This window comes from Coregonus lavaretus, assembly GCF_964263955.1.
Source record: "Coregonus lavaretus genome assembly, chromosome: 9".
Lineage (NCBI taxonomy): Eukaryota > Metazoa > Chordata > Actinopteri > Salmoniformes > Salmonidae > Coregonus > Coregonus lavaretus.
In genome coordinates, this window is record NC_139996.1 from 29,714,074 (window position 1) to 29,821,448 (window position 107,375).

At 43.5% G+C, this 107,375-nt stretch overlaps 1 protein-coding gene across 2 annotated transcripts; it reads left to right on the forward strand.

Moving 5' to 3' along the window:
* Positions 1 to 2,367: 2,367 nt before the first annotated feature.
* LOC311134485 (S phase cyclin A-associated protein in the endoplasmic reticulum-like) lies at positions 2,368 to 102,713 on the forward strand. Of its 2 annotated transcripts, none has more exons than XM_084168172.1 (31): positions 2,368 to 2,661; positions 12,199 to 12,316; positions 13,489 to 13,565; positions 13,789 to 13,986; positions 20,074 to 20,174; positions 22,121 to 22,237; positions 23,007 to 23,134; positions 23,326 to 23,582; positions 24,366 to 24,695; positions 26,119 to 26,286; positions 26,449 to 26,512; positions 30,867 to 31,002; positions 31,134 to 31,245; positions 31,681 to 31,821; positions 32,085 to 32,240; positions 32,344 to 32,486; positions 33,039 to 33,120; positions 33,281 to 33,433; positions 35,879 to 35,986; positions 45,549 to 45,685; positions 52,096 to 52,161; positions 52,272 to 52,398; positions 61,225 to 61,340; positions 78,692 to 78,815; positions 80,932 to 81,161; positions 82,955 to 83,110; positions 85,398 to 85,638; positions 87,383 to 87,532; positions 99,008 to 99,199; positions 100,000 to 100,048; positions 101,859 to 102,713. In XM_084168172.1, the coding sequence occupies exons 1-31, from the start codon at positions 2,485 to 2,487 to the stop codon at positions 101,960 to 101,962; spliced, it is 4,458 nt and encodes a 1,485-aa protein (XP_084024298.1). In that variant the 5' UTR covers positions 2,368 to 2,484; the 3' UTR covers positions 101,963 to 102,713. The 2 variants fall into 2 exon arrangements, with proteins under 2 accessions (XP_084024298.1, XP_084024299.1); XM_084168173.1 differs by having other exon boundaries at positions 30,885 to 31,002.
* The last annotated feature ends 4,662 nt before the right edge of the window (positions 102,714 to 107,375 follow it).

Here is a 107,375-nt window from a genome sequence, read left to right on the forward strand (position 1 = left end):
GACACCATCCCCCGTAGTGTGGAGTACTTGGTACGAGAGGCCTACAAGGCCATATATGAGACCATCAACTGTGGGGAGAAACCTTTACAGATAACCAAGGTGTGTGCCACACGTTGGCTCTCCATTGAACCCGCGGTTTCACTCATTTTGGACCAGTGGGAGGAGCTTAGGCTGCATTTCACAGTCACCAAGTCCAGTGAACACTGCTACATGGCTGAGGTTTTATACTCCATGTACAGTGATCCTCAAAACATATTGTATCTGACTTTTTTGAAGTCAGTGCTGGGTGAGGTACAGTTGGCCATCAAGGCTTTTGAGGGAGAGCAAGTAGATCCTCTTAAGCTACTTGACAGCTTGGTTAGCCTGATCAAGTCTGTGAGCAGCAGGGTGCTGAATCCACTGGCAAATGTTGATGTACTCAAAGGGCCAATAGATGGATACATCAGTCCCAAACCGTACCTTGGTTACCTTTTTGAGTCAAAGGCAGCTGAGCTCCACCTTGCGCCTGAGGATGAAAACAATGTCCGAAAGCGGTGTGTAGCCTTCACCATCTCCCTCACTAATGAGTTGAGGGTGAGACTGCCGGACAACATCGAAGCATTGCAGTACATGTCAGTTTTCAATGTGGAGGAAACTCTAAAGCACAATAAGAGCCCTGGAGAAATAGAAAAAATAGCCAAGCTCCTTGGCTACTCCCCTGCAGAGATAGACAAGATTGTCCAGCAATTGCGTGCCATCCAACTTAGTAAATGGAATGAGACAAAAAACACACTGGGCTTCTGGAGTGAGATTTGGAAGTTCAGGGATGCAGCTGATATCAACCCGTTTCAAGAACTTGCCATGGCTGCTGTGTCTGTGTTGTCCTCGCCACACTTGAATGCTGAAGTCGAGAGAGTATTCAGCCAGATGAGTGTGGTAAAAAGCAAACTTAGAAATCGGATGTCCTTGCAGACTCTTAACTCCATCCTGTACATTCGATATGGACTGAAGCTTTCTGGTGAGGCTTTCTATGAGCACCAGCTGCCTGATAATGTTTTGCAGCTTTTTGGCACATCAGCAACTGCGGGAGCTGACATAAATGAGCTCCCTCAGTTGCTGAACCTGCCATAGAGAGCCTTGACCAAAATGACGATGACCCACTCTTTCTGTGAGCCAGCACAGCCTGTGTGTGTGTGGAGGGGGGTCTGGAAAAAAAAAACAATTAACCTGAATTAGGGCCAAACTAGTTACCATCATTTTCTCACATTGCCATTGACAGTTTTTTCTATTGTCTCTTTTTGGTCCATTTAGATTGTTAATGTAGATTGTACACACAAAAAAGTAAAAAATGTTATGGTTAAAAATGTTCATGTTTTACTGTGACTTGTTGTAGGCTCCTAAGTGGAACATAAGGTTACAAACCAAACCAAATTTAATAAAAAATAAATAAAAAATAAAGTAACTCCGCCAGTGTGTCTCTTTTGGGTCACTTTTGCCGGTCCCAAGCACGGATAAAGGAGGAGGGTTGGAATTGTGACATAAAAAAACAACAAGAAACGACAGAAGAAAGGTCATTTGTAGTTCTAAACATATTTAGGGTGTTTTTTACTCACTTTTTGCCTCTCCCAGGACATTATTCCTCTCTTGTCCATCACAATTACATGCACATGGTAAATTATGCAAATTAAGTGATGACGTCATTTAGCGTATTTTAGGACAGCCAATACCTACTTTCCTTACTGAGGAGTTGGCAACACTGGAGTAAGGTTAGTGCAGTTAGTATGAGTATTCGAACACAGCTATGATTTCCACGTGTTTGATGCCATTCCATTTGCTCCAGCCATTATTATGAGCCATCCTCTCCTCAGCAGCCTCCACTGATACAAAAGTTTGGCTGACAGTCATTGAGCCAAAAAACTATGCCATGCTTACGCTTACTACTAGGCTCTTGCTTGGCTAGGATGATAATGCTACGAATTTCCCTGAAATACATGATATGTGACAATTCTGAAGTGAGACGCGCTACAGGAGAATACCTGGCTATCTTTAGGAATAATTATCGTAAACAAACCTTTGCCTGTTCCAATACCTCGCTCCAGTTCGCACAGTTTGGGTAAATATTTCAGCAATAATGATGAGGATGACACACGGGTATGACGAGCAAGCGTACAAGACGAGAAGATCCACTTGACAATGTTTTACTAATTGTTTTTATCCCGCCCATTTACTTGGTTGCCATGGTTGAAAGTTTAACTCCCGCCTGGGTAGTCCGAATTATGAGCTTTGTGATTGGTTCGTATTTCTTCCGTTACAACCAAACAATTCATTATTGGATAGTCTATGTGTCTGTCATACATGTGATCATACACTTCCTGCAAAAAGCTAGGTTGCGTTTAGTTGTCAGTTGTGTCTTATGTCGTTTCCATCAACACCGAAAACGCGACAAATTAGTTTATTTTCAAATAAGTTTATCTTTGACCCCGAGAATTGAATTACATTACGTCAATGTCAAAAGACAGTCGCAACGATGGACGACGGCGTGGCGCTGGTCAACACCGACTCGGCCCTAGAATTGGACAAGGGCAAGGCGGAGACGGGAGGGAGAGGTCTGGCAGCAACAGCTCTGGATCCTCGCATGGAGGAGGCAAAAGCAGGAATACTCCCATAACCGTTGCCTCGAAGGTAGCTAGCTCTATTTTAAAGTTGTACTGTATAATATACCAGCAAAGTAATACCGCGTTTAGCCAGCCAACAAAAATAAACCAATTAGCTAAGGGTTTTAGACTGGGTTTCTGTATAAGCACTTTGTGACATCTGCTGATGTAAAAAAGGCCTTTATAAATACATTTGATTGATTAATTGATCGAGAGTTAGCTAACTTGGCTACTACTGTCGCTACTCTGGAGCGTTCTTTATATTGTCGCTAACTCGGCTCACCTGAAAAGCCACGGCTATTTTTTACCTAGTTAGGCAACTAAAGTAGCTAATGGTGTGTTGAATTGCAGGCCATTTTTGATAGGGGTTTTATTCCTTCTGTCCAAAGTAAATGTTTTCTTGTGTCGTGATGTTAATTATAGTTGCCGCAGAGCATAGTTACAGATGGAACAATAATACCGATATTTCACTGGATGTGTGGCCGGCAGTGGGAGAAGATGGAACGAGATGGATTTTTATGGAGCCATATAGCTGCCAAAAGGTTGAACGTACATATTGTTAGGATCTTAAGAAAATCCATATGTAAATCGTTAGGATCATAAGAAAAGCCATGCGTGAAACATAACTGTTAAATTAGATCTGCAAATCTACAAACCCTATGTTACAACTATGAATGAACATTTACACGTTCAATTCTTTCTTTATGTCTCCCTTTACTCGGTTACATATCTTTTTTTTATATGTACAAACTTTTGTCAGGAATGTGGCATCTGCAAAGGACATGAACTGAACGTAGCTAGTCGAAGTTAGCTAGTCAATCAAGCAACTCTAGCCCAGATGTTAGTTGCTTTGCAGCTTCTGGTTTCATTTCCAAAATATTGGATATGTCCACGTCACCCAGAGATATGCCCATGCTGTAGAGATACACCTAGTGGACTGAAACTTCACTGTTGTAGGCATAATACAGTTAGTGCTATCTAGACTAGTAATAGAGAATGGAGACTTAACTTGAAAACGTGCAGGATACCTCTTTCCGGTTTCCCTGACTTCCATTTTTTTAGTACTAGGTTATGCTGGCGTAGCACTCCTCACAGGCCATTTGGTGTACAATTTTTTTGTTGGTGAGATGAAACTGCCAAAACTCTGAAAGGTATTATTGTACGTCAGAATTGCAGTACAAGATTTGTTCAAGCCTAAAATGTTATTCCGTAATCGTAACATGGTGTTTGTATGTTCACAGACGAAATTTCACGTTTACGTTTCATGCATGGATTTTCTTACGATGCTAACGATACGTACATTCAACCTTTTGGCAGCTATCTGGCTCCATAGATTTTGGCCGCCATTCTGCTAATTTTCTCATTGATTAAACATTTGATCTCAATACAATTTTATTTTCCCAGAACTAGAATCTGTTACGAACAGAGTGGACTAAGTTTTGTAGACTTTACCCTTTGCCAAAGCTTTTTAAAAAATTGCGTTGTTTAGGAGTGCAAAGCCGAATTGAGTTATAGCACAAGTGCACAAAATAGGAGGAAACTCTAAAGCACAATAAGAGCCCTGGAGAAATATAACATAAATATGCAAATGTATGCTAAAATGCGCCAATAGGATCTCGCTAGCTCGTGCTTGGCTCTGCCCACCACCTTGCTTGTTCTGCCCACTATGACTAATTTGTTCCCATTTGAAATGACGGGCTGTGGTCTGTCTTGGTTTAGTTATACTAATCTTTGGTATAATATTCGGTTCATATAGCTATGATTTGATATTGACTTACTAGCTACGTTAGATCTTTTGTTTTGCTAACTAGCGTTAGCTAAACTTCGCTACAAATTAGAGGGCAGCCTACTCTGATGACTGATCCCTTTAATATTTTGAATGTATATATTTACGATGCCCTCACAAAGGATTTATTGGCATGAAAACCTTTAGAATTTGTAAGTATTGGTTATAGTCACAAATGGCCTGCCAAAACACAGTGATGAAATGCTTTGTCAACATGTGGCAATACGTTGTCAGCTGTCAAAATTAGTTGATAAAATTAAAACAGTCCAAATCTTCACTTTGTGGTGTTATGTCAGTCATTAGGAAAAACAATAATTCACTGGAGCTGTGGATGTGGATGTTCTTTCTAAAGATGGGTGTGCTCAGGTTATTGCTCAGACAAAAAGTAAACATTCTTAATAGTTCCAGTTCAGCCTTTCTTTCATTGCTAAAGACACCAAAGGGTTGATTCTTTTTTTTGTCGTTGTGTTGTTTTCCAGAAGAATCTCTGCTCACACTAAATATCTTGCTGCATACCTCATATGCTAGTAGCAAAGCTTATTTTGAAACTGTTACTCATTTGGCACAGTTGCAGGTGGAACATGTGGGTTTGTGTTTGTCCTCCAGCTTTGTATGATGAATTGCAGGCAGACCATGTGGGTTTGTGTTTGTCCTCCAGCTTTGTATGATTAATTGCAGGCAGACCATGTGGGTTTGTGTTTGTTCTCCAGCCTTGTATGATTTATCCACTGCCAAGTCCAATCGGATGCTGCTGAGCCTCAGCCTCTCTGGCTAATGCAGGCTTACATTAGCACACTCCTTGGGCCTGCAGCTACACTCATTACTGGCAGTGGAGGACGGGGGCTGAGGGGCAGGCCTGCTGTGTGCGTGCACATGACTGCACAGTGCTGAGGGGGAGAGAGGGGGCTGCGATGCAGTGCTGTGAGAGGAGCTGTAAACACAGGAAGCAGTGCAGAGGAAAGGAGAGGAGAGGAGAGCCGGGTGGGTGGCAGGAAGGCAGACGCGCAGCAGCAGTGGTCGGCAGCACGGGCCCGGGGGCTGGCTGCTAGCTCAGCACAGTGCTCAGAGCTCAGCCCTGATTACAAACAGAGCAGAAAGGATTGACAGCCAGCTAAGCACCTGGCTCTCTCAATCGCCATTGGTGGTGAAGTTGACACAGCTGGGCAAGTTGCTATAGCAGTGCAAGCGACACACTGTCTATTTTGATCCTACTGTCAGATGACGATATCACCTAGCACAAGTGGCAATGCCGGCAAGGGGAAACAGGTTGGCTGAAGTGGGCTGCAAAAGTATGTCAGGTGTGGATAAGGATGAAGAACCTGCTTACAGACTCTACTTCTATTCTGTATGTATCTTCTAATCCATCTCGTTCTCTCTCTCCTCACTCTCTCACTCTTTCAGCATGCATCTGTTTGTAAACCTGCTGTTTTAAAGGGAAACTCTTTTTAAAACTACACCTGGCTTTTTCCTGTGTGCATGTAGAGGCTCAGTCTGTAAACGAGTTGGCATAACAAGACTGTGTATTCTCCGCCTTAAATGTAGAAGTGCTCCAAAAAAAACCTGCACTGTCTTCCATAGGCAAGGCCAGGTGGCAGGTTGCAGCAGCTGATTAAGTGGATCAGGAGAGCCTTTCCGTAAGCCTTGCCTACCTCAGGCTGTACAGCTAGCAGTCAGTCAAGATGGGCTTCCCTTCATGTCAAGAGTCATCTGTCATAAGATGGCTGCCAAGCCTATGAAACAGTGTTAATATTTACTGTCAGCCGGGCGAAGGGTTTGCTATGATGGTAACCTAGCTTGCTATTTGTTCATTTCAGTGGGGTTTGGCTACTCTGTTTGATGTGCAGCCTAGGGATGTTGGTGCTTGATCCTATTGTCCTTATGCTTTTCTGGTAAGAGAATGAAGCTGGGCATTTCCATCTAAAAGGACCCATGAGCACCAACATGAACAGTTCATAGAAGCATGTCAAATTGGGATTCAAATGAAAGCTAAGAGTGTAGGCTTGGGTGGTATACCGTATACCGGGGTATTTTGAAATGACCATGAGATGGTTTCTCAATGCTGTCGGAAATATTTATTTTAAGTTTTTCAATACATTTGTATATTTGTAGCTACTTTTTAAGTAAATACCTGCAGTCAACTTGTGCAATACGTTTAGGAGATAAAGCAGATCACGTTCTATATTTACATTTTAGTCATTTAGCAGACGCTCTTATCCAGAGCGACTTACAGTTAGTGAGTGCATACATTTTTCACCTGTCACATTGTTTTTACATTATGAAGCTTCCGTAGTTTCCCAGAACAGTTGAGCCATTCATGTGTTTGTTTGTAAATAGCACAACGGGAGAAAGTGGGAGCAAATCAAATTTTATTTGTCACATGCGCCGAATACAACAGGTGTAGACCTTATCGTGATATGCTTACTTACAAGCCCTTAACCAACAATGCAATTTTAAGAAAATCTGAGTTAAAGTATTTACTAAATAAACTAAAGTTAAAAAAGTAACACAATAAAATAACAATAACGAGGCTATATACATGGGGTACTGGTACAGAGTCAATGTGCGGGGCTACAGGTTAGTTTAGGTAATTGAGGTAATATGTACATGTAGGTAGGGGTAAAGTGACTAGGGGGTCAATGAAAATAGTCCAGGTAGCCATTTGATTAATTGTTCAGCAGTCTTATGGTTTGTAGGGTAGAAGCTGTTAAGACATTTTTTGGACCTAGACTTGGTGCTCCGGTACCGCTTGCAATGCGGTAGCAGAGAGAGCAGTCTATGACTTGGGTGGCTGGAGTCTTTGACAATTTTTTGGGCCTTACTCTTACACCGCCTAGTATAGAGGTCCTGTATGGCAGGAAGCTTGGCCCAAGTGATGTACTGGGCCATACACTCTACCCTCTGTAGCACCTTGCAGTCAGATGCCGAGCAGTTGCCATACCAGGCGGTGATGCAACCGGTCAGGATGCTCTCGATGGTGCAGCTGTATAACTTTTTGAGGATCTGAGGACCCATGCCAAATCTTTTCAGTCTCCTGAGGGGGAGTAGGCATTGTCGTGCCCTCTTCACAACTTTCTTGGTGTGTTTGGACCATGATAGTTTGTTGATGATGTGGACACCAAGGAACTTGAAGCTCTCAACCCACTCGACTACAGCCCGTCGATGTGAATGAGGGCGTCATCCCTCCTTTTCCTGTAGTCCACGATCAGCTCCTTTGTCTTGCTCACGTTGAGGGAGAGGTTGTTTTCCAGGTCTCTGACCTCCTCCATATAGCTTAGTGATGAGCTTTGTGGGCACTATGGTGTTTAACGCTGAGCTGTAGTCAATGAACAGCATTCTCACATAGGTGTTCCTTTTGTCCAGGTGGGAAAGGGCGGTGTGGAGTGCAATTGAGATTGCGTCATATGTGGATCTGTTGGGGCGGTATGCGAATTGGAGTGGTTCTAGGGTTTCCGGGATGATGGTGTTGTGAGCCATGACCAGCCTTTCAAAGTACTTTATGGCTGAGTGCTACGGGGCAGTACCTTGGCGTTCTTGAAACATGTAGGTATTACAGACTCGATCAGGGAGAGGTTGAACATGTCAGTGAAGACACTTGCCAGTTGGTCCACGTATGCTCGGAGTACACGTCCTGTTAATTTGTCTGGCTCCGCAGCCTTTTGAATGCTGACCTGTTGAAAGGTCTTACTCACATCGTCTACAGGGAGCGAGATCACACAGTCGTCCGGAACAGCTGGTGCTCTCATGTATACTTCAGTGTTGCTTGCCTCGAAGCGAGCATTAAAGGCATTTAGCCCGTCTGGTAGGCTCGCTTCACTGGGCAGCTCATTGCTTGGTTTCCCTTTGTAGTCCGTAATAGTTTGCAAGCCCTGCCGACGAGCATCAGAGCTGGTGTAGTAGGATTCAGTCTTAGTCCTGTATTGACACTTTGCCAGTTTGATGGTTCAACTGAGGGCATAGCGGGATTTCTTATAAGCATCCGGATTAGTGTCCCGCTCCTTGAAAGCAGCAGCTCTAGCCTTTAGCTCGGTGTGGATATTGCCTGTAATCCATGGCTTCTGGTTGGGATATGTACGTATGGTCACTATGGGGATGACATCATCAATGCACTTATTGATGAAGCCGGGGACTGAGGTGGTATACTCCTCAATGCTATCGGATGAATCACGGAACATATTCCAGTCTGTGCAAGAAAAACAGTCCTGTAGCTTAGCATCCGCGTCATCTGACCGCTTCCGTATTGAGCGAGTCACTGGTACTACTTGCTTTCGTTTTTGCTTTTAAGCATGAATCAGGAGAATAGAATTATGGTCAGATTTGCCAAATGGAGGGAGAGCATTGTACGCGTCTCTGTGTGTGGAGTAAAGGTGGCCTAGAGTTGTTTTTTTTCTCCTCTGGTTGCACGTGACATGCTTGTAGAAATTAGGTAAAACAGATTTAAGTTTTCCTGCAGTAGAGTCCCTGGCCACTAGGAGCGCCGCTTCTGGATGAGTATTTTCTTGTTTGCTTATGGCCTTAGTGCGGTCTTAGTGCCAGCATCGGTTTGTGGGGGTAAATAGACAGCTACAAAAATATAGATAAACTCTCTTGGTAAATAGTGTGGTCTACAGCTTATCATGAGGTACTCTACCTCAGGCGAGCAAAACCTCAAGACTTTCATATTAGAGATCGCGCACCAGCTGTTATTGACAAATGGACACAGACCACCACCCCTCGTCTTACCGGGGTAGTTGTTCTGTCTTGCCAAACTGAATATTATCCATGTCATCATTCAGCCACTACTCAGTGAAACATAAGATATTACAGTTTTTAATATCCCGTTGGTAGAATAGTCTTGACCGGAGCTCATCCAGTTTATTCTCCAGTGATTGCACGTTGGCTAATAGGACGGATGGTAGAGGCGGGTTACCCATTCGCCGACGAATTCTCACAAGGCACTCGGATCTGCGGCCCCTGAATCGCCGTCTCCTCTTCATGCGAATGACGGGTATTTGGGCCTGGTCCGGGAGCAGCATTATATCCTTTGCTTCATATTCATGAAAGAAAAATCTTTGTCCAGTTCGAGGTGAGTAATTGCTGTTCTGATATCCAGAAACTCTTTTCCGTCATAAGAGACGGTAGCAGAAACATTATGTACAAAATAAGTTACAAACAATGCGAAAAACACACAAAATAGCACAATTGGTTAGGAGCCCGTAAAACGGCAGCCATCCCCTCCGGCGCTATTACCAAGTGAGTCCAGCTGTGTTTTGACAGGGGTCGCATTTTATATTTAAGGTCGTGTTTTTATTGCTTAAATAGAGTGATCAGGGTCATTCAACAAAAATAACTTAGTGCAACACATTTGGCAGAAAATGCCTTCATTTTCATCAGATGACAACAGAAGTGAAATGCTATTTGGCTGGCAGCCACACAAGTAAATGAGTTTGAATGAAAAAGAAAGGTATTTTTTGCAAAAAACAATGCATGGCCATCATATTTCTAATGTTTATCATAGAAAGAATGTAGCCAGCTAAATGTCCTAATGTTTTGCTTGCATTTTACCAGTGAAAAGTAGGAAAGACGTTGTTGTCAGTGATGTCTGGTGAGGACCTGCCTTACAACAGGCCTACAAGCCCTCAGTCCAGCCTCGCTCAGCCTATTGCGGACAGTCTGAGCACTGATGGAGGGATTGTGTGTTCCTGGTGTAACTCGGGCAGTTGTTGTTGCCGTCCTGTACCTGTCCCGCAGGTGTGATGTTCCGATGTACTGATCCTGTGCTGGTGGTGTTACACGTGGTCTGCCACTGCGAGAACGATCAGCTGTCTGTCCTGTCTCCCTGTAGCGCTGTCTTAGGCGTATCACAGTACAGACATTGCAATTTATTGCCCTGGCCACATCTGCAGTCCTCATGCCTCCTTGCAGCATGCCTAAGGCACGTTCACGCAGATGAGCAGGGACCCTGGGCATCTTTCTTTTGGTGTTTTTCAGATCAGTAGAAAGGCCTCTTTAGTGTTTTCATAACTGTGACCTTAATTGCCTACCGTCTGTAAGCTGTTAGTGTCTTAACGATCGTTCCACAGGTGCATGTTCATTAATTGTTTATGGTTCATTGAACAAGCATGGGAAACAGTGTTTAAACCCTTTACAATGAAGATCTGTGAAGTTATTTGGATTTCTACTAATTATCTTTGAAAGACAGGGTCCTGAAAAAGGGACGTTTCTTTTTTTGCTGAGTTTATATACAGTACCAGTCAAAAGTTTGGACACACCTACTCATTCAAGGGTTTTTCTTAATTTTTACTATTTTTTACATTGTAGAATAATAGTGAAGACATCAAAACTATGAAATAACACAAATGTAATCATGTAGTAAACAAAAGTGTTAAACAAATGAAAATATATTTTATATTTGAGATTCTTCAAATAGCCACCCTTTGCCTTGATGACAGCTTTGCACACGCTTGGCATTCTCTCAACCAGCTTCACCTGGAATGCTTTTCCAACAGTCTTGAAGGAGTTCCCACATAAGCTGAGCACTTGTTGGCTGCTTTTCCTTCACTCTGCGGTCCGACTCATCCCAAACCATCTCAATTGGGTTGAGGTCGGGGGATTGTGGAGGCCAGGTCATCTGATGCAGCACTCCATCACTCTCCTTCTTGGTAAAATAGCCCTTATACAGCCTGGAGGTGTGCTGGGTCATTGTCCTCTTGAAAAGCAAATGATAGTCCCACTAAGCCCAAACCAGATGGGATGGCGTATCGCTGCAGAATGCTGTGGTAGCCATGCTGGTTAAGTGTGCCTTGAATTCTAAATAAATCACAGACAGTGTCACCAGCACCATAACACCTTCTCCTCCATGCTTTACGGTGGGAACTACACATGCGGAGATCATCCGTTCACCTACTCTGTGTCTCACAAAGACACGGGGGTTGGAACCAAAAATCTCAAATTTGGACTCCAGACCAGTGGAAAGATTTCAACCGGTCTAATGTCCATTGCTCGTGTTTCTTGGCCCAAGCAAGTCTCTTCTTCTTATTGGTGTCCTTTAGTAGTGGTTTCTTTGCAGCAATTTGACCATGAAGTCCTGATTCACACAGTCTCCTCTGAACAGTTGATGTTGAGATGTGTCTGTTACTTGAACTCTGTGAAGCATTTATTTGGCCTGCAATTTCTGAGGCTGGTAACTCTCTAATGAACGTATCCTCTGCAGCAGAGGTAACTCTGGGTCTTCCTTTCCTGTGACGGTCCTCATGAGAGCCAGTTTCATCATAGCGCTTGAGGGTTTTTGCGACTGCACTTGAAGAAACTTTCAAAGTTCTTGAAATGTTCCGTATTGACTGACCTTCATGTCTTAAAGTAATGATTGACTGTCGTTTCTCTTTGCTTATTTGAGCTGTTCTTGCCATAATATGGACTTGGTCTTTTACCAAATAGGGCTATCTTCTTTATACCCCCCCTACCTTGTCACAACACAACTGATTGGCTCAAACACATTAAGAAGGAAAGAAATTCCACAAATTCACTTTTAACAAGGCACCTGTTAAATGAAATGCATTCCAGGTGACTACCTCATGAAGCTGGTTGAGAGAATACCAAGAGTGTGCAAAGCTGTCGTCAAGGCAAAGGGTGGCTACTTTGAAGAATCTCTAGCCTATATGTGGGGCAACCATGCTGCATAAACATTTCCATCTACTGTACAGAGCACCAGCTTTTATCCACAGCTTGTTGTCAGTGTTATAAACTCGCTCATGTGTAGTTAGGATTTGGTATCATTTGACGTGATCCCCATTTTGTCTGCAGGCATCCTTTCAGCGCTCAAACAGCCATGACAAGGTGAGGAAGATTGTTGCAGAGGAGGGCCGTGCTGCTAGAAATCTCATTGCCTGGAGTGTTCCTCTGGAGAACAAAGAGGAGGAAGGTCAGTGATGTAAAAATACATACACACACACACACACACACACAGAGGCACACTCACATGCTAAAATGGGGCTTACAATACTGTGTCAAATTAATGACTGTCTTTATGTACACAGGTGCTTGTGTTTCTTCAAAGTAGATTCCATTGTGTTTTTCGCCAGATACATTTTTTGTTATCTTGGTGGGTATAGAAATGGTTGGATGGGCAAACTCCAATGTTTCACCTCCAGTGGCAGGAGCTGATGTTGACTTATAGTGCATGAATCAGAGGGCATTGGGGTGACGAAAGGTCACGAGTCCAGACACTGCTCTTAGCTGTAATACAATATCTACCTTAACAAAATGACATCCTTTGATTCACCTCTCTGTTATTCTGTCCATTGGCCCTACATCTATACTACCCCTCACTGAGACGACTAGATAGACTAGAGATTGCCTTCCCTCTTGTATACCCTCTCAAATATATAGAAATATAACTTTGCATTAGGGATTCCAACTATTAAGTTAAAAGGGTGTCAAGATGAACACTGATAATATGTCAGTTCATTAGTCCCTCATCAGATTAAACATATCATTATGACTCAGATTTAATTAACTTCACACCCACTTACTAGGCAGAAGAGTGGGGAAGTTATTAATTGGTTGACGGAAAACAATCAGTTTGCTAGCTTTTAAACAACATGATTGATTATGATTAGGAACACGCATCAATTAACCCAGTTAGTCCTTTGAATGAACAAAGGCAGAATATTTCATAACTGGCTAGATAGGTTCTGCAATGGGTAGCTCTAAAATAAACAAGAAATATGTTTAATCTGTGATACCAATAACCTGCTCTTGCTCACAGCTTTGCGGTCATTGTAACAGGGTTGTTTTTCCACAGTATTTGGGCATGCTGCCAAAGTAAGCTCCTTTGGCCTACTCTGAGAATGTTGGGCAGAGAACAGCGTGAGAGAGAGCGGGAGAGAGAGCGCTCTTTCTCTTTTTTCTTGCAGGGCTTTGTGACAGGCCTGTATTATATAAGGTGTGTGTGTATTAGGTTCTGCACTTTGATGTTTAGTTCCTCCCTCAGGCCATATTTCATCTTTGGCAAAACAAAGGGTGACCAGATCAATGTAAAAGCCATGTGTGTATTTCAGAACTAAATGTTTTTTTTGTGTGTTTCTTTTAAAGGTAAGTCCAAGACTCATACCAACACCCATTTGAGGAATCAGCGGATCAACTCTGGTCTGCACAGGAATAAGAAACAGGTGTGCATAACATATTGTCAACTCTTAAACCAATGGGGATAGAGGCCAGTATTAGCCCACATATTGTAATTTTGCCACTATTTATGAAATACCGTAGTAAAAACTAAAGATGTGTGAAATGGTTTGCTCACTGCTATTTATTCACCTGTACCGCTAGAGGGCGTTGTAGACCTAGTTACATCCTATTCTTTGTCTCAAGTCTCCCCTCCTGCTGTCTCCACAGAATACAGGCCTGGACAGCAAGAGTACAGCCGGGGCCTTGCTGGACAAGGGAGCAGAGAAGAGCCCCTCCAAAGCAAGGCAGCCACGCAAGGTGGACCTGCGAGCACGATACTGGGCCTTCCTCTTCGACAACCTGCGGCGGGCCGTGGACGAGATCTATGTCACCTGTGAATCTGACCAGAGTGTGGTGGAGTGCAAGGTAGGGAACCAACAGACTGTCACCCAACACCTCCTGTCAAATGTTAAAGTCTAGCTACTTCAACAGGGTCCTTCTCAACAAGCTCACTGACTAGATAAATACACTGCTCAAAAAAATAAAGGGAACACTAAAATAACACATCCTAGATCTGAATGAATGAAATAATCTTATTAAATACTTTTTTCTTTACATAGTTGAATGTGCTGACAACAAAATCACACACAAATTATCAATGGAAATCAAATGTATCAACCCATGGAGGTCTGGATTTGGAGTCACACTCAAAATTAAAGTGAAAACCACACTACAGGCTGATCCAACTTTGATGTAATGTCCTTAAAACAAGTCAAAATGAGTCTCAGTAGTGTGTGTGGCCTCCACGTGCCTGTATGACCTACAATGCCTGGGCGTGCTCCTGATGAGGTGGCGGATGGTCTCCTGAGGGATCTCCTCCCAGACCTGGACTAAAGCATCCGCCAACTCCTGGACAGTCTGTGGTGCAACGTGGCGTTGGTGGATGGAGCGAGACATGATGTCCCAGATGTGCTCAATTGGATTCAGGTCTGGGGAACGGGCGGGCGAGTCCATAGCATCAATGCCTTCCTCTTGCAGGAACTGCTGACACACTCCAGCCACATGAGGTCTAGCATTGTCTTGCATTAGGAGGAACCCAGGGCCAACCGCACCAGCATATGGTCTCTGGCACCCCAATGGTGGAACAAGCTCCCTCACGACGCCAGGACAGCGGAGTCACTCACCACCTTCCGGAGACACTTGAAACTCCACCTCTTTAAAGAATACCTGGGATAGGATAAAGTAATCCTTCTACCCCCCCTTACCCCACCCTCCCCCAAAAAATAAATAATGTTTTGTAAAGTGGTTATCCCACTGGCTATAAGGTGAATGCACCAATTTGTAAGTCGCTCTGGATAAGAGCGTCTGCTAAATGACGTAAATGTCTCACAAGGGGTCTGAGGATCTCATCTCGGTACCTAATGGCAGTCAGGCTTCCTCTGGCGAGCACATGGAGGGCTGTGCGGCCCCCCAAAGAAATGCCACCCCACACCATGACTGACCCACCGCCAAACCGGTCATGCTGGAGGATGTTGCAGGCAGCAGAACGTTCTCCACGGCGTCTCCAGACTGTCACGTCTGTCACATGTGCTCAGTGTGAACCTGCTTTCATCTGTGAAGAGCACAGGGCGCCAGTGGCGAATTTGCCAATCTTGGTGTTCTCTGGCAAATGCCAAACGTCCTGCACGGTGTTGGGCTGTAAGCACAACCCCCACCTGTGGACGTCAGGCCCTCATACCACCCTCATGGAGTCTGTTTCTGACCGTTTGAGCAGACACATGCACATTTGTGGCCTGCTGGAGGTCATTTTGCAGGGCTCTGGCAGTGCTCCTCCTGCTCCTCCTTGCACAAAGGCGGAGGTAGCGGTCCTGGTGGGTTGTTGCCCTCCTACGGCCTCCTCCACGTCTCCTGATGTACTGGCCTGTCTCCTGGTAGCGCCTCCATGCTCTGGACACTACGCTGACAGACACAGCAAACCTTCTTGCCACAGCTCGCATTGATGTGCCATCCTGGATGAGCTGCACTACCTGAGCCACTTGTGTGGGTTGTAGACTCCGTCTCATGCTACCACTAGAGTGAAAGCACCGCCAGCATTCAAAAGTGACCAAAACATCAGCCAGGAAGCATAGGAACTGAGAAGTGGTCTGTGGTCACCACCTGCAGAACCACTCCTTTATTGGTGGTGTCTTGCTAATTGCCTATAATTTCCACCTGTTGTCTATTCCATTTGCACAACAGCATGTGAAATGTATTGTCAATCAGTGTTGCTTCCTAAGTGGACAGTTTGAGTTCACAGAAGTGTGGTTGACTTGGAGTTACATTGTGTTGTTTAAGTGTTCCCTTTATTTTTTTGAGCAGTGTATTAGTAGTTTGAGGCACTGCAGAGCACCACACTTCATCAACACTAGAGGGAGATATTGAGTTGTTAAAGGAGGCTCTCCCTCTCTCACATTCCTGTTGTTCTCTGGTTATCGTCAGAGGGGCCTTTGAAGGCTTGCTGGTGAGAGAATTATCACAGGGCACTCTCCTGGGTCTGGCTGGAGGGAGTGGATATTGATGACATGGTGTAAACAGTGTGGATGTGTGCCGTGTGGTTTTCGAGGGTTGTGCTAGTGGGCTTGGCATGGAGGCCAGGCTGGCCGACTGGAAGGGAAACAGTGCCGGAGTCTCTGTTTGGGGCAGCAATGAATGTGAAGTTCTGTGAACTCAACAACTGAAAGGATAGGCTACTGCTAGCACACAATAAGGATATTGGGATTTGTTATGAAATTATTGCTGCTTACAACTGAGGAGTTTCATTCCAAAACACTATATATACATTTTCAGAAATGATGGTAAATTAGCTTTTATTATTTAAAGAAATTATGAAAGAGATTGGTGTGTTTTTTTCACTATCTAATCACGACATGGGGTTGTTCAATGTGTTTGTTTAAAATCTATCACTTGGTGGTTTCATTTCAGAGAGACAATTACGTTTGTTTTTAGCAAAATGCTATATATCTGCCTCACTCTGAGAAAGTAGTAGTATTGCTAGGTTTTACAGTCAAATGTAACAAAACTACATTTTATAATCAAGAAATATACAAATGATACATTTGTGACATCTATATCTATATCTATATATATATATATATATATATATATATATATATATATAATTCAATACAATAAAATCAGATCTATATGTAAAACATTTCCATTTGACATTTTAGGCATTTAGCAGATTCTCTTATCTAGAGTGACTTATTAATTTTAAGATGGCTAGGTGAGACAACCACATATCACAGTCAAATATACAGGATACAAACATTCCATTCCAGCTAAACAATGGATATATAGCATTTAACAAAATAACACATTTTCATACACATCTAAAATCTATGAATAAAACATCTTAGAACAGTAATATTTTACAAACACATGAAGGTAGCCCCATAAGCAATCTTTTCTGATGAAAAAACCCAAATGTGAAATATTGGTGGCTATAACGTTTTGGAAATAACCTCTGCAACTGTTATCTGTTATCAGTGGTGTACTTGTACACCAGGCATGGTAGGTTGTTGTGTGTCACTGCAGCAGCACACTAATACCCTTGTTTACTAGGCAGGGCCAGTAGTGTAATACTGCTTCAGGGCTGTCCTGCCATGTTGATCTGGGTCTACTCTGCTCTGCTGTATTGATGAGTCTGCCATGCTGCATTATGCTGAGCATGGTTGTGGTGACCGCGTGTGGTCAGTGCTGGAACACGCTGCCCCTGCCTGTGGTCTTCATGCTGACAGTGGGGCTGTGTGAGATGTAGTCTGGCTGCTGTGTTGTGTTCTCACCCCAGTGTAGTCTAATGCTCTGGGCTGGACTATCCCTGTCAGTGCCAGCCAGCCTCAGCCTGGCCCTAATGGACTGACTGACTCTCTGATAAATGATTGAATTAGCTGGAGGGGAAGCAGAGTGCTCTGATACCACCCGGCCACAATCCCCTGGAGCGGTGTAAATCTGCACTTTGTGCTCTCACACAAACAGGCCCACTGCGCTGGTCTGGTGACGCGACATCACTTTGTACTCAGGCCTATAGACTAGTTTTAGATATTTAGAACTGTGAGGAGATTTTGATTGTGTGCTTCTGTTTTTTTGAATGAGACTAACAGACAAACAGATACAGTTCAGCCCTTACTTCATCAACACTGTTTCTTCCTGTGTGGTTCCCCCCAAGCCCCAGCCAGGAGAGCCATCCCATGCAGCAATCTGATTTATGCTTGTATATTAATAACGCCCACATCTCTTTAACCCACAGCCCCCAATTCTAATGAGTTATTTCTTATAAACCATTTGTTCCGTCTGGGCCCTGATTTATGCCACATCATACTATGCTACCATGCAGGGAAGGAGAGCTACAGTAGAAGGGATCTACTGCAGCATAAATTATGACATTGGAGAAACTTCAAGGCAAAAACAGACATGATTGGCACATAATATATTGTCAGAAACTAAAAGTGAAATTGGATTAGCTTTCACTCAAGTAAATGTTTTAGCATTTCATTGTTACTGGAGTGACCATGTTTTTACTGTTCATCAGGCTTCATATGGCCTCTAGCAGGTTTAGACTTTTATGCAGTCCTCAGGAAATCTTAAGTACTTCTATTTAGGTGAGTAGTATTTGTCGGCAAGTGTGTTGGTTTGTGTCGTGAACATGATTTTCAGTGCCTTCACTCAGTGTCACACTAGGCAGTGCCTCCCTCTGTCCTCAGCTGTTGCAGCCTTCATTATCAAATGAAACCAGCGCAGCAGCAGAGGGCCTGGCTGGGGGCTGTTAACTAGCTCTAATCAGCAGGCCTGCTGCTGGACACATCTTTCACTGGGCTGACTTCTCTATTAACTAAAAGCACCAATTACCACTCCCCCCCCCCCCCCCCCCCCCCCCCCCACACACACTCCCCGTCAATCACCAACGCCTGTTTCACCAGAGCTCTGCCTGGGCTGACTGCTGAGGAGGGGACAGACAGGCTAAAGTCTTCACAAGCCAGTATGTCCCCTCTGTCGGTTTCACTAGAGCGCTGGGCTGAGGAGAGGACCGGCTCTAGCCTTCACAACTCACTATGTCCCCTCTCAGTGAGAAACAAACATGAACCTCATCTCTAACAGCTAGGCTAGTGCACATACATTGTGATTTGTTTTATTTGACAATGTCAGATGACCTATAATAATTAAAAAATTTGACTCATTATGTAGCCTACCAGTTTGACTGAGTTCCTAGATTTTGCATTTCGATAGCCACTTTCACAGAGGATGGGAAATGAACAGTGGTTAGAGTTGTTCTAGCTCCTAGGCTCTGAGATTGGGTATCAGATGGACAATAGGTGGCGTCACCAGACTCTCCCTGTGCCAGTAGCAAGAAATGATTACAAGCCAATTAAATTTGTCTTGGCCCCTCTGGTAATGTCATTGGTAATTTCAGCCCCACCTCTTGTGGTGGATCAGTGGTGCAGGGAGAAGTATTTTTACTGAGATGTTTTTGTCCTCCATTGTCATGGGGCTGAATAGAAGGGCCTCTTACCTGTGTGGGTGAGATATGCTCTACTGACTGTGACTGGGCCTGGCCCAGATGCCCGCTCCTCTATGTGTTATAGAGGTCCTGGGGGGGTTGGGTTACTGGAGTCCCAGAGTGCTGTGAGATTGGAGCTGGATAGAGCCTCTGAGGTTCTCCACAAATAGAGACAATACACAGGGGGCAGAGATCTGTACCACTTGTCCCTCACTATGGCTGTTTCCAAAGTTAACCTATTACAAGAACAGTCTGAACTGAATTTCAAATCATAATCTCTAAGACAAAGTAGTTTCTCATTGTACTGATATTATATGTGGATGATTGCAGGGGTAGTCAAGCGCCTAAACAATCTGAGGGGGCACAAGGTACGGTGAGGATGTTTGGGGGGGGGGGGTCCAGAGGGGGGGCTCGGCCCCTAGTCCGTAAGTTGGATCATTTTGAATTTTTCAAACACCTGAAACCGCTTTTTCCTGCTATCTAGAGCCATAATCATTATGCTTAATTCCATGTAAAATATATGTATATTTTTCTGCATACCTAAGCATACCTCTTGAGCTGTCTTTATCCTCCTGACTGGTGGTTCTTTTTAAAAACAAAACAAAGTATGCTTCTCTGCTAAATTCTGGGTAAAAGATTTAAAGGAATGTGAGTCTTATTCAGTACATTTAGTAATTGCTTGCTTTTCTAAATTCCAGCTAACATGGTTAAGATAGCTACTCTAACTTGATTAACAGCCTGAAATGGCTTCTTGGTAGCTAGGCTAGTTATAAGGTTGGGAGATCGGGAACCAGTCTGGGCTAGCTAAAGCAAACTTCATAAAATTGACAAATGGCTAGTAGTATTACAGAAGAAGAAAAAATGAAAAATCTGAGGGGGCAAGTACCCCTGTGCCCCTTATGGATGTTTGTGTGATTGATGATGGCTACACTGAGATGCTCCTGTGTCTGTCTGAAAGGTGTTTGTCTTTATTTAAGGAGGTGCTGATGATGTTGGACAACTATGTGCGGGACTTTAAAGCTCTCATTGACTGGATCCAGCTGCAGGAGAAGTTGGAGAAAACAGATGCCCAGAACAGGTGATTGATCTATGCCTTGTCTCTCTCTCTCTCTCTCTCTCTCTCTCTCTCTCGCTCGCTCGCTTCCTCTCTCTCGCTCTCTCTCGTTTTCCATTAGCGCCGGCTGTCGTAGGGCTGGGTGATATCGAATTAATTTGATTCATTAAAATGTATGTCTTTGCAAGATATTCCAAATGCCTGTATCGCAAGAATCTAGATATTATTTTAGATTTTTTTTATGAGCGTTTATGTCCGCTTGTTCACGTGTTGTATTGTTGGTCTCATCTCTTTCGCTCCTTCTGTGCTGTGTGCACCTCCCCATTTACACCAGCGATCTGTATATAATGAAGAGATGCACGTCTCCGCCCTAACAATGGGAGTCGTTGTCCCAAAGACGGGAAGGCAAGCGACAAGCTTAGGTACAAAATAAACCCATAGAAACACATTGGGCTTATGTTGGATCGTTTGTATTGAGAGTGAAACCTCTCGCTTCGCCTCTTCCTCTCTGGTTTATACACACCAAGCCCCTCCCCACGCCAACAAAGTTGAGAGATCACATGGACACCAAAACACATTGAGACATTATTTTACTGTAATAGAGGAGAAGTTAACTTTTCTAACGATACCCTTTTTATGTCTCAACTACTCAAATTGCGCATAGAGCAGACACTACTAAAATGAGAGTATCAATGAACATTGATTCTGGAAAATGAAAGCTCAGTTTGTCGAGCGTGGCATTGATAATTGGGGCCCAAACGGAATCCAGGCAACGGAATTGAACAATATAAATCTTTTCTGAAGAGGCAATGAGAATGTCCCTGTTTGTGTGTGTGCGGTGCGCGCGTCTACCACTTTATGTAGCCGTTAGCGATGATGCTAATGAAAACAGTCGTAGATGGAAAGGCTTTCCCAAACCTGGCAGAATATCATAATTATTTTCATCAATCCATTTGTTTTGCAAACTCTACCATCAAGTGCGCTACAAAAACACAGCTTAACAACAACCTCTTGCAAGGTGCACACTTGAATTCAAGGGTAACTACACCCACAAATCCACATTTCGCAGATTTTTCCCAGACCTCAAAAGTTGTCTCTGGATGTGGTTTAAACATTTGTGGACTTAGAACATCTCGTTGTGGACTTCCAACATCACATTTGGTTGTTTTCCTATTAAAAATGTGATTTTGAGAGCGAAACCCTAAAACAACTGGGAAAAACTAAAACCTGGAAAAACAAAACCTTTAATTTATTTTTCAAGATAATGTGGGCTATTTACCTAATGTTTTTGTTTGAATAAAATACATAATATGAAGAACAAACATTGTGTCCATTCCTATCTTGCAGTAAAACCTTATCTAAGACTTTTAATCTCAAGAGAAGACATGTTAAAGGTTTGTTTTCTAACTTAGAAAATAGGCCTGATCATATAGGCCTAGACCAAGACAATATCCAAAACAAGGCATTAGAATGTACCAGAGGCCACCAAAATAGAGCTCCTTCTGCAAAAAAATCCTTCGGCCTAGGGGCGCCTGTCTGACTAGTTTTTCTATTTGGCTGGCTACTCTATGTACTTGTGGAAAACACTGCTTTCGCTCTCTCTCGCTGTCATTTGGTCTCTCGCTCTGTCTCACTCTCTCACCCCCATCACTCCCTGAGGGGAACCTCTAAGTGACATCTCTGCTCCATGGCATTGAGTCACAAACACACTGGATCAATGGCTTCTCTTTAACACAATGACCACAACACCTGTAAATTGACTGAGGTATAAAAATCCAAGCTCTTATGTTGCCTTCCAATTTGTACATTTTAACATTGACTGTTAATCAATCAGTCAACCTTTGTATGTTTCTGTGTTCCATAAATTGAGTTGTTTTTAGGTAAAGTGAGACAAAAATCTCCCCCTGAACTATGATACTACAGTATATTTCAAGTTTATGAAAAACTTTCTTTGTCCTCTCTGAATCCAGACCCACGTCTTTGGCTTGGGAAGTGCGTAAAATGTCCCCAGGTCGTCATGTGATGCCTAGCCCCTCATCTGACAGAATGGTCCCATCTCCTAGTGCTCGCCGCGCCCTCAACTTTGGGTAAGATTTCTCCATCTCATTTCTGGTTCAGTTGATAGCCCTAATCTCCACTGTTTCTGATCTGAGCTCAAAGTGCTTACCATCATGTTAATTTAATGACTGACAGTCATTATGAACACACAGCAATCATCAAAATCTCTTGTTGTTTTACTCCCCATCAGCACATTCTGGGAAGCAGCACAATCTGTTGCCTCTCAGTATTGTTCAGCTGCAGCATGGCTGACATTACGTGTAATACGGTCAGCCATCATTAGATGTTTACAGTTCGCGTAAAGGGAACACAAATGCTAAAACCTCTAACAAATCAATGTAAGATATGATGTGTCGACTGGTCTAGGTTGGTAGAGGCTGCTTTGTGATCTGCTGATGGTGAGGCATTTGTTTAATGTAATTTGTCGAGTCTCACTGACCTCGCCACAGAAACAGTGGGAGGTGTAGATAAAAGTGTGGTTAAAGACTGCTGAATCATCAGTTCAATATGTGCAGTTCCCTGTAATAGAATGCTGCAGGAAATGGGTATTGATCATGAAGGAGGTCTGTTGCCTGAGCCAGCCCTGTGGGACCTGGGAGTGTTGTGTTGAAAAGCCCAGGCTGGAAGAGGCAGATGGAGCTGCTCACCTTAGGGTCATCTCTTTTTTGGTTTGAGTATTTAGTGATGTCCTCACAGCCATTGTAGTATTTCTGTACAGTGATCGTCTCTGGTTGAAATGCTTTTGTGTGTGTTGGCATTGCTCTCTTCTGGTTCTGATTTATGTGTTTATCTCTCCAGTGGTCCTCCACCCACACTGGCGGTAGCTCGTCTGTCTCACACGGGCCCCAGCTGGGCTGACCGGGTCAAGTCCTCCCAGTCCCTCCCTGTCCCCAGCCAGGCCAACACCTGTCCTGTAGAGAAACCAGGTAAGTAGAGCTCCCTCCACCACATCTATAGAATGAACTACATGATCCTCATCATGTAGTGCACCACTGATGTCCTTTTGTCGTTAGTGCATATCCCTCTGAGTGTGTGTCCCCTTCTGATTTAACGTCTATGGGGCATCAACATTTGTGTTTTGTTCTCTTCTTATTTGTGTGTGTCCTTCTGTGTCCAGGTAAGAAGGACTCTGAGGGCTGGGAGACAGTCCAGCGTGGACGTCCTGCTAGGCCTCGCTCTGCCGCCATCGTAGCCAAGGTCAGTCCAGTCCTGGCCCACATCAGCCCTAAAGACGACACGAACAAGGAGAACCAGCAGCTCCTTGGCAGGTCCTGTCCCCTGGATAAAGACAAGGGTCACTGTGAACAGCCAATCCCTGAGGAGCCCGTCCCCCTTGAGGAGACAGCAGGAGACTCAGAGAAGGGTAACATGCAGGTACTGAGCGTGACGTCACTCACCCTCCCAGGAGTCCCCAGATATCATTTATTCAGGAAGACAGGAGACGTGGAGCAGAGTAACTCAAAACCGTTTTATCAGCCACATTGTTTTGGTTTTGTGCTCCACAGTATTCATAGACAGCCTGTCCAGACGGGGCATATCAGTTTTAACACGATTGATCGTTCACTGACATTTCAGAGGCAGAAAGATGCCATTTTCACTCTCATTAAATAAATACTATCTCAATGCCTCAGAACACACTGGTTAGGGGTGAATTCTAGGCATTGCTTGATTTAGACAGATTTCATGTATTTCCACATTTATACTGAACAAAAATATAAACGCAACATTAAACAATTTCAATGATGTTACTGAGTTACAGTTAATATAAGGGCATCAGTCAATTGAAATAAATTAATTAGGGCCTAATCTGTGGATTTCCCATGACTGGGCAGGGGCGCAGCCATGTGTTGGCCTGGGAGGGCATAGTCCCACCCACTTGGGAGCCAGGCCCAGCCAATCAGAACGAGTTTTTTTTTAAATGTCATTTCATGAAACATGGGACCAACATTTCACCATTTGCGTTTAGATTTTTGTTCCATATAGTTGATTATATCACCTGATGAGGTTTGGGTGTTTAGGGCATGTTAGTGCCAACCTCCCTGCATGATGTGTGTTTTCAGCTGTGTGTGTTAATCGTTTTGATTTGTGTTACTGCTCTCATGAAATGCTTGGAATATGCATGTCTTTAATATTGTGTGTGTGATTGTGTCGGTGCAGCCCCCAGCAGACAGTGTGCAAGACTCGGGGCAGTGTGTCGACGCACCCTGTGAGGACGCGCCTCCGCCCATACCAGCCCCAATCCCTTCCCTTACCCAAGCCCCAGACCCTACCCCCTCCGCAGCCCTATCCCTACCAGCCCCAGTCCCTTCCCTAGCCCTCCCTCCGTCCCTAGACACGGCCCAGATGGATGGGCCTAGTGCTCTGGGGGACAAGGGGGCTGCCGGGGGCGCGTCACAGGGCACGGCAACATCTGCTCCAGGACAGGCTGAGACTCCCATGGCAGCGGTGAAACTGGAGAGTGTGCTGGACCCCACAGAGCTTTCCACTGTGAGTGCTGAGCGATGGAGGTAGCAGAGGGAGGGGAGGGCTCAGTGGTGGGGGGGGGGTCAGGGATCCCCTAGGGGCCTTCACCGCCTAAACAAAGTCAATCTACAGAACCTCCAGCCACAATGTGAGATGACTTGCTGCACAGCCCCCTCAAAACAGCCCCGTGCCAGGCAGGACAGTTTACATGGTGTTATTGGTGGTGGGCTGTGAGAGGATGACCATATATATCCGGTTGTGCGAGCTCTGAAAGCAGTGTCTGTCGTGTTTGTTGCTGGAAGTGGCCAGCCCAGTTGTTATGCTGTGTTGAGGAAGTGGGCAATAATCAAAACTTGACTGTGATTTGAGCTGAAATGGTGAGGAAACCTGTGACAGGGTGTCCAGTTCAGAGACAGATTCAGCCCAAATGGCCAGGGGTCATGGCATGTGTACAATGACTGTGTCAGTTTGTATTCTGTAGCTGGTCTCCACTGTGCATTAGTGATCAGCAGCCGTCCTGTGTCAGGTTTATTACTGCCTCTGTAGTCTCTCTGCAGTTAGTCAGGGATACCCTCCTTCACTAGCAGGGCTACTGTCTGTCATAGATACCTCCACAGCACTTTAACCTCTTATTGAGGGTTTCTCAATACCTAGAGATGGATGTCTTTTAAATGGTATACAGGGAAAGTTATCTAAGCTTAGATCAAACGCAGGCAGAACTGGTCTTAGTTCTGGACCATGCCAGACACCTCTCTGGGTGGCTCAGATAAGCCCAGTGCTGTTTTGACTCCCCTGCAGGCCCCTAGTTAGAGACAAACAGCCTCGGTGGTGAGAGAAACCTCTCCCTCATTCCCCTTATTAAGTTAGACTGGAGCTCTGGCCTCTCTGGACTGGAGTGCTGCTAGCTGTCTGTCCTCCCTGATAGTAATTTTGGACTAAGGAAAGACTATTTGTCAAGTTCATGTCGGAAGTGTAAAGACTAATAGACATTGAGACATTTTGGGCGCCATCATCAGGCTATTTAGACTAATCTAGTAAGTATTTATTCCAACCTGTATTTCATTTGTTTTGAACTAAGTCAGTGAAATGGTCACATAGTTGTGCCTCCTTCCACCATCTCTTCATCCTCACAGTGAACTTGTTCTGCATGACTCCTGAATGCTTCCCCAACTGTGATCTTGTGATTGGTCATGTGATGCAGTTTGCTTTTTGGTTTGATCTTTTCAGTTTTGACATTATGACACAAACTTTTCAAAATGGTACTCTTAGAGCTATATGAAATGAAGACACATTCTTGAAATAAAACTCAGGGAATGTTTTAAGTTGATCACACCAAACATATTTCAAAATCTTGGTAAAACCAATAGACAACATTCTTGCATGTTGTCAAACCTGAATGACTGAGGAAGTTGCTGTATGTGAGTATGTGTGTGTGCTGTCTGTCCAGCCACAGTCCATGGCAGAGGTCCTGGCTAAGAAGGAGGAACTGGCTGACCGCCTGGAGAAGGCCAACGAGGAGGCTATTGCCAGCGCCATCGCTGAAGAGGAACAGCTGACCAGAGAGATCCAGGCTGAGAACAATGACCTGGAGACTGACAACGAGAGTGACTTCTCTGTAAGACACATCACACACTCACACTTTTCTTTGGCCATATGAAAGTAGTTAGGTAGAAAATGTGAAGTGGTAGGATCTCTTTCCCCAGGTCTTGAGGTTTGCTCACCTTGCAATATCCTTATGATTGTCACTGATCATGAACTGATCATCTCTCTCTTCCAGGCCAGCATTGGCAGTGGAGGTGTACTCAACATGGATTGGAGTGACATGTTAGCCGACTACGACGGTAAATCTCTTTTCAGTTTATTTGTAATTAATCTACACTGTACAAAAATATAAAGGCAACATGTGAAGTGTTGGTCCCATGTTTCATGAGCTGAAATAAAAGATCCCAGAAATGTTCCATATGCACGAAAAGCTTATTTTTCTCTGTTTTGTGAGCATTTCTCCTTTGCCAAGATAATCCATCCACTTGACACGTGTAGCATATCAAGAAGCTGATTAAACAGCGTGATCATTACACAGGTGCACCTTGTGCTGGGGGACAATAAAAGGCCACTCTACAATGTGCAGTTTTGTCACACAACACAATGCCACAGATGTCTCATGTTTTGAGGGAGTGTGCAATTGCCATGCTGACTGTAGGAATGTCCACCAGAAATGTTGCCAGAGAATTGAATGTTCATTTCTCTACCATAAGCCACCTCCATCGTTTTTGAGAATTTGGCAGTACATCCAACCGGCCTCACAACCACAGACCACGCACGTGTATGGCGTTGTGTGGGCGAGCGGTTTGCTAATGTCAACATTGTGAACAGAGTGCCCGATGGTGGGGTTATGGTATAGGCAGGCATAAGCTACGGACAATGAACACAATTGCATTTTATCGATGGCAATTTGAATGCACAGAAATACCGTGACGAGATCCTGAGGCATGTCACCCGTTGAGTATGTTTGGGATGCTCTGGATCGACGTTTACGACAGCAACTTCGTACAGCCCTTGAAAATGAGTGGGGCAACATTCCACAGGCCACAATCAACAGCCTGATCAACTCTATGTGAAGGAGATGTGTCGCGCTGCATGAGGCAAATTATGGTAACACCAGATACTGACTGGTTTTGTGATCCACGCCCCAACTTTTTTTTTAGGTCTGAAGTTTACATACACTTAGGTTGGAGTCATTAAAACTCGTTTTTCAACCACTCCACAAATCTCTTGTTAACAAACTATAGTTTTGGCAAGTCGGTTAGGACATCTACTTTGTGCATGACACAAGTAATTTTTCCAACAATTGTTTACAGACAAATTATTTCACTTACAGTTTAAGTCGGAAGTTTACATACACTTTAGCCAAATACATTTAAACTCAGTTTTTCACAATTCCTGACATTTAATCCTAGTAAAAATTCCCTGTTTTAGGTCAGTTAGGATCACCACTTTATTTTAAGAATGTGAAATGTCAGAATAATAGTAGAGTGTGATTTATTTCAGCTTTTATTTCTTTCATCACATTCCCAGTGGGTCAGAAGTTTACATACACTCAATTAGTATTTGGTAGCATTGCCTTTAAATTGTTTAACTTGGGTCAAACGTTTCGGGTAGCCTTCCACAAGCTTCCCACAATAAGTTGGGTGAATTTTGGCCCATTCCTCCTGACAGAGCTGATGTAACTGAGTCAGGTTTGTAGGCCTCCTTGCTAGCACACGTTTTTTCAGTTCTGCCCACAAATTTTCTATGGGATTGAGGTCAGGGCTTTGTGATGGCCACTCTAATACCTTGACTTTGTTGTCCTTAAGCCATTTTGCCACAACTTTGGAAGTATGCTTGGGGTCATTGTCCATTTGGAAGACCCATTTGCGACCAAGCTTTAACTTCTTGACTGATGTCTTGAGATGTTGCTTCAATATATCCACATAATTTTCCTTCCTCATGATGCCATCTATTTTGTGAAGTGCACCAGTCTCTCCTGCAGCTAAGCACCCCCACAGCATGATGCTGCCACCCCCGTGCTTCACGGTTGGGATGGTGTTCTTCGGCTTGCAAGCCACCCCCTTTTTCCTCCAAACATAACAATGGTCATTATGGCCAAACAGTTCTATTTTTGTTTCATCAGACATGAGGACATTTCTCCAAAAAGTACCATCTTTGACCCCATGTGCAGTTGCAAACTGTAGTCTGGCTTTGTTATGGCGGTTTTGGAGCAGTGGCTTCTTTCTTGCTGAGCGGCCTTTCAGGTTATGTTGATATAGGAGTCGTTTTGCTGTGGATATAGATACTTTTGTACCTGTTTCCTCCAGCATCTTCACAAGGTCCTTTGCTGTTGTTCTGGGATTGATTATCACTTTTCGCACCAAAGTACATTCATCTCTAGGAGACAGAGCACGTCTCCTTCCTGAGCGGTATGACGGCTGCGTGGTCCCATGGTGTTTATACTTGCGTACTATTGTTTGTACAGATGAACGTGGTACCTTCAGGTGTTTGGAAATTTCTCCCAAGGATGAATCAGACTTGTGGAGGTCTACAATTTTATTTTCTGAGGTCTTGGCTGATTTGTTTTGATTTTCCCATGATGTCAAGCAAAGAGGCACTGAGTTTGAAGGTAGGCCTTGAAATATATCCACAGGTACACCTCCAATTGACTCAAATGATGTCAATTAGCCTATCAGAAGCTTCTAAAGCCATGACATCATTTTCTGGAATTTTCCAAGCTGTTTAAAGGCCCATTCAACTTAATGTAAACGTCTGACCCACTGGAATTGTGATGCAGTGAATTATACAGTTGAAGTTGGAAGTTTACATACACTTAGGTTGGAGTCATTAAAATGAATTTTTCAACCACTCCACACATTTCTTGTTAACCAACTATAGTTTTGACAAGTCGGTTAGGACATCTAGTTTGTGCATGACACAAGTAATTTTTCCAACAATTGTTTACAGACAGATTATTTCACTTATAATTCACTGTATCACAATTCCAGTGGGTCAGACGTTTACATACACTAAGTTGACTGTGCCTTTAAACAGCTTGGAAAATTCCAGAAAATGATGTCATGGCTTTAGAAGCTTCTGATAGGCTAATTTACATAATTTGAGTCAATTGGAGGTGTACCTGTGGATATATTTCAAGGCCTACCTTCAAACTCAGTGCCTCTTTGCTTGACATCATGGGAAAATTTAAAGAAATCAGCCAAGACCTCAGATAAAAAATTGTAGACCTCCACAAGTCTGGTTCATCCTTGGGAGCAATTTCCAAACGCCTGAAGGTACCACCTTCATCTGTACAAACAATAGTACGCAAGTATAAACACCATGGGACCACGCAGCCGTCATACCGCTCAGGAAGGAGACGTGCTCTGTCTCCTAGAGATGAATGTACTTTGGTGGTCGAAAAGTGATAATCAATCCCAGGACAACAGCAAAGGACCTTGTGAAGATGCTGGAGGAAATAGGTACAAAAGTATCTATATCCACAGTAAAACGAGTCCTATATCGACATAACCTGAAAGGCCGCTCAGCAAGGAAGAAGCCACTGCTCCAAAACCGCCATTAACAAAGCCAGACTACGGTTTGCAACTGCACATGGGGACAAAGATCGTACTTTTTGGAGAAATGTCCTCATGTCTGATGAAACAATAATAGAACTGTTTGGCCATAATGACCATCGTTATGTTTGGAGGAAAAATGGTGTGCTTGCAAGCCGCAGAACACCATCCCAACCGTGAAGCACGGGGGTGGCAGCATCATGCTGTGGGGGTGCTTTGCTGCAGGAGGGACTGGTGCACTTCACAAAATAGATGGCATCATGAGGAAGGAAAATGATGTGGATATATTGAAACAACATCTCAAGACATCAGTCAGGAAGTTAAAGCTTGGTCGCAAATGGGTCTTCCAAATGGACAATGACCCCAAGCATACTTCCAAAGTTGTGGCAAAATGGCTTAAGGACAACAAAGTCAAGGTATTGGAGTGGCCATCACAAAGCCCTAAATCCTATAGAAAATGTGTGGGCAGAACTGAAAAAGCGTGTGCGAGCAAGGAGGCCTACAAACCTGACTCAGTTACACCATTTCTGTCAGGAGGAATGGGCCAAAATTCACCCAACTTATTGTGGGAAGCTTGTGGAAGACTACCCGAAATGTTTGACCCAAGTTAAACAATTTAAAGGCAATGCTACCGAATACTAATTGAGTGTATGTGAACTTCTGACCCACTGGGAATGTGATGAAAGAAATAAAAGCTGAGAGAAATAATTCTCTCTACTATTATTCTGTCATTTCACATTCTTAGGATCACCACTTTATTTTAACTAACCTAAAACAGGGAATTTTTACTAGGATTAAATGTCAGGAATTGTGAAAACTGAGTTTTTAAATGTGTTTGGCTAAGGTGTTTGTACATTTCCGACTTCAACTGTATCTGTGACCAACAGGTGCACATCTGTAGTCCCAGTCATGTGAAATCCATAGATTAGGGCCTAATGAATTTATTTCAATTGACTGATTTCCTTATGAACTGTAACTCAGTAAAATCTTTGAAGTTGTTGCATGTTGAGTTTTTTTAATATTTTTGTTCAGTGTTTATATAATTAAATGTGTTGTTGATGCTCTTGCTAAAGACACAGATGTGGTCAATGTCTAGACTCACCTCTCTCTGCAGCGAGGGAGCCCTGGCGTCAGAGCACCTCCTGGGGGGACATCGTGGAGGAGGAGCCTTCTAGACCCCCTGGTCATGGAATCCACATGCACGAGAAACTGTCCTCACCATCTCGTAAAAGGTGAGACCCACACACCCTCATGTCACACGGAAGTTTGTCAGAGAAAAGATCTTGGTGCATGTCAAAGTTCACTGCTACTGTGCGTAGGACGATTGGGGGAGAGGAAAGTTGTTTTTTCTGTCTGTTGGCAGAACCATTGCAGAGTCTAAGAAGAAACATGAGGAGAAACAGCTGAAGGCCCAGCAGCTCAGAGACAAACTGCGGGATGAGAAGACCCACAAGCTGCAGAAGCTCCTGGAGAGGGTGAGTGGCCATGCAGTGCAGAGCCAACAGGAAACACCACAGCCTCAGTCTGGCCACGGGGAGAGCTTCTGTCAGCACACTGCCAGATAGAATCACTAAATATCAGAGGCCAGCTCTGTCTCTCTCAGCCCAGCTGGCCACAGACGTGTCTGGGAGAGACGTAGCCCAAACTCAGTCTTTCATGCCGTTTGTTTTTGTTCTCCAGGCCCTCGTGGGATGAGTGAGCCCTTGAATAATCCTGAGTATTAACCACATAAATACATGAAGTGGTGTATATTCACGTTAATCCCTGTGGGCATGGGACAGAGCGGGTGGCAGCAAATGCTTTGAATGCAAGACACCATAAAAATGTCTACCTTGGTTAGAGAAATGTACATGAGTGAAATGAGCTGACCCAAGCGGTCTGTCCCTCCCTCTCTTTTTTCCCCCTCACAGGAGAAGGAGGTCAGGAAATGGAAGGAGGAGTTGTTGGACCAGCGGCGGAGGATGATGGAGGAGAAGTTACTCCATGCAGAGTTTAAGCGGGAGCTGCAGCTCCAGGCCATAGTGAAGAAGGCTCAGGAGGAGGAGGCCAAGGTACAGGACTGACCCCTGGAACACTGCACACCTAGCTACATGTCCAAGAGTTGAAGAATTTCCTAATTAGATGTCCCTTGTGATAAGAATTTTTTGACACTGAGAATGTTCTTAAAAGCAAAGACAGGACCACTAAAAAATGCAATGGCTAACTAGAGTAGAGGCAGACTTAAAACAGTTCTTATATTAATCACTTTGATATTTTTTTGTAGCTCAGTGAGTCAGGCTTGTTGACCAGTGGCCTTGTGTCTGACTCTGTACAGGTGAATGAGATAGCATTCATCAACACTCTGGAGGCCCAGAACAAGAGGCACGACGTTCTGGCCAAGCTGAACGAGTATGAGCAGCGCCTCAACGAGCTACAGGAGGAGAGAGGCAGGAGACAGGAGGAGAAGCAGGCCAGAGACGAGGCTGTACAGGTAACAATGGACAGCAGCTCCCTCTTTCTTTCCCCCAGACCTCTCTGCCTTACCCCAGTGTACAGTCCCACTGACTGGCTGTGGTCCCTGTCTGTCTCCACAGGAACGTAAGCGTGCTCTGGAGGCAGAGAGGCAGGCGCGGGTGGAGGAGCTGCTGATGAGGAGGAAGGAGCAGGAGGCGCGCATCGAGCAGCAGAAGCAGGAGAAGGAGAGGGCCAGGGAGGACGCTGCACGAGAGAGGGCCAGGTCTGTACCACCTGGCTCACAGTCGGAATCACCCATCTTTTTTGGACTGTCAAATGGTTCCAATGTGCTTCATGTGCAATATCGGGCTACCTGATGGGACTTTTGATAAATGCTGAAAATCGCCAATCCAAAATAAACTTTCTACCACAGTGACCATTTTATTTTTGCAAACACTCTTTGATTCTGAGTTCGGACATATACGTTTGTATGTGAATTATTTCTAAGATGCATACTTTCTGTTTTTCTTAACTAACTTCACTCGAGCATAAGAGGGAGGCTTGCGCTACAGTGCTGGCACATGCACAGATCAAATACACTGCTGGAACGCCGATTTAAACTGTTTACATGTCATAATCATTTGAAAGATTGCTCAGAAAACCAGGTGTTTTAATCGGCGTATGCTTACTTAGATTTTGACGTTACAATTAACATAAGCAGAGTAAGGTGTATACATGACTAACGCCATACTCGGCCTACTGCCATAATCAGCTTAATATTGAATTATTAGTGTGCATGTAAATGTACTCACTGTTTTTGTTGTCCTCTCCACAGAGACCGAGAGGAGCGTCTGGCTGCCCTCAGTGCTGCTCAACAAGAGGCCATGGAGGAACTGCAGAAGAAGATCCAGATGAAGGTTTGTGAGGCTGCTGCACCTCACTCTTGCCCTCCGTTAAAGAACATACTAAAGTTTACATTTCCTAGTTGCAGACCAGACAAACGTTTACATTTCCTAGTTGCAGACCAGATGAAAGTTCCTCTTAATCTCATGACCTCTTGGTTGTTCTCCTTCCCAGCACGATGAAAGCAGTCGCAGGCACATGGAGCAGATTGAGCAGAGGAAGGAGAAAGCAGCGGAACTCAGCAGTGGCAGACATGCCAACACTGACTATGCCCCTAAACTGACACCGTATGAGCGCAAGAAACAGTGCTCCTTGTGCAATGTTGTGGTATGTACACACAGTCCAAGTCTGAAATGGTTTTGGGTGATCTGTTTTTTAACTAGATGTCTTTCTATTGTTCTTAGTGTAGATGCTGATTTTATAATTTGCCCAGTTGTCCTTGGCACATATTCCCTCTGACACTAGACATGCCACTAGACACCAGACGTCTGGTAACATTAGACAGATGCTGACATACTAAGTAGAGAACCATTTTAGCATATACATTCTAATTGGCTTGATCCACTCTCCAGTGAGAAGTTCACCCTTTTCTTAATTAACTTAATGCCTTGCAATAATTTGTGAGGCTGATTGGCTTACATGCTTAACCTAAACTGGAACTGAAGGGGAAAGCAGCAGCAGCTTTGTGGCAGTAGAGCAGCTGCTGATGCCCCCTCCATTGTTGTTTGGCAGACTGTATGCATAAAAATGCTGACGAGAAGGTGATTCAGAGGATTTTGGGATAGAATGTATTTAAATGAGAATTTAACTGCATTGATTAAACATGAACTCTGGGGTGGAGATTTATGACTGGGCATGATTTTCAAGTGACAGGCAACAAATCCATTGGCAGGCACATTTATCTGTGACGGACCCGGCCGGCTCTCACTGCAACAAGGTTGAGACACCTTGGAGCGCCAACTAGCATCAGATAAAGAGCAGTGTGTGGGTGGTAGAGGGGGGAATCTTGTTAAAAATGTCAGATGACCTTGGCTAGCATCTGACACCAGAGATCATCTATAGGTCAGCAGCCAGCACTCTATTTAATGACATTAAACAGAGGCCATCTGTAATATGCTTTGTTCCAGTCATGAGAGGGGAGGAAAACAACACAGCCACATCAACCACACCTCACGCTGTTTGTGTGAATTCTTCATCTTCACACCACTTTTTCCAATGCTTCTGTCTGTGTATAGTCCAGTCTTGCCCACAGTTTAATGTGGTAGTACTGTATCAGCTATTCAGTAGTGATGGAGGAAAAGATCGACACAGTTACGTATCGCAATATTATATTGATACTTTGACTCCAAGTAACGATTTAGCTAGATAGCTTTAGCTGGTGCTTGTCGGCTGTACCTGGGCCAAAACTCTGGTATTTTTCATCCTATAGCTTGTTCTGGGCAATTCTACGGTAACAAAATTACTCTGAGACTACGATTTTTCACTTTAAAATGTATGCCAAACAAAAAACATTGACTTCAAAGTTCAACAAACCATACAACTCTATGCACATGACTACCTTGAACTATTTGCGCAGTAAATAAAATAAACATTTACTGGAAAATTGTGCAGATGCTAAGTTTGGTACGAGTTATGGTAAAATCTCCCTCAGTTTTATTCTGTTACCAAAGTTTGTATCTGCAGAGTTCTTCCTGTAAATGTGTTTTTGTAAAAATAGTCATTGTGCATAGAGTTGTAAGGTTTGTTAAACTTTGAAATCAATGGTTTTTGTTTTAGTATACATTTTGAAGTGAAGAATCTGCATATTTCCGTTAACCTTGGAATTGCCCTTCTGCATTTTCTTTTTAAATAGTGAGCCAACATGTTTTCAGCACTTATTTCCATGACTTTTCTCATGCGCTCTCTTGTACCTCTGCAGCAACCATATAGTGAGCAATATGTTTGGAACATCAAATCGCAGTATAAAATCACATACATATAGAATCTTAAGAGTCGCATATCATATTGGCACCTAAGTATCGTGATAATATCGTATTGTGAGGTCCCTGGCAAATTTCCAGCCCTACTATTCAGTGTTGTTTTCCAAACATGTCACAGTATATGGTCACTCTGTGTGAGGAGCTAGAATGACAGAAGCGACATTAGTTAATCAGTTGGTGTGAGGAGTAATCGTTGACACAGAGTAGAGGGATGAAACACAAAATATTCTGCTTGATTTAAAAAAGGCATAGACCATCCTAGGGCAATCACGTTGTTGTTATATAGGCTACATTTGTTCACTGTAAATGTGTTTGTTGTGATGGATCATCCTGAGTGGATCTGTCAGCCACGATTTCATGCTGCAGTCTTTAGTATGGTCCTGCTGTGCTGTCAGATAGGAGAATATCATGAAATACAGCCATCAAGTCATTTTCAGTTTAACAATGCTCTCATGTCTGTCTGACACATATCACATGCTGATTGAAGAAACTACGCTGCCACCTTTCTTCTTGACCATGTCAATTCATTCCACTAAAGGCTTGTTGTGTTTAACATGCACAACATATGGATCTCTATCTGAAGACTGCATTTAAGTTCCTGACACCTACTAAAATATTAGGTATCACTATTTAGTCTGTTTGTGAGTGGAGGAGGAGAGGAAACAGTCTGTGATCTTATTGAAAACCAGTTGTAATGTATAGTTGCAGTAGCCTCCCATGGGGGGTGGGGACCCTGTTGACCCCCTCTGTCTCCATTGTCCTCAGCAGTGACCTCTGACCTGTGTGTTTTTAGATCACCACGGAGGTGCACCTGTACAGCCACACCAAGGGCAAGAGGCACCAGCAGGCCGTGAGAGACAGCAGCAGCATCCAGGGACGGGATCTCTCCGACGAGGAAGTGGTGTGTACCCCCAAGCACTTGTGAAAAATGTGAATTTTCCAGTGTTTTTATATACACTGCTCAAAAAAATAAAGGGAACACTAAAATAACACATCCTAGATCTGAATGAAATCATCTTATTAAATACTTTTGTCTTTACATAGTTGTAAATGTGCTGACAACAAAATCACACAAAAAATATCAATGGAAATCAAATTTATCAACCCATGGAGGTCTGGATTTGGAGTCACCCTCAAAATTTAAAGTGGAAAACCACACTACAGGCTGATCCAACTTTGATGTAATGTCCTTAAAACGAGTCAAAATGAGGCTCAGTAGTGTTTGTGGCCTCCACGTGCCTGTATGACCTCCCTACAACGCCTGGGCATGCTCCTGATGAGGTGGCGGATGGTCTCCTGAGGGATCTCCTCCCAGACCTGGACTAAAGCATCCGCCAACTCCTGGACAGTCTGTGGTGCAACGTGGCGTTGGTGGATGGAGCGAGACATGATGTCCCAGATGTGCTCAATTGGATTCAGGTCTGGGGAACGGGCGGGCCAGTCCATAGCATCAATGCCTTCCTCTTGCAGGAACTGCTGACACACTCCAGCCACATGAGGTCTAGCATTGTCTTGCATTAGGAGGAACCCAGGGCCAACCGCACCAGCATATGGTCTCACAAGGGGTCTGAGGATCTCATCTCGGTACCTAATGGCAGTCAGGCTACCTCTGGCGAGCACATGGAGGGCTGTGCGGCCCCCCAAAGAAATGCCACCCCACACCATGACTGACCCACCGCCAAACCGGTCATGCTGGAGGATGTTGCAGGCAGCAGAACGTTCTCCACGGCGTCTCCAGACTCCGTCACGTCTGTCACACGTGCTCAGTGTGAACCTGCTTTCATCAGTGAAGAGCACAGGGCGCCAGTGGCGAATTTGCCAATCTTGGTGTTCTCTGGCAAATGCCAAACGTCCTGCACAGTGTTGGGCTGTAAGCACAACCCCCACCTGTGGACGTCGGGCCCTCATACCACCCTCATGGAGTCTGTTTCTGACCGTTTGAGCAGACACATGCACATTTGTGGCCTGCTGGAGGTCATTTTGCAGGGCTCTGGCAGTGCTCCTCCTTGCACAAAGGCAGAGGTAGCAGTCCTGCTGCTGGGTTGTTGCCCTCCTACGGCCTCCTCCACGTCTCCTGATGTACTGGCCTGTCTCCTGGTAGCGCCTCCATGCTCTGGACACTACGCGGACAGACACAGCAAACCTTCTTGCCACAGCTCGCATTGATGTGCCATCCTGGATGAGCTGCACTACCTGAGCCACTTGTGTGGGTTGTAGACTCCGTCTCATGCTACCACTAGAGTGAAAGCACCACCAGCATTCAAAAGTGACCAAAACATTAGCCAGGAAGCATAGGAATTGAGAAGTGGTCTATGGTCACCACATGCAAAACCAGTCCTTTATTGGGGGTGTCTTGCTAATTGCCTATAATTCCACCTGTTGTCTATTCCATTTGCACAACAGCATGTGACATTTATTGTCAATCAGTGTTGCTTCCTAAGTGGACAGTTTGATTTCACAGAAGTGTGATTGACTTGGAGTTACATTGTGTTGTTTAAGTGTTCCCTTTATTTTTTTGAGCAGTGTATATTTCCACGCTGAGGTTGAAATAATACTGTGAAATTGTGGAAATTCGGATAATGCCCTTTTTAGTGTAAGAGCTGTTTGAAAAGACTGCCTGAAATTTCTGCCTGTTTTGGTGGGATGGTGTTTTTGCCTGCCTGGTGACATCACCAGGTGGTGAATTGGTTAATAGACCAATAAGAAAGAGTTCCAAACCTATCTGCCAATAACTGCTAGTTTTCAGTTTTCCCCTCCCCACCCAGACAGTCCAAGCAACATTTTTGTTTGAGAAATAGCTTTTTGCTAAGAAGCTATTTTTGACAATTTTGATTGAAAACATTCACAGTAAGGTACTTCATTGTTACCCAGAAATTATTTAATATTGAGATAAAAATGGCTTCATTTATCCTTTTTTAAAGGTCTTACCTCAGATATATAGATCCACCATCCCAACAAAAGAATACCTCTCAGACATTGTCTGTGATATTAAATTAAGGTTATTGTTGTTTATGACAAGCTCAGTATTATTGTTTGAATCCCATCATATAATGTTAGGCTCTCTCGCTGGCTTTGTGAGATTATAAATGGGCCCTGAAATGTAAACAGTTAGGGTTCAGTGACATCACCCCCTTGTCTACAGGCCATTCTGTTACAGAGCACTTTTTTCATGGGAAGGCTGCTTGTTAAAGGAAGGGGGCTTCTCATCCTGCTCTGCAATATGACATTTCCTTTTCAGCATGCTGCTCTTTGTGAGGCTGACAACTGTTGGTGCTATATGCAAAACCTGTGGCCCCAGCAGCTCCTTCATTCAAACCTGTTCTCACTGACTGATCATTAATCCCACCACCTTCCACTCTAAATCATTTGCTTTCCAACTGATGCCCATTTCTCTTTTTGACAGTATGATAAACAAGGCATTGGCAATGAAGGCATGCAACTTTCCAATACAGTACTGTGGCCACAGCCAGTATCACACTACCTCTTCAGACTGCCTTTAAACCATGCAATGTAGGCTATGCTTTACAATAGTAGTGGCTGGCGGGGTATGGAATGGCTTCGCTAACGGGTCCAAACGATTGCAAAATATGTACTATGGATCATCATCATGGTGTTCCCTGTGTAATAATAGCTATTTGTTGTAATGGGATGAGACAAGACAACTGTACTGGACATGCTCGTAGCATTTACTACACTGTTTCAATTATGGGCTATTTAGCCCTGATTTTGTTCCACGTTTTCATTCAGCTTTTGAGGGAAATCAAGCAGCCGTTAGAGAAATGTCCTGGGATTTTGTTTAGATAGACTATGCTGGCCTTTCTTTATTTATGTCCTGCTCATTTTGGTGTGCAATATTTCATTCATGCAACTGCCAACTATTTTTCAGCTGCTGGTTCCATAACTCTTGCTGGAATGAAAGATTTTTAATTAAAATTAAGATGGTTGGCTGAACTGTACAGAGGTCACTACATAGTTCTTCAGTGGAAGCGGGCGGCAGATGCCCCAAGGCTTCATATTTAGTCATTTCCTCTCGTTTTTTGAAGGACTTGCGAATTAAATAGAAGATACAATGATTATCAACAGGGCTGGATCGATGTGCAGAGAGAACGGCTGGGATTGCAATCACTCTCTTTACTTACTTATTAGTTGTCAAATGTCCTGTTTTATTGATATACGCAATGTCCAGGGCCCCTCGGGTTGGACATATTGGATTTATTTATTGGTCACCCTTGACACAGCAGCACAAAAACACCAGTGACCTCTCCAAGGGGATACTCATCCCTTCCCAGACAGCTCCTGCACCCTCAGCTGGGCCTCTGAGAGTGGGGCTGTGGGACTGGACTGGGCCAAAAGAGGGATCACTAGGCTGTGATGGACTCAGGCTTCTGAGTATGAGAGTTGACCTCCTGGAGCCAGCAGTAAATGAGGAGGGTGTTGATGATGAATCTCCTCTGGTGGCCAGAGACCCCTGTTGAAATACACAGAGTGCCAGCTGAAGTAACCCTGTCTCTGCCAGGCTGTTAGAACGAAGTGTACAGAGCTGTAAAGAGACTGAACTAGTTTAAAGGAGTGAAGTTGCGGTTCAGATTTCCTGGAAGATCAAATGTTTTTTGAAAGAGTTCTAAAGATGGAAGGCATTAAACATTGAAAGATGCATAGAGAATGGATGTGCATTTTTGTAAGTCTGTCATATTTATCATGTTATGTGTTGCTAGAGCTACTTGAATGTCACAGAAAGCATTCTGTTCCTTTTAAAAAGGAAAAAAAAAGGTCCTGTGAATAACTTGCTTGGATGGTGTGTAACTGGATCCAGTGTGCCATCACATTGTACCCAACATGACATACTGCTGTCTTTCACACCAAATGCAAAGCCAACCTCTGAATCCTTTGTCCTGGACAAAAGAGTTGGTGGGGGAACATATCACTTAGATTGTGCCTCTCTAAAGAGGCCTGTTTTCTAGGTGCTGTGGGTGTGTGTTTAGAAAGCCCCCTGGTTACTCCCTCCCTCCAGAACAGTGGTAGGTATTGTGAGGAGTGTGTGGTAGGTATTGTGAGGGAGCTCTGCCCTCAGGCCTGGCTCTGTGGACCATTGTCTTCCTGCTTCAGCCAGACACCTGTCTGTCACACATCCTCATCAGATCACCTGTCATGATACAAAATAATGACTCATTGTTAAGTTCAAATAGAAGCATTAGGCTATGACATGGTCATGATATCAATTAATTATGTAGATTAGTTAATATTTAAGATCCCTTCGAACTATCTTTGATGTGATTTGTGAGATGGCTCATGTTTTTGAGGTGTTACTGAAACGATTCCGTTAAGTAAACGGAAGGAGCATTGGAGTGGATAGGCTCTCATAGAGATGACTGAACAGCTGCCTCTCAAGCAAGGCAGAGCCACAGTCATGACTGAAAGGCTCAACTGCACAATATGGTATTGCAGACGTCAGCACACAATAAGTGCTTAGCTAATTCATTAAACACATGTATTCAAGCTTCTAGAAGGATTTCAGAAAATATATTTTTATGTGAATTTTCCCATCAGTAAATAGTCTTGATGTTTCTTTTTCCCACCAATCCCTTTAACAGGATGGTACCATTGATTCAACCACCACCTCACATTGATCTTTTGTTAATCCTATATCTCTACTGATCTTAGAGGAGCTGTTTTCTAATCACCTTTAAACCTCACCTTACAACAAATATTGCCATTTTGAAACTGCAGTAAAAGTGCAGTAACTGCAGTCAACTGTGGTATTTTGGACGCAGTAATTATAAAAAAAAATAATAATATTTTAGTCATTTAGCAGACACTCTTATCCAGAGCTACTTATTATTATTATTATTATTGGGGGGGGGGGGGGGGGGCTATGGGATTATTTAAGATGCTCTTTGATGAGGTAGGGTTTGACGTTTTCTGAAGATGGGCAGGGACTCTGCTGTCCTAGCATTAGGGGGAAGCTTGTTCCACCATTGGAGTGCCAGGACAGAGCTTGGACTGGGCTGAGCGGGAGCTGCCCTCCTGTAGGGGTGGGAGTGCCAAGAGACCAGAGCACCTTGAAAGCGCCTCGGCTACGGGCATGTTTGTCTGTTAGGGTAGGCTACACTACGGCTTTGTAAATGCCGATACAAAAGCTTCTCTGGAGATATAAACAGGCATTTTATTGTCTGTAAAGGAATGCCACTTCTGAAGCGGGACTAACGTCCATCACTAGGTAACCAGAACTGTCAATCAAATAATCTCGAGTTGCTGTGCCTTGCCAGCTGCCTGCTCGCAGACCACTCTCTCCTAAGAAAGTACTTTCAAGTTTCACTTACCAAGACATTTAATAGAAAGAAAATGCATCTAGCTACCCTAACTTTAAAAAAAAAACACAGCAGCACATCAATCAGGAAAATGTATTGTCGCCAGGGAAACGATACAGAACATTCTATGCCGCAGCAGAATTCTACTGTCTGAAAAGGTACAGACGCATCTGATGCGGCACTTTAATTGTCTGAAAGGTTATTGTCGCTATCGACATGTTACTGTAGCTGCATTCTGTCTGTAAAGGGTTGTGGTAGATGTAACGGAAAACCTTTATTTTTATTTTTTTATGGCTGTTTAAACATTAAGCAAAACTGGCCATTTGTCACATCCATAGTAGTGAGAGTACATGGTGTAGACACGGATCCTCTCCACGTCACCTGGTAGGAACGGCTTGCCAGGTAGGATGCAATCCAAGAGTGTGCAGAGCCGGAGATGCCCAGCCCTGAGAGGGTGGAGAGGAGCATCTGATGGTTCACGGTGTCGAAGCAGCGGATAGATCTAGGAGGATGAGAACAGAGGAGAGAGTCAGCTTTGGCAGTGCGGAGAGCCTCCGTAACCGAGAAGAGCAGTCTCAGTTGAGTGACCTGTCTTGAAGCCTGACTGGTTAGGGTCAAGAAGATCGTTCTGAGAGGGATAGTGAGAGAATTGGTCAGAGACGACACGCTCAAGTGTTTTGGAAAGAAAATAAAGTGATACCGGTATGCCGTTTTTGACGTCAGAGTTGTCAAGTGTTTGGTTCTTGAGGAGGGGATGAGTTGGCCACACAGCCAGTGGTCAGGGATGAGTTGGTGAGGGAAGTGAGGAATGGGAGAAGGTCTCAGAGATGGTCTGGAGGAGGGGATGGGGTTGAGAGGGCAGGTAGTTGGGTGGCCAGAACTCACTAGTTGCAGGATTTCATCTGGAGAGAGAGGGGAAAAAGAGGTCAAGGCGTAGGGTAGTTCTGTGTGAGTGGGGCCAGTGGACTCATTAGGCTGAGTGAATGAGGAGCGGATGTCGTCAACCTTTTCAAAGTGGTTGACAAAGTCGTCCACAGAGAGGGAGGAGGCGGGGTAGAGGATTAAGGAGGGAGAAGGTGGAAAAGAGTTTCCTAGGGTTATAGGCAGAAGCTTGACATGTTGAGTGATAGAAAGTGGCTTTAGCAGCAGAAAGGATGATTGGTCCTCTGGAAGTTTAGTTTTCCTCCATTTTCGCTCAGCTGCCTGCAGCCCTATTTTGTAAGCATGCAATGAGTCACTCAGCCATGGAGCAGGAGGGGAGGGCCGGCCGGGAGTAAAGGGGACAGTGCAAGTCATAGGATGCAGAAATGGAGGAGAGTAGGGTCGAAGAGGCAGAATCAGGAGGGAGAAGGATTTAGCGGAAGGGAGAGATGATAGGATAGAAGAGGAGAGAGTGAGGGAGAGCGAAGATCGTGACGACGCATGACCAGCTGGGGAGGGGCTGAGTGGCTAGGGTTGGAGGAGAGGGAGACAGAAAAGGAAACTAATATTTTCAGAATACTCTAAAATCTCAGGATATACAATTAACGTGAAAAATAATAATAATAATGGCAATACGAAAAATAATAACTCATGATCTACAGGAATCCTTTAAAGTGGACCACAAAAAATTACAAATACTTTGAATGCTTAATAAGTGACAACAAAGAACAAATATATAAAGATAACTTTATCCCTTAACAATATGAAAGCAGATCTAATTAAATGGAACTGTAGTGGGCATAATATTTATCATGTATGATATTATAAATACCTCACATGCGACTCGTAATAAGACTAAGAAATTAGTCCAACTCTATTGGCGCCAGAAACAGCAGTTGAACTGTTGAACCCAGTTCCTACATTTGAACATAAACATTGATTTTATCAAACAAAACTATGCTACATTTTTATCTCTGCGACCCTCCGCATGACAAATCAGAGAAAGATTACTGAAGTACATTATTTACCTTCAGAGGTGAATGTATCAAACCAGTTGCCGTGATACGTTTTTTGTTGTGCACTATCCTCAAACAATAGCATGGCATTTCTTTGCTGTAATAGCTACTGTAAATTGGACACTGCAGTTAGATTAACAAGAATTTAAGCTTTCTGCCCATATAAGACATGTCTATGTCCCGGAAAGTTGGCTTTGTAATAGTTGCATATTGAGCAGCAACCGTCCCGGTATAGGGACACCGATCCCGTAGAGGATATACAAAACCTTGCAGAGCGCCTATCCAGCTGACAATCTATTATTCGAACCAAGACTTAAAAATAACTGATATTGGCACAAGATGGAGAAAATGTTGGAACATAACTAACGAAATGACAGTTTACGAAAATATACACTTAATCCAGTATAAACTAATGTATATAATTTATTCTACAGCACAACTGCAGTCATGTCTTCTCTGGGGTGATCCATGTCTCCATCAGGGCCAAAAAGTCATGGGACTGAAGGGCAACATAGGCAAAGATGAACTCTGCGTTCTTGACCGCAGATCGGCAGTTCCAAATGCTGCCAGAGACAATTAATTCCAAGTGGGTTGTGCTTGCAAGGTACACTAAATTAGAAGGCTTGCAGCCAAGGAGTGGGGAGCGTCTGTAAAGGCTATAGGGAGACGAGCAAATGGGTATAGAAAACACACACATAGTTGTCAAAGATACAAAAGAGCAAAATGAGATCTGAAAATAACTAGTTAAGATACTCAAGTGAGAGAGTGGTGTGGAGCCTTTGTATTTATTAGGGATCCCCATTAGCTGCTAACAAAGCAGCAGCTACTCTTCCTGGGGTCCAAACACATTAAGGCACTAACATTACATATCAATCAAAATATACAACTTTCTCTCTTTCCTTCCTCGAACAACTCCGCAGAACAACTCTGCAGAAGTCTTTGTTTCGGCGACGGTCTTAGTTTTTCGAACGAGACCGCCACTTATAGCTTCCGCTGAGAAAACGGGAGACTGAAATACTAACACTAATTGCCAATTGCCTTGCAGAGGTAAAGAGCACACCTCCCGGTACTAATTGCTGATTGCCTAGGAGAGGAGAAACCACTCCACCTCAAATATAGCCTCTGATTAAGAAAACAACAACAGTCACAAATTGCCCTGCCCCTTAATCTTGGTTGATGTGTCAACAATCAGCTGCAAGTTATGAGCAGTCAGCAGTTCACACACCAAGTAGGCTACTGGGAAGACTGACTTAAAGTAGATGGCCCTAGCTAGCAAAAAGACAGAACTAGACAACAGATTAAGACAAAATGATACTTATCGCTCCTGGATATATCAGGAGTCCTCTAGCTATAGAATGAAGCACTGCAGTGTACACTGCAGAATAACTACAGTGTACTATTTATATGGCACTGTAACTGCGGTTACATAGCAAAATTACTGCATACAAAAAATATTTGCAGAATACTGCGGTTATACTGCACTCTGACTGCAATCTTTTTTCGTAAGGGTCCCTCTGATTGATCAGGTTGATCACAAATCAATAAGTAAAAAACAATAAAGGCGTAAGAATTGATTCCTGATCCTGTTTGTGATCGCTATTACTCATGCGTTATTGATCGCCTCAGCACATGGTTAACTGTAGGTCTTCTCTAGCTTTAGTGTGCTTACGATGACACCGGTCTTTCAAGGGTTTCTTCTGAAACCCCTATTCAAGCAGCAGGTGCACTGCCAACACTTGACAAAAAGAAATGGAATGCCTCAAGCAGGCTAGGCTGCTGAATGGATACTGTTATCTAGTAGACCATTCCATCCTCTAGGATTCTGGATGACAGCATAATTGTGTAATTGGTTTCTTGCACATACATCATGTTCTTTAAATTGGATTACATCCCTCTGTCTCCTGGTGGAGATATCAGCTTGATCTGATCGGACAGGCCTGGTGTGGTGCACACTAGACTGGAAGCAAAACCTCTACCTAATTCAGCATTACCATGGGTGCAGGCAGCAGGTGGACTCACAGGCTTCTCAGTGCTAGAGGTTATGTCTACCAAGGAAATATGATACCCTAGATAATTGCCCGCCTTTTTCATTTAACCCTCTTCTTTCCTCACTCCTTGTGTCCATTTCAATTTCATATCAGCATCACATTTGCTTACTCTGTTGGACACATTTTTAATAATGAGATTAGTTGTAATTAAATGTTTTCATGTGTTTCAGGAGCATCTTTCCTTAAAGAAGTACATAGTTGACATTGTGATGGAGAGCACTGTCTCCTCTGAGAATGTGAAGGACGGAGAGGAGAGGCAGAAGGCACGCAAGAAGGCAAAGAAGCTCCGCGGACGCATGAACTCCAGGTGATGCATCCATCTGTCCCTCTTCTCTCTCTCTCTCCCTCGCTCTCCCTCTCTCCCTCCCTCTCTGTGACACCCTCTCAGGCACAGAGGACAACGCTGCCTTCGGTGGGGTGCTTTGAGTGACAAGGAGATGGAAAGCAGAAGTTATGTGCATCACAGCTGTCCACAGAATAACACTGATGAGCTTAATTTATGGCCACTTTCTGTGATTGGGGAAGAAAACTGTGAATCGATCTGAGGCCCTGGCTTTCACCTGTTAAGAGCTTTCCCCCTAATTGCTGCCAGGGTTCTGCCAAAACTCAAGCCTCCTCCAGTGTACAATAGTGTGTTAAAGTATGTGTAAACCATGCCTATTTTTCTTTCTCCAGGCTATTGATTTTTAAATGAAGTATCAAAGAAAATCAATACTAATCAACAAATAGGAGGCAACGCGCCTCCGTGTCAGATCCCAGGCATGGGCTCAATCAATTTAGTAGCCTGTCACAACAAGGGAGGGAGGAAGGGGTTGGGGGGCAGGATAGGGACATGGCAGAGTAGAGAGAAAGTTGTGGGATGAGCTATTTGTTATTGGGGCAGGTTGGAGTGTTGGGGCCTGGGGGGGTGCAGCACCTGAAATGACATGTGTGTCTGAGGCGCATCGTTAACTCTTACGAGCAAATGGTCTTGTATTGTAGTCACTTTTATTATCAGGACACTCACTCACCTTGTGATGGCTCTACTTTGTTATGCAGCCTATTTTTAGCAGCGCTCGCTAACATTTTAACTGAACTCAGCTGCTCAATATATGTTCGCCTTATGTTTTATTTAAAGGGGGCTGGTAGAGGGGGCAGAAGTATCCACCATATTAAATATTTAGTCCTTTATTCTGTAGTACTTTGCTTTCAGTGAAGTTTGTCTTGAGTGTTTCTGTTCCCTTATGGAGGAGCTTGCTGCTGAGAAAGTGACAACATGATCTGCCTCTGTTCACCCCTCCCAGCCCCAGCTCCAGCCCTATCCCCAGCCCCAGTCCTCTCTCTCAGCCCCAGTCCTCTCTCTCAGCCCCAGTCCTCTCTCTCAGCCCCAGTCCTCTCTCTCAGCCCCAGTCCTCTCTCTCAGCCCCAGTCCTCTCTCTCAGCCCCAGTCATCTCTCTCAGCCCCAGTCATCTCTCTCAGCCCCAGTCATCTCTCTCAGCCCCAGTCATCTCTCTCAGCCCCAGTCCTCTCTCTCAGCCCCAGTCCTCTCTCTCAGCCCCAGTCCTCTCTCTCAGCCCCAGTCCTCTCTCTCAGCCCCAGTCCTCTCTCTCAGCCCCAGTCCTCTCTCTCAGCCCCAGCCCTCTCTCTCAGCCCCAGCCCTCTCTCTCAGCCCCAGCCCTCTCTCTCAGCCCCAGCCCTCTCTCTCAGCCCCAGCCCTGCTGAGACTAGCACTCAGAGGCACAAGGCTTTTAGAGGTAGTAAATAACACAAAGCCCCAGCTAGCATAAAGGTGAGCAGCTCCACCGCTGAGTGAAAATGAGCCGTTTTATTGGAGAATGGCAGAGTGTCTGTAAAATGCAAGAGATGTTTTCATTGGACTCTTGAGGTGGGCTTTTATCCCCCCCATCATAAACTACTGAACACAGTTTATCACACATTTTGGCGGTTTGGCTGTTTGTTTTTTCCTGTAATATAGGGCTGCTTTTCTGATGAAAATATACTCTTGAAAAGGCATGTAAGTAGCATGTCATTTTGTGTCGGGATGCGTTCTGAACTTTGAAACATGGATTTGGAAGTGTGTACCTGCTCCTGTAGTACAAGCCATTTGGCTATAGCCCACTGTATGTGTTTCCCTTGGCTGGGAACAGAGTCAGTAGTGTGTTAGTGGAGCTCAAGGAGGTGGGCACACAAAGACACCCCTGTGTGGAACCTGGATAGGTCATCACAGCAATACTCCTTTCACCCAGTGGAGGAGCTGACAGGGTCCATCTACACATACACACCATGTTCCTGTGAGATGAGGCCCCAGGGAAACCACTAGAGGTTTCAGGCTCATCAAGCCAACTTACTACTTGTTCAAACAACCTGTCCATTTGGGTGCACAGTGTAGAAGTCCACTCCAACTGTTTAGCTGTTTTGCTATAATGCACAGTATATACAGTAACACAGCATCAAACAGTATACATGTAACAATATAAAACTAAATTGGTTATTTTTTGCCTCCAAAGGTATACGTTTTTACAGCGTTAGCTCTCTTTAGTCAGTCAGGGCCAGCCCAGTCCAGATGAATAAAAGAGCAGACTGTGATGAATTGATTATTAGTTCTGCATTATAGATTTGTGCCTTTTCTCTTATTGCTGATTACTAATATTTCTAGCCGCAGCCCATTTAGCCGGGCCTGCTGCGGAGCATGATTAATGGCTCAGCAATTGCTCCCCGTTTAACCTGGGCGGGTGTAAACCTGTCAGAGATGAATATTGTATTATCAGGAATGACAAACGGGCCAGGTATAGTTCAAGTTCTGGTGAAAGGGAGGCAGCAGCATTTTTATATTCAGTCATCTTGGAGGACATGTTAAATAATGTGATAGAATGATGGACCTCCGTCACCCCGCTAGCCGTTTAGCTGGTTGTTTTACTCAGAGTGCATACTGCATTTAAGGACCCTGACCTTGCCTTCGTACCAGGCTCTGAATATCTCAGGCTAATGCCTCTGGTAATGCAATTTATGATCTGTTCTCACGGTAAACAATCTTTCTGTTTTCATACATTCGGAAAATACCTTACTAATAGCATTTCATATTAAGTTTCTCTCAGTATTGTCAAAATGCGTACATCCTCGGTTAATCCAGTAGTCTTTGTGTGTGGGAATTTCCGTACACGTTCACCTATAGCAGGGTTCGTCAACTTGGTTTCACATGGGGGGCCACATTTTTTTGGCGCTAATAGTTGGTGGTCCAGAACATAATTAACATATAATATTAGCACAATTAATAGGCCTACACTACAAATTGAACAACATTTTTAACACATCTGATAAGTACATACATTAAATGACAATAACATAATAATTTTGATCTGATTACACTAATAAAATCACCAATGTCTCTATTAAATTATTATTTTTGTATATTTCTCTGTGCTGTGATTAGTGGGGAAAACAGGTCTACGTAGCCTACTGTAGGCTATGGGTTTTTTTTTAATGTCAACATTAGTTCAGAACAATGAGCTTGCTAGCAAGAGAATGTTGCTCTCAAAGTAAAACCACATAATCCACTACCTATCTACTATACACATCACCTACTAACTATCCATTATAAACATCATCCACTCCTATCAAAAGAAAGGTGGATAATGAAAATCTAAGTTTCAGGGAAGAATGGACAGAGAGCTATGCATTAATCTTACAATCTTTCTCCAATGCCAAGCCATTGTGTCTTATTTGCAACGAAAATGTCGCTGTTTGCAAAGAATTCAATCGCAGACGTCATAAATCTAAGCATGGCACTTTCAAAGTGGCCTTCCTGCCCCAGACAGAGAGAAATTGAAGTGTTAACTGTTAGCTACACACACGACAGAAGAATCCTCCTTTGTGACCTGCCCGAACAATAGAAGGTCACAAGTGCCTCCCTAAAAGCGTCCTGGGTTCTAACCAAACACAACATGCCCTTCACAGACGCTCAGGTATTTTAAAAGTGCATGTTGACCATTTTGGAGGAACTGTCAAACAGGTGCCCCTGTCTGCGTCAACAGCCGGCCGTTGCATCCATGCCCTGGCGGATGATGTGCATAGGATCGTTCTGGAGGGGCTCAATCAGGCTGAGCATTTTCCACTGGCTATTGATTAGTACTGACAACACTGATGTAGCACAGTTGTGTGTGTATATGTCTGTTATTTTGATGGAAATTTATTTAAAGAATAGCTGCTGGCACTGATTCCCTCGAAGGACACCACCGGAGACATCATATTCACAAAGCTGGAAGAATTTTTCCGCAGCATGGCCTGTCATTCGAAAAAGTCAACAGGGCTCCTGCTATGCTGTGCAGACACAGGGGCCTAGTCAGCAGGTTGAAGGAAATTGCACCCCCAAATGAATGGCTTGCATTGTCTCATCCATCTGAGTGTGCTGTGTGCCAGACTAAACGGTGAGCTAAAAGATGTGATGGATAAAGTAATGAGCAAAATCAACTTTGTCAGGGGGACATCAAGCACCCAACACCATCTTTTCCGCAAGCTTGTGACAGAATCAGAGAAGGCCACCCACGATGATCTGCTGCTTCACGACGACGTGCGCTGGCTGAGTCAAGGGAAAGCGCTGGAGCGGTTCTGTGAGCTGCATGACCAGCTTGTAGATGCTCTCAGAAAAAGCAAAATGAGGGCAGCAGCTGACCACCTTCGTATTCACTTAAACAGGTTACATCTGCAGTTACAAAGAAGAGGGAAACATTCGTGGACATGGTGGAAAAACTTGAGGCCTTTACTAGGAAGCTTGAGTTGGTCGATTTGGACTTGTCATCTGGAAGGCTACTGTGCTTTAGCACACTGAAGAAACGACAGGCAGAGGGACCAGGCCACAGCATTGTCACAGAGGTGATGGAAGATTTCTGTTTGTTCTGTCATTACAGGAGCAGGCTATCCCGAGACTCACGATACAGACATCACCTTTTTTCTTTAAATTAATGTTTTATGTAGGATGCTACATTTTGGGCTAGCTGCCATTGTAAGTAGGCCTAATTAAAACATCCCACTTCTAAAAGTTACTGTGAAAGATGCTGTTAAGCCTCAGCCAGTTGTTGTTATTTTATGTAGGCCTAGGTTCAGAAGAAATAGACTCCAATTAAGCCCTCTTCTTGTTTGTAAAGTCAAATAAAAATGAAGATTATTGTTGAAATTAGTTACTCGACTGGTGTAGTTTTTCCTGCATCTGTTGCTGTGCGCCACTTGCATAACAAGTTAGTTATCTTTTCAGCAACAGGCGCTGTTCTTCACCTCCTGTTGATTGCGCTGCGGTTTCAGCCCCACAAAATGGTCCGCTGCCTGCTTTATAGGTTTACTGTCTCTTGCATTCTCTCTCCTCATGAATGAAGTTAAAATGTAACGTTTGCATTATTTAGGTGGGGACATTGTATTTGGGACTTTTTGCATCGCGGGTCCAAGATTTTTTTTGTTATTATTAGAAAAAATAATTCTAGTCATTATTAATTTGGGGGGCCAAGTAAAACTGCTCTGGAGCCCTGTGTTTCTGATCGAATGACCTTCTATTAAGCCCTCCAAATCCCTCTACAATACTGTATAATATTACATTTACAAAACAAGCCTTTTCACAGAGCACTGTATGTTAAACCATTTTTATTTACACCAGGCCAAAAGTTTGCCCCTCTAAAATTATGCTTTTTCATCCATTATCAATTTCACATGCAGTTCATGTACTGCCAATGTGCAGTGATTTATAATACACTTTAAGATGGGAAATAAGGGCATATTCATCTTTTTGGAACTGCTGCAACTGCTGAAGAAGACATTTGATAACTTTGTGCAAAGACTGTAAAAAGTTAAGCACGTGAATTGATCATTTCAATGATGGTATCGAGTTTAAACTCATGTCTTTATATGGGAAGGGTGCCCTTGAGAGCAGACATTTCTGACTGTTGCTCATAGATATTTTTCTGAGTGACAAATGTTTGCTGATTTAACCTTAGAAATACTAAACATTGATAAAAAACCCGAGTCAGTTTACCTAAAGCTTTTGTCTTCACTGGAATTACACAACCTTTTATTTCAGGGTTTAATTCTGAGCTGGATTGACATTGACATTGTTTATAATCTCCTATATCTAGCTGATGCTAATGACTTTAGCCTTGTTCTGTCAGGACAGGTCTGGTCCTCTAGGGAGGCTCCACCTGTCCTCTTCCAGGACTTGTTAGTTTATCAGCTGCTTTGTGTCTGACCGTAAGACCGGTCTGTCTGCCTGGGATCAATAATAGCTCTTATCTGCTCTGAGATGCTGTCTGACTGACCGATGTTCTGTGTGCTACTAGTAGAGCCTGTCTTCTTTACCATGTCTGCTAGTCTAATGCCACAGAGAAAACAGTCCTGATGACCCTGTGAATCTGTGGAGGTCACAGATTCAAAACACTGATGTCTTTGCTACCTGAGTTGGAGCATACCATTTACTATTTATTTAACAATGCAGTTGAACAGAACATGTGATATGCCAATGTAAAGTGATGAGGGTGGAATGTCATTATGATTTTTTTTCAAGCAGTGAGGCGCTATGCCCCTGTAGAATTAATGCATGATTTATTTTGAGTTACTGGTTGACAGGCAAAATAAACACTCAGTCTTAACTTGACCTTTTTCTGTTCCTTCAGACTTTTCATCCTCCCCTGCCTTTTTACTGACAGCTGGAGTATTATTTTCCTGTTATTCAAATACTGTTTCTTCTGTTCCCTGTGTAGGGCAAAGGAGTACGAGACGTCAATGGAGCCAAAGACACAAGTCCCCGACTCCCCATACAAGGCCAAGTAAGTTCCCTACTAAACATTTATACCTTCTGCTTAACTGTAGTGAATAGTGATGATACAGTAATTATAGATGGATGGATGACTGGACTAAACCTCTCCCCTCTCCCTAGGCTCCAGCGTCTGGTGAAGGACTTGGTGAAGCAACTCCAGGGCCAGGACAGCGGGCAGTGGGCCAACACCAGGGTGTCAGGCCTGGACAGAACCCTGGGAGAGATCACCCGCATCCTGGAGAAACAGGTAAATCACTAACCCCTCTCCTCCATGTCATATAGTGCTGCTTGGGTGTTGTTCTGTCAGTGCTTAGAGTTAGTGTGGGTTGTGTGTGCAGTGAGGGGGGCAGTTCTCTGAACTGGCTGCAGCTCTGTCTGTCTCACAGTCCCAGTGTAGAGTATCACTTACTCCCCAACTCCTTGCCCCAGGTTATTTGTAATGCAGGCCAGATTAGCTATGTGTTTTCATTGGCCACATGTTACTAATAGAGGAGCTACCCATCACTAGACAGGCAAACATTTGCATGCTTCAGAAGTATGTTTTGGGTTTATACAATAACATAAGGTTTTCCTAAAAAATGTCATCCAAAGGATCTCAAGTAACAATGGAATATCAGGTATTTCATTCATAGCTGCTGCTTTTTTAGAAAGCTATATACTGAATGGCAGGCATTGATAACAACAGTTGACTTAAATCAATTTAATGAATTTAAGCGAAAGAGATCCATTGTAGATGAGACTTTGTTGGATGGCATTTTATGGGGTTGCACTGGGTTTATGAAGAGGACCTGTCACTGTGTTTATGAAGAGGAGAATATACAGTGACAAGCCGTCATTTTTCTACGAAGTTGCAGTTCAAGACCTGATAAAGCACACTGTGCATGTTGGTGGGCGGGAGGATGGAGAAATGATGGTGTCTGGTCATTGACAGGGGGAGGGGTGGAGAGGCTATTACTGAATTTCCCCAGAGAGAGAGGTGGCAGGGGTGGGTGGCACAGCACAGCAGCACAGTGTAATGGGAGAGGAGGAGTCCAGTGCGATGGTGCTCAAGCTGTCACTAACAGGGGGACTCCTCCCATTAGCTCCATACTCTCCCTGTTGGAGGTCAGGGGTCACTGGGCCCGGAGTCCTCCTCCATTCAACACTGGGATCGCTAGGACAGACAACTCTGTTTGGTTAAAGCTCTTTACATATTTATATTTCATTAAAACAATTGAGGAAAGCCTTATTGTGAACTCATTATAGTTTTGTGGGTGTAGAGGGGTGGAAGAGACTTAATTCAGTGTCTGTTAAACACATTCTTCCCCCGTAGCCCAGAGCAGAGTGAGGCATGGGCTGTGGGGTGGGCCATGGTGGGCCGGCCTGTGAACCAGCCTGGGGAGCACTTCCTCCTCTAATCCCTGGACAAAGGCAAATAAATATAGTCTCCGTCAGCATGGGTGTCTGCCCCCTGAGTCACTTTAAGTCAGGATCATTTAGATTATTTGACCTAACAAGCATCTCTCGTGTTATTGACTCACCTAGATATTTGTTTTTCTCTGCGATATCTGATTCAGTCTCCACTTTCTCTGCTAATTCCTTGAACAACACCCGACACTCACCCTCCACGGCTGCCTCAGTCAGGGAACCCCCCCCCCAGTCTCTGACCCCAGCATGCCTCTCCCTCTGTGACCACTAATGGGTTATTTTTTTGTCAAACTCAATTTTTTTAGGGGGATGGAGTGGAGAGCTTTCTCCCTCTAATAATTTTTTTCCAGGATCATTTCTTAAGTTTCTGCTCTCATACCTTGGTAGTGAACTCACGTATTTACATGCTGGCCCAAATTTGTTTGTCACTACTTCAAATAAAGGCTGGCCTTAGATGGAGAGCGTTTATGACACTTGAGGCACTGTCAGAAACACTGCGCTCTAAGAGCTGGAGTGTGGAGACTATTTACATTTTCATTTGCCAGCTGTCATGGGCTGGTTGGGCTCCTCGTCATGGCCAACCTTTGGCTTGTTCTACCTGGGATGTGGGGGAATAGGGCAACGGAGTAACAAGAACATAGGGCCACAAGTAGCCTGCCTGAAGATGATGATGTAGCCTTGATTAGTGGTGTCTGAACTTTGCGAAATACCAAGGTTATATTTTGTATTCCTGCACACTGAATGCAATACTCACCTAAGCCTAGTATACTGGTCTTGTAGCTGAAAATCATACTTTTCTCTAAATCCCTCATCCCCTTGGAGGGTTTTCTTTGTTCCACCTGGCTTAGATTGGGAGTGTTAGTGTGTCATAGATCCACTTTCCCCAAATGTTTGTTTTAATGAGCTTGTCAGTGGAGACTAGGAGGACCAAACTGACAGGAAGTGTGTCAGGAAGCTTATTATTCCTCGATAGTCTGGTCCGTGGCTATAAGTGCTCACATTAAGCATTCAAATTGATGAGGTTAATTGTAATTTCCCATCCAGGTTAATTATACACTCATACTTTTGTAAAGAAATTGCATATTTTGTGAAGATTAGTACCATTTTTGTTAATTTTTTTGGCTAAGGATAAGGATTCTACTCCAATGACCTTCAATGCTATTGTTGTCTTACCCCTATACAAGAAGTGTTAAGATTTGAATTATAAGTGTTATGGTTATTTAATCCAGTCTTGACAGCTATTGAACGAGGCTATGTGATTTGCTATGTCGCCAAACCTTACCATAATAACTAAAGAATTTCAGATGGGTTAACTACAGATTGTACTACAATAAATTAATAGGTAGAGTAGACTAAAGTTGGCCAAAATATTACCCATTCATATTACCTGCTCTTGAATAGGCCCTATTGTATGAAAATAACCCTCTTATTATGAGTTCAGAAGGAGTTATAATAAATTATTTATCAAACAGACAAGCTTTTGTGTTGTTGCTGCCAAAGTAAGTCATAAAGTCAGGGAAATCATTTAATTTGACGGTCTTTGTACCTACATGTTTCTTACCCAACCAGGACAGGTTTGCTGGAAGACTGAATATGGCCTTTTAATATTTTAGTTTATGTTTCCAGGATGGCTTACTTTTTGTAACTTTATCTGGGGTCAAACATTGAAATCCCTCTGTGTTGCAGTTTCTCCATAGGCTGTCTGGTTTCTGTGGTGTCTGATTTTGCGCCTCACTACAGGGTTTCCATTAGCCGGTAAATTATGTATTTTGGCCCAACAAAAATACAAATGAAAAGCCGATAAATAAAAATTGCCGGACAAATTGTCTGGGAGAAGAAAAAAAAATCCATTGCAAAATAATGCTTTTATTAATTGATGGAAATACCAGTCAATGTGCTCCAACTTCAAAGGCAAATATACTCAATAGGCTGATAAATCCTCAAACTGCTGGACATTAGTGTCAGGTGTGTTTCTATTATTACTCCACACAAGGCACTTCAGCTAAGTGTCCAACTGGGAAAAATTGGCGACGATTGTGTTGATTATCCCCGTTTCCAGTATGCCCACTGAGAGGGGATTTTCATCTCCAAAACAGTTTAAAGATGGCCTCACGATTGCGCCCTTTTTGAGGACAAAGTAACGAGGCTAATGCGCCGTCGCAAGCTGCTCTAAGGAGTTGGACAGTTTTGACTTCCCAACAGCAGCGGCTCACTTTGAGCATTCCAAGGTCCACCGCAAATGCAAGTAAATCTACGTCTCCTGAGTGGCGCAGTGGTCTAAGGCACTGCATCGCAGTGCTAACTGTGTCACTAGAGATCCTGGTTCGAATCCAGGCTCTGTCGCAGCCGGCCGCGACCGGGAGACTCATGGGCGGCGCACAATTGGCCCAGCGTCGTCCAGGGTAGGGGAGGGAATGGCCGGCAGGGATGTAGCTCAGTTGATAGAGCATGGCGTTTGCAACGCCAGGGTTGTGGGTTCGATTCCCACAGGGGGCCAGTATAAAAAAAATATATATGTAAGTCGCTCTGGATAAGAGCGTCTGCTAAATGACTAAAATGTAAATGTAAAATGTAAATTAGAGGGAAATGATTGTGTTTGAGGCCTGGGTCTAGCAGTTCTGCTGCCGCCCTAGGCAAGAGCAACATATGCCGCCCGTGTCATGTAATAGTATAAAGATTTGGAATGGATTGGTAGAGTAATGATGTATCATGCGCAATTGGTGCATTTCAGTTGAGCCTATTCTGTAGCACTTGGAAACTAAACATCATTGTCAACTATTCACATCGGAGAGTTACAATGTTGCAATCACTAGGCAGCCATGTGTATATCACACATGGCACAAGTCATGACCCCACGATAGTTCAAATTACAATAAACATAATATTAACGTCATCCAGTAGAACTGTAAAAAGAGTGAGATATAATTTGAGCTTTAGAAACAAGTGCTTTAATAAATGCATGGTGCAGGGTTTTACAGCATTGTAAAATAAGCTTTCTCTCAATGAACCAGCCTTAACTAATTTAATTAATTTACATATCAATTTGATTGTCCAATATCAGTTTTATAATTTCTTCATTTTGTGGCCGCCTAGAGCAGGGGTCCGGAGCCTGCTGGTTTTCTGTTCTACCTGATCATGAATTGCACCTACCTGGTGTCCCAGGTCTAAATCAGTCCCTGATTAGAGGGGAACAGTGGAACTGGCATCGAGGTCCAGAGTTGTGTTTGAGGGTCCTAGAGTGTCCTCTTTCCACTGCTGTGGTGCTGAATCGGAGTGGAGTGGGCTGGACCGGTCATGGCTAGAAGGGATCCAGCTTTTGTCAAATTAACAAATTTACCTAACCTAACCCTTTTCCTAACCTAGACAGCCATGTTTTGTTATTTATTAGGCCTAATTAAAATGTTAATGCCTAAGCTAATTAAATTAGAGAGGCCTAGATTGTATTTGAAAACAGCTGTGTTTTGTTATTTATTGCAAATGGCCTAAAGGACAGGTCGTTTGCAAATAAAATTATACAAATATAATATTTTGAAGTTTTATTACTGTGTAGGCGACTTGTTCTTCTAGGCTAAATGTTTTTAGTATTTTTTATTTATTATATTCATTTATAATTTATAGCAGGAATGAAGACGCCACGGGCAATGTTTAGCATTTTTTTAAAAACCTGTCTTGTTGGTATAAGAACATCGTTCTACTTCATTTTATTACAACTTTACAGGCAAATTTCTATTCTGTTAAGATTAATTACAATAATCTAAATGTGATTTTGAGCACTGTGGGTGGAGGCCCTAATGCGTTATGCACCCAATGCATATGGATGTCCAGTACATTTAGAAAATATCCGGTAAATTAAAATCTTGCCAGTCACATTGTCCGGTGCCAAATTTTCCTAACGGAAACCCTGCCTCACTAGTCTAATGAATCTCTGTCCATTTTATAAAATAAACTCACCCAGTACTGTTTCCCATTTACAGTCTCTCAACCAATCATCCTACTTTAGTATACCAAACAGCATGCCATTACACCCTTTTAATATACAAACTCTTACTCAGTCTCTAAATGTTTACTCCAACAGTCTTGTTGTGGTTTATCACTCCTCCCATACATGCAGATGCTGGTTTAGACTACTCAACAAAATGGAGACTTTGTTTACTCCTCCCAGGCTTTTTTTGTAAGTGTATATGTTAGTTGTGGTCCAAGATGAAATGCATGTATGGTAGTGTCTGCCCTGCTCACTCAGTCTGTAATATTGTTTGGGGCAACCAGTTTGAGGCCAAAGACTGATTGACATAGGGCTGTCCTGTGTCACACCCTTAATGAACTCCCAGCCAGTTGTTCCCAAGCGTCTGTTGGTGGGGCCAGAGGATCGGGGCTTTCCCCTCCTCTCTGTCCCTTCCATGTCCCCTCCTCCTTTCTTTATGTATTTAATTCAAGTGGCTCGTGGGAGGTGACTACAAAGAGCTGTCCAGCTGGCCCTCCCTACCTGCCTTTTTCTCTCAGCAGTGCCACAGGAATTAACAGCTGCCTGGCCTTCTGATTAGCTGGGGTAGTAATGGTCAGCAGGAGTAATAATTTGATAAGATTCCCCCAGCTGTATAATTCAGGTTGGACTTGCCTGTCTGGCCTTCCCCCTTGCCCCCTCGCCTTTCCTCAAGTCTTCAGTCATGCTAGGGGTTTCTCTTTAGATGAAATGAGCCCCTCATCCTATTACACTGTCACCAGAGTGTCTGGCAGGCAGGGAGTGACAGGACACAGACAGATCACACACGGCTCCATAGGAACATGGAATGGAGGATTGGTGCTAAGCTAGATGTATCGTTGTCTGTCAGTGCAGGATATTTCTGTGTTTCAAATGTTGTAGTGTTTTTATCTTCTCTTAATCCAGATATGTGCTTGTTTGTAATTACACAATGTGGTTATAGTAACGCGTAGTTGAATGACACAGTGGAAGGCATTCTTTCACAAATAGGCTTCAGTTTACGGTCTACTGTTTCTACAGTAGGTTACTCACAGCTTTGAATTGAACCTCTTAAGTTAAGTGATTTAAATACAAGGAACATTTTAGTTAGTCGAGCCTCTTTCTCTATCAACTAGCAGTCAGTCACCTTGTTTCAGTGTGTACAGTCACTGTCACTTTAATCCCATGCAAACATGCTTTTTGTTGCCTCTTCCTGATGTGGCTTGTTGAAAAGTTGTATCAAATCCAGATGTTGTGACCATGGCTTTGGAACCAGAAGCCTGTTGTCTATAATCAACATTTGGCAACAATAGATACAATAGTTACTACAGCACACGTCCTATGGAGATCTCACCTTAATGTTGTTATACAGTTCCCAGTGTGTTTCAAGGGGTTATTTAATGAAAGACATCTCTATTGTTTCTTTGTGTAACTCATTGTTCCTGAAGAAGTTGGTACCAGAGGGTTCTGTTTAATATGGCGTGTAATTCAGCTGTTATTGCAATTTGCTCTCTTTAGTTCTTTCAATTTAAATGTTATTCTTCATTGATCGGGAACAGGAAGGCCTATTATTCCTGCTCTGCTCTACTGCCATCCACAGTACTGAGGCAGCAGAGTGTAAAGCCTTACATCCTCGATAGAAGGAAGGGTGAAACGTGAGGAACACCACAGAGGTCCACTCACTGATTACTGTGCTGGTTCCTGCACCAAAAATACCAATATCTGATGGTGTGCTTTTAAGAATTGAATGAATGTGTATCTCCACACCAGCAGATGGGTCTCCTCTTGGTCCTCTCTGATAAGGATGCCATGGGTATTGCAGATGTAGATCACCTGAAGACATTAGCTAAAATGATTGGAGGTTAATCCTCCATCCGTTCTTTTTTTCCATTGTCACATTGATCGATCTGTCAACAGGCCGAAACAGATGCAGCCAAGCCGTCCCAGTCTGGCTTTAACGTCAGACAGCCAGGACTGGGCAGGTCCTAGTTAACCCCTTTTAAAAGACCATTTGATAAGACACCATGAAAGAGCTGCCTTTCCACATTTAGCCCAGATGTTTTTAGATGGGTGAGTTAAGAGTGGGTTAAACCAAGCTCAGTGCTAGAGACCATATTGATGTGGTAACCTACACAAAGGAGGTTGGTCTCTTATAAACAGCACACAACCACACATGGGCAGATTGGATCACGGTAGAGATTTGCAAAATCCTCATTGCACATCATACATAGGGCCTCTGGTGTGCTTTTCAGTGTGTTGGTTCCAAATCCCTTAACCCTAGCAGAGTTCAGTGTTTTTTTGTCACCGGATCCTGAGGACTTGTGCCTTGGCAGTCCGTCTGAGTGACAGATGAAGAGCTTATATATAATTTTGCACAGCGCTTCCTCAATGTGTTCAGGCTTGTTGGCAACCCCCTCATCCGTGGAACTAAAACACGGTGGAGTGCCTGGATTTGAGGGCTGTCACACTACCTGGGAGACAGTGACCTCATTTAAGCATAAGAGGGACCCCCAGTGTACCTCCATGTGTGGTGTGGTGAGGTGTGACTGTGCTCCTGGCTGCTCCCTCCGTGTGAGGAAAGCCTTCCATCAGCACCCACTCCTCCCCTGGAGCCCCTATCCTCCTGGTCAACCCAGGCACTAACATGTCTGATAGCAGCCGCTTGCTCTGGGCTTTGGAGCTGTTGATTTATTGGACTGTGTAGCTGCAGCAGCATCTGACCCAATGCCAAGAGCTCTGACTCTCTTCTCTCTTACAGCAGGGCAGGGCCCTCTTATTTAGGGCTGTTTGGTCTTAGATCTATGGACTGCTGTATTGACACTGTATTGTGTTAGACTAAACAAGGCACATTCTACTATACCTTTAAAACTGCAATATGTAACGTTTTGGGCGACCTGACCAAATTGACATAGAAATGTGAGTTATAGATCTGTCATTCGTATTGACAGCAAGTCTAAGAAGCGGTATATATGTTCTATGTGCTCTATTTCTAAGCTTCCAATGCTTGTTTCGTTTTTGCATCTTTCACTTTCGTTTTTTGTAGACCAGCTTCAAACAGTTAAATACTATATTTTTGGTTATAGAAAATATATTTCACATCAGTTTAGATGACAAGGATTCTCTACACTATACATTGTCACATAAACTGAATTTAGGCAAACTATTAGAATATTAGCAACCAGGAAATGGCGGAGCGATCTCTGCATATTGCACCTTTTTTTTTTTTTATTCAGTGTGCAAGGCTCAGATGTGTGCACTACCTCTGTCAGAGTTATAGCTCGATTCATATTGGAATAAATAAACAAAGAGTAAATTCAGCATGTATCCAAGACTCTTATCTTGATTTATGATTTTCTTAGTAGTTTTTGTTTGATTTCTCTGTTCTCTACTTTTCTACAGTCTCCTCAGCCTGTGTTTGTGAGCACAGACCACCCTGGTGCTGTGTGTGGGTAGAGGTCTGCAGAGTAGCTGTCCTCCATTGAGACTTGGCTGGACTGGAGTGAGGGTGGAACGCTGGGGTTGTGCACTTTTGAGATTTAACAGGAATGCTTTGGGGATCACTTTGTTTCAGATTTCATTCCCGACTCCCTTTTGGAAATGGGAGGTGATGAAAAAAGAGAAGCTGTGTCCACAGAGAGAGCAACGTGATACCCTGGTCCATCCAGCTCCCTGTTCCCTGACTGTGGTTCTTGTTCTCTCTCTCTACAGAACAATGCAGATCAAGTGGCGTTCCAGGTGGGAGGGGGACTCTCTGCTCTGGAACAGATTCTGCAGGTAGTCACTGCAGCCTCCACCCCCACCGCAGTCCCACGCATTCCAATCAAGTGAGTACCAGCTTTTACAGTCAAATACAGTTTACCTCCTCTCCAAACAGTCTTTTGAGAATCTCTATTCATATTAGAGGGTTTTACACAAACTATGCAGTTGCTGCTTGTGGCTCAGCGAGCAAAGGTCATCGTCATTGGTCACAATGCATCACTGATGACCGATCTGTCACCTCTGCTGAGACAGCCATGAGAAAGTGTACATGTCAATTACTCCATTGTTTTTGGATAGAACGACCTTGGTCCCCATGCAACTTAATTAATCCATCGAAATTGAAATGTATTTTTGCTGTCTGTTCTTATTTAATTCCAAACCCCCCTGACACCACACATACACGCACACCCCCCCAATAGGCTAGAAACAGCACAGGGTCATCCGCAGAGCAGCAACTTAGTCTCATTTAGTCTTCACAACCAGCATAAGATATCCTGGCCTATTGCTATTCTCATGGCCTCATGAGCCAGCGTTTCACTGTCCGGTGTCGACCCGACCTCCACTGAAAGCATGAGCCTTATCAGCTGCTGTGTACAGCCTCTAGAGACATGGTCCACACACAGACTGTATCCTCTTCATGACCTCAGTGACAGCTCTCCTCCGTTTACAATTGGAGATGTGAGTGAGGTAACCTCAGCCCCTCCTCTCTGTCTATAGTGCTCGCATCTCAATAAATACCTTCAAAATGGATCATGAATAATAATGCACTCTTTTTAAAAGAAGGGGATTACATTTTGGTCATCTATTTTGTGTTCATTATTTACTGTTGATATACAGAAAGGCCGTGTGTCTTATCCATCAGACGGATTCTGTCGTGGTTTTGAGTTGTGCGTCTCGAGTTAGCGTGGCCTGCCAGTAGATAACCTCAGAGAGACTGGCATTCTCACAATACTGGGACTCTAATGGACTGGAATGGCCTCTCTCCTCCACTTATTAGCTTTTACTGTTTCCCAAACCTCCACTAATGGACAAACGTTACTTATATTTATAATGCTTTTACGTACGGCCATTCGTGTTTATCGATTTATTTTAATTTTTTTTACTCAATCACTAATCCTGGAGAATTTGAAACAGACTTCAGTATCGTGAGACATTTGATTAACTTAAATGGGGAGAGAGGTTTCTACTTGTAGGTAGCTAGGAGTCTCTTGCTCACAATTGGACTGTTCTTGCTTGTTGGAGCTGAAGACTACACACACACACACTGTTGTTCCTATGCTTTGAGAGTTCCGCTTGACATACAGTGCATTTGGAAAGTATTCAGACCCCTTGACTTTTTCCACATTTTGTTACGTTACAGCCTTATTCTAAAATTGATAAAAGAAACAGTTATTTTTTATTTATTTTTGCATATGTATGAAAAATAAAAAATTATCTTATTTACATAAGTATTCAGACCCTATGCTATGAGACTCGAAATTGAGCTCAGGTGCTTCTACACCTTGATGTTTCTACAACTTGATTAGAGTCCACCTGTGGTAAATTCAATTTATTGGACATGATTTGGAAAGGCACACACCTTTCTATATAAGGTCCCATAGTTGACAGTGCATGTCAGAGCAAAAACCAAGCCATGAGGTCGAAGGAATTGTACGTAGCGTACCGAGACAGGATTGTGTCAAAGCACAGATCTGAGGAAGGGTACCAAAACATTTCTGCAGCATTCAAGGTCCCCAAGAACACAGTGGCCTCCATCATTCTTAAATGGTAGAAGTTTAGAACCACCAAGACTCTTCCAAGAGCTGGCCGCCCGGCCAAACTGAGCAATCTGGGGAGAAGGGCCTTGGTCAGGGAGGTGATCAAGAACCCGATGGTCACTCTGACAGAGCTCCAGAGTTCCTCTGTGGAGATGAGTGAACCTTCCAGAAGGACAACCGTCTCTGCAGCACTCCACCAATCAGGCCTTTATGGTAGAGTGGCAGACGGAAGCCACTCCTCAGTAAAAGTCACATGACAGGCCGCTTGGAGTTTGCCAAAAGGCACCTAAAGGACTCTGTCCATGAGAAACAAGATTCTCTGGTCTGATGAAACCAAGATTGAACTCTTTGGTCTGAATGCCAAGCGTCACGTCTGGAGGAAACCTGGCACCATCCCTACGGTGAAGCATGGTGGTGGCAGCAAAGTACAGAGAGATCCTTGATGACAACCTGCTCCAGAGCGGGTTCACCTTCCAACAGGAGAACGACCCTAAGCACACAGCCAAGACAACGCAGGAGTGGCTTCGGGACAAGTCTCAATGTCCTTGAGTGACCCAACCAGAGGCCGGACTTGAACCCGATCGAACATCTCTGGAGAGACCTGAAAATAGCTGTGCAGCGACGCTCCACATCCAACCTGACAGAGCTTGAGAGGATCTACAGAGAAGAATGGAAGAAACTCCCCAAATACAGGTGTGCCAAGCTTGTAGCGTCATAACCAAGAAGAGTCGAGGCTGTAATCGCTGCCAAAGGTGCTTCAACAAAGTACTGAGTAAAGGGTCTGAATACTTATGTAAATGTGATGTAAAAATCTGTTTTTGCTTTGTCATTATGGGGTATTTGTATGTAGATTGATGAGGGTGGAAAAAACTATTTAATCCATTTTAGAATAAGGCTGTAATGTAACAAAATGTGGAAAAAGTCAAGGGGTCGGAATACTTTCCGAATGCACTGTACCTAGGAAGAGGTGAATAAGATCAGAGCAGGGTTTCCATTAGGAAAATGTGGCGCCGGACATTTTAGAAATGTACCGGACCCATATGCATTGAGTGCATAACCTGATTAGGGCGTCCACCCACAGTGCTCAGAATGACAGAAATCGCATTTAGAATATGGTCATTCATATTAACAGAACATGCAAGTCCAGAATGCAATGATGTGCAGTCATTCGTACCGAATTATGATGTGCACTTTGAACATGTTAGAATAACTGTCCATATTCACTTTTCCTCAGTCAACAAGACGAGTAATGAACAGCAAAATCACTAGCCTATGTCAATTTACTATAGTAGAAAGGCTTAGGCCAACTATTCTATTGGATGAGTTTGTCAAAAAAGAAATAACCTATTCCAATCCCTAATTCATACAACCAGTAGGCCTACATTATTTTGTATTTTTTTTTAAGCAATGAGTCTGATGCAACAGATCAGAACGTTTAGCTTCAAATGTTGATGAACTATTATTACTTCACTGCACACAAGGCAGTAGACTACACGCAAATGTTTGTTCCATAATGCAATTAGTAGGAAAACACCGTTGCCAAAATGGCACTGCACATGCGAGCGGTTTCATGTGACAGAGATGAAAATATCCTTAGAAATGTAGAAGAGAGGAGATCTAATGGGATACTTTGAATCAAGGTAAGACATGCCTCTTAATATGTATTAAAACGTTCAGGTTTCAAACAATCAAGTATATGTTTTCAAAATGCATATTGCCTCCAGCTCATTGCAAAGTGGTGTGTGATGCGCTGATGAAGCCTGCCTTGCCGTTTGATGCCGTGTGCAAAACAACTGGGAACTCTGACTTCAGTGCATTCAAGACAACTAGGAACTGGGGGGTAAACAAGCTCCTACTGGGAAAAGTAGTTTTCATCCAACGGTCATCCAACTCGGAATTCCAACTCGGGAACTCTGCCTCCTTTCTAGAGCTCTGACTTTCCTACCTGAAGGTCATGATTTGACCTCGTATTTTTCCAAGTTCCCAGTTGTCTTGAAAGCGCCACAAGATGCTGCAGCAGCTCTCACGCTGTCTGACACATTTTCTACTCAAAGGCTCTGTATGCTGTAGGCCTACGCGTGTGATAAATTAGATATACAGCTCTGGAAAGAATTGAGACCACTGCACATTTTTCTTAAATCAGCATCTCTACATGTATGACAGCCATTCCATTCCAGTGTCTGTTGAATTCCAACACAGGCACACCTCATTCTACTGAATTAGGTACTGATTAAGTGATCACATTAACCAAATCTTATTTAACGAGGAAAAGTATAAATTCCACTGCTGTGGTCATCACTATCCTCTTGCAATAGGACCACCTGGATGGCAATAACAGTGCTAATAGTACCTCAAAAGTAATATTAATCAAAAAATAACTATTGACCATGCCAAAAGGAAAGTTTTGAGTTAGGAAAAGAAGGGTTCAATTCTGGCTTTACTGGCAAAGGGATACAATGAGCGTCAGGTTGCTTCCATCCTTAAAATTTCAAAGACGGCGGTTCATAAGAACAAGGTCAAGCAGCAGACATTGGGGACAACAAAGCTACAGACCGGCAGAGGGCGAAAACGACTACTGACCGGGATGACTGCCAACTCATTCGAATGTCACTCAACAACCATAGGATGACATCAAGTGACCTACAAAAAGAATGGCAAACGGCAGCTGGGGTGAAGTGCACGGCGAGGACTGTTCAAAACAGGCGCCTAGGGGCAGGGCTGAAGTCGTGCAAAGCTAGAAAAAAGCCCTTCATCAATGAGAAGCAAAGAAGAGCCAGGCTGAGGTTTGCAAAAGACCATTAGGATTGGGCCGTAGAGGACTGGAGTAAGGTAATCTTCTCTGATGAGTCCAATTTTCAGCTTTGCCCAACACCTGGTCGTCTAATGGTTAGACGGAGACCTGGAGAGGCCTACAAGCCACAGTGTCTCGCACCCACTGTGAAATTTGGTGGAGGATCGGTGATGATCTGGGGGTGCTTCAGCAATGCTGGAATCGGGCAGATTTGTCTTTGTGAAGGACGCATGAATCAAGCCACGTACAAGGTTGTCCTGGAAGAAAACTTGCTTCCTTTTGCTCTGACATTGTTCCCCAACTCTAAGGATTGGTTTTTCCAGCAGGACAATGCGCCATGCCACACAGCCAGGTCAATCAAGGTGTGGATGGAGGACCACCAGATCAAGACCCTGTCATGGCCAGCCCGATCTCCAGACCTGAACCCCAATGAAAACTTCTGGAATGTGATCAAGAGGAAGCTGGATGGCCACAAGCCATCAAACAAAGCCGAGCTGCTTGAATTTTTGCGCCAGGAGTGGCATAAAGTCACCCAACATCAATGTGAAAGACTGGTGGAGAGCATGCCAAGACGCATGAAAGCTGTGATTGAAAATCAGGGTTATTCCACCAAATATTGATTTCTGAACTCTTCCTTAGTTAAAACATGAGTATTGTGTTTAAAAATGAACATGAACTTATTTTCTTTGCATTATTCAAGGTTTTTTGTTATTTTGACCAGTTGTCATTTTCTGCAAATAAATGCTCTAAATAACAATATTTTTATTTGGGAGAAATGTTGTCAGTAGTTTATAGAATAAAACAAAAATGTTAATTTCACCCAAACACATACAGTGGGGATAACAAGTATTTGATACACTGCCGATTTTGCAGGTTTTCCTACTTACAAAGCATGTAGAGGTCTGTAATTTTTATTTTTATTTTTTTCCAGAAAATCACATTGTATGATTTTTAAGTAATTAATTTTGCATTTTATTGCATGACATAAGTATTTGATCACCTACCAACCAGTAAGAATTCCGGCTCTCACAGACCTGTTAGATGTTCTTTAAGAAGCCCTCCTGTTCTCCACTCATTACCTGTATTAACTGCACCTGTCCACACACACAATCAAACAGACTCCAACCTCTCCACAATGGCCAAGACCAGAGAGCTGTGTAAGGACATCAGGGATAAAATTGTAGACTTGCACAAGGCTGGGATGGGCTACAGGACAATAGGCAAGCAGCTTGGTGAGAAGGTAACAACTGTTGGCGCAATTATTAGAAAATGGAAGAAGTTCAAGATGACAGTCAATCACCCTCGGTCTGGGGCTCAATGCAAGATCATGAGGAAGGTGAGGGGCATCAATGATCATGAGGAAGGTGAGGGATCAGCCCAGAACTACACGGCAGGACCTGGTCAATGACCTGAAGAGAGCTGGGACCACAGTCTCAAAGAAAACCATTAGTAACACACTACGCCGTCATGGATTAAAATCCTGCAGCGCACGCAAGGTCCCCCTGCTCAAGCCAGCGCATGTCCAGGCCCGTCTGAAGTTTGCCAATGACCATCTGGATGATCCAGAGGAGGAATGGGAGAAGGTCATGTGGTCTGATGAGACAAAAATAGAGCTTTTTGGTCTAAACTCCACTCGCCGTGTTTGGAGGAAGAAGAAGGATGAGTACAACCCCAAGAACACCATACCAACCGTGAAGCATTGAGGTGGAAACATCATTCTTTGGGGATGCTTTTCTGCAAAGGGGACAGGACGACTGCGCCGTATTGAGGGGAGGATGGATGGGGCCATGTATCGCAAGATCTTGGCCAACAACCTCCTTCCCTCAGTAAGAGCATTGAAGATGGGTCGTGGCTGGGTCTTCCAGCATGACAACGACCCGAAACACACAGCCAGGGCAACTAAGGAGTGGCTCCGTAAGAAGCATCTCAAGGTCCTGGAGTGGCCTAGCCAGTCTCCAGACCTGAACCCAATAGAAAATCTTTGGTGGGAGCTGAAAGTCAGTTTTGCACAGCGACAGCCCCGAAACCTGAAGGATCTGGAGAAGGTCTGTATGGAGGAGTGGGCCAAAATCCCTGCTGCAGTGTGTGTAAACCTGGTCAAGACCTACAGGAAACGTATGATCTCTGTAAATGCAAACAAAGGTTTCTGTACCAAATATTAAGTTCTGCTTTTCTGATGTATCAAATACTTATGTCATGCAATAAAATGCAAATTAATTACTTAAAAATCATACAATGTAATTTTCTGGATTTTTGTTTTAGATTCCGTCTCTCACAGCTGAAGTGTACCTATGATAAAAATTACAGACCTCTACATGCTTTGTAAGTAGGAAAACCTGCAAAATCGGCAGTGTATCAATACTTGTTCTCGCCACTGTACCTATAAAAAGTAAAACCAGAGAAACTTATATTTTTGCAGTGGTCTCTTAATTTTTTCCAGAGCTGTGTGTATATATAACGAATATACTGTACACACACACCAATTTAATTACACTAAATTATGCAAATTACCCTATAGACTGATAAGCATGACCGTTCAAATGTATTTCCATTTGACTGGTATTTCCATCAATGAATAGGCAAAAAGTATTCTTTCGCAATGGGATTTTTTCTTCTCACGAAAAATTGGCCGGCGGCAATTTTATTTAGCGGCTTTTCTATTTAGTATCGTCCAAAAGCCGGCTATTACCGGCTAATGCAAACCCTGGATCAGAGGTACTTATTTAATCCTCTACAGAACAGCTTGTCCAATCCAGAGCTGAAGAGTGCCATGTCTAGTGATAAAGGAATGGCCTCCCAGTTACCTTCTTTCACTACTCAATTACTTACTACCTTGTCTGAACATGTTGAGGAACTTCTCCAGAGCTTCTATAATTATGCATAAGACTGAGGACAAGTCTAATACAGCATGTAGGGGCAGCTCACTCCTGTGTCATCACAATTAGGAATGTTAGGATGCAACTAAAGAAAAGCTCAAGAAATTAGTCCAGTTCTTGGTATGTGTTTCACTTGATATAAACTACCAGTCAAAAGTTTGGACACACCTACTCATTCAAGGGTTTTTCTTTATTTTTACTATTTTTTACATTGTAGAATAATAGTGAAGACATCACAACTATGAAATAACACAGGGAATCATGTAGTAACAAGTGTTAAACAAATCAAAATATATTTTATATTTGAGATTCAAATAGCCACCCTTTGCCTTGATGACAGCTTTGCACACTCTTGGCATTCTCTCAACCAGCTTCACCTGGAATGCTTTTCCAACAGTCTTGAAGGAGTTCCCACATATGCTGAGCACTTGTCGGCTGCTTTTCTTTCACTCTGCCGTCTGACTCATCCCAAACCATCTCAATTGGGTTGAGGTCGGGGGATTGTGGAGACCAGGTCATCTGATGCAGCACTCCATCACTCTCCTTCTTGGTAAAATAGCCCTTATACAGCCTGGAGGTGTGTTGGGTCATTGTCCTCTTGAAAAACAAATGATAGTCCTACTAAGCCCAAACCAGATGGGATGGCGTATCACTGCAGAATGCTGTGGTAGCCATGCTGGTTAAGTGTGCCTTGAATTCTAAATAAATCACAGACAGTGTCACCAGCAAAGCACCATCACACCACCTCCTCCATGCTTTGCGGTGGGAAATACACATGCGGAGATCATCCGTTCACCCACACCGCATCTCAGAAAGACACAGCGGTTGGAACCAAAAATCTCAAATTTGGACTTCAGACCAAAGGACACATTTCCACCGGTCTAATGTCCATTGCTCGTGTTTCTTGGCCCAAGCAGGTCTCTTCTTCTTATTGGTGTCCTTTAGTAGTGGTTTCTTTGCAGAAATTCGACCATGAAGGCCTGATTCACACAGTCCCCTCTGAACTGTTGATGTGTCTGTGACTTGAACTCTGTGAAGCATTTATTTGGCCTGCAATTTCTGAGGCTGGTAACTCTCTAATGAACTTATCCTCTGCAGCAGAGGTAACTCTGGGTCTTCCATTCCTGTGGCGGTCCTCATGACAGCCAGTTTCATCATAGCGCTTGATGGTTTTTGCGACTGCACTTGAATAAACTTTTTTAAAGTTCTTGAAATTTTCCGTATTGACTGACCTTCATGTCTTAAAGTAATGATGGACTCTCGTTTCTCTTTGCTTATTTGAGCTGTTCTTGCCATACTATGTACTTCGTCTTTTACCAAATAGGGCTATCTTCTGTATACCCCCCCCTACCTTGTCACAACACAACTGATTGGCTCAAACACATTAAGGAAAGAAATTCCACAAATTAACTTTTAACAAGGCACACCTGTTAATTGAAATGCATGCCAGGTGACTACCTCATGAAGCTGGTTGAGAGAATGCCAAGAGTGCGCAAAGCTGTCATCAAGGCAAAGGGTGACTATTTGAAGAATCTCAAATATAAAATATATTTTGATTTGTTTAACACTTTTTTGGTTACTACATGATTCCATGTGTTATTTCATAGTTTTGATGTCTTCACTATTATTCTACAATGTAGAAAATAGTAAAAAATAAAGAAAAACCCTTTAATGAGTAGGTGTCCAAACTTTTGACTGGTACTGTATATGAATCGGTAGTATTTACTTTGAACAGTATTTAGTAACAGTATTCATGATGTTACCAGTGGCAATGCATGTGACGTGTTGCCAGGTCCTGTCTGGATAGCTGAATGGTCTAACCAGCAGCTATGGTGTTTGTTGGTATTGATGGGCTCAGGTTGTGATAGGCTGGCTGTCTATAGACCATCTCTGTGCTCTCTCTGTCCTCCGTGCTGTAGAGTAGAAGGCCTTGGGTTGTTGTTATGCCCCTGAGTGCTATGAACTAGGGTCTGAACCTGCGATAACCCTCCTCCAGAGCAAATCAATCCAGTCCCTCAGACACACCCAGCCCAAACTCACTGTAGTCCTGTGCCTGGTTAAACATGTATTAATCCCACCCACATTCTATAAACACACACATTTACAAAATAGGAAAAGTAAGGGAGTCAAATCGGGTCAAGGGAAGGGAATATTGAGAGCTACAGTAGTGATAAGATGCAACTCAAGGACATGGCCTGTCTGTCCGCTAATCACTATTGCTCATCTGGATGGCGTAATGGTCTGTGTCTGAGACAGACGCTAACCACAGCGCTCGCTACATTATCTGTTTACAGTAATGCTGCCGTATTGATCGCCTCCTCTCAGATAAGCTGAGTGATTTACAAAAAAGTCAACTGCAGAGTCGGAGATGCTCGGGCAATATTACCCCCCTGGGAGGCCCATTCCATCTTGTTACCATTCCATTAATGAGCTAATGTCCCTGTGTAACCCTGTGGCCGCTGGATCCATGTCTAGACTAGCAGAGCAACAGCTCTCATTAACATGAATATAACACTTTGTAGAATATGCCAAAGATGTTAACCTAGAAAGTCATCCATAAATCAAATTGACTTGCATGTGAAGATTCTCCTTAATTGGTCTGCACCTGGAGAGTAATTTTGTAGTTTTGAAAAACATTAAATCATCTAGATAAAAAATAAATAAAAAACGTCTAATAAAATTGCGTATTCCAATCTTAACGTGAGGGACTATTGTTAAAAATCCTTCAATGGATGTATATTTTTGTATTGGAGCTGTGCAGTGAAAGTGTGAGCTCTACTCTGTGTGAGTGTGTGCTCTATGTGATTCTGAGCAGAGAGTGCAGAGTGTGTTCCCTAGGGGAGGAGGGGGAGAGCTGTCTAAAACAAGCTGTAAATGATCCCAGATCCTCACCAGGCAGCACCACTGCTCTGCTCTCTCTGCCTCTGGAGGCTCTTATCTTCAGCGTCACTATTAGTATATGGTGAGAAAATGTTTTGCCGCAGGCTGGAGGTGTGGATTAGGTGGGGGGTAAACTGAGGTGTCGTTCTGGCCCCGTTTTTACAACTTTATCAGCACATCCTTCCTCACTTTGGGGGAAATCACTGCTTGATTAAATTAGCGAAAATAAAATTTCCACATCACTACTTCAACAAATCCAACACTTCTCAGATGTGTTATGTCAAGGAAAGATGTATGCATTCTTAAAGTATTCCAGCCTTGTCAACTACTGTGTGTTTATGGGACATGTCCCTGTGTCTCCCAGAAGGGGTCACTGGGGAGTAGAGGGAGAGAGACGGGACTGGTGTCCGAGTGATATCTGGGCTCAGCACCAGAGCCTGTCAGCATATGGGCCCCTCTCTGGGGCTGCTGGAGTATAACTCAGAGAGAAGAGAAGCCAGTGTTCGACCAGACAGACTGGCCCATCTGAAGGGCTGAAGAGACAGTTGTATAACTTTGAGTTGAATTTTAGAGAATCCTTTATTCCTTTAGAGTAGGGAAAAGACAGTGGTATCTGTTTTATCTAAGTGATGTTTAGTGGAATAGGGGCCCCAGTTCTACCTTGCTGAAAATGGAACAAGGGTTTCTTTAAAGTTTTAGAGAGATGTCTTAACAGTGCAGTGGCACTGCTATGCTAGGACACTGCATGTTAAAACACTATTGTAGTTGACCACCTCTGTCACATGACTGAGTGTATCCTGTGAAATCAAAGCTGCTACCTGTGGTTTCCTTTCAGGATGTCGTTATAGGGTACAAGTGAGTGTGTGCTTGCATGTGTGTGTGATGCGTGACGGTTCATCAGATTTCTCCCAGTTCATACCCAGCCAGTGTGGCACAACAGGCAGAATGGACATCTTGGAAGCACTCAGGGTATCAGAAAGATCAACAGGAGAATCAAATGAAATGTCATATAGATCGCAGTGAATGAAGGGATTGTTTGACAGTACCAGGAAATGGATTTGCTCCTCACCTTGTGTTTTGGCTTAGGATTTGTTTTCTTTCCCTGAACACAAATTTTCTCTGTTGAAAAGCAGGGATTCAACCTGATCTGGAAGTTGATCAGATTTCTGCAGCATTACCATGGTCAGGCCTGACTGGGCACATAGGAAAAGCACAGAGACGTTGGGAAACGTGAGCTTGAGGTTCAGGTGTAACGATCTCCTGCTTGATAACCCAGTGACAAAAAGCATAAAGAGTCTTTTACGTGGTTGATGTCCTATTATCTTTGCAAGAAGGGAAGCGTTAGACTTCTGAAAATTGGAAACATCTACCTATAAGGGGAGTCTACTTGGTATTTTCCCAGTACCCTAAACTATTATGCTGTTTCTGTGTTTATATGTCACTAAGAAAATACTGTTAAATACTCTTGAGCCCTAAGTGTCTCCTGGGATATTTGGGCAGTACTGTACTATACTATGTGGGGGTGGGGAGGATCCTGACCTTCCCTTCCCAGCCATCTGTCTATCATCCCCTGGGATACTCTATGGATTTTGGGTTGGTTTAAACTTAAGAGTTTTAATTCAGCCACAGAGGTCAGTGACACTCCCAGCCCCCCTGTCATGTCCGAGCTGGTCGGCCACCCAGGGTGATCCCCACAGGGCTGCATGGTGTAGGGCTGTCCCAGGGGGCTGGCCCAAGTCGGTGTTGCTCAGTCAGTGTGTCTCTAGTCTCTATCTAGCCCTCTACACTTGTACATGTGTGAAATAGGACAAATATAAGCAACATTATTATTATTACTACATTAGCTCCTGCCCTGAGGTTGCTGTGTGTGTGTCTATGGCCATATCAGGACAGTAGGGTGATCTGCTGTGGCTGGCAGACTGAGGTTAAGCAGTGTAGAGTAGGTGAGCAGATTACATTGCTAATTATCTACATCTCTCCAGGCTTCTTCCTCTTCTCTATCTCTCGCTCTCTCTCGCTCTTTCTTTCTCTCTTTATCTCTCTCTCTCTCTCTCTCTCTCTTTCTCTCTATACAACCTGTCAGTATGGGCCAGCAGTGGAACCTAATCCCGTGTCTACAAAATAACGCTTCATTATTCCCAGATTAACAAAGTGCCCGTTGTGTCTCCCGCTCGGTGTAGTCTGGCGGGTGGTGCAGGCACCAAATGATGGGGTCCAGCAGTGGGCGTGGCACGCGGTCAAATGAGCTGCCCAGAGTAGGTGGAGGAATGCTGCCTGTTAGGATGGATTGGCACTCGTGGGTCTACCAACACTGCCTACATACTGCACGGTAACACGAGACAGACTAGCATGCACTTTACTAAATTGCTCCTCAAAATCATTGAGGCTGTCGTCGAGGGGCATAGCAACAGAGATTCCAGGAGACAGGATGATATCAGGTGTCATGCTAATCAAGGTGATTTTAGGTGGGAGGGAGCTAAAGACAGATCACTGAGATTTCTCATTGTATGAGCTGCTGTAAGGACATTACTCAAACGTGCCTTTGCCATTTGTTTAAAGAGGGCTTAAGACATGCCTGATTAGCTGTGTTACAAAGCGATTGCATGCTCATTACATGAGCAGTTGACTGAGTCGATTGTGAGAAGTCGGTGGGATGTTAAGAGCGTCTGCTAAATGACTTAAATGTTCATGACTTCAGATCTGACTGTCTGGCTGAGTGCGTGGTGATTCTAATTGGAATGGATTCCTAGACTAAAATAATAAAACTTGTGCACAAATGTGTTTACATTCCTGTTAGTGAGCATTTCTCCTTTGCCAAGATATGCCCCACCTGTCAGGTGGATGGATTATCAAGAAGCTGATTAAACAGCATGATAATTAAACAGGTGCACCTTGTGCTGGGGACAATAAAAGGCCACTTTAAAATGTGCAGTTTTGTCACACAACACAATGCCACAGATGTCTCAAGTTTTAAGGGGGCGTGCAATTGGTATGCTGACTGCAGGAATGTCCACCAGAGCTGTTGCCAGAGGATTGAATGTTCATTTCTCTACAATAAGCTGCCTCCAACGTCATTTTAGAGAATTTGGCAGTATGTCCAACCGGCTTCACAACCACAGACCACGTGTAACCACGCCAGCCCAGGACCTTCACATCCGGCTTCTTCACCTGCGGGATCGTCTGAGGGGGGTGGTGAGGAGTATTTCTGTCTGTAATAAAACCCTTTTGTGGGGAAAAACTCATTCTGATTGGCTGGGCCTGGCTCCCCAGTGGGTGGGCCTGGCTGCCAAGTGGGTGGGCCTATGCTCTCCCAGGCCCTCCCATGGCTGCACCCCTGCTCAGTCATGTGAAATCCATAGATTAGGACCTAATTTATTTATTTAAATTGACTGATTTCCTTATGAACTGTAATCTTTGAAATTGTTGCATGTTGCGTTTAATTTTTTTCTTCAGTATAATATAATAATAGCTTAACTGCTATAAAATGAAATGCATATTCTATATAAGATGGAAAATGGTCTGCATACATTTGTTATGTTGACATTTATAGCTAAATGTTCCTTTAGATCCGTCTCTGTCCTATGGGTTTGTGTAGAGAATGGAAGCAGTTGACAGCTGTTATTCTCCCTAATAAGATTAAAGAACTGAGGGATGTGCCCTTTAATCTGCTGGTTAAGAGTGGCTGCCACCTGGGGACTGGCCTGTCCCCCCCCCCCGAACCTCCTACATGGATGATGACATTCTGGGTAGGGCAGCCTCCACTTACGCATGGAGTAAAACCAGGGTGCTATGGTTGACAGGTTATTATAGAAACGTTGTGAAGATGGTGTTTGCCTAATCCATTTCAGGCTTTGTTTTTGTAGCCTAAGTTATTTAATAAATATTGACCTTCCCTTTTTTGTCAGGTTATCATTCATCTTCCCATTTAGTAGTCTTTGTTTTAGGACTGATCTCATGCTCTCTCTCTCTCCTTATAATTTCTATGTCTTATAGATTTCCTAGGCCTTTTCATGTAGGACGATGTCAGTGTTGTAACAGGATCAGCCCAAGCCTGTCATTGTACCTTCCTTAGGTTCTGACACCCTGTCTTGTTTATTTCAATAAGGCCTTTCTCCCTACTGAGTCAGGCATGGGAATGACAATAGCCTGGTTTCACCTCTGTACATACAGTATGAACACATTAAAGCAGCACAGCCTCAGACTGAGAGGAAAACGACTATTTCATTCCATTGGTGCAGTCTTTCCAATGGTGGAATTCTGTCACTGAAAAACGGACTTCTGGCTGAATTACTCAATTATGGATCTTTAATGTTTTTCATTTGAGGCAGCGCCAGTGCTGGTCGGCTGCCCAGAGAGCACAGTTTGGTGGGGTTCTCACGTTACTTCACTCTAGCCCAATAGAGGATGTGTTATCATGGTTGAGTGGAATGATGGCTGCCTTCTCCCACCAACTCCATTCCAAGACTATTAATGGACTTTATATCAATACAATAGAATTCATGTGGCATTTGTGTTTTTGTTCATGGCTGGTAAACACATCTTATTAAGGAGGTGTTTGGCAGAAACAGGGATCAACACACCAATTCATGTTTGCGTTTTCTCTGGAATTTGTAGCTAAAATGGTGGCAGAAAAAAAAACATTTTATTTGGCTAGAAAGCCCATACACATACGGTATATGATTTTCATACAGTAAGATGTTTAAAAGTTTTTTAAGCAAGCAAGCCACAGAGTGCTTAACCAGACATTGACGTGACTATTTGGAAACACTCCCATAACTCACAGCTTTACACTACAATGTCAATAATGAGATGGAACAAATTACAGATCTGCCAACTAGCATATGAAACAAGCAGAGTATTTTGGTCATGAGGAAGTTGACAGACCTATCCACCTAGGCCTACATCAGTCTCTGCTATTTTATATCTATGTGCCAACTAGGTTGGCGTGGAAATGCGTTGCAGATGTGAAGGTTGCGGTAGATATCAAGATGTTTACCAGTTGAAATAAACATGGCCTACTTTAGAAAAGGAAAGCCAGATTCCATTCTTCCTCAGAGCAGATAGGACACGCCACTCTGCTATTGGCTAAAATATACAGATGTCAGAAAATATTAAGTGATGAAAGAAGGGCGAGGGGGAGCAGCAGTCACAGCAGAATGATTAATCAGTTATCTGTGGCATGAATCTTCTCTAGGGCTTGTTTAAAGCAGACATAATACAGAGGCATGCTCCACTCACTGCTCTGCTCCTGGCCGTAGCATGCCTTTAGGCTCTGAGCTGAGGAGCTGCTGAGAGGAATGGCCTTATCTCCACAGAGGAAAACCTGCAGGTTCAGACTCCAGATTGGACTGCCTGTGATTGCACCCAGCTCCACTGGTTATGCAGATCTCTTGTCTTATTACTGTCCCTAGCTCTGTATAACCAGTTGACTAGTAGTGAGGGTGTCTAGCTATAAGTATACTGAACAAAAATATAAACGTGTTGGTCCCATGTTTCATGAGCTGAAATAAAAGTTCCCAAAAATGTTCCATATGCACAAAAAGCTTATTTCTGTGTGTGTACAAATTTGTTTACATCCCTGTTAGTGAGCATTTCTCCTTTGCCAAGATAATCCATCCACCTGACAGGTGTGGCATATCAAGAAGCTGAATAAACAGCATGATCACTGCCTTGTGCTGGGGACAATAAAAGGCCACTCTAAAATTTGCAGTTTTGTCACAACAATGCCACAGATGTATTTTTTGAGGGAGCGTGCAATTGGCATACTGACTGCAGGAATGTCCACCAGAGCTGTTGCCAGAGAATTGAATGTACATTTCACTACCATTAGCCGCCTCCAACGTCGTTTTAGAGAATTTGGCAGTACGTCCAACCGGTCTCACAACCACAGACCATGTGTAACCACGCCAGCCCAGGACCTCCACATCAGTCTTCTTCACCTGCGGGATCGTCTGAGACCAGCCACCCGGACAGCTGATGAAACTGTGGTTTTGCACAACCAAAGAATTTCTGCACAAACTGTCAGAAACCATCTCAGGGAAACTCATCTGCGTGCTCGTCATCCTCACCAGGGTTTTGACCTGACTACCCTTCGGCATCGTAACCGACTTCAGTGGGCAAATGCTCACCTTCGATGGCCACTGGCACGCTGGAGAAGTGTGCGCTTCATGGATTAATCTCAGTTTCATCTGTACCGGGCAGATGGCAGACAGCGTGTATAGCATCGTGTGGGCGAGTGGTTTACTGATGTCAACGTTGTGAACAGAGTGACCCATGGTGGGGTTATGGTATGGGCAGGCATAAGCTACGGACAACGAACCCAATTGCATTTTATTGATGGCAATTTGAATGCACAGAGATACTGTGACGAGATCCTCATGTTTCAGCATGATAATGCACAGCCCCATGTCATAAGGATCTGAACACAATTCCTGGAAGCTGAAAATGTCCCAGTTCTTCCATGGCCTGCATACTCATCAGACATGTCACCCATTGAGCATGTTTGGGATGCTCTGGATCGACAGCGTGATCCAGTTCCAGCCAATATCCAGCAACTTCGCACAGGCAACAATCAACAGCCTGATCAACTCTGTGAAGGAGATGTGTTGCGCTGCATGAGGCAAATGGTGACCAGATACTGACTGGTTTTCTGATCCACTCCCCTACCTTTTCTTTTTAAGGTATCTGTGACCAACAGATGCATATCTGTATTCCCAGCCATGTGAAATCCATAGATTAGGGCCTAATGAATTTATTTCAATTGACTGATTTCCTTATATGAACTGTAACTCATTAAAATATTTTTTTTGTTGTGTTTTATATTTTTGTTCAGTGTAGTTGATATAACTAGGTTTCTGAATTCTGCTTTCCTACTCTTACTGTCAGTGATGTATATGCTATCAACCCTTCCAAAGTTAAAATTGTACCCTTAAGGAACCACAAATCTGGTGGAGTGCGTTTTGGTTTCCTGATTACTTCAGATAGCCATGTCAGTGCCTGGGGCTAAACACCTACACTGTAACACTAGTGTTGAATTCTGCTTTGAACTATTTAGTTTGACTTCTGACAAGTGATTAATCTGGTTCTCCCTCTGTCTTTCTCTCTCCTCTCAGGTCCCTATGTGCTGCTGTAAACATATACTATCTGGCATGCTCTCGCTGCCACTTCAACTGCTCCTATGTTCTCTTCAGCAACAAGGTAGCCTTCCTCATGGACCTGTTGCTGCATCAGCTCACAGTAAGTGTCCTTTCACCACACCATAGAAAACATCTCCAAAAACTATCATTATTGCTATGATGACATTACATTAAATGTATGTTCACTCAAACAACGCATGTATTATTTAAAGCTGTTATTTGTATGAAAGCGTGAGTCCTTGAACGTTATGTAATACTTATGAAGGTGACATGGCATGATCAGAACTGTAGCTAGTTTTCCCAAGGACCAGGCTGTTTAATGAATCTCTCCCAATGTCTCTGTCTATGTAAATTATCCTGACTATATGCAACACTGTGAGTGCTGAAAAACCAGGGCCTCATCGCCAGCATTTGTTCCTTCCTGGCACAGTGTTAATAAAAGACAGAGAGAGACACACGCTACAGTACAAATCCTGGCCCAGCCACCGCCTGAGCCACTGCCTCAGCCACACAGATACTTCTGGGCTTAGGGAATGAGAGGGAGCGGGCAGGCAGGCAGTATGGCTGCTGGGTTATATGTCAGCCCATATCCTTCAGCACTCTCTGAGACTGTAAACATCAGCCGACTCCAAACATCTAACGGTGGTGACTGCACAGACAGGACAAGGCACAGACAGGACAAGGCACAGACATGGGCATTGCTACATGCATGAACTCTACTGGGGCTTCCTTCTCCAGCCCTGAGTTCCAATTCAAAGCAGTCATGTTCCCTGAGGGCACAGAGTGGGAGGTTAGCCTGTATGCTTCAGATTATATAAAACATATATCCCCACAGCTGCTTTGACGACTGACATGTTGAACAGGACAATGTTAACTTATTTAGACGTCTTGGACACTGACGAAGATGGGGCTCATGAATAGTCCGTGTAAGAACGTTTGTGCACGTGTAGTCCCCTGTAGCTCAGTTGGTAGAGCATGGCGCTTGCAACGCCAGGGTTGTGGGTTTGTTTCCCACGGGGGGCCAGTATGAAAATGTATACACTCACTAACTGTAAGTCGCTCTGGATAAGAGCGTCTGCTAAATGACTAAAATGTAAAAATGTAAAATGTGTGTTTGTGTTTGGAAGTGGGTGGGGGTAGGGAGTGCCGGCGTCTGTGCTTGTCCCTCTTAAATTAGATTTGTGGAGAATGTTGGTGGATTTACTAACGCTGTCAGCATGCTGCCCTAACCATTAATCTAAATGAGATGGTTCAGACATTTTACCTGACCTTCTCCTTATTTCTAAAACTAAACCTTAACCTCTATACACACACACACACACACACACGCGCGCAAAAATGTCACTTAACTAAAAGGGGAAATGCACTCTGCTCCTGTCACCAGAACACCATGCCCTGGGTCTTTATATACCCTGAGTCTCTCTTAATATATCTTTGTTCATAAACATTTATTGGAGTATTTCTTGTAATAAAGAGTTTAGGATAACTAACATGAAAATATTTTTTTAAATTAAAGCCCACAAAATCATGTCAGAACTTGCAGCATACTGATTCCTCTATCAGCCCGTCTATGTATATGAGGCATGGGTAAGGGGAGCATTTGGTTTAATATCACAGATGGTGAACACAGAATACCCCCCTGTGTTAGCTCTAGTGGTTTTCTCCACAGTCTCAGTATCCGGTTGTCTTCCCTTGTTACCAGGGAGGGAGTACCTCTGAGACCTCTCATATGGCAGCAGCAGCAGTCTGGCACGGCAACAGTAACAATGTCACACTGACTGTTAATCACTGACTTATTGCCCTCACGTAACGAATTATACAATAACACTTGTGTTGTTGTTTATCCCATGCCATATCAGGATCCCAACCAATACAAATGGCCTTGGCCGGTAAACAAATGATGGGGATATTTCCTCTGTCTTAATTGTCTGTGTTGTAGAAGTCAGGCTGAGGTTGCAATGATCTGGTCTTTTGTTGAACTCTGCTGTTGGTGGATACTGTGACTGCCTGGGACATTTGTCAGTTTTGCACTGTGTTCGATCAATGTCCAGATTCCTTTTTTGATAGTGGACTTGGCAAGCTGACATGGACTAGTCAAGGCTGTATGTGATACAAGCTAGCTGGAGATACCAGGTGTAGAGCTACTGGAACAGACTGTACTTTGACATGGTGGAGGTTTACAGAACTCTTGACTGACCACACTGTCGTTTTCTCAGCTATTCGTCCCAGATGAAGACAAGTCCATCTTTGGTCGCAGTGTAAACAAGCAGGTGTTTGAGGGGCTGACCACCAGCCTGCTGCAGACCAGCGCTACCATCCTGAGTCTCATCCTTCCCTATGTCCCTGAGTGTGGCCGCGGAGACGCCCCTCGCATCCTATCACCAGACACCAAGACCAAGACCTCCCCCATTGAGCCCTTAAACACCCGCGCCCAGGACCTCATCAGGTAAGTTTTTCCTCCTCTCTCTCAAACCACACATTGCGCTACTACGGCCCTTCTCCCTCTCACAACACCTCTCTCCCACCTCCACTATCTCCTTTAGGGTTGATGTGGGGAACCACTGAAATTAAAACAACTTAGTTACTATCAGAAATAGCCTTTCGTTGAAAAGATTACTACAAAAGGTCAGCTCCCTTAGAAAAGGTCAGATTATTTTCTTGCCAGGGTGAGAGAGGTTGTCCTCTGGCATCTGTCCAAATAGTCATTTTTCACACGTTCTGGATCAAACTCCTCAGCAAAGTAATAAGTCTTTTTTTTTTTTACTTGGGGCAACGTAATCAAAGAACACTCTTGGAAGTTTGCAACATCCCCTTGAACGTGGCCTTTGAGTAGCAGGGGCTGTGTCTGTCTCGGGCACTGTGGGGCGGTGAGGAAAGGCAGGCCCAGGCCTTCAGGAAGAGTGGAGTCTTCCCATCATCCCTCCCCCAGCCAATGATTCATCTGACCAGAGCAGCTGCACAGGCCCAACACTCATACTATGACCCAGTCGTAACCCTGGAGACAGGGGAGAGCCTGAGAAAAATGGTGTCGTCAGACTAGTAATCCCTGCAAGCAATGAAAGATTTGCCTCAACTGCCTCAAATTATGTATATGATGGTAGGGAGGAAATGAGATCAAAAAGATGGTAACTTCAGCAACACTTTTTCCCATTATGGTGAACTGTAGATCACACTGAAAGAGAACATCAGCATTCCCCTTCTAAGTCTTCATTTCTCATTATCAATCACTCACAAGGCTTTGTACCATACTTATCTCCTACCAGTGTCAGAAACATACAGATGCGTGTAGGTCATAAGTTGAAACACACAGGGGCAAGACTGAACACTAAACAGCTTTTCAAACAGACTGTGGGCCAGGCATTGTGCACAACTGTGTGTGGAAAGCTCCTTTCAGCTCTAGTGAAGCTGTGGAAGAGGATAAAGTCATTACCAGGGGCCGTGGTTCAAGTGTCAGATGACCTATTGTGGAGGTTAAAAAAATGGTAATTACCTGCCTTGAGAGGAGCCCATTTTGACTGACAGTCCCAACAAAAAAAGGTATGCGAACGAGGGAGCGAGTTGAGGGAATAAGCTAAGCAGAGCCAGAGAGGGTTTGGAATGAACTCATGTAGTGTAGAACAGTGGCAGGCTTCCTGATTCCTGACTGAACTATCTGGTACATCTGGGAGGTCTTGTGATTGACAGCTGAGCCTCCCTGTCTGTCCCTATAGTGGGTAGGGCTGAGCGGGGGCTGAGCGGGGTGGGAAAGGCATACCTGAGCTGTGAGGCAGCCTCAGGTCAGCAGACAGTCAGGGGCCTAGCTCTGGGCTGGCACAGGGGCACAACCGCCCTCTAATTACTTATTGGAGTAAGAAAAGGTACGGAAATGTATGCACTCACTCCTGTAAGTTGCTCTGGATCAGAGTGTCTGTTAAATTACTCAAATGTAAATGTAATGATGCTATTACCAGTGATTAGTTGCTGAGATAGTGGAGGGAACATGATCATGAGACCTGTCATTGGCAAGACAAATTGGTGATATCACACGAATAAGAGGGAGTATAGAGGACTTGGGTGAGAGATCACATTTCAACTGGGCTGCCAGTGAGTTGCGCTCAGTGAGGGCCTTTGTTAGGATAAAACATATGTCACAGAGACACTTTTTGAATGACATCCAAATATTCTGTCAAGGTTTTGTCATTTGTTGTTTTCTTCCTGTGAATTTACTCTTATCCTCCTTTGTGTTTGTCCCCCCCTCAGCTACGTGGTGAACATGGGTCTGATTGACAAGCTGTACGGCTGCTTCCTGTCTGTCCAGGGCCCAGTGGACGAGAGCCCTAAGATGTCCGCCTTCCTCCATCAGGCTACCGCTCTGCTGCACGCCATGTGTAAGCTGTGCTTCGCTGTGACTGGCCGGTGAGTGGCAGCAGTCTCCCTTCCTCTATGACCCTCCTCTCCAGACATCCCTGTGATCACACACATGGCTGTCCACAAATCTAACGGCAGGAGTGACTCACTATTGAATCTTTTATGTCCTCCATCCCATAAAGACTGGTTGTTGGAGCCCAATCAAAGACACGGCTTCCTTGTCAATCGCACTCAGTGGTTTCCTTTAGTCTGAGCGTTGGCAAGGCCATCGTTACTGTTGATGGAGATAGGCATCTTCTTGACTCCAGTGCTCTGTCACTCATCATAAACCCTTGCCTCCAGCACACTGGGGGAAACCCACCCACTTGTGTCACTGTGACCACCCCCAAGAGTGTCTCAGTGGCGCCGCTGACAGAGGCTAAGCACACAGACTGAGACGCAATACTGACAAAGATAGCATGACCCTTAGTACAGGTATGCTGCCCTCCTAGTCAAATATCATCAATGCGTGTCATATGGGCACATCAGATCCCTTTTAGTTTCTGTAGTGTCACAGTTTGAATTAGGACAGATGTATTTTAGCTCAAATATTTCAGATCTGTTGTCAAAACCTGGCCTTATAAGTCAGTATCACTAGGACTGATTTACTTACTATACTGTAGGTGTTCTGCTAGTGTACCTCTCCTCTCCAGCTGCTGTGTGCTGTAACAATGCCCAGCTGCTTCACACCAACACGGGGAGCACTGCTGAGACTGTCACTTAATATCTGTGAGAAAACACGGCACCATAACCTCGCCACTTTAATGAGCGGACCGAGCGATGTTGTGTAATAATCAACACCCTGCTAATCCAGCCAACTATCTCCATTCTTACCCGTGTGTTCAGGAGATTATACTGGAGAGAATGCATACCATGGTCCTGTAATATATTTGGTCATGCCAGTTGCTGTGTCGAGGGATTTAACTGGCATTAGAGACCATGTACTTGCCGAGCTACGAATTTCCACACAGAGCTGTTGGCCAACATCAAGTAACAGCATGCACAGTGGGTTCCATCCAGAGGTCAAATGGCCTCTTCTCTGCCTGCAAATCACAGCCTGTGCAGCAGGGGTATTCTTAAATTGCCTGTCAGCACTAGCTTATGGAACTGGGTGGGTTCACATGCATCCTAATTGTAAAACAATGGGAGCGATTTGAGATGAGTTTTCTCTGATGCCATTGACTTGTGTGCTGTTTATCTAGTTTGAGAGAGTACATTTTGTACTTAGTCTGTTTCTAGAAGTTTGCATTGACTGGCCTCCAGTCTTATGAAGAGGGCAGCTGAGGCACTCAGAGCAACCTCTCCTTCCATCCAATCAGTATTATACTCCGGTTCTGTTCTCACCTGTGATGTGTGCTGAGAGGATGATGTTACCAATCCCTTTAATCTGCAGGGTGGCGTCCTGGCTAAGACACATGAACACGCTGCTTTCAATCCTGTAAGGTGGACCTTAATTAAATGTGCCTGAATACACAGCACGTTGCCAGGAAGCTCTCTGCAGCCAAGAGCACGGAGTAGCCGCTGTCATAGCTACTTCCAAATTCCTGTGTTCACTCTGCCCAGCTTGGAGGAGCAAACTCCGATTCTGAACTGGTGTAAAAAAAACAAGTCACATTTCTGTCATTGTTGTACCATTTAATGAATATATCTGGCTATGGTTGTAGTGGTAATGACCAAGCTTTTTAACCCTGATTTATATTTGATTCAATAATCTTCACTGCACAGCTGAGCATAGACACCTTCTCACACACAGCCACCAGACTCCAACTCCAACTTCTCTCTCTGTGTAACCAGTTAAGCCACTTGACCCGATAGGCATGCAATGTAAAGAGGACAGGCCCTATTATTTATATCTGAGGGGACAGCCCTGGTCTAGCGAGTAAATCTAGAAGCCACAGGGACCAGACTGCCTTCACTCTTACATCCTGGGTCTCTGGTCACTGCGGTGAGGAGAGCAGCCAACACCTTCTCAGGTTTACTGACTTTCAGCTGGTTGTCAAACTCTCAGCTCGGCTAGCTCGCTGCAGTTGCTGGCTGCAAGCTGAAGAGTTATGTTGTGAATTCAACTTCTGCTTGATATAGAATGAAGTGAAAAGTCAGGATATTTTTAACTAAACATTTTAGTGGAAAGGAGAGCTATGTCTTAGTAAGCAATAATGAGTTTGGAGATCTTATAATGTGGAGTACTCTGATCTCATTCATTTCCCTGTATAACACTTCGCTGTCACTATGTTAATTGAGCAGAAATGAAATAATAATGTCACATGTTTCTTTACATTGCCTGTATCCTCTGCAGCTCTCCCAGTATATTCGACAACAAGCGTGCAGACCCCACGGGGCTGACGGCCCTGCTGCAGTCCACAGACCTGGTGGGTGTGGTGCACACTCTGTACTGCATCCTGCTCCACAGCTCCTCCCTGCCTGAGCCGGCTGCCCAGAGCCCACAGGAGCCCTACGCCCCAGGGGTCATCCAGGTGGCCCTAACGGGCCTCCGCTTCCTCAACAGCTTCGCCCTGCTCGACCTGTCTGCCTTCCAGGTACCACACACACACACACACACACACTCTTCTTCATTTTGAGGTACAATACACACACACACACACAGACACACACACATTCTTACACTTGAATCCCTCATCCTTCAGGTCCAGTAGATGTTATTGATTACAGTGACTCTGATTCCATATATACTGTCCTTGCTGGTAACATAGGTGTATTATGCTGGACACATTCCACAGACTGACATTCCAAATAGGGGGTGCCATGAAAAGGTCTTGTCACCTAATGTCCCCTCTCACAGTTTTTGATTTACTTGTACACTCATATCCCTGTGCACTAGCATCAGGCAGCACTGAAAATATCCCTCCTTCCTGTTCCTGGCAGCAACAAGGCCATATGTTACTGATCGGGCAGCAGAGGCCAGTTCTCAGAGCTGCTGCCATTATGACTGGAGTATTTTTCCTCAGGATATAGCTGACCTCTCGGACATAAACACGCATGTCCCCTGACCTGGGGTCAGCTGCTGAGGTTCAATGGAGCCCAGTGGGTCATCAATGCGGATGGACCTGAGTGATTAGTGCTGTAGCCAGGGCCATACATTATCAGCTGTGATGAAGAGAGGATGACAGCTTCACTGTGCTCTGGCAGTGCATAAACAGAAAGGCGTGAGGGAGAAAGTTGGAAAGTTATTAATTATTTTAATGCCTGTGGGTAATTAACACAGAGGCTGCTCTCCCTCAGCTCTGCCATGCTCAGGCTATTCAAAACAGCTGGAAGTCAAAGCATTTCAGTACCGTTTTTATGAACATTTTAAATTATGTTTCTTTGTGCCCTGTGAGTTGTTTTCACCTTGTGGTTCACATTACCCCACACTAGTGCTGACTAATAAGCACTACAGTGGATGCTGAGCTCCCTCTTCTCATTGGCCATTTTGCTAGTTCCCAGAATCAGCTACCAAATAGGTTTGTTAGAGGGGGTTTCAAACTGAAAAGGACACTGCTGGTGATGAGTTCATTTACAAATATTTTAGAAGTCTATTTTTAAGTAAATGTGTAATATTCATTAGCATTTAATCATCAACCTTTTGGTGCCCATCAAAACACATATTATATTCAGCCTTTGCATTCATTCACTGACAGACAAAATATAGGTGGTCAGTTTGTCTCACTGTTCTTCAAGTCCTAAGACTGATTACATTGGGGGAGATGGATATGTCTGCAGTATGCAGGGTGTTCAATTTAGAGTGTAGACAGGAGTGAGACTCAGGTCTGATTAGCAGGAGTGGGCCTTTCAGGTAAGTACTGTTGTTTAGGCGACTGTTTACCCCCTCCTCTCCAACAGTCCCCAGTCCAACCCTCATACATACACCCCAACCTGATTCCAGTGGTATGTTTCTGTGCTGACCCTGTGGTGCTCAGTCATGCTGACATGTTTAATAAATACTGTCTGTGGACCACTGATAGCATCTCTTCTGCAGGGGGATTGGGGTCCCTCTGGTAGGACCCCTGATGTTGGGGCTGGGGAGAGACCCCCTAGCAGAGTCCCTGTACACAAAATCAACCAGGCTGTACCCGCTAAAGCACACAAATCCCTCCTCTTTTAATTCAGCAAATCCAGCCTCTTGTATATTAACAGCATAGTTTTGATTTCTCAACTTTTTTGGAATATTGTTGTTCATCTAGCCAGTTAGTTTTAGTGAATGTCTAGCTAGCTAGTGTCTGCTTTGTGTTTGTGGTTTCTCAGTGGCGTTTAAATGCTGCTGATTTTTCTGTGCTCTCTCAGACTGTTCTAGGTGCCGAGGGGCTGTCCCTAGCCTTCCGCCACATAGTGAGCTCCCTGCTGTGGTACTGCTCTCAGCAGTCCTCTGAAGAGCTGCTGCATGAAGTCCTCATCTGTGTGGGCTACTTCACCGTCAACCACCCTGACAACCAGGTAAAGGTTTTAACATACACACACGATAAAATACAGTGAGCTCCAAAAGTATTGGGACAGTGACACTCATTTTATTTTTTTGGCTCTGTACTCCAGCACTTTGGATTTGAAATGATACAATGACTATGAGGTTAAAGTTCAGATTGTCAATTTAGAAATTACAGCAATTTTTGTACGTAGTCCCACCATTTTAGGGGACCAAACGTATTGGGACAAATTCACTTATGTGTATTAAAGTAGTAAAAAGTTAAGTATTTGGTCCCATTTTCATAGCATGCTTGTAACTCTACAAATTTATTGGATGCATTTGCTGTTTGTTTTGGTTGTGTTTCAGATTATTTTGTGCCCAATAGAAATGAATGGTAAATAATGTATTGTGTCATTTTGGAGTCCCTTTTATTGAAAATAAGAATATAATATGTTTCTAAACACTTCTACATTAATGTGGATGCTACCATGATATTTATGCCTCTAACTTTCTCGCTCGTCATTATTCACAATTCATTCAGGATTATCCGTAATCATGGTAGCATCCATATTAATGTAGGAGTGTTAAGAAACGTTCTATTCTTATTTACAGTCAAAGTTACTCCAAAATTACACTGCATTACTTTTGGTCCCCTAAAATGGGGGGACTATGTACAAAAAGTGCTGTAATTTCTAAACGGTTCACCCGATATGGATGAAAATATCCTCAAATTAAAGCTGACAGTATGCACTTTAACCTCAGTCGTTGTCTCATTTCAAATCCAAAGTGCTGGAGTACAGAGCCCAAAAAAAATAAATATATATATATATATATATATATATATATATATATATATATATATATATATATATATATTGTCACTGTCCCAATACTTTTGGAGCTCACTGTATGTAGTAAAGTCAAGTCTGTTTTTTCATGCGCTTTGTTCTTTGTCCGCTTTAGTCTTCATGCTGTTTGTTTAGTTTTCACCATTGATCGCTTTTGGACAACTGTTCATTTCACATCTGTCTGTTCTGTTTCAGAAATATGAGATGAATGACAATGGGGCGGCAGGTAGCTTAGTGGTTAAGAGCGTTGTGCCAGTAACCGAAAGGTTGCTGGTTCTAATCCCCAAGCAGACTAGGTGAAAAATCTGTCGATATGCCCTTGAGCAAGGCACTTAACCCTAATTGCTCCTGTAAGTCGCTCTGGATAAGAGCGTCTGCTAAATGACTAAAATGTAAATGTAAAATGTCAAGATGAAGTCAGTGTGGCCCTGTAGCAGCCGTCTTTCCATATGATGATACTTCTGTTTCCTTTACATCCTTCTGATAGCGTATCATTAGATGAAGAGAGGGTGTTGTTTTTTTGTGATTCATACAAAAGCAACAAGATCCACGTCTTTAAAGATGAATGCGTTGCCACCTCTGGGCTGTGTGTTGTCTATTGTCCCTCAGAGTAACGGGGTCCATTGTTCTGTCTCAGTGGAGCAGCCAGTTTTCTCTAGCGTAATGTGTTTGGCTGTGTGGGTCCTGGCCTGGCCTGGCGTTAAGGCTACTAGTGTTGCACGGTATACCGAAACTTCTGTGTTTTTACTTTCGGTACTTCTGTCAAATGTGTCTCACGTCGTCTACTAATTGAGAGAGGGTCAAGTCTGTCTCAGCGCAGCCGATGTTCCCTTATAGCGCGAGAGCACCGTGCCCGCTCCACTTACTTATTGCTAGCTCTAGCCTGTTCCCCCACAAAACAAATATTAGTACAGCTAACTTCCTAAAATGTTACACATTTTGCCATGGGGCATAGAGACATTTGTTTTAGAGCTAATTTTTTTACATTTTAGTCATTTAGCAGACGCTCTTATCCAGAGCGACTTACAGTTAGTGCATAAATTTTTTCATACTGGCCCCCCATGGGAATCGAACCCACAACCCTGGCGTTGCAAGCGCCATGCTCTACCAACTGAGCTACACGGGGCCCTAATCTCATGCTATTTTACACATTTTGCCATTAGGCTGAGAGAAAATGTTGCTGTTTTAAAGCTAATTTTCTGCGATTCTACACATATTGCAATGGGGCAGAGAAACATTTGCGGTTTTATAGCGAAACTCAGGCTATTTTACACATTTTGCAATGAGGCTGAGAGAATTTAGCATTTTTAAAGCTAATTTCCTGCTATTCTAAACATTGTTGACATGGTTTGTGACCTGTTCATATTCTATCTGGGTAGGGGGCGGGGAGCCTTGCGTGGGTGTGTGGTACTCCAGTGGATAACGGCAGGTTCCAGCTTTGTAGACTAACTCTCCTTGCTAGCTTACAGTTGAAGCTAACATCAATTAACTTCCCTAGTACCTTGTTTGTGATGATATGCAAACCATAATGCAAAATATTGCTGATTTCAAAGCTGATTGTCCCCAAAAACCTTATTCATTCACTTCCTCTACCCCGCCTCACATCTCTCCCAGTCAGTATCATCTTTGCTCAAGCCTCGAACTGATTGTGTGTGTGAATGATGTCATGGGTCTTAAAGAGAGAGCGCACAGTTTTAAAATGTTTTTTGATTGCTTCTTCTATGCAAATGTTGTTGATCAGTACAAAACAAGTCCCAAATTGTTTTTCCCATGAAATCAGCCAAAACAAGCTCAATAACTTAACGCACGCACACACACACTGTGAATAGGCCTAGCCTACATCTTGATTTACCCAGTTTATCAATAGCCTAGAGATTTACCATTCAAATAAATTATTTAGTAGTTAGATTGGTAAGAAAAGTCTAATTGATTGATTGTATAATTGATTGATTCATTAATTAATTAAATGACGCTACAAGCTTGGCACACCTGTATTTGGGGAGTTTCTCCCATTCTCTGCAGATCCTCTCAAGCTCTGTCAGGTTGGATGGGGAGTGTCGCTGCACAGCTATTTTCAGGTCTCTCCAGAGATGTTCGATCGTGTTCAAGTCCGGGCTCTGGCTGGGCCACTCAAGGACATTCAGAGACTTGTCCCGAAGCCACTCCTGCGTTGTCTTGGCTGTGTGCTTAGGGTCGTTGTCCTGTTGGAAGGTGAACTTTCGTCCCAGTCTGAGGTCCTGAGCGCTGTGGAGCAGGTTTTCATCAAGGATCTCTCTGTACTTTGCTCCGTTCATCTTTCCCTCGATCCTGACTAGTCTCCCAGTCCCTGCCGCTGAAAAACATCCCCACAGCATGATGCTGCCGCCACCATGCTTCCCCGTAGGGATGGTGCCAGGTTTCCTCCAGACGTGACGCTTTGCATTCAGGCCTAAGAGTTCAATCTTGGTTTCATCAGACCAGAAAATCTTGTTTCTCATGGTCTTAGTCCTTTAGGTCCCAAGTGGGCTCTCATGTGCTTTTTTACTGAGGAGTGGCTTCCGTCTGGGCACTCTACCATAAAGGCCAGAATAGTGGAGTGCTGCAGAGATGGTTGTCCTTCTGGAAGATTCTCCCATCTCCACAGAGGAACTCTGGAGCTCTGTCAGAGTGACCATCGGGTTCTTGGTCACCTTCCTGACCAAGGCCCTTCTCCCCCGATTGCTCAGTTTGGCCGGGCAGCCAGCTCTAGGAAGAGTCTTGGTGGTTCCAAACTTCTTCCATTTAAGAATGATGGAGGCCACTGTGTTCTTGGGGACCTTCAATGCTGCAGAAATGTTTTGGTACCCTTCCCCAGATCTGTGCCTCAACACAATCCTGTCTCTGAGCTCTACGAACAGTTCCTTGGTTTTTGCTCTGACATGCACTGTCAACTGTGGGACCTTATATAGACAGGTGTGTGCCTTTCCAAATCATGTCAAATAAATTGAATTTACCACAGGTGGACTCCAATGAAGTTGTAGAAACATCTCAAGGATGATCAATGGAAACAGGATGCATCTGAGCTCAGTTTTGAGTCTAATAGCAAAGGGTCTGACTACTTATGTAAATAAGGTATTTCTGTGTTTATTTTTAATAAATGTGCAAAAATGTATAACCAGTTTTCGCTTTGTCATTAAGGAGTATTGTGTGTAGATTGAGGAAAAAAATCAATTTTTGGAATAATACTGTAACAAAATGTGGAAAAAGTCAATGGGTCTGAATACTTTCTGAAATAAAAGACTAAAAATGTATGCACGCATGACTGTAAGTCGCTTTGGATAAAAGCGTCTGCTAAATGGCATATTATTATTATTATTATTATTATTATTATTATTATAAAAATTTAATGACGATCTCAAAAGCTCTGTCTGGATCAAGTGCCATTTTGTTACTTTGGCTAATACGCCTTCTTTTTTTGCCCTGATATCATTTTGGTATCGAGTATCGTGATGGTATCGAGTATTGTGATACTAAACCTGTTATTAGTATTGAAGTCAAAATTCTGGTATTTTGGCAACACTAAAGGCAACTGATCCTATGTGCCTGTGAGCAGGATGTGATGGAGCAGACTTGGCTGCTGTGTAATTGTCATGCGTGGGCCCATGAGCAGCCTACAGTGCTACAGTTGGCCGGGCTTTAGTTTTATTTAATTTTTTTAGTATTTTTAAGTCTTTGTAAGTTTATTGGATAGAGAGAGATAAAGGAGAATGTTCTGAAATAGCAGTGGGCTTGATTCAAACCCATGATGCAGCTCTACATGTGCACCGGAGGCAGCGGCCTAGACCGCTAGACCACCCTAGGCCACTGGCCGGGCTTTAATTATGTGACGCCTGACCCTCAGTGCCAGCAGTTGAGCTTTGAGACTCAAACCTCTGCTACAAGGTCTTTGTCCTCCCAGACGCGCTCAACCACGCAACAATTTATAGGCGGATTACAGATTCTAATTTCCAAGATCTTTTAGTCCTAATTAAAGAATCTGCCTCCACTTCATGGCAGTTCAACTCTCTTCCACTGCTCCTATCAATTTAATTATTCTGATGTACGTAATTAGCATTTTTATGCCATTGTTGGCCTGATTTGCATATTATATTGGATAATTGAATGAGGACTGACGATTGAATTAGGGGGCTGACAGATGATTGGTCTTTGTACTCGCACAGCAAAGTTAACCACACTGCCTGGGAGTAGCATCCCTTTGCATATTCATTTATGACCAGCGCACTTTGCTAATTTGAAATGCCCTAATGCAGTTTTTAACCTGTGACTTTCATTAAGGGCACAAGCTGCTAAAAAATTTGGATAGATCATATGATGCCTTTCTCTATCTGCTCCAAAGTCATCCCAAAGAGTTTAAATCAGCGTTTAGGACTTGTTAGTAATATTCATTTTATTGTTTATTGTAGATTTTGATAGGTGTGAGAACCCTATTGAGAACATGTGAGGAAACATAAAAGGTGATCCTTGGCGACCTCCACAGAGCTGATCCTCGACAGGGGCGCGGTTCCTGGAATGTGTCCATGTGCTGTGGTCCTGGAAGAGAGCAGAGCAGGATGGATGGAGTTGAGGGAAATATTTGGAGCAGCTTTAGCTTTTCTCAGGCTAATGTAAGCATTGGCGGAGCACAAAAACATGCCGACCCGCGACCCGTGCGGTCACACAGACTGCTGATTCACCGTCTGCAGACAGGCACACCAGCCTTTGTTTATATGTGTGCACTAGAAATAATGCTGCTCATAAAACGCCGAACTTTGAAGAAGGACTTTGTAGAGAGAGATATTCTCCCTGCTCTGAGGATATGAATAACTCAGCCTGTCACACGTAAAGCCATTGGGAGAGTGACATATGTAGCCTTGTGTGTGTTTTAAGTGTGTTTTAGCTCACAGGGTCATGTAGCCATATGTTTTCATTGTCTTTTGGGAGAACCCATAGACGGACACTAAAAAGAGGGCTAAATTAAATGTTTTTAACTGCCATGTTCCTTGGCTCTTGAGGGGATATGTAAGCTCCCTCATCTTTTTCTTCCCAACCTCCAGTGATTCATTTGTGAATCATTCATGGTGGTGATCTTTAGCTTCTTTGAAATGTGCAAACAGTAAATGCTGGCTGTAAGCTGTTGACATGTTAACCCAGACACCTGGCTTTGAGGTCTTAAGAACTTTCTCTCATTCATGGAAAATGGCCACACACGTACACACAAGCAGAGTCATGCAAAGGTATGGAAATGTATCCCTTTCATGACTGCTTCCAGACTATGGACATTTCGAAGTAGGTTATTAACATTTCCATAATCGATTTGAATTGACATTAAGTATTTCAGTTCATTATAAAGGCTAGTGTAAAATGGAAAACTAGCTGCTTGTGAACTGTAGTAGGCCCCTTCCCAGACTGACATCCCACACATCAATGTTATCTGCAGTCAGGCGAGCCCCTGTCCTCCCATTCTGTACTAGGGCGTTTCCTCTGCCCTGCAGGCCCCAGACCCACTCGCAGCTCACAGCTCTGGGCCTGTAATCCATGATAAACTCATGTTGAAACCGTCCCTTCAATAGTCCATTACTGCCAAGAAAACCAAATGCTCCATGCCTCCAGGGTGAAGTGTGGCTCATGCAGACCATGGGGAGCCAGCCCAATGCACACTGTCTTACTATACCACAGAGTTAACACATACGTACACAGACCACAGAGTGGTGACTGGCAGGAGAGGGCCTGATTGTTAGCTTTGCAGATGATTTACACAGATTTTGGGTGAGCCCAGGTCCAACTAACTTCATTGTAGTTCAGGGAGACATTTTCCCCATAAACTTCCATATCTTTTTAAAGAGGTTCTATTTGCATGATGATTCATTTGATTGTGGCCCTGGCACTTTCACAACCACGCTATGTGCTGTAGGATCTAGAGCAGGGATCATCCACTAGATTCAGCCGCGGGACAATCTTTTTTTTTTTTCTTGAGTGGATGGTCAGAGGGCCGGAACATAATTACAAATTAATTTGTAGACTGCAAGAATCCCAAACAAAGATATTATTTGACTAAAACATAATAATTTCTAACCTTGCTTACGTTTTTATACAATCACATATACCTCTCTATTATGCATGGGAATACTTTGGAACAGATTTCCAAAATTAGTATCACTTGGAGTTGATTTGCTGGTGTTTTTACAGTCTTTTCTGTCCCAAAAAGTGAAGGGGGGGGGGGCAAATAAAATCACTTACGGGCCAAATTTGGCCGCCAGTTGGGGAACCCTGATCTAGAGTAAGTTGACAATGTCAGTTGGCAGATAAATCTAGAATAATTACAGGTTATTTGGCAAACACCATCTTTTATGTGGTTTAGACGAGATGGATACTCTTGGCCTGTCTCTTAAAAGCCGGGGTGGGATCTTCTCTTCTTGTCCAGGGGATGTCTAAGTCAATGTCCATGTCGCCATCTGTTTGTCAGTAGACGATTTACGTAGCATTCAGTGCACTTCTCCATCAGCTATGGGTGGGTGGTAGGTAGTTGTTAAAATGCCCTTTCAGCATTACCTTCCCTTCCTGAAAAGACTCTCAGTATCCTCTGATGTCATCTGCCCCCCTCTCTTATCAGTATGGCAGTTCTTTCACTAGGGTAACTTCAGTGTGTAGAGGGAGGCTTGGGAGAGGGTCTGGTTTGTGTTGTGCGCCAGAGCTTCAGATTTGTGGCCCTGTTCTAAGGCTGACACATCCTGGTTCCTCTAGCTTAGGTGTCTGGGCCTGTCTAGACGGCATGCAGAATAGAGACTCCTCCAATGTCCACTCATCCACGATGGTCTCCCTATGAGTGGAGGGTATCTCAAATAAAAAATATACTGTATGTAGTGTATGCTGGAATTACAGTACATGATCGCTTTGGCTCTTAAAAGTTCTCAAATCTAGCAAACTAACCTTGGTTATTGCATGGCTGTTTTTTGCTAGTGTGATGTGTGTTCTCAATTCTACACTGACATATGTACAGCATTGAACTGTTCAGCCTGGTTTCCGCTTCAACTTGGGCTTTCCCGAGGTTTTGTTTGCGTTTCGGAAAGTTAACTTTACACACTCTTTGTCTATGGACAGCAAGGTGATTATGTAAAGGAGTGTCGTAAAAGAGCAGGCCTGTTTGAAAAGGCAGGTCTCTGTAGTTAAGACAGACCAGAGCTACCAGGCACTTGAGCTTTACAGGTCTGTGTTAAACTGGGGCCTGATTCATGACTTCAGACGCTTGCTGGTCCTTTTATGATGTCAGGGTTTGAATAGATACTTCCAGTGGGCAGGGAGAGACTGGGCAGAGGCCTAAGCCCTGTTTGGAGCACCGTGTGGAGCACTGCTATTGCTCTTCACCTGGGGTGAAGCCTGGAGAGGCCTAGAAAGTTGGCTGTAGACTTGGTTTCTCTAGGACTAAGTGACCTCTGGTCTGTGGCTGCCAGCTGGCTTTGTTTTATGTGTACCTGCAGCTGGCACTTGAGGGTGGACAATGTGTTTAGGTAGCTGAAGTTGGAACACTGCATAGTAGAGGATTATGAGATTGCTGTATGATTTGTGGGTTGAGTCTCCTTAGAGCACCAACACAGATACTGGCTTCTGAAGCACTGAGACCTATAAATGCTCTGGATTATGATGTCCAGCAGCAGGCCCTGCAACAACAAATTGTTAGCTTGCTGTGTTTATGTGTGTTTTTCAATGTTTTGATGAAAGATTCCTTTACCTGGTATCTCTTAATCAAATGTATGACCTTTCTCTCTGCCAGTTCCTCCTCAGGCAGTGTTGCAATGGTAAGGATCTTGATAGTTTAGCACATTAAGTCCTGCAACTTTAGCTCCTACACTGAAAATAAGCAGTTCCATTTTGAAAACAACCAGATCTTCCTCTTTTTTTTCTTCTAGTCAGTGGACGAGCTATGGTGGAGTTAGAAACTTGCATTCCTTTGGTGAGAACATTACATGACAATGTGAAAATACAGGGTATTTCAGTATCCTCCTAGTGAACCTGCGTGTTTGTGAATTAATCTCTCTCATTGAGAATTTGCTTTAGTTGTGTGCCAGGGGAGCCTTGACTCCCCTAAAAAGGCTCTTCAGTGGTTTGTTTCAGCTGGTCAGTAAAGAATCTTTAAACAGACGTTAATAGGAAGAGGCATCTCGAGTGGCCCTTTGAACGCTGCTGTAGAACACCGCTTTGAGGAGCTTCAACTTGAAATGATAAAAGCAGTGAATTATCGTTTTGTTTATCCTACCCTTAAACCTTAAAGTGCATTATCAAAGAGAGAATGCATTGGAAGAGTATTGTTAGTGTATTCTCAAAATCTTGTAAATCCTCTTAATTTATGTCACTGTGGCCAAGGGACCTCACCCTGCCCTTCTGGTTCCTATTTCAGCTAAGCCCCAGCCCGGGTCTCTGTACCTGTAAAGCAGTGGGGTGTTTTTCCAGCCAGGATTTACTGTGGTGACCCCCCGGTTTGCCTTCCCAGGCTCTGGGGAGATGCCCTGAGCATTAAGCCAGGACCAATTCCTTTGGACCAGTCCCCCCTCTAATCAAACTAGGCTGGGGGGGATTTGGTTTTAATATTGGTGGGCCGGATGTAATAGTGTGATTGACGGGCGCTGGTAAAGGGGAGCAGGATGTTGGCCAGGTGAGAACTCCATTAATGGTATTGCTCATTTCTTAAAGTGGTGGTGGCAATGCTACAGTGGAGGTCTGCTCACCCTTCCCCCTACCCCTGCACTGTGTATGCCCTTTCAACCTCAACTGCACAGAGCACACACACAGGAATATAGTCTTCTCTTCAATATCCCAATGACACTCACACAGTTGGAGACAACTATAACCTGGTAAAACATAAAAGCCCATATCTTTTGATAATAAAGTCAAGATATTTCTCATTCATATTTCTCATTGCCTCCATTTAACAACAGCTCGGAAATTACAGTGCCTTCAAAGTATTCACACCCCTGGACTTTTTCCACATTTTGTTGTTACATCCTGAATTTAAAATTTATTAAACTGAGATGTCTTGTCACTGGTCTACATACAATACCCCCTAATGTCAGTGGAATTATGTTTTTTACAAATTAATAAAAAATGAAAAGCTGAAATGTCTTGAGTCAATAAGTATTCAACCCCTTTGTTATGGCAAGCCTAAAAAAGTTCAGGGGTAAAAATGTGCTTAACAAGTCACATAGTATGTTGCATGGAGTCACTCTGTGTGCAATAGTGTTTAACATGATTTTTGAATGACTACCTCATCTCTGTACCCCACACATACAATTATCTGTAAGGTACCTCAGTCGAGCAGTGAATTTCAAACACAGATTCAACCACAAAGACCAGGGAGGTTTTCCAATGCCTCGCAAAGAAGGGCACCAATTGGTAGATGGGTAAAAATACAAAATAAATCAGACATTGAATATCCCTTTGAGCATGGTGAAGTTATCAATTACAATTTGGATGGTGTATCAATACACCCAGTCACTAAGATACAGGCGTCCTTCCTAACTCAGTTGCCGGAGAGAAAGGAAATCGCTCAGGGATTTCACCATGAGGCCAGTGGTGGCTTTAAAACAGTTTGAGTTTAATGTCTGTGATAGGAAAGAAGGATGGATCAACAACGTTGTAGTTACTCCAAAATACTAACCTAATTGACAGCGTGAAAGAAGGAAGCCTGTACAGAATAAAAATATTGCAGATATTGTTTGCAACAAGGCACTAAAATAATGCTGCAAAAATGTGGTGAAGCAATTAACTTTTTGTCCTGAATACAAAGTGTTATATTTGGGGCAAATCCAATACAACACATTACTGAGTACCACTCCATATTTTCAAGCATAGTGGTGGCTGCATCATGTTATGGGTATGATTGAAATCGTTAAGGATAAAATAAACGGAATGGAGCTAAGCACAGGCAAAATCCTAGAGGAAAACCTGGTTCAGTCTGCTTTCCACCAGACACTGGGAGATTAATTGACCTTTCAGCAGGACAATAACCTGAAACACAAGGCCAAATCTACGCTGGAGTTGCTTACCAAGAAGACAGTGAATGTTAGTTTTGACTTAAATCTACCTGAAAATCTATGGCAAGACCTGAAAATGGTTGTCTAGCAATGATCAACAACCAATTTGACAGAGCTTGAATTTTGAAAAGAATAATGGGCAAATGTTGCACAATCCAGGTGTTTCTACAAAGTTTTGACTCAGGGGTGTGAATACTTACATAAATGAGATTTCTGTATTTCATTTTCAATAAATGTGCAAATATTTCTACAAACATGTTTTCACTTTGTCATTATTGTGTATAGTGTGTAGATGGGTGAGAAAAAAATAATTTTTTGAATTCCAGCTGTAAGACAGAATGTGGAATAAGTCAAGGGGTATGAATACTTTCTGAAGGCACTGTACTTGCGGTTCAAAGGAAGAACAAAACATCCCATCATTGTGTTTTTGTTGCCTGTAATTGTGTGGTGGGAGGCTGTGCCCTCCAGTTCTCCTCCTAATGGGTGTTTGTGTGTTGCTTTAGTAGCAGATTTACGGGTGGGAAGGGCGCAGGGTGGCGATTTACGGGTGGGAGGGGCGCAGGGTGGAGATTTACGTCTGGCACTGCCGCTGACTGACTGACTGGTTGACTGGCCCTACTCTGTGTGTGTGTTCCAGGTGATAGTGCAGTCTGGCCGCCAGCCCAGCGTGCTGCAGAAACTGTGTCAGCTGCCCTTCCAGTACTTCAGCCACCCGCGCCTCATCAAAGTGCTCTTCCCCTCCCTCATCTCGGCCTGCTACAACAACCCCCACAACAAGGTCATCCTGCAACAGGAGATGAGCTGTGTCCTGCTGGCCACCTTCATACAGGTAGCAACACATGGACGTGTACACACACACACATACACAATTATGTTTTGGCGACGCTTTCATTTTCTCAAGAACTAGCTCATTTAATGTATACAGAGCAAATAAATAATAGACCCACAGTTCTTTAGTCAGTCTTTCTGTTTTAATGTCCGTCTCCTTCCGGTGAATGTTTAGCATCTACACAGATGGATGGCTTCCTCAGGGGATTTACCTGCCAGGGGTTTAGCCTCCGGTAAACAGGCTGTCTCCTTCATCTTCCTCTGACAACATCCCCTCTCACCGCCCAGCTACCACTATTATTTACATTAAGATTAGCTCGCAATATAGAGGGACAGTAGGGAGTCATTTTAGCCAAACAGTGGGGAGATATATAGTGTCTCCTGCCTTATGTCATTATTTATTTTGCAATTAACCTGAGATTAAGCTAAAACTAGTGCTTTTGCAATGTTAATAGTATTAAGGATATGGTTCCGATTTGAAATTATGAGTACATTGTGACATCTTTACATGCTTCAATAATGTGTGTGTTTACCAGAGGGGTATACTACAAAGCAAGATCAATGACGACATTGCAAAACGTATGCAAAAGTTTGTTTTAAATTCAAGTTATCTGTTAGTGTCTTTGAGTTTGGTTCGCTTCAAGCCTGATGAGTTATCGTTTGCTGAGATATGGTGGATAAGATGAACCACACACTCTTCCATTTATTCACAGCTGGTGAACAATGGTGTCAGGCCTCCACCTGTACTCCTGTCTTAATGCTGTGGATCACTATGACACATTCCTATTTTATTTCCACCAGGACTGTGTCTCAAGTGAGAACCATCCAGACAACAGAACGCAACAAGGAGGTAGATTTCCTGCAGTGCCGTTTTTACCTTTTTATATTGAAACTGTAAATAATTAACATCTTATTTTGTATCATAGTTGTGCATGAATCTTAATTTGTAGTCCACAAATATTTATTAAGAAAGTTGACCATAAAGTAATAATTTACAATTTTGCAATTTAAATATTTCAAATACACTACCGTTCAAAAGTTTGGGGTCACTAAGAAATGTCCTTGTTTTCCATGAAAACATACATGAAATGAGTTTGAATAGGAAATATAGCAAAATGAATAGGAAATGTAGTCATTGACAAGGTTAGAAATAATGATTTTTAATTGAAATAATAATTGTGTCCTTCAAACTTTGCTTTCGTCAAAGAATCCTCCATTTGCAGCAATTACAGCCTTGCAGACCTTTGGCATTCTAGTTGTCAATTTGTTGAGGTAATCTGAAGAGATTTCACCCCATGCTTCCTGAAGCACCTGGCTTGATGGGCACTTCTTACGTACCATACAGTCAAGCTGCTCCCACAACAGCTCAATAGGGTTGAGATCCGGTGACTGTGCTGGCCACTCCATTATAGACAATACCAGCTGACTGCTTCTTCCCTAAATAGTTATTGAATAGTTTGAAGCTGTGCTTTGGGTCATTGTCCTGTTGTAGGAGGAAATTGGCTCCAATCAAGCGCCGTGCACAGGGTATGGCATGGCGTTGCAAAATGGAGTGATAGCCTTCCTTCTTCAAGATCGCTTTTACCCTGTACAAATCTCCCACTTTACCACCACCAAAGCACCCCCAGACCATCACATTGCCTCCACCATGCTTGACAGATGGCATCAAGCACTCCTCCAGCATCTTTTCATTTGGTCTGCGTCTCACAAATGTTCTTCTTTGTGATCCGAACACCTCAAACTTCGATTTGTCTGTCCATAACACTTTTTTTCCAATCTTCCAGTGTCTGTGTTCTTTTGCCCATCTTAATCTTTTATTTTTATTGGCCAGTCTGAGATATGGCTTTTTCTTTGCAACTCTGCCTAGAAGGTCAGCATCCCGGAGTCACCTCTTCACTGTTGACATTGAGACTGGTGTTTTGCGGATACTATTTAATAAAGCTGCCAGTTGAGGACATGTGAGGCATCTGTTTCTCAAACTAGACACTCTAATGTATTTGTCCTCTTGCTCAGTATGTGCACCGGGGCCTTCCACTCCTCTTTGTATTCTGGTTAGTCAGTTTGCGCTGTTCTGTGAAGAGAGTAGTACAGAGCGTTGTAAGTTTCTTGGCAATTTCTCGCATGGAATAGCCTTCATTTCTCAGAACAAGAATAGACTGACGAGTTTCAGAAGAAAGTTATTTGTTTCTGGCCATTTTGAGCCTGTAATCGAACCCACAATTGCTGATTCTCCAGATACTCAACTAGTCTCAAGAAGGCCAGTTTTAATCAGCACAACAGTTTTCAGCTGTGCTAACATAATTGCAAAAGGATTTTCTAATGATCAATTAGCCTTTTTAAATGATAAGCTTGGATTAGCAAACACAACGTGCCATTTGAACACAGGACTGATGGTTGCTGATAATGATTGCTAGCCGTTTGCAGCTACAATAGCCATTTACAACATTAACAATGTCTACACTGTATTTCTGATCAATTTGGCTATTTCAAAACAAGGACATTTCTAAGTGACCCCAAACTTTTGAACGGTAGTATACATTATTTCATTGGGACTATTTTAATCAATGTATTAAATTCTTTAACATTAGTGAAGAATCCTGAGGCATCTCCTTCAGACACATTCTAATTCTCTTTTATTCCTTTGCTTTGTCACCATGCAGACAAAGTGTCTCAGCTGCTGGATTACTGTGAGCTGTCCAACCGCTTTCCTAGAGACCAGTGGGACTCGGCACTGCAGTTCTTCCTCAAGAAGCAGGAGGACTAATTCAGTCGCACGCCATCCTCTAACATGCACATACACATGAAAAACACTACAAAATACAGACACACTTCACCCTCCATTCTACACTACATACTTTTCCATTTAGATTTGAGTTCTGCATATGGGCTTATTCTTAAATGCAGTCTCTTAGCTTTGCCAAAACTCTTGAAATCCTAGAATTCAAGGGCTGAATCCTAACTGGAGATGTTTGTGTCTAACTCAAATGTTAGTGTAAATCATCCATCGATGTCCAATGGAGATTGCACAGAAGTTTGTGTATTCTTCCCTGAGTCAGGCACAAGAATGATGTTCCTTGTCCAACCTAGTCATATGTTTTTGTGTTGTGTGTCTATTGTGGATAGAATGACAATGTAGCAGAAAAGAGCAGCGATAATCAAAAGCATTCTCATAATGATTAGATTACATAACATGTTCATCAATAATACTGTAGTTCCTGTTTATTCCTTTATTATTTTCATATCCAGTTAAGATGTGAATGACCTGACCTCACCAGAATGTTTTTTTCCCTACAGTTATTTTACAGGCGTTGGACAGTTTTGTACGCCTATAAATTACATAGCCTGTTTGTGTTTATTCGGTACCTTTAGATTTGCTCTAAGTAGGAACTGTCCAGTTTTTCAAGTACAAATGTTTTCCTTGTTCTTGCCTTTGTTGTGAAGCACTTACAAAATAATATAATTTATTGAATAATTTCCATTTCTATTCCATTAATAAATTATTTATTATTAGTATTGTTCATTGTACTCCAATTATTGTTATCTACACACTGTCCAGCTCACTCAAGTCTCAGTGATTTTCCCTACGTTATACTGATCGTCAAGTGACAATGAGAAGTACTGACTGTAGCCTCTCTACCTGTGTAACTTTCTGCCTGTGTAACTTTCTGCTTGTACAGCATACTGTAACATTTGTTATAGTGATTAGTATCCCAGGTAGTGTGAGGAGCTAGGTTAAAATGAAAATGGCTGGTCTTTATCTATACCACACTCCGTTCACCAGGCCCAGTCAGACCTCTGCTCTCACCTGGAGAAGCCCAATCAAACCCCAAATAGTTAGTGCCTAGCGAAAGTCTACACACCTCTTGCACAGTTTTCACATTTTGCTGCCTTAAAATTCAATCTAAAAAGGGATACAATTATTTGTTTTTTTCCCTACTGATATACACAATCTACTCTACATTTTCAAAGTGAAAGAAAAATTAGAGAATATATATATAAAGATGTCTTGTTGCATAATGTCTTCACACTCCAGAGTTAATACTTGGAATCACCTTTGGCAGCAATTACAGTTGTGAATCATTTTGAATAAGATTCTAACAACTTTGCACAACTCTTAGGTCATCCATTGTTCTGTCCAAATTGCTCAAGCTCAGTAAATTTGATTGGGAATCATTGATGGACAGCAGTAATCAAAACTTGTCTCTGATTTTCAAGCAGATTTAAGTCAAGACTGAGACTGGACCACAAAGGAACACTCAACACCTCTTAGAAAGCCATTCTGTTATGTCTTTGGCATTAAAATGTGTGTTATTGTCCTGCTGAAAAATACAACTATCCCAGGGTTAGGTATTCAGAAGACTGTGGCAGGTTTTCCTCCTGGGCTTTGCTCTTATCATATTTATTTGGATCCTGACAAACTCCCCTGTCCCTGCCGGTGACAAGCATACCCACAACATGATGCTGCCACCACAATACTTGAAAATACAGAAGGTTTCAGTAAAGATTTTTTATAAATAAACCAAGATAGACCACAGCTTGTCTTTTCCAATCTGAACAAAAGAGTCATAGGGGGCAGAACAAGCAAGGAGGTGGGCAGAGCCAAGCACAAGCTAGCAAGATCCTATTGGCCCATTCTAGTAGGCATCTGCATATTTCCGTTAGGGAACGCCTACTCTGAAGTGTGTGTGCAATAACTCAATTCGCCTTTGCACTCCTTCTAAACCGCCATTTTAAGTGTGTGTACATGACTATTTACAGTGCATTCGGACTCCTTCCCTTTTTCTACATTTTGTTACGTTACAGCCTTATTCTAAAATGGATTAAATAAAAAAAAATCCTCATCAATCTACACACAATACCCCATAATGACAAAGCGAAAACAGGTTTTTGCAAAAAAAACATAAATACCTTATTTACATAAGTATTGAGACCCTTTGCTATGAGACTCTAAATTGAGCTCCGGTGCATCCTGTTTCCATTGATCATCCTTGAGATGGTTCTACAACTTGAATGGAGTCCACCTGTGGTAAATTCAATTGATTGGACATGATTTGGAAAGGCACACACCTGTCTATATAAGGTCCCACAGTTGACAGTGCATGTCAGTCAAAAACCAAACCATGAGGTCGAAGGAATTGTCCGTAGATCTCCGAGACAGGATTGTGTCGAGGCACAGATCTGGGGAAGGGTACCAAAACAGTTCTGCAGCATTGAAGGTCCCCAAGAACACAGTGACCTCCATTTTTAAATGGAAGAAGTTTGGAACCACCAAGACTCTTCCTAGAGCTGGCCGCCCGGCAAAACTGAGCAATCGGGGGAGAAGGGCCTTGGTCAGGGAGGTGACCAAGAACCCGATACTCACTCTGACAGAATTCCAGAGTTCCTCTGTGGAGATGGGAGAACCTTCCAGAAGGACAACCATCTCTGCAGCACTCTACCAATCAGGCCTTTATGGTAGAGTGGACAGACGGAAGCCACTCCTCAGTAAAAGGCACATGACAGCCCGTTTGCCAAAAGGCACCTAAAGACTCTTAGACCATGAAAAACAAGATTCTCTGGTCTGATGAAACCAAGATTGAACTCTTTGGCCTGAATGCCAAGCGTCAAGTCTGGAGGAAACCTGGCACCATCCCTACAGTGAAGCATGGTGGTGGCAGCATCATGCTGTGGGGATGTTTTTCAGCGGCAGGGACTAGGAGACTAGTCAGGATCGAGGGAAAGATGAATGGAGCAAAGTACAGAGAGATCCTTGATGACAACCTGCTCCAGAGCGCTCAGGACCACAGACTGGGGCGAAGGTTCACCTTCCAACAGAACAATGACCCTAAGCACACAGCCAAGACAACACAGGAGTGGCTTCGGGACAAGTCTCTGGATGTCATTGAGTGGCCCAGACAGAGCCTGGACTTGAACCCGATCGAACATCTCTGGAGAGACCTGAAAATAGCTGTGCAGTGACGCACCCCATCCAACCTGACAGAGCTTGAGAAGAATGGGAGAAATTCCCCAAATACAGGTGTGCCACACTTGTAGCGTCATACCCAAGAGGACTCGAGGCTGTAATCGCTGCTAAAGGTGCTTCAACAAAGTACTGAGTAAGTGTCTGAATACTTATGTAAATGAAATATTTAAGTTTTTATTTTTAGCAAACATTCCTAAAAACCTGTTTTTGCTTTGTCATTATGGGGTATTGTGTGTAGATTGAGTGAAAAAAAAAAAAGATTTAATCAATTTTAGAATAAGGCTGTAACGTAACAAAATGTGGAAAAAGTAAAGGGGTCTGAATACTTTCCAAATGCACTGTGTACTGTCATGTACACGCACTTAAAATGACACTCCAGTCTCCTTTTCACCTCATTTTAACACCTGATTTACAAAAGGCACATCTCATTAGGTGGTTCAGATAAATCATGACATGGCACAAGTGGGGGGTGGGCCTTTTGTCCTATATTGTTCCTCAAGCAAGGGGGGAGGTCGATGACATCACGGATTCCCATCAGACCAAAACCTTGAATGCCCTACTCCTTGAAGTTTCCAGTTGTCTAAAAAACACTATTGTGCTGAAAACATATATATTTTTTACCCTTTAGTGTGTGTGCTTTACTGTATTTATACTTGGGATATCGCTTTTCAACAGTAAAAGTCCATAAATTGCAGGAGGATGTCTTTAAGGGTATAACAAAATTACCCAAATAGTGTTTTTGTTGTTTTGGACACAACTTCAAGGAGTTGGTCTGATGTGATGTCATCGGCCTCCCCCCTTGCTTGCGGGAACAATAGAAGACCAAAGAGGAAAGATTCCCACACACACACTTGTGCCATGTCATACATTTTAGTCATTTAGCAGACACTCTTATCCAGAGCGACTTACAGTAGTGTGTATAGATTTTCGTACTGGTCCTCCGTGGGAATCAAACCCACAACCCTAGCGTTGCAAGTGCCATGCTCTACCAACTGAGCCTGGACCACCTATTGAGGTGTGCCTTTGTTAAATAAATTAGGGGAAAAAGAGCCTGGAGTGCATCATAGGGATGTCCCTGAGTAGTTTCCATTCTCTCACAGCTCCATTAGGAAGGATGGACAGATCTTTGCAGTGTCTGGGTGATATGATACACCATCCACAGATTAATTACCATACTTGACCATACTCAAAGGAATATTCAGTGTCTTGGAATTATTTCTTAACCTCCCCTGATCTATGCCTGTCTGAAAATGTATCCCAGACATACTTTTAAAGCACATTGGTGGCTCTGAGGATGAATCATTGTTTGACGTTCACCCTCCAATTGAGGGACCATACAGAGACGGGGGAAGTTGTTCTGAAATCATGAGAACCACTTTTGCGAACACATGGACCTCCTTCAACAAATTGTGATTTTCTATGAAAACATTTGCTCCTGAGCTTATTTTGATGTGCCACAGCAGAGGGTGTGAAGACCTTCACAATCAAAACTTTAGTTTTTAGTTTTTTATTCATTTCAGAACAATTCTAAAAATATATTTTACTTGGAAAATGTTGAGTAGGTTGTGTAGATCAGTTGGGGGAAATGCTAATTTAATCCCTTTTTTGGTTTTAAATTTAAAGTGTAAAAATGTGAGAACAGTGCAAGGGTGTGTAGACTTTCAGCACTGTATTTCATAGCTCCCAGCAAGGAGGCTTACCAGTGGATCGTTTTTAGAAAGAAAACGTTCATATAAATGAATGCACAATTTTAATAATTATTTTCAGTGTGTGTGTAAACCGATACAGGGCAGGGTATATTCTCACAATGTTACCAAGTGTTCATTGTAACTGCTGTTGAGCATTTCCTACATGCCAAGCATCTCTTCAACTTGTATCTCAACTGAAGAGGTCTCATATTAAGGGATAGTAAATGCATAAAACATTACTCATGCACTTTGCATACTGTGATAAACTTATGCTCTCCGGCAAAGTTCTGAAATTCACCTGCAAGCGCTACTACGGTCAGTGGCGGATTTACCCTTTAGGCAATTGCCTGGGGCCTCACATCATCGGGGGCCTCGTGAATAAAAAATGTAGGAACTCAGTCGGGGTCTCAACTTACCGTTGGGAGTTAGAATAGTAGAATACACAAGGTTGCAATTTAGAAATTTGGGAGTGCAGCAGTTTTTCTCTTATGTCATTCACTGACAGTCACTCAATTAGCCCATGTCAG

Coding starts and splice junctions, on each gene's coding strand:
- LOC311134485 (XM_084168172.1), top strand. CDS start 2,485: ATGTCAAAAGACAGTCGCAACGATGGACGACGGCGTGGCGCTGGTCAA. Junction 12,317..13,488: donor GGAGAACAAAGAGGAGGAAG/GTCAGTGATGTA, acceptor TTTCTTTTAAAG/GTAAGTCCAAGACTCATACC. Junction 23,583..24,365: donor CAGAGAAGGGTAACATGCAG/GTACTGAGCGTG, acceptor GTGTCGGTGCAG/CCCCCAGCAGACAGTGTGCA.